General features: G+C 37.8%; 1 protein-coding gene across 1 annotated transcript; it reads left to right on the top strand.

The window, feature by feature from the left end:
• Window positions 1-55,574: 55,574 nt before the first annotated feature.
• On the top strand, window positions 55,575-114,854 carry rorb (RAR-related orphan receptor B). Its single transcript, XM_041256245.1, has 10 exons — window positions 55,575-55,814; window positions 96,899-96,984; window positions 100,391-100,532; window positions 103,039-103,449; window positions 105,722-105,843; window positions 108,240-108,372; window positions 108,646-108,753; window positions 110,170-110,280; window positions 110,835-110,947; window positions 111,788-114,854. The coding sequence occupies exons 1-10, from the start codon at window positions 55,808-55,810 to the stop codon at window positions 111,941-111,943; spliced, it is 1,389 nt and encodes a 462-aa protein (XP_041112179.1). The 5' UTR covers window positions 55,575-55,807; the 3' UTR covers window positions 111,944-114,854.
• The last annotated feature ends 9,067 nt before the right edge of the window (window positions 114,855-123,921 follow it).

The following is a 123,921-nucleotide window of genomic DNA, read 5'->3' as shown; positions in this document are numbered from 1 at the left end:
TGCATAATTCAGTGGGAAGTACATAATACATGATAGTAGCATAATACATGAAATAGTACACTAAATACAGTGGGAAGTGCATAATACATGATAGTAACATAATATGTGAAATAGTAGCAGCAACTAATAGCAGATATCAAGCTTAAAGAGCATGGAAAGCAAGAGAGAACAGGTGGGTCTTGAGTTGCTTTAAAGCGAGCGACGGTGGGAGCATCATGCACCAAAGCTGGGAGAGCGTTCCAAAGAGCCGGAGCCATAAAGCTAAATGAGCGTTGTCCAAGTGTGGTGCACTTTTGCTTGGGGATACCAAGCTGGTTATAGTCAGAATACCTCAGTTTGCGGGCAGGGACATAGCGGGTCAGCAGGTTGAGGAGGTACTCAGGACCTGTGTGATGAAAGGTATTGTAGGTGAGAGTTTTGAACATAATCCTGAACTTTACAGGTAGCCAGTCCAGCTGGGCAAGACTGGGGGGGTGATGTGATGATGTTTTCTTACATCTGGTAAGGATCCTGGCAGCAGCATTTTGAAATAGCTGCAGTTGGTTTATGGTGCGTGCCGGGAGACCACCATATACAGAGTTGCAGTAGTCAAGTCGAGAGGAGACAAAGTACACCCGCATCTGGGAGGGAAAGGTAGGGATGGACTTTAGAGAGGTTTCGAAGATGGTAGAAGGAAAATTTGACCACAGAGGAGATGTGGGCATCAAAGAAGAGGTTGCTGTCAAGAAGTACACCAAGGCTTCGTACTGTGGGAGAAGGCAGCAGCAGACAGTTTCCGAGGTTCAAGGCAGCTGTATTGAGATTGTCGAAGGTGTCGCTATCTTGAATGCAAGCCAAGAGCCGGACCATGGAAGAGGGGCTACCAGGGTCGAGTTTTAAGTAAAGCTAGGTGTCGTCATCATAGGAGTGAAACATGAGGCTGTGTTGGCGGAAGAGGTGATCATATACAGTATATATATATATATATATATATATATATATATATATATATATATAGGCTTGCAATGTTCTGAAAGCATGGAGAGTTTCATGACACTAGCTTGTGTAGTTAACAAGATCTGGATATCTGTTTTTAGCAGAATTTCCCTTTTTAAAATGCTTGATTGATTCTGTTGTTTAACTTGGCAAGCAAGAACTAGCATTCAGAGGGCAAGAAGAAGGCACCGATTCCTCAAATAGAGGTAATAATGTGGAATTACTTTCTCTGATTTCTGACTACGACAGCATGTTAATCAATCAATTGTCAATAGCCACAGTATTCTGTGGTACCTCTAATAAGATCCCAAACGGCTAAACAAACGATGTTGGGTTTTTTGGGTACTAGTATGTGACTGACAGTGGCCTGAAAGAACAGTTGTTCTGTGAAAATGTGTTACATTTACTAAAATAAAAGTAATAAAAAGGCTTTTAAAAAGACCAAATTCCCATTGGGCTTTTTTTTATTTTTAGATTCTACTGATTTTGTAGTATTACTATGCAGGACAGCCACTATAATGGCGTTACATTCATTAAAAATGTGCACGAATTAATCTACCGATTAATCAACTAATGCCTATAAATTAATTGATACAAATTTTTAATCGATTGACATCCCTAATACATATACATACAGTACATACATACATACATACAGTAGATTAATCATATACTTTACTAGTTGCAATTTCAGAATCTTTGGAAATTGACAGAATTGTATTCTGTGTGACTTTCCACAGTATATTGTATTTCCAAAGGCAGGGGTTCTTTATCTTTTCAATAGAAATCACAAAAAAGTTACCTCTGGGCCACATCACCCCAATTACTGTGACATCCTGTCACAGCACAAAACAAATACCGTCTAACACAGTTCTCAAAGAAAGGTTGTCCCAGGTGCCTAATCTTCAGTATGTTACATGAGAGAAGTCTCACATGTCTGCAAAAAAACAAACAAACAGAATATCAGATTTGTGTACTCCCAAAGGCAACTTACAGTACATAAAATAATGTTATGGTTCATTATTTTATTGTGAGTTTCAACTAGAGCTGCACAGGATTCTTAGGTTTGAGTTTTAATCTCAAACGCGCCATACCTTTCAACGTAATGATAATGTTTGTGAATTTGAGCTTGAGTTAAAAAACAGACACAAAACATGTAAACCACTGTTTTCCATTGTAGCATTTTTAACTGTGTGGCGTTAGATTATATAAGGCATTGATAACAACGCCTCTGACTCCATACTGATTATGTTTCTAACTGTATACCACATAAAATTGATCAACCGCCAGTCGTCTTTCATTTCGATCTTTCTATCTGGTTCCAATTTGAAATGCAAGCTTCCTATGAGCCTTTTTTTATACAGAGTGAAAAGCTTGAACTTTGTTGAAGGCTTTTCAAATTTCATACAAAGGTGTTCACTCAGCTCCAGTTTCAGCATTATGTTTTTCTGAGGAATTCATGCTCAAAGGATCACTGAACTAGTTCACTGAATTTTCTAAAACATCTATAAATGTGTTATTAAAAGATACTTACAATTATACAAAAGAATGACAGCTTATTACAATAACATTTAAATTACTTGTGTAATACTAGTGAAATGAGAATGAAATTATTTTTTATTTATTTATTTTTTTTATAAATTTAGTCTTGTCCAATTATTTTTAGGCCTAGCTCACTGCTACCACCCCTGCACTGACTCGGGAGCGGTGAAGACAAACACACACTGTCCTCCGAGGTGTGTGGCATCAGCTGACTGCTTCTTTACACACTAACCATGCAGCCACCTCAGAGGTATAGCTTTGCTAGTGCGTGGTGAGCTGAGGCCACCCTGGCCGACCTAGCACCCCCTCCCCCCGGGTGGTGCTTGGCCAATTGTGCACCACCCCCTAGGAACTCCTGGTCACGGTCAGCAGTGACATAGCCTGGATTCAAACTTGCAATCTCCAGACTATAGGGCACATCTGCAAGGAATGCTTTTACTGGATGCACCACTTGGGAGCCCTTGAGTATTAAATTCTTACTCTTAATGAATATCCCCATATTGCTCTAGTTCACTATTGTTAATGGTCAACTTGTCAACTCTCCCTTATTTGCTAGGACTCTCCTGTTTTTTGGACTTCTCCCAGACAACTCCCAGGACATATTTTCTATTTTGCTAAAAATTACTGTTAACCCATTTATGTCAGCAAGCCTTTAATTTCTGCAAAAGTCATGTACAGTCTGGAGTTATTGAAATCTCTGCCTGTACTTGGGTTTAGGACCCAGTGGAGCCCTGTGGCAGACATGCATTCACAGTGCGCGAAAAAAGCTCACATACTTGACTATCTACAGTGGCTTTGCGTGCGATAAGACCTCCCGGTAAAAAAAATATTGATGCAAATTTCAAGCAACAACATATTCTCACAAAACCCTAAGCAACGTTAGAAAATGGCATACTTTCTGTAAACTATACAGGACTGATTTTAACACTGGGATATGGGAGCAAAAAAGATGTTTGCGGTAAGCACGAGAGATCACATAAACACAAAAAGCCAGCAGCATGCAGAAAACTGTGCTTCATAACATCTTTCATTGCCAGAAAACCGGAGATCAAGAAAGTTACATATGCAGAGCCCTTTACATGTCTAAAAGTCTAAAAGTCAGACAAATAGAAAGGCATTCCTACTACAATTTCAACATTAATATTCCTTTAGAAATTCAGATTTATTGATAACTTGTTTATATACATGTGATAAAGAGAGAAAGAATCAATGCTGTAAATCTCCCTCCTGATTGGAAAGGGCGCCGGGTAAGGTTGGTAGTCGACTCGATGGTGGGCAGAAACCGGATGTCGGCTATCTTGGGGAAAGTGCATAACTGCAAGTACTCTAAACAACTCCATTGCAATCAGATACAGGTCAGGCACCGATTGAATAAACCACGGCAACGGGCTGATTGCAGGGAAGAGTTTGGTGGTAAAAGGGGATGCAGTTGCATGAGTATGGTCCCTTGCGCTGAAACATAATATAAGGCCTGAGTTTTTGTTTGTTTTTGTTACTTGTTTATTCTGTCTTATAGAGGAGGGGTATGGAGCCAGGGGCTTCAACCACGGAGCCAGCCCAACCAACTGAGCACTACAATCACCTCACAAAACCAGCACTCACCACAACCACACTGTTTGAAGAGCACAATATAGTTTTTGTTTTGGCCTGTAAGTCAGCTGTGTACCCCCTTCCTACCATCGCTGATAGATGGACGGCCCTTTTTGTTATTATTTAATAAACACAGACGTTTTGGGAGTACAATACTGTTTGGACATTCACTCTGTTACCACACCACTCGCACCAGTTCACAATACAGCATGGAGTGTTAATTTAAAATAGAAGAGCGACGGGGTGTCCACCCCCTTGTGTATATTTATTTATGATTATGGTTTCATTGTATTATCATTATTATTATAAATTGTGTTTGTATGTGGATGGACAAAATCTGTCCGATATTATTATTTGAGACAGGCGAAAAGCCAGTCTTAGAATATTTAGCCGGCGTGGATGGGGTTAAAGTCCCCATAGCCTGGACATTCGTGCGCATTGGGGAGAAGAAAAAGACGGAGATATAAACTCAAAGAGAGCAAGTGCTACCTTGACTAAAACATACAAAGGTACTAGTTTTTGTAAATGTTTAGTGTTTTGTGTTTGTTTTGTTTGGCCAATGTGCCCTTTCCTTTAGTGTTTGTGTAAAAGTATTTTATCATTTAAATAAAATACAAGTGCAGTGGCACAGTTTAAACCCTATACCTCTGACTGTCTGTGTACTGCTTTCCTGGTCTGACGTCACCCCTGCAGCCATCACTGCCACAAGACAATAGGAACCACAGAGGCCAAGAGAGAATTGGATTGTGAAGCATCTCATGGTTGTTTTTCTGTTTGATTTTTTTTTCCTTTTTAAAAACAATTAGAAGGAGCACCGTATCACAGTCTATCATAATACCAAGTAATAAAGTGGAATAGTTGTATGCTTTTGTCTTATGTAGGTATTCACTTCAATTCTGGCCACTAAGATTTCAGTTTACAAAACCCCCTTTCTTTTGAAAACTCAATGAATACCTACTATTTGTAATAAGATCCTTTATAACACAATTATTGATGTTTTATTGACTGTTTATTAATCCTTTCAAGGGATATTTGATCTATGGTGTTTGCAATCATGCTAAATGAGTGCTATTTCTCTAATGTTGCGTTCCCATCTGCCATTGGGATTAACTTGATTGCAATTTTAAATCAAACTCAATATTTTCCATCAGCAGCAGAACAAGATCTAATCGATTTTGGGACTGGCATAACTAGATCTCTCCAACTTGTACTGATGATGTAAGTGAATTAATGCACAAGAGACAGGTAAAATGCAGAAAAATACTGAACATTAAGGATGTGAATATATTATGCTACCAGGGAATTGTTGGGTTGGTAAATTTAATTATAAATATCATTATAAAATGGAGTGTTAGAATACTGCACACTGATTGGTCAATCAGTGTTCCAAGCAGTGACAATATCTAACAGTATGTCCTGATTACTAACAACTTAGCAAGAACAGCAAATAACTATATCCGTGCTGACCACCTATCACTGCACCATGCAACATCAAAGAAAACTCCTGGCAAAATACACTGCTGTTATGGAAGATACAGATGACATCACTTTTGAACTGTTTGTGCACATGACAACTGAAGAATGTTTAAAGAAAGAAGTTGCATCAATTACAAAAGCAAACCTCCCAAAACTGAAGAAAAGAGGGTTGTGGCTTTAATTCAAAACAGCCAGCATACATTTATTAAGACATTTTAGTGCACCATATATATCGACATTTAAATTTGCATTGTCATCAAGAATAGCACAGAAGATTTGGCAGTACTTAGCTGATACCATTTTCCTTAGTTTAAGTGTATGGTGTGTAGTTTGATTTTCCTACCAATATGTTGAAAGCCTAACGTACATTAGAAAAGAAGCCAAAACTAGGGATGGTTGGTTCTTCTTCATTCAGTAGGTCTTCAGAAAAGGTTGTTTTGGGGGCTTCTGAGTGACTCATCCAGTAAAGGCGCTCTGCACGGAGTACAGGATATACCCTATAGCCTGGAGATTGCAAGTTCAAATCCAGGCAACCATGACTGGGAGGGAGATCCTAGGGGGTGACGCACAATTGGCTGAGCACTGCGCAGGTCGGGTGGGCTTAGGTCGGCAGGGGAATCCACAGCTCACCATGCATCAGTGATCCCTGTGGCCGATAGTGGTGCCTGTGTTTCTGCAGTGGAGCCACCAGATCTGTGTTGTCCTCCAGCACTATAGGTCTGGTGGCATCGCTGTGGATCAGCAGTGACGAATTGGCAGGAGCATGTTTGTGCTCCAGCAGCTGTTTCCTCAGTCGGCGGTGGGGGGGTTGCGAGCGGTGAGCAAGGATACAGATAATAATTGGGCATACTAAATTGGGGGGGGAAACCGGGGGAAGAAAAAAAAAAAAGGTTTTCACCATCCTTAAACATGACGCAAGTTACAAAAATGTGAATTATTTCAACATTTGTACAAAACAATGCTATGACAATAACCATGCTAGAGAATGCATGCATAGAAAGCATCTTGAAATCAAAACCCCTTCTTTTAGTTAAACTTGAGAACCACAATTTACACACAGAAGTTGTCTAAAGTTTTGCTAAAGTATAATTTCTGAATGAACTGCATAGATAAAAATAGTACTACAATCTAATAAAGCCTAAAAGAAAACTTTTAACTTTTCAATGCAACTTGTAACTTATTTTTCTATGTGAAACCACTGCTATTACTTTACTGCAATATGTGTTATCCCACCATGTGCTCTGCAGTTATCAAATATTTAACGTATTCTTTTATTAACTTCGAAACAAAATAAAATCTGCTTAAAATAAATTGCTCCCAATTAAAGGTTACACAAATAAGATAATTATTAAATTAACTTTTATTAGAAAATGCCAGCCATTTACCCTTTTTTCCTTTTGTCTCTTCTTTAAAATTATTTCAAAACCTTTGAAATTATGAATCTCCAGAACACACATCATTTTTTTTTCTGTTGAATCAAATGAAAACACCCTTTTTATCTCACTTTTGAGCACTGATTCTGGGTTTGTTATTGTATTTTTAAATTAATTAACATTACCATGTTTTCAAAACAAAATGAATTTACTGCTCATTTCAGAATAAAATACAGAAATTTGGAAACTCACAAGGGCTCTTAAAAAAATCATTTGAAAAAATCTCTGTCTGAAAGATAGTTCTTCTGGGGGAAATGTTCTTAGGCAAGTTTCTCAGAGTTGAAAAGCTCTTTAGGACGTTCTGCATTCAGCCTTGCTCTCTCTCACATACCATCTATCTAGTGCTTATCCAATCTCCTCTCAGAGTGTCAGTCAAGGGCTGGACTTCCTGCTAACTCCTTCATTGCCTATTCTAAATGTGTAGAGAATTAATGTGCCCTGAATTGCAACTGGGCTACATCCTCCCCTCCTTAATCTGCATCTCTTCACACTCTCATATGGCATTTACCTAAAAGACTTGGGAATAGCAGGTCATGTTCCTCATAGAAGTATGATATTCTGGCCCATTTAGTGAGATTTCAATCACTGTGCTTAATCCACAAAAAAGGGGATTTTCTAGCTCTTGTCTTCTGTGGGATCTCATGGATCGATTTATAGGATTTTCATCATTAGCGTCTAAGTAAGGTGAATCAGTCGTCTGTGGACGAAATTGCTATGATTATGTTTTTTGCACCATCCGGCTGCTCTCACACATCATCATCACTTGGATTCACAGCAGGGAAGTCATCAGGTAAGGCTTCTCTATCTCCAAAATTGTTGTGCTGTGATGAACAAGGTGGTGACCTTGGGGTGTAACTTTCCTCATAAGAGTCATCAGGTCCAGTGCTCCCTGAGACATTAGGAATACAACTTTCAGCATTGGGGTTTAAGCTGTCTAGAGTTTGATTTGTTCTGCTCTAGAAGTGGGTAAAACAACTGTAGTCCTATTTAAGTCATAGAAGTCATAAACCTGTGAGATTTTTATATCTCTTCTCATTGAGGGGTCTTTGGGCAAAGATAGTTGATACTCATCCTCAGAATCTGAATACAAAGGCTCATCTTTGTGTTCTTTTTTGGAACAGTTATGCCTTGTTCTAGGTCTGACCTGTGTCTTTTCAGAAGGGGGTTCCTGCTCTTCCAGTGCAGGCATTAATCTACAGGGAGGCTGTGACAGGGCACTCTTGTCAAGTGTGTGGGTCACCGCTGATATATAAGAGAGAGACATAGAAGTTGGAGTTGAAACACCTGCTCAGGCGCGCAGGATTTATTAACACAAAAGAAAGTAAACAAAGGATCATGTGAAGCTACCAGCAATTGTAGCACACAGAGGACAGATACATAAGACTGGATAAAAGCCAAAATAAAACATAGTAGAAAAACTACAAATAAAAGATGCAACGAGCATTGGGTGATTGGTCTTACTGAACAAGGCGCCCCGCTCCAGGAACTGGCTACACTAGGTAACCCTCACTATACATTACTTGGAATCAGTATCCCCTAAACTAACCTACCTATGAGCCAGTATTCTTATGACGACTCCTGCTTTTTCATACAGCCTTGGCTGGGCACTGCCTTCATGAGTACGGTCTGTAGTTTAAGGGATGCATAGTTGTAGTTCGCCTGCAGAAAGGACGCTCTCCTCCTAAGCCTACACAATGCACCCTCCTGTGTAGCATGGTGGTGCAGTCACCAAGAACGATCCCCACTGGATTTTTTTATGCTGACGGACACTCAGTCGAGACCCACCCACTTGCTGGTTAAGGTCCGGCACAGCCATTTGCTTGCTGCCCTTCCAAAAACTTTTTCTTGTTCTTTTCAATGGATTTCAAAATATTCTCTGTGGAAATCTGGCAGCTTTCTTTGAATTTTTATCACAGATCTTTGAAATACAGTAATCCGTAGCATATCCGCCTGTCTCATATGCACCTTAACTGTTTATCCACCATGCTCAATCTCTTCAGTAACATTAGTATATTATTGAACACAGAAGATTAGTTCAGAGATCGTAGATCCTACCAAAGTTTTCATACACTGTGTTGTATGTGCTCCGTGCCCAACAGTTGCTGTTAGTGTCACGTGCGCTGTTCAGTGTGTGGTATGTAAAGAAATCCTGTTCACCTGAGGAGTGTATCAACTTCAACCTCCATCTCTATCTTGTGCCTGGCACTCTGCAGCGAATGCACGCACCCACATGGCAGACAGCTACTCTGTCAGAAGCATTAATACCCTGTAAAATTCTAAACAAGGGATTTAGGGGGGCTGCCTGATAAAAGCTGAATCTCAAAACAGTAATTGTGGAAACATAAGAATTGCTGCAGCTGTATATAATGGTATTTAAAACAGGATTAATTTATCCGCCTTTTACATATCCGCCCTTACTCTGGTCCCACTGCAGTCAGATACGCGATGGATTACTGTAAAGTGAATGTGACTTTGGTTCCATTCCTTTTGACTGCAGACCAAACACAATGTCAGTTGGCAACCTGGACTGTCTTCCAAACATTATTTCATAGAGCGAGAATTCAGTAAACTCATTCCTTGTACAGTTATAAGCATGGACTAAAGGCTTCACAAAATCAAGCCAGTGTGTCTTCTCTTTATCTTTTTGGGTCCCAAGCATATTCAGTTGTGTCCTATTAAAATGCTCTACAGGGTTAGATGGTATAGTGTAGTCCTGACCTTATCCCAGTAAGTGCAGAGCTCTTGATAGCAAGATACTCAAAATCCTGACTGGTCATTACAGTCCCTCAGGGAAACCATAGTGGATGATGTTCATAAAGGCACTTTGCTACAGTTTTTGCTTTTATGTCTCTAGTAGGAATGGCAATGGCATATTTTGTGAAATTGTCAATAATGACTAGGATATTTCTAGTGTCATAGTTGTCTGTCTCCAGTGATAAAAAGTGCATACAAAGAGGTGCAGCTTTTTCTGAATTAACTTTCCTTCTTACCCAACTACCACAAGTGTTCACCTTTTGTTTGACAGCTGCAGTCATCCTCGGCCAGTAGAACCTTGACCTATCTAAAATGCAGAAATATGGAAACTCACCAGGGCTCTAAAAAGGTTAATTTGGAAAAAAAATCTTTGTTTCAAAGGTAGTTCTTTGGGGGGGCGGGGGGGGTGTTCTTACACAAATAAGGGGAGTAAAGCTCTTCAGGACATTCTGCATTCAGCCTCGCTTTCTCACACCATCTGTCTATCCATTGCTTATCCAATCTCCTCTTAGAGATGTCAGTCAAGGACAGCACTTCCTGTTGACTCCTTCATTGCCTATTCTAAATGTGTATAGATTTAATATGCCTTGAATTGCAACCGGGCTCCAACATGAAAAAATCTGACATTGCCCAGGAATCATCATTATGTATCCTATGTGCCTCTGCTACAGTACAGCATTGAATGTGGTGTAGCACTCGCATATCGATCAATAAATGTACGCCGTGGGACCTGAGGTTTCAATCGAAATATTTTGTGCAGCCTGTCTTTAAAAACAGTCAAAAAAAACTGTCAGTCATTCACTCAGACAGAGAGGGGAGACTAATCTAATTATAGCTAAACACACTGCGGACTAGTAAATAAAAATAATAAAGATGACTACCGTTCTGTATAATCAAAATACAATTGTTTTCTGTTTGGCCGTCAATGTGACTGCTCCCGGGGCTTCTGGTATAATGTAATATATATCTTTTATTTCTGCACTCCCACGTTTCATGCTTTGTGAGAATATTTAATACATACGGACAGAAAGGTACATGAACGAGCAGCCCCCTATGTGTTACACGAGTGAAGGAAATTACATTTTAAAACTAAAATACTCCAAAACGACTACCACGAGGCTTCTAGTGTTAAAACATACAGCTGTAAACTCAATGGAGGTGGAGATAACAACTAGAAATAATGTACCGTCATCATCAAACAATGCAGCTTGTCCGTTTTCAAGTGTCTATATAAAAAAAAAAGAAAACACATAGTGTTTTGTCTGTGCTAGTGTGTCATCTGTGTTAGTGTTTTGTTTTGGTGTTATATGTCAGGTAAACAGCTCAGCTGTCCTGTACATTAGTTAGGGGACCTGCATATGTTTACTTAGTGCTCCAAATAGGAGCTAGGTGTTTGTTTTGTTTATTTCATTTTTGTTTATTAAAAGTGTGCGTGACCATGGTTCCTTTCAATCCTGTGTATTGGGTCTTTACTTTGAAGGGAAAAGAACCCATGCGAGCCTGTGTGGCGAGCTGCAAGATCACAATATATAAAACACAAAAACATTTAATATTACATATTGAATCGAAATATGTATTGAATTACAAGTTCAGGAGATAATTACCTTCAAAAACAGCCATAGATAAGAAGTCTGCTTTGCCTTCATGTTGTGTTTACATGGCATATCTCGAACTTCCTGTGTAACTCAGCTAAGTGTATCATTAAAAATACACAGAGGGTAACATGGGTTTTTTGTTTCTAGGGCATAGGTATACTCAATAACAAGCTTCAGAAAGACTGATTTGATTACTACACACAGATAGGGAGTTTTGCTTCGGTTCTCAGGCACCAAAATTAGAACAGTCCAGTGGCAAAGGGTTAAAGCTAAAATGCAGTAATTGCACACCCCTCCTCAACATATGTGATAAGTTTGAGGGCAATAGCGGCAATGTTTTTTTGTTGTTTTACTGTCTTCAAAATGGGTAACCAAAAATACAAAATCCAATATGGCTGCCAAACCATGTGACCTATTCCTTCCATTTTTTTCAGGGTCAACTAGCAATAGTCATGTACCACTATACCAAACTGCGAGCAATTTCGTGCAGTTTTTTTTTTGTTTTATGGACTATTAAAGTCCTTGGCAGACGTTAAGAAACAACAACAGCGATAATCCTATCATAAGAGAGGTCAAAGGTCACAGTCAATGACTGTTTTTGATAGAACACATATGGGTTCCTATATGTGTTCCATTCTAAAAGTGGCCTTATCTGCATTCTATAAGGAGTTATCGACTACTTTCACTTTTGACCTCTGATGACTGCCATTGACGAAAAACTTTAAAGTTTCAGAGCTCTAGCATAAGCTGAAAATGACCAGCATTTTGCAAAAATCTAACATGGCTGCCAAATGTGCTCCATTTTGTTCATTTTTGCTTCAACTTCCCATAGGTATCTACCAACGTTACAAACGGCGAGTCTCTGCCTGCAAAGGCTTTCATTTCATGGGCTGTTAAAGATTAACCACTGCAGCGGAAGGAAAGAAAATAATAATAATAATAATAATAATAATAATAATAATAATAATAATAATAATAATAATCTTTTGAAGAACAATAGGCTTCCAGCCATTCTGCTTGGAAGCCTAATAATATTTTAACTGAATATTATTTCAGTTCATACGGACAACTATTTTATGCTGTGAAAGGTTACACCTTAAAATGTTAATAAATCTTTAGAAACTATATACATTTCTCCTTTCTTTTTAAATTCATTTTATCAAAGCATAAGCCTAGATGTGACAGTATCCAGCACAACCCATGCCTTTCGTGCCTTTTTGCTTAAATAATACATACAGGTGATCTTTGATAATTTTGGTTTACAGATTGAATTGAAGATTGTTGACAGCAGATGGAATTGACTGCAGCCTGTTTGATACTGGAATGAAATGAGGTTGAGTTTTATAGATTGGTTCCATGGTGCAGATGGAAATGTGGCTTACTAAAATAATTATTCACAATTTCACATGATTTCCTGATCTGAAGTCATGTGATATTGTAACCTTCCAACTTAGCTGACTCCACATGTTTCATGGTAAAGTTTAGAATAATTTCAAAAAATTTAAAATGACATGATTCATTGTGTGTGTGTGTGTGTGTGTGTGTGTGTGTGTGTGTGTGTGTGTGTGTGTGTGTGTGTATGTAGTTTCTTTTTTATATGTACAGCAGAATTACATAACTGTATGCTTCTAAAGATGCCGATGAAGTTACAACGGGCTTATACTGTCATAAGTTGCTTGCATTTATATAACAAAATGTAATGATTGCATTGCATATAGAAAGATAATTACATTTAATTATTATTGTATTTTTGTTTCTAGTTGTTTTAATAAAGAGTCTCTACAGTGGCTCTCAAAAGTATTCACCCCCCTTGGACTTTTCCACATTTTATTGTGTTACAACATGAAATCAAAATAGATTTAATTAGGAGTTTTTGGCACTGATCAACACAAAAAAGTCCATAATCTCAAAGTGAAAAATAAAATCTACAAATTGTTCTAAATTAATTACAAATATAAAACAGAAAATAATTGATTGCATAAGTATTCACCCCCTTGAGTCAATATTTGGTAGAGGCACCTTTGACAGCAATTACAGCCATGAGTCTATTTGGATAAGTCTCTACCAGCTTTGCACATCTGGACACTACAATTTTTGCCCATTCTTCTTTGCAAAATTGCTCAGGCTCCGTCAAGTTGAATGGAGACCTTTGGTGAACAGCAATTTTCAACTCTTTCCACATATTCTCAATTGGATTGAGGTCCGGGTTTTGACTGGGCCACTCCAGGACTGTCACAAAGACGGCTGTAGTGAGTGACGTCAGACCAGAAACAGGAACCAGGAAATAACAACAGAGAGGTGGAGTTGGGTGGAGCTGAGATATTGGTATTGCTCAGCATTTAATGAGTGAACAGAACACTAAATAAAAAAGTTGTAACAAACAAAAACACAGGACACGGCACTTTCGCCAAATTAAAGAGACAAACAAAATGGACTACACAGACAAACACGGTCAGCTGATATTTTAATTATCAACTATTATTATAATTATAACCTCCTTCTCCAATCCAGTTCTCCACTCACCGAACACACAACCCCGAGTGAGTGAAAACATGCTGCTTTTATGCAGCTGTTCCGAGACTCGATTGCTAATCCATGATTCAATTGGAATCGCGGTACAACAAGAAGCATTCCCATAGCATGATGCTGCCAGCACCATGCTTCACGGTAGGGATGGTGTTCTTGGGATGATGTGCAGTGTTAGGCTTGTGCCAAACATAGCGCTTAGCGTTGAGGCCAAAAAGCTCTATTTCGGTCTCATCAGACCATATAATATTCTTCCATTTGGTCTCAGAGTCTCCTACATGCCTTCTGGCAAACTCTAGCTGAGATTTGATTAGTTTTTTTCAACAATGGCTATCTTTTTGCCAACCTCCCATAAAGACCAGTTTTGTGAAGCACCCGGGCTATTGTTGCCATATGCACAGTGTCTCCCAGCTCAGCCGTGGAAGACAGTAACTCCTTTAGAGTTGCCATGGGCCTCTCGGTGGCCTCCAACTAGCGCCCTTCTTGCCTCGATACCTGGTTTTTGAGGATGGCCTGTTCTTGAGGACGGCCTGTTTTAGACAGATTCACAGTTGTGCCATATTCTCTCCATTTCTTAGTAATGGACTTTACTGTGCTCCGGAAGATATTCAATGTCTTGGGAATGTTCTTTTATCCTACCCCTGATTGGTGCTTTTGAAGATCCTTATTCTGGATTTGCTTTGAATGTTCCTTCATCTTCATGATATAGTTTTTGTTAGGGAATGTACTAACCAAATGTGGGAACTGCCAGAGACAGGTGTTTTTAACCTGAAATCATGTGAAACACCTTAATTGCACACAGGTGGACTCCATTCAACTAATTGTGTGACTTCTAAAGACAATTGGTTGATATAAAGAGAAAAAGTGTGTCATGGCAAATAAGGTGGTGAACTGACTCATTAGAATGTCACAGGGGTGTCAGTAATAATTCCCTGGCAATGGCCAAACCAACATGTTAAATGTCCAAAGCCAAATAAGACACCCTGCAGTGATGAAAAAATTGTATCTAAATGATTAAGTTACAAAATGAGCTGATTCTGATGTATTAATTAGCCAAGTATTAACAAATTGCAGTACATGCATATAAAATGGTTCCTGCTCTCATAGGAATTTCAAAATATTAATAATTTACCTTAATACATCATCAATGTATAGTATTGTTTTGATTAATCCACAGGTTCTTCTCTGACATTTACACAGACATGTCAAAACGTTTCTAGTGATTACTTTGTATATTATTTCGTCTTAATATCATGTGTCCCATGTGGCATATATCTGTCTGTTCTTTCAATCAAGCTCTGCATTGACATATCATGCTGTTCTGGCTGTCATGCTGTAATTTTCAAGCTGATTCCAAAAGAACTGATTACTGAGCACATCTCAACAGAGATGTCCCAAAGATTGCAATGTAGTGCTGATAGTAAGTTAGGTGGTCACTAACCAAAAAAATGTACTTTTCTTTAATTGTAAAATTATGTAATGCTATCAACTCACAGTGATTCTTTGTGAGTAAGTACAAAACTGAGTCATGAATCACACAGCTGCTTTAAAATGACAACACAGCTATTCATTTGACTGCACCTAATTAAAAAATAATAAAAGTTAAGAAGACATTCAATACATTCAAAGGAAAAAAACGAACTAGAAATTGTACTCTGTAACAGATTATAACTTTCATAATGGGACAGCAGTCTCTGGCTAAGAAAACACCCCTCGGGAAGCAAGTGAAGTGTTCTCTCATCCAAAGTGTTCTCTAAGACAGAGTTGACCACTGGAAGCAAGGCCAATCAATAAAGACAAATGTATTTAATACTCATGTCATGACGTACATGCATCAACATATGAAATTAACAGAATAGAGAAAAGCAATAGTGAAGCATATGTTCATAAACTATAATAATAAACTAAATTAACAAAGCACCCTGTGGGAGGGTAGTGGGTGGAGCTTTTGGGAAGGACCAGAAATGACAGCACACAGGAGCCGGAAATTGAGATTAGTCCTTAGAGCCCTGTATCATCAATGGTATCAGGGCAGGGTTTTATTTTACAAAAACAATAAAAATAGAACAGTCCAGTATTGCAAAAAATAAACAAGAAAACCACCTGGAATACCAGCAATGGTAAACTCAGGTTTGAAATAAAAAGAGTAAACAAAAATGTCACGGTTACAAAATAAATAACAACAAAGGAAGCACTGGGTTTCGTTGTGGTACTGCGGTGGGTTTCCTCTCACCGCTTCTTAGCTCCCTTTCACAGATTAATGGCCAGTCCTCGGTTCCTCACTCCGGTAATCCAACAGTGTCCAAGATTTTCAAGCTTCTGTGAATAACAGCAGTGAATGAAAGCAACAAAGCAAGCACAGTATTTTCAGTTCAGCCCAGAGAGTGCGAATGGCAAAACCATACTGCTTAAATACTGCCAAGTCCCACCCCTGCAATCAGCATGCTGCCCCACGTCAGCCAATCAACGAGAACAGCACAGCTGATTGCAATGATGGGACCCGACGGCCGCATGGTTCTACCTTGGGCCCAGATGGCTGCCTGACCCGAAACTTCCTGCATGGTCAGAGTTCAGCCTCCTGATCCAATCACGGTCAACCCTACACAGCGCTGCCAGTGGTCGGGAGGGCAAATTACGACAGGGACTCCTTCCAGTCCTGTCACACACCCCTACATACGGTAAAAATGCAGCAGCGTCTCCAACAGTAATTATGAATATGAGAATTCATTTTAACAAAATGGTTATTAACACAGCACCACTCTAAACACATTAGAAAATGCAACAGCAGCTCTAAATTACTCTCAAGATGACAAGCCAGTTTTGAAAATATTGAATAAACCATTTGAATCTGAGTTTTATAATGATGAGTCCATTTTTAATCAGTTAGCGACGAATAGCTATCGGTGCTAAAAAGGTGTTCTTTTAAACAAAGATTCTGTTCCCTTAGCTGAAGTGTTCTCTTAGGAGGTGTTCCTCAAAAAAAATACATTTATTGTTTTTGGGCATCAGTAACAGGGGGATGTTACCTGTGTGGGTCCTCCCAGAGCAGTGGATATTGACATGCCGCACAGGCAGGCAGATTTAGTAGCAAACAAATATTGCAGGTGTTTTTGCATGTTGCCTCCTGCAGCATTTAATAGACACAGAAACAGTAAAACAAAAACACAGTACAAAACACAAATAAAGTTGCAGTCAATACGGATAGTGCTACCTCTATTAAAAGGAGGGTCGCTATATTGGGGTAGGTATTTGTACAATACCCTAAACTATCCATGATCTGGTGTTTCCACAGTCTTGGTATACACACAGACACTCTTCACCACAAATTTAAAGGTAAGATTGCTTACTGTGCTGGCCTTTATCCTGGTTCAGGCTGGGCAATGCCTTCACTGAACCTTTATTTCGCTTTGTCGTTGGTTGATTCTCTTGCTCCCTCACTCAAGTCATCATTCACCACTCTGGTTGAACAGGGAAGAAGCAGCCATGCACAGCACGTCCCTGTGTAACACATGTCTTTGTGTTCAAATGGGCTTGCAGTAGCCGTGAGCTATGGTGCAGCCATATATTGAGCCGCACATCGGCTTCCTGGGCAAGCCCACTAGCCAATCAGGATCTCCCAATCAGCTCAGCCCTGGGTGATCCTTCCTGTTTAATCCACATCAGCGCAGATGAATCATTGACAGGGTCCTCCCTGTTACAAACCTGCCCCTTTAGAATGGAGAACCCGTCCATTTGATATTTCTGGCTGGTTCCTCCTCTGTTTGGAGGGATGGATCAGCAGGTGGGTCGCTGTCATCCCCGGAGTCATCTCAAAGGGCCAGAGAAACAGCAGCAGGAGACCCGGCTGGCATGGACAAGGTGACTGGAGCACAGGCTGGTGAAGGGATGTCAAGAGGTGAGAGCCTCTACGAAAGTGTAGCGAAGTCTGGTCAACCAAGGAGAGCAAAACAGGAGTCTGGGCAAATGATCGTGCCTGATGGTGGTGGGAGCTGGGACCCAGGATCAGTGATGAGAGGTCCAGACACGATGGTGTTGTGTTTGGGAGTATGGGCCAAGGGAGCTTGTCTGGAGCACAGGGGTGGAAGTCGACTCCTCCGACATCGAAAACCATCGCTTCTTTCCTTCCTCACTCTTGGGGACGGTAGTTCCTCCTCCTCAGGCTGTTGAATGGCAGCTCCTCCTTCTTTGGCTCTCGCGATGGCAGCTCGTCCTCTGGCTCTTCAAACATGCAGGCAGCCACCTACTCTGGCCTTTGAGGATGGCAGCACCTCCTACTTTAGCCTTCGAGGATGTTAACTCCTCCCTCTCAAGCTTTCGGGGCTCCAGCTCTCCTCTCTAGGTTTTCACCACATCCCCATTGGCTCCCTCTCTGGCCCCCTCAGCAGCACCTCCGGCAGCTGCTGAGCATCACCTGCGGGGATGCCCTTGCCCCCCTCAAAAAACTTCAGGGGTCTGAGGCATCAGCTCTTTCCCCAGAAGTCCTCCGGATTTCCTGCCTTGCCTCAGCGAATTACAGCGAATCCGGCTGCCACCATATGTGACAGGTTAGAGCCATGTAGGTGCGTATTCATTGCTGACTGACAGGCAGATCGAGATCGAGGTTGAGGTTGATATGCCCTGCAAGCAAACTGGACTGATAACACACTGCTCATGTGACACTACCAATAATGGTAGTGCACAGATGACATACAACATAGTGAAATACAACATGAAAAGCAAAAAGAATAAAATAAAATAAAAGGTACTGTGAAAACAACGGCACTACGCCTAATAAATGGAGGTCCTGCTTATAGACCTCACTATACTTTAGGGGGGATCTACAATCCTTAAACTAATCTTTAGTCTTCAATAATAAACAAACTCTGACCCCGGCTACGGCCATCGGCGGTTTCGGTTTCCTTCTTCAGCGCCTATCCTGATTTACCCTCATGCCGATCTGAGGCTTTCAGCAACATATTTCACTCTCTTTGTCCGGGTAGTGTGGACAATGTTCAACCTGTTGGCTTTAGCTTTGCAGCAGCCCTTAGGTGTATAAATTGGAACTTTTTATTCCTGACACCACGCTGGAACACATCTACCAGCTGATTAGGACTTTGCAGCTGGTAATCACACACAGCAGACATGCTCTCCCAGGAGCGTCAGGTACTTCATTAATTACAATCATTACACACAATATTTACAATACATACGCACAAAAAACCCTATAACATATTATATACCTTTTTATAGAATTAAAAGACTAGAAACATTTTCCATGGTGAACTGCTGATATTAATTTTCACCTATATCCACAGAACTGCACTAATGTTTTTGATTAATAGAAAATGCAAATAGGTTGCATGAAGGATTCACGTTATAGCCAGGTCTTCATTAGACAATTAAAGATCAGACACTATTATTTGTAATGTCATTTAATGAACCACTGCAAAACAGGTGTTTTTTTTTACAATTTTATTTTGAAAAGTACACCCCTCTGGTCTTTGCTGGATATCTTTCACAGTATACAATATACAGCTCCTCCTTCTTTGGCTCTCGCGATGGCAGCTCATCTTTTGGCTCTTCAAACATGCAAGCAGCCACCTTTTTTGGTATATACAGCATAATTCATAAATGTTCACATATATATTTAATAAAAAAAAAATATACACTTTTGCCCTATAAACCCTAACCCTAACATAGATCTCATGGTTGCTACCAGTCAGGTCTCAGAAGCCAAGTAAGGTTAAGTATGGTCACTATATGGAAAAGTGGACTAAACACCAGGTCAGGTGGAGTTAGATACTCTATCAAAGCCCTAGTATACTGTTTGTATTAGAATGGACAAAATATCCCCAGAAAATGGAAGCTGATTTGTTGTGTTCTAGAACAAATCTACTGCCACTTCTGTCAGTGGTGCTCAGAGATTCTGAAGCACTTTGAGACATGGCTCTTTGTCAGGGTGCAATAATAATTTATTTCCTCAAGGAAGAAAGTGCAATCAAGATGTTATGTGACATAGGTTATTTCATTTATGTATTGGATTATTAACAGGTATTCAGGATGAACATTGTGTTTTATTAATTTGCTTAGTAAGCAGTTAAACTTCTCTGCCTGCTCTGTGCAGAAACTATGTGGCAAGTACAAACAGATTTTTCTTTTCCATACAGGTGTCATCTATTTGTTTGCTGGGATTATTTTAGTCGTGGTAGCATTACAGCACATTAGATCCACAGCTGGCTGTGCTGTTATGGGAGTTGTTATGGATTGGGCTGTCTTTGTCTCTGGCCAGGTATTAATGGGTCTCTCTACTCTAGCCTGTGAGTGATTAATGACATGAGGATAAAATACTCCACCTGCTACAAGAGGAATGAAAACTGAATTAATGAGCGCTTAAAAATGAGTTGTGGTGTCTCTCAGGGCTTATAGCAAAGATGGATCAGCTGTTTTTATATTTTTTACTTTGGTTCATAATGATGCTATTGATAGCTAAAATCACACAGGACAAATACTTGAAAAAAACAGGAAATTTGCATTAATTAATTTATAACTGAGCGAATTCAGCAGAAAAAAAATCTAAATTTTCTGTACTTTAAAGGACTGTTAACCAATGCTTTAAAATTAATTACTTAACTCTTATTAGCTTCATTAATATCATTAAATTACACAGTTTATTGTGTTAAGTATCTTATTTGTTGTTTTTTGTGTAAAATTAATTAGTTTGAATTGCATTTATTATTATTATTATTATTATTATTATTATTATTATTATTATTATTATTATTATTATTATTTATGAATATTATTCCTTTACAAAGTTTATGATGTTTATAAACATTCTGATTAAAATATTGTGCTTTTTATTTCTTGAGAAGTCAATGTTAAGATGCTTTGATTATGAGTTCAGAAGCTGCTCTTCAGTTATACAGTAGTTGCCGACAATAGACACAATAAATATAGGCTAGATAAGCTAAAGTGTCTTTGCTAGTAAGTGCATGCACCATCTAGTGCACATCAGTGTATTGCCATCAAAAATTAAAGCAGATGGCTTCTACTTCTATAAAGACACTTTGGTTGATCCAGCTTAAGGTATATTATATATATATATATATATTATAATATATATCTATATATATATATATATATATATATATATATATATATAGGGATGGGGTTAAAAATCCTCCCAAAAATATGTGAGAATGTGGCTGTTCCCAAATGAGATCATTGGTGTCAATTGTTGTGCTTCCCCTTACGGTTCTGAGGTCGCTTTGCCGGTGCCAAGCCTCAGACCTCTGCCAGTTGCACCACCCACTAGGTCACCAGTGGGCGTGCAAGTCGCCCCTGTCACCACAGTGGGTCCCTCGTCACCGACTCATGGTACCTTCCAGTGGGTGCTGGAGGAAAGACAAACCCACCGTTAAGCCTGCCTGTGAAAAAGGGCGAAGACCAAAGAGATGGGACTTGAGGGTGGGTGGTCCTTTTGTGGGGGAACCACCCCCCATCCACTTAAACATGAGACCGGACTTAGAATTTACTCTTTCCAAGGGGGGGGGGGGGGGGTGGGGGGGGGGGGGGGGGGGGGGGGGGGGGGGGGGGGGGGGGGGGGGGGCTGTTCCCCAATGAGATAATTGGTGTCAATTGGGAACAGCCACAGACTATAAAGAGAGAGCTTGAAGCTCCATTAAAAACAGAGATCACCAGGAAGCTGGTAAGAGAAAAAAAGGTATTGTGAGAACAGTAGGGTTTTGGTTAAAACTGTGTGAAAAAGTGTTTGTTGGTATGTCAGGTAAACGGCTTATCCATCTTGCAAGTTAGTCAGGGGCCTGATATTGTTTAGTAAGTGCTCAGAAGAGATAGGTGTTTATTTTTGTTTTGTTTATTTTTTGTATTATTTACTTATTTAAATTTAGTCGTTGTCAATGGTTTTTACCCAGCTTTTCTCCCCAGCTTGGAATGCACAATTATTGTTTTTATCCTGGTTCACCACTGCAACCCCCTGACAACTTGGGAAACAGAAACTGAAACTCACGTCCTCTGAAACATGTTCCTGCCAAGGCCAACATTTTTCACACTGCGGATCCACCAGACCTCTATTACTGGAGGACAATACAGATCTCAGTGGCTCAACTGCAGCCCTGCAGGTGCTCTATCAGCCATAGGGGTCGCTGTTGTGTAGTAAACCATGGATTCCCCTGCCACCCTAATACTTCCCTGACTGGCGGCACTTGGCCAATTGTGCCCCCCTCTTGGAACCCCTGGTAACGGTCGGCAATGACACAGCCTGGATTCGAACCTGCGATCTCCAGGCTATAGGGCTCATCCTGCACTCCACACAGAGCGCCTTTACTGGATGCACCACTCGGGTGCCAATTTTTTGTATTATTAAAAGAGTGCTTCAGCAATGAAACGCTGACATTTTTTCTGTGTTGGGTCAAAGTCGAACGAACAGTGTGTGAGTGAAGCTCGGTTACAACGTGTGTGTGTGTGTGTGTGTGTGTGTGTGTGTGTGTGTGTGTGTGTGTGTGTGTGTGTGTGTGTGTGTGTGTGTGTGTGTGTGTGTGTGTGTGTGTGTGTGTGTGTGTGTGTGTGTGTGTGTGTGTGTGTGTGTACCGGCAAACCCATCTCAAAGAGCTTTCATTTTAAGTTTTCAGGGGACAGAGACAGTGTTACGATTGAATAGCTTGTTTGACACGCCTACCTAGTCACTCACTCACTCGTCTCATTAATACAAACTACACAGAAAGCCTGGTTTCAGAAAATAGGCATATATTAAAAAATGTATTTTTATTGACTACATGACTGTATAAAATATGTAATGAGATATATTCTAGATATGTATTTCGTACTTTACTTACAATCTCAGCCACTCTTCTGTAACTGCATCCATCTCTCTGTTGGGCAGTTAAAACAAAAGCAAGTGATAAATGCTTACTATGTTGGTAATCTTCTTAAGTATTACTAAAGCTGTGTCTTTGTGTACACTGCAATCAGAGACATAGAAGCAAATTTTATTAATAATACTAATAAAATACTAACTATATATATATACTACCCACAACCCTTCAATCAAGTTAGTTCTCAGGATGCGAGATTGGTGATGAGGTGTCACACACGATTTATATATATTATATTAGCAATATATATATATATATATATATATATATATATATATATATATATATATATATATATATATATTCGTTTTTTTTTTTTAAAAGGAGGTTTCTGTTTTTGCTGGGACGTAGAGACTATAATCAATTCTATAGTAGAACTTTTCTTCAGTTGACATGACCGAAAGGAATCGATTCTACAGTAGAATTTTTCAGTAACATGACAGAGCATGATTGAACTGTGATTACCAAAAGTGATATTGGAACCTGATAAGTAACGGAGTATGAGAAGAGAGACACAAATTACATTGGATAAGCAAAATGAAAATCTCTACAGTAGAATTTTCAATATGCAACCAAAGTAAGATTGATTACATAATCTGATAACAATAATAACCCATATTATAGGATGCTTGGGTGCTTTGGAAAACTAATTAGCCGTTAGATTACTGAATCACAAATAGGAGTTTGACTCATACATGATGAGGAACATCAATTCCCTACTGGTAAGTCATACCATATTATTTCAGAAAGAACTTAAAGTGAATACAGTTCGATTCCAAGAAATTCTAAACAAGTGGTGACTGTAGTATACAGCGCAATGTGACGAGATACGGATGTCTTGACTTGAGAAATAATGCAAATGACGAAATTTAAATGCCCCTGGAGCGAAGAAGTTACCGTTTCAATTGTTCGCTAATCTGGAAGAACTAAGCGTGTGTGTGTGAGTGAGTGGATACATTTCAGTTTATCAGGGTAGAGGCAATAAGAATGGATGGTTGACATTTAGAGCAGGTGTACAGAATGAAAATAAGCATCACTGCACTAGCTGCATGTGTGATGAAAACGGCACTGTCTGTTCGCTACATGGTATTGTTTGACCTTAACTTTGCTGTTTTGAATAATAGTACATCTGATCTGAGGAGAGGTAGGGTGTTGGTGACAAGTTGAAGCAGGATGGTGTGGTAAAACATATCAAAACAAGTATGGCAGTGTAATACAAAATGAAGCATTGAAGTATCTCTCAATTCACACACAGCATAGCACAGCACGACACAGCACAGGCACGTTTCCACTTGTCTAGATTGCCTTAGAATAAAGATCAAGAGTATATCAGACTTGGTTGTAATGAAATGAATGTCCAAAAGCAATGTTTAATATATGGTATGTGATACTATGATCTGCAGCTGCCACTTGACTCTCTTCAGATTCAATTAGCAGAATTCACATTTGTTGATTGTTTCATAAAATAACAGTAGCTTCAACTCTGATGAAAATGATGACTCCAGTACCAGAGACAAAGGTGTGTGTTTTCCCCATTTACTTCCCATCTCACAGAATTATTTGTGCCATTTAGTATGCATGTTACCAGTGTGACTAATTTCACAAATAGTTTTTTTTTTGTTTTATCACAAATATTTGATTATTCTTTTTTCTGATTCTGTGCACGTTGATTTGTTGGCGATATTTCTGAACACATTGTTTATTAAGAATCGCTTATGCCCCTAGTAATACAGCCGAGGGGAGAGCAACCCTATGCAGAGAATGTTTCCTGGCCTGCCCACCTTTGTGGGGATGGGTTGTGCAACCACCCCAGCAGAATACTGCACTAGGACCTGTGGTGCCGGCCGCAGTGCCTAGACACACCATTGCCCCACTAGTTACAGGATGGCAAGAATAGAAAGTATTTACTTGACCTTGCCAGGACATCAGTGTAGAAAGAGGGGAGGAATGTCACCAGTGTGACTAATTTCACATATAGGTTGTTTTTTGTTTTATCATAAATATTTTTGATTGTGTGCACCTTGATTCGGTTTGGCGATTTTTAGGAACACAATGTTTACAAGAACGTTTTACGCTATTTATTTATGTTCTCGTGATTGCATTCCACACGCCCTAGAAAAAAAGAGCTGACAGCTATCAGGTGCTTCTTGATGCACACCTGTTGATGTTTCAAATAATTAATATTTCCAGCCTTATAAAATCAGCAGCCAAGCAGACACGGTGGAGAAGGAATAAAAAAAGGAAAGGAAGATCATCAAGGACGAGGGGAGAACGGTGCAGCAGAAGAAGAAATTGAGGGCAGGACTGAAAATGCAGGAGCTGAGCGTCATGACAGCGGAGTGGAAGAACGAGGCAGCCCCTAATGGAAATGGTTCACCGGCGGCAGAGATCAGAGCAAGAAACCTAAATAGAGACTGGAGACAGACGGCCATGTATCCAGCTTAGGGAGGGGAGTTGGGCAAGGGGGTAAGGCACCTGCTGCTAGATAAAGTTTATATGGGGCCTGAGATGTGCTGTTTTTTTTTTTTTTAGCTGTCAACTCGCCTTGTTGCAGTGGATCACCTGAACAAGAGTTTGCAGATTGGCTATGCTGTGGAGTCAAGCCTGCATGTCAGCAGGCACACGGTGACATCACCCCCTCTGGAGAACTTTGATATTGGCTTTTTTGTTGTTTTTTTTTTGGACTTCCTGGAGGCACTGTGTCTATGTAAAATCCAGAAACAACAAAAATGTGTGTTTTAAATGGTCAATTCACGTGTGGTATTTAAATAGGAATTGTTTTAGATATAAAAGTGATATGTGTATGGAGGATACGTAGGACAGCACTCTGAATTATGTTTCCATGTATTTATGCTTTAGGACGACAAATCGGGCCATGACAATGCAAAATACTGCAGTCATTGTGATTTAGGGGAGGGGATATTTAAATGTCCCTGTCTGCATACTAATTAGGGAAAGAGCAACTTTTAATATCGTCAGGAGAGCTTGCATGTATTGTCATGAAGATATAAACATTTAACTAGATACATGAATTCACGTGTTGCCACGCACATGCTGAATGACTCTGCACATTAGCTACTTGTATGTCTGGTTACCTTTCCAATACACACACGCACACACACACACACACACAATTATATAAAATATAATTTCTACAAATTTTACTACTTAGAATTCATATTTATGTGTGTGTGTGTTTGTGGAACATAGAACCGCCTTTCACAATACATGTTTTTATTTTGAATATAACCTACATATTGAATTTTTTAAAAAATATATACAAGCCTATTGTTATCTCTACTGGACCTGGCAGCCATTAATTCCTTCGTTTTGTACAAGGTAGGAGAGATTTCATCTTGAAGTTAGCCACAGCACTTCGACAGAAACACTTTGATTGCAAAGTTGCAGGCTGTAGGCTGCAGAAGCTCAACCTTGATTCTGAAACACACGCAAGATAAACCATATGTTACTTTTGTTTTAGATTAAAAACTACTTTTGTTTTTACAGTTTTCTATGTGCATATAACTGTCTAAACACTAGTTTATTTTGAAATGTTTATTTTGTTATAGTTTTTCGATTTTTTAAGGGAATGCTTTATATGTGGAAAGTTAGCAAATAAACCTTTTTATGTTTAATTGTTCATTTAAATACAGCGTTTCGACTGTGCAGATGTTTGATATGATGTGCTTGAGTAAAACTTTTGAGTTGTATCTGATAGTTTGTCTTTCATTTTAATGTTGATGTTGTTTAAAATGTACCAGCGGTTGTAGGTATGTGTATAACCGCAGTGGTTCTAGTGTTGAAGTAGTCCATAAATGTAGAAATGGCGCTGTGAGAGGCTCCAATCTGCAGCACTATACTCGTGTGGTTTTGGAGTTTGAATGTAGTACATTTACTGACAATTGTTAAACAGCATCACATCATCACATGACTGTAGGTATATATAGCGTATACCATGGCTTGCATACCAATGAGCCGCTTCACACTGAATAAATCACTACACCCCTTACATTCTACATTCCATGACAAACTGCCATTTTATGTGTTATTAGTTACAAAACCACTGCCAAAAATGAGTGGCATTTCACCTATTTACTTTAATATATTTGGGGATGAAACTCCACATAACCGATCCAACACCAACTTTCTGGGGGAAGACAGCAGTCCATCTGAAAAAAAATTATAATAATAATAAATGAGTTCACCAGCAAGAGTAGATACATAACAGTAGACGAGGAACAGCTAAATGATATAGAAGAAAACAAAGATAGAAAAAAATACAAAAAAAAAAAAAAATTACAGCATTGGCTGGTTAATGTACTTAAAGAAAAAAAAAATATGGACATTTATTTTATGGATATAAGTCCAAAAAATCTCAACAACATAAAGGGATTTTATGCCAGTGCAAGAAGTTCACTAGGGACCAGTATTCAGTCTCCAGGTTTATAACGCTGAGCTGGACTAAATACATATTTTAACAGTAGAAGTTTTAACATCTCTGCTGACAGTGAGTTTAAAACCAGCAACAATGTATTCCTCTCAGTCAGGAAATCTCTTAGAAAAGCAGGTAACGACAAGCATCTGCGGGAAACTGAAGTACTGCCCCGACACCACAGTCGGATTGGTGCATAAAGTCTGGTTTGATCATCAACTTAATCTGGCACGACTTGGACGTGAGGGTGTCCGACAACTAACAAAAACATATTTTGTGATCCAAAAGGCTGAAACCATACTAGAATATGTGTGCCCCTGTGGCAAAGTGCGCCGCCCCTGTGTATATTTTGTGTTCTACGTTGTGTGTTAATGTTGGTGTATAGTCATTGGTACATGGGATATAAACGAGTCTGTGTAACAAGAGTGTTTCAAATGTATATTTGTATTTAGGCACAAGGATTGCACAGCACTTCACGTGCAAGTAAAAAGTAATAATATGTGAGCATGGGGAATTGTACTTTATTAGTTCACGTGCAGTTGTACCGCAACTCCAACTGATGATTGATCAGCAATCGAGTCTCAGTACAGCTGCATAAAAGCAGCATGTTTTCACTCACTCTGGGTTGTGTGTTCGGTGAGTGGAGAACGGGATTGGAGACTGAGGTTATAATAATAATAATAATAATAATAATTAATAGTTAGAACTGTCTTGACTCACCGTGTTTGTTTGTTTGTTAGTCCACTGTTTGTTTAGTGTTAGTCCGTTTTGTTTCATGTCTTTGCTTTTGCTACCAGTGCTGTGTCCTGTGTTTTGTTTGTCTTGCAACCTTTTATTTTCTGTTTATTGATTAAACTATTCAACAGCGCAATTCACATTTCACCTGGCAGTACTGAATGTTTCTTTCAGGTCTGACGTCACCATACACGCCATCTTGTTACCGCCCAGCATATAATGAGTTAACAAACACACTTCAAAGTTCAGCTTTAGTCTCCATCGCAGCTGCTCTCCTTACTTCCTTAGTATCATTAGAAACTCTGCCCATCATTACAACTTGTATCCATTCCTCCAGTTTCTAGTGAAATGGCACTTTCGATGCAGAAATTCAGAATAAACTAAAGTGTGCAATTTATTTTTAATAAGCAAATAATGACTTATATTAAATTAGATTTGGGACTATATTACACTGCGGTTGTATACACAATAAACGTTTCTGGTTTTGTCTTAATTTAAATATGTTTAAATTATTTTAATTATTACTTTAATTATTTTTCTTCCCACAAATGACAGGTAAGCGGTATAAACCACTTCTGGCCATATGGTTCTGGTGATATATACCACTTCTGGAGTGGTTAAAGGCTTATCACCACCACAGGCGTGGTATATATCATGGGAACCACACGGCCCATCGTGGTTTATACCTTACATATGGTTCGATGATTAGATATTTGATTAAGGGGCAGATTCTCCTTTCAGAAATACAACCAAGTTTCCAAAGGCTGTTGGGCCATGGTGGTCCTGTTTTACTCTTCTCAATAGTTTTTTGTTTGTTTGTTTTTATTCCTGAAATCTTTTTCTTTTTGTTTATGTTTACTGTAACCTCAGACCTTTCTGAAAAAAAAAAATAACATATATATATATATATATATATGCTTTGTCACGACTTGTCAAGTGAACTCTGCAGACTGAGAAGTAAAGTTCAGTCCAAAGTCACATTTATTCAAACATATGATATTTTGTATTTATTTTTAATTTTCTGTCTGTATGTTTACATAAACACATTTCCAAATAGTTTTAAAAGTTATTCTTATTTTGAAATTGCCTATAATATTCAGATATTACTGCAAAAACGTGTAAGTGTTGTCTTGTAAACAGACTTTTCTGTAATCATAAAGCATTTTTTGCTAAAAAAAAAAAAAAAAAAAGAATAACAGCATTCTCATAGCAATCATCGTGTACCTTATGCAGAAATACAACGTGTAGCACTTAGACAATTTAGAAATCTTAAGATGTGTAGAAACCGAGTAAAAGTAGAACTTGAGGTAGATGTGCTTTACTGCTAACACTGTTAGCTTACCTTTATCACCTCAGGTAGAGATGGCCAGGCACAGTCCAAGGCTGGCATTTGGCTGGTACTGTACTGTACAGTGGTCTCACTTACAGCCCCTTGTATTTTTCGGTGTTTATTTTTAGTTATTTTCGAGTTTTATGTAAATTGTTTTTTCGGGGCTTTCGTTTTTGATATACTGTATGAAATTTGTGTTTTTGGTTACTTTCCCATGTGCTTGAGTGTTTTTTTTTTTATTGTCAAAATGTGTACAGTAGTAACTAACGACAGTACTGGCACACTTAAGTTGTCCCTTCTTCCCTTTGCTGTCTTCCACAGCAAAATCCCTATGGTCACGGGCACATTCTTTTGGAGTTTTTGTGTGAAGGCATTTTTATATATTTTGCCACAATTCTGTTTTAAATCCTCCTTAACCGCAATACAGCTTTAAATCCCGCTAACAAGCCTCCGTCCTGATTGTAATCTCATTTTAAATATTGCAAGCAGGGTCTCCAATAGAAATGTAGGATGTGCTGTCACTCAATATTTGTGGCGGGTTTACAGTATTCAGAACAGAAGGTGGTTCTTTGCCCAGCAGCACTGGGAATGTATTTATTACTATTTTTGTAGTAGGTTTTATTTTTTAAAACCAAAAATCAGATGCCCTAAATATAAACTGTGAAACCTGTTACTTTGTGTTTGTGAATGAGTTTGCTTTATATGTACATACATTATGATTTAATTGTATGAGATTTATTTGGTAGATTACCTCAGTACATGCATACTTAAACATAGAATGGCTAATAAAAATAAAGTAAAGCAACGAATTGAAAAGGGAAATATCTGTAATTTAATGATTTAAAATGTTTAAAATAACAATAAAGTAATTGCTTACTGGTGTCTTATCACAGCCTGTGTTTCAACATAGTCAACCACCAGACAGTAATGCCCTCTGTTTACAAAGACTTTTGGTCCCCTCGATGAGTATATACAAATTGTACAAAATATTAACTCTCTTTAAACAGATTATTAACTGTCAGTTGTTTTTAAGATGGTATTGCTTTAATGCTATTCTTTTGACATGAATGGCAGACAGCTAGGTATTTCTTACTTCAATTATTTCTACTTCTCCACCTCATGGGGCAGCTTTACATTTGCTCTTTCAACTTTGACGATTTATTGCTTACAAAATTCATTGCATCAGAAAGATAATTTAATGGAGTTTATTCATGATGACATTGTCTTAAACCCACATGACAATTAATGACCTTGTTCTTCAAAACAATACTGGCGGCATTTTTTGTTCCCTTGAGGTTTTCTCCAGAGGGACCCAACACTGAGGCAATTTTAACACTTTAAATGACAATAGGAGACAGACAATATCATGTAGACATGTAGAACAGTTGTAGATGTTTTAAAAGTGAATGCACATCACACAGAAAAATCCCTTGATTGACACTGTTGATTTTATATATATATATATATATATATATATATATATATATATATATATATATATATATATATATATGAATTTAAGTGTTAAACATTCTTGATTTAAACTATAGAAAAGGCTAAAGTTTAATAGACATTTTCTCTGCTGTTTCAAGGTGACACAATAAAGCTCCTTCAGGGCCTTCTCTCAATTTTTTTGGGATTGAAATTATGATGAAGTAATTTTTTCAGAAATTGCCCATGTCACTTGTGGTATAGTTCTGTTATGTTCTCAAGTGTATTTTCTGCCTCCATGGGACAGTCACAGACACCTTGACAATGTCACTTTTTCCATTCTTGAAAAGTTCTGCCTCAGTGTCTCAGAACAGAAATACAATGTCTTGCAATGTTTAAGGGAATGTATTCTTACATCATTTTTTTAATTAGCTGTACAGAATGCATGTCTAGTATGACTAATGTAGACAGTAACTTGTATTTTTAAACATAGATTAAACTCACAAAGTTAGTTTTAGAAACATCAAATATATGTGCAATGAGTAATGGCATTACACTGGGAACCAGTCACAAAAGACCCAGTATTTACTTGTAATAACTTCTGTTTCTAGTTGTTTAGTTTTCAAATTGTATTTATCGTACCTGAATTCTGCTCTCCTGATTAACTATGAACTTTTTTCTATCCTGACCCCTTGCATTGCCAGAACCGCAAACTGGGACAAACCACTGGCCAAATTGAAAAAGGGATGCATTTCAAAGCATTGTATTGTTGAGATGTGAAAACAGTCTTACCTGGAAAACTTGGGTGTATTTCTGGAATGTAAATACACCCACTAATCAACACGTCATCTCCAAGCGCCATAAAAACAGTGTTTTTTATTTATTTCGCTTCTTTTGTTTAGCGTCTCAGTCACACGCAGCGAGGCCAAACAGGGAGACCCTCAGTCATAGATTCCCTAAGATTTCCTCCTACCAGGGAGTAGGGTTTTTTTTCCTTACCTTGTGCGGAGAGGTTGATATTTAGTTTTTGCAGGGTGTGTGGCAGGCTGGAGAAGAGCTGTTTACTTTTCATTCATCCTTTTCCTATTTTTGGCATTCGTGGTTTGATGGCTTTGCCTTTTAGGGGAGGTGGACCTACGATCAGACTACATGATCTCATCATGTATTTGCTAGTCAGCCAGCATTGCGGATAGCTGTCGGCACCCATGGACCAGGTCTTTGGCCAGATTTATCATCTGTCATTAATTCATCTGTTCAATTGCAATTTAAATCATACACATTGTGGATTTTCCATCTTGAAGGATAGAGTAAAATGGCCCAATGGAAAATACTGTAGTTTTCCAATGATTTGAGGCTTGACATAAGTTGATTTCATGAGAAACCAACTCAATTACATGAAATGAGATCTGTTATTTTAAAGGCAAACTACATTACCTGGGAGAAATTATATCCAGCATAAAATCAATGCATACAGTTTTAGCTCAAAATACCTACTATCTGGGTTTTGATTTATTAATTTGAGAATTTAAAGAAACCGTCTGAAAATATGACCATACAATTGTAAGCACGGGTCTCTGGCTGGGAAAAAAGACAAAGTTAAAGCAAGCTTTTGCATTATGCCTTAGAGAAAACTATAACACAGAGAGTGGCAAGTACACCTCAATAATAACTGTGGCAACTATTCTCAGGAACTAATTTGAAAATGAAACATAGCAACAGGGCTCTTAGCGTGACTAATCTGGTTGTATATGTGACTCAAAATAAAATTTTAATTTAGGCGCACATGTGCCACTAGAACTGTTAACTTTAAATTTTGGGCTGAATTTTTGAGTTTCACTGTAATCTGATCTCTCTATCAGCTCATGACACATTCCCTTGCAGCACGGTAACCAGATCTGTAACCCGATCTCATTGACTTTTCATGCAATCTATTGCCTGCTATAAAACACTCCCATTTTTTCTACACGGTCTATTTTGAGTATGTTTGTATTTGCTGCCATTTCCTTATCCGTTAATTTTTGTACCTGGTTTGACTGTTTTTGCATATCGACTACCCTTCTCGGATTATTCCTACTTGTTTCTGTCTCTCTCTTTGGATCTCCCTTGCCAATGGACTTACAACCATTCTTTTGGATTATCCCCTTTTAGTGTTTGCCTGGAAATGGAATCGCCGATCGCAGATCTCATTCCATCCAATTTGGAGGACCTGCCAATGATGCTGGCGGCCCAGCCCTGCTGTGGGAAGAGAGCTGCTCCCTGACAGCTAATTACAGAGTGCTTGTACTACAAGGACTGGCCGGCATTCAGTGATTGCCTTGCCGTAGCGTTATTTAAATCCACAAAGCTTTGTCTGCTGAATCTCTCTTTACCCCTCGCCCACTCCCCACTCAGCACCAACTCCCAGAGAGCCAGCATAATTTATCGTTCCATCAAATTTAGCATTCTATCCTGCCCTGGATCTCCATCATGTATGTTCAGCATTTTCAAAAACCTATCCAGCCCATTACAAACTCCATTTCAACCAATGGGCGGCTCGTGATTTTGACTGGACTGCGGAGGGTGGTAAGTTGCCATGGTAACCAAGCAGCTTCATTAGGCACTGCGAACTCTGTACTTCAGTACTGCAGTCTTCTGGCTTCTTGTTTCTGCACATTCACAACTGGTAGGGGCTAGTTCAACTCAATCTAAATACTGCAGGCTCGTCTGGTAGACCTACATTAACTTCCTATACATTCTTAACATTTATATACATGACTAACTGTCCTAAAACATGTATCGAATATATTTATTATTCAAATCTAAAAATAATACGTTAATGTTGTTATACATAGTCAAGGTTTTTAATCACACTAACTCTAGATGACAGTATAACACCACAAGTTTATATATATATATATATATATATATATATATATATATATATATATATATATAGCCATTTGCAGTTTGCTATCGCTGTGAAGCTCGCACGCTACAAACTTTTCTATCCATTCCTGCAGTTAGTTGTCACCCCGAGGGACTTTCAGGACTTCCCCTCCTACCTCACCCTTTTGCCTACCTACATCAACTGACATTCTTCAATTTCAGTTCATTCTGGGTGCGTTGTTAAATTCATCAATGCTCTGCATCGCTGAGTCGGAAGTGACATCACTTGGTGCTCATCATTGCGGGGAATTTAACAACAGTTTGGTGAATCAACATAGCTGATAATAATAATAATAATAATAATAATAATAATAATAATAATAATAATAATAGAAAGGTTGCTGTTACAGCATGCAAGGCTGTGGTTGACTTGTGCTAGCTGAAAGCTTATTGGGACAAAGGTTTAGTTATCTTTAACCAACTAATTAGGAGCTTGCTTGTTATTACATAAAAAATGTAGAAAGCAGTCCCTTCATCTGGCTCATCTCCAAACCAATCAACTTCATCAAGGCACTTTATTAAACTTTCAAAGTCATCATTTCATCAAAGTGAGTCACCAGTTATATATGAAAATCATATCCTACGATTATCAACGTTTCAGTCAAAGTGTCCTCCTACCCTACAATAGACAATACACTCATAGACTGCTCCTGACTAAATCAATAGGTTTTGCAACAGCCTCAGAACAACAGATTCTTCATCCTCGCAGGTTCCGTCTGACCCTCCAAGGAATGGAGAAATTGACAAACATACTCTTCAAAGTGGTCTCCATCCTTCGTCAAAAATGCTTCAATCCCTCAGAAGCTACATTCTTCAGATTCCTAAGGTGCGATGAATTCACAGTATTGTCCCCATCCAACTTCCCGTCATCAGGAGTTCAAGCTAGAGACCTCTACTGCACGCAAGATCAACACTTCATGCTATTCCTGAAATCATCAAAAACAGATCAACTTCTCTCTGGTCACTGTATTCAACTGTCAAAGACTAACTCTCCTTTATGTCCCTACAGCTCTCTAGCAAAACCATCTGTTCTCTAACTGTGAAATCATTACAAGAAACTGGTTCTCCTCCCATCTGTCCTCTCTTATAGCTAAAGTAGGGTCCACAGCAATTTTTCACTCTACATTCCTTCAGAATCAGAGTAGCAACTTCCGTTGCAAAAGCAGGCCTTAAACAACATACTGTAAAGTCTCTAGGTCGCTGGACATCGTCAATCCCTTGCTAGCTTACCCGGAGTGGGAGCACCCTCTTCGTTGGGACCACCAGAGAGTTCCACCTAAAGAAAGAAAAAAGAAAGATGGTTTTTCCTCTCCACTGCGTGGTTTGCTTTCCTTTAGGTTGTCTACAGTTATTGTGCAATGTCTTCTTTCCCCTCACGGGTGTGGGCTTTCTAGTGGGGGGCAACTTTTGGGAGGGGGATAGTGATTAAACTTCCTCTAGCTTTCTGTGGCATCTGCCATTATCAGCTCCAGGCTCTCTAGCCAACAGGACCCCCAGCCATAAATAATTCTGTCCTGTAGCAGCTCATGCTCTACTGTGCTTTTGTTCAATCTATTGTTACCCGTCTTTCCAGTCTTATTTATATAACTGTATACTAACCATATATATTTCCTATTCAGGGTAACCCCTAAAGCTGATGCCAAACTAAACGTTGGTGACTCTCTATATCTATTCTTTTCCTTTTCAAGGGCACAATTATGAGTGTATTCTGCAACCGAAATGGGTCATCTATCCTCCTCCTTCTATGGGTTTGCATCCGCATTCCAAGTCGCCACCGCGGCTCTCCAGTGAGTAGGGGACTAACACTTTAGGTTTTCCAGGTCTCAAGGGTTATCAAGAACAGCCTTCAGTCACCAAGGTTCCCGATCACGAGACTGAGACTTGCTTTCCTATCATTCTTTCCCCCTTCAAAGTAAATGCCGCTCTTTGAGCTGCTATAAGTCATTTCCCCTCACGACTAACCAATGCTCTGTGAAATTCCTGAAGGTTGACTATAAAAAATAAAACGTGAATTTTTAGCTGACAATATAAAACAAAATAAAATAAAAAAAATAGAAATAAATAAAAGATCTAAACTGTCATACCTCAGTTGTAATGTACCCTGGGAATGTAGTTTATTGGTGTCCACTGCCCACTGTTAATCACACATTAAAAACTACAAATCCCATGCCCTGCCAATTTAATTGATTTATAAGTGCAATGGCTTCTCGTTTCCAGACCTGTCAAACCAAGATGAGGAAAATAACTAATTATTTTGATGTGATTGGAGAAGTTTCAAAAGAAAACTGTGATGATCAAAATCTTTATATATATATAATCTATATATCCGAGTCAACAGGGTCAGAGTCAGAGTCAGAGTCATGGGTCCTTAACCCTTTGAATAGTACGAACGTACCGGTACATCACTGAATAAACTTAGAGTCAGAGTCCTTAAAACAAACTCATATCAATTTTCATTAACCTAGTGGTAGTAGTGGGGGAACAGTTTACCTAACAGACATGATATTCCTCAGGAAAAATACACACATAATAAGAAACAAGCTAGATTATTCTATTTGCATGACTTTTTCAACTTGTCCCTCACTATCGTCTTTTCTTTTGGAATTGGAATACCGTTTGAATGTACCTGAAGTTTAAAGATAAGCTTTAAGTTCAAGTTTGTGGACTTTATTTATCAGTTTGATTGAAGCTGTGATCTGGACTATAGAGCTGGTGTAGTGTTAGGAAGTGGTACATTGTCAGAATGTGGTATGCGTACCACAGCTTGACTCAAGTAATGGCAGAAAGTGGTACAATGTCATATTTTGGTACATGTGCAATCAATTGCGATCTGGTGGGTGTTTTCCTATTTTCTAAAGAGGTACATTTACCATGAATTACATACATCATTTTTTGCAGACTTAAACTGACAACAGACAATTAATTTCGCTAAAAAGAAAAAAACAATTCATGAGAAGTACACCGCAAAGTTGCACAAGTAAAAAAAAAAACATGTACAACATCCAATGTATTGTATATGATAAATATTTGCATACTATTTTCTTAATGGTGGAAAAATACATTAAAAACGATATTAAAAATATGGAATATATGATAAGTTCAATTTTAAAAAGTTGTGAAGTACAGAAAACAGCATAATATCCAATATTTGAATGGGCGCTTCCCTGCTTTCTTAACGGAAGTTGTTTAGGCATGTGTGAGCAAGCGTAGTGTGCACAGTACCACTTTTTAATGCATACCTGAAAATAACACTACATTGGTAGTGTAACAGGGAGAGATCTGTGCTGACTCTGCTGGCGTGTTCACAGCTGCAGGAAGAGGGCGGCAGTCGCCCAACAGCCGCCTGTGAGTCATGGCAATGACACGGGGAGGTGGGAAAGGGTGTGTGTGGACTTTCCCCCTCTCTGAATGCCTGAATGGCTTGGGTGATTGTTGGTCCTATAAAATAACGCTCTGTTGTTTCCTCAGGTCTGCCCACTTAGACGCTCCAAGAGTGCGGAAGCTTTGATTCAGGACCGGGAATCAGCCGGGAGAAAATAAATTCACAGCGAGAAAGAGAGAGAGCGGGGAACCCTTGGGCAGACCCCGGCGTATTGTAAAAGAGCAGGCTAGATAGTCGACAGAGTAGGACGGTGATCCGGGTCATGCGGGTAGCGGCGACCGGGATAACGCTGCCGAGTGCAGCACCTTTTATTTGTAGTTTTATTACTGTTTTATTTTCCCTTGTTCTTTTCGCCTTTGTTTTCATTATTATTTCTTGGAGCACCTGCGAGTGCACTTGCTGTTCGTGTACCAGCTGTGGTATTTCCGTGGTGCTGTCTATCATCGTTGATAGGCAGCCCACGGTCAACAGTGCCCTCTGCCGGAGAGAAATAAGAACCGGTCTAAAATAAAACTGGGCACCTGTGTGATGTTTCCAAATACACGTGTCTGTCTCCTGGTCAGTGAATTACCCACACCCCTTCCACAGGTAGATATTAAAGTTACTTTCACCTCTGACTATATCATCTACTTTGACTTCAATTCGGGTAAAATCTGCCAATCTGCCAGAACTGTATATATACTGTGTTCTCAAATAGTACATTTTTTATTATTTTTATTATTTGTTTTGCAAAACAGAAACGTTATGTTTCACTTTCGTTGCATGTACACTTTTATTAAGTCTGTAATATATGATGCATTTACAAGTTTGTGCTTCAGTTCGTTTGATTTCAGATAATGTATTTTTATCTTTTCTCTTTTATACAAAAACATATTATATTTATGCATTTCCTCTTTGTGTAGGTTCATAATGGAATAAAAAAATGAAGTTCACACAGACAGATTTCTAGGTTGATGCTGTACAGCGTATTGTTAATGTGTTTTTCTGGCACCCATAATAATTTTTTTTTTTTAATTTTGATAAATTAAGTGGTATTAAGTTATTTTTTTGCTATCAATCTGTTCTTCTGTTATATGAGTCTAATATATCTGCCTGTTTGGCGGTAGGCACCTTTCGATTTGAGAATTTAGTGCCTCGTTTTACAATGAATTTGCCAGGTGAATTAATTTACATTGCTTGCAAACAGTGATGGCGTGTGCTGGGAACGAGTGGAGATTAGAAGCAAAGCACAGAATATTTAATCACACAGCGACTTTCTGATATGAATCAATAAGCACTTAAAGTATGATTTTAACTTATATGATTATTCTTTGTTCTTTTATTTTTGTTTTCAGTAAACTCAAAAATTATTAATGTGACCAGTTGTCACAAAGATGGCTGTAGTGTGACATCAGACCAGAACCAGGAACCAACACAGAATAAACAAAGAGCTGGAGTTTGGTGAAGCTGACCAATTGCTTTCACTCAGCATTTAATAATGAACAAACAGAAAATAAAATTTTGTAAAGACAAACAAAAACACAGGACACGGCACTTTCGCCAAAATAAAGAGACAAAAAAAACGGACTACACAGACAAACACGGTGAGCTGATATTTTAACAATTATTTTTATTCTAACCATCTCCAATCCCGTTCTCCACTCATCGAACACACAACCCCGAGTGAGTGCAAACATGCTGCTTTTATGCAGCTGTACTGAGACTTGATTGCTAATCAATCATTCAGTTGGAGTCTCGGTACAACTACACGTGAATTAATAAAATGCAATTCCCCATGCTCACATATTATTACATTTTACCTGCACTCGAAGTGCTGTGCAATCCTCGTGCCTAAATGCAAACATACTTTTTAAACAAACTCGTCTTCCACAGACCCATTTATAACCCATGTACCAATACTATACACCAACATTAACACTCAACACGTCACACACAACACAGAAATACACATGTTCGGGGCAACATTGCCAAACCAATGTTTTACTGTTTTCAGTGCAAACAAACAATTCTATTTCAGAGATTCAGGGAGTTCAGCAAAATCAAATTACATACTTTTCAAGAATGTAGTTTTAGAAATGTATTTCTACACTGCTTAAAAAAACTTAGAACACAGTTTAAAGAGAAAGGCTCCTTAAAAGCCAAATTTATTCCTTATGAATGCAAAAGAGGAAAAAAAAAATTGGTCTGCGATGGTTGCAGTTGGGTTTGTGTGAGGAGGGTGTTTATGTTACAACTAACACATTTCCAATTTCTTATTCTTACTATGATAGGCTGCAAAGACAACAAGGCTAACCACTGACAGGATACTGTTTTGTTGCATGGGTTTTTATTGTGCACAGTTTTCTAGCAACTGGAAACATTGTGTTCTGAGAGAAGTAGTTTTTGGGGAAGTTTTAGGGGTAGGAGGACTGGAAAGGTAGAATTTCTTGTGTATTAGAAAATAAAAAAAAGGACTTGTCGTTAATAATCTCAGAGTCACGGAGCTCGAATGCTTGAGTCCGCTTCACACAAGGTGCAGTCCGAGTCAAGTTCAAATCTTTTGTGTCCATGACTCAAGTCCGAGTCACTAAAATTGCATCTGATATATACAGTGCTGAGAAAAAGTTTGTGAACCCCTTAGGATTTTCACGTATTTCAAACCTAAAATGTTATTAGATCTTAATCTAAGTCCTAATAATAGGTAAAAATAACCTGATTAAACAAATGACACAAACATTTACTTTTTTTAACGTTTATTTATCCACAAATGATTCAACATTCAATATCCACATGTGAAAAAGTAGGCGAACCTTTAGATGCAGTAACTGGTGGCACCCCCTTGAGCAGCAATGACTTCAACTAGCGTTTCCTGTAACTGTTGGTCAGTCTCTCACATCAGTTTTGAGGAATTTTGGCCCATTCCTCCTTAAAGAAATGTTTCAACTCAGTGGCATTTGAAGGTTTCCTTGCATGGACAGCTCGCTTCAGGTCCTGCTACAACATTTCGATGAGGTTTAGGTCCGGACTTTGACTACCTTGTACAAGTTAGAAAAACTTGCTTGAAACTACCGATTGAGAGGAACGGTAGTTCCTCGTACAAGTTAGAAAAACTTGTTCGAAACTCCTGAGAGTCTCTATTCAGCTCCAAGAGTTGCTGTTTTCACCATGTTGCAACGGCAAAACTAAATCACTTAGTATTACCATCTGTGCCAGTACCAAAAGTCTGAAACTTTCTTACATCAAATGTGAAAAAAAGTAAATACCTCTTATACACAATGAGATATGTCATCAAACTAAGGTAAAATTGTTGTTCTTCTTCAGTTTACTTTTTTAAGAGTGTGTAGCGACTATTACGCGCTATTTTTTTTAATCAACACAATAAACAAAAAAAACGAAAACAAAATCCTAGCTCCAGCTTAGAGCGCTGACTACACATGTCAGCGAACCTGTCCAACAAACCGGACAGCTATGTTGTTTACAGATTGAAAACAGAGTTTAATATACACGAACCACATAAACACACAGTACCTTTTTGTTTTGGTACAACTGATCGCACACAGAGTCTGGCTCTCCACAAAGCAGCCCTGGCTGCACACTTTTTAAACCCTGCACCTGGCATTAATTTGCAATAATTACCAGGTGTGGGTGATAATTAAACAATAAATTAAATTACATAACTAAACAAATCGTGCATTTGCAAATGTTTTTAGCAGAGATGAATCTGACCCTCTCTCCCTGCTATCTTACACTATATACAAGTGTTTCATGTAAAAAAAAAATAATAATAATAAATTGTTATATGAGACATTAGTGCTTCTTCACTTGTGGAGTAGTGGTTAGAGCACTGTGTTTGTGACTGGAAGGTTGTGAATTCCATCCTAGGTAGGGGATACACTACTAATTTATCTAGATTGGTCCAGTAAAAAACCCAACTGTATAAATGAGTAATTGCATGTGAAAAAAAAATAACATCACAATCTTAAATTGTGTCTACTAAGAAATAAAATAATACGTTTCAGGTCTGGTTGGCACTTGGATGGGAGACTGCTTGGCAATAGCAGGTACTTCAAACTTTTCTTTGGAGTTTAACTCAGTGCTGTAGTCGAGGGTATATGCAGGTAAACGGTGTTTACCCATTTTGAATTAGGGCAATATATCATTTACCCACTTCTCATATAAGGGATACAGAGTTTACTCACTTCTACTCTCGTGTGATGTGCAAATCCTGTGTTTAAGACAATATGTTTTAACAGCGAGCGTCTGTGTTGTGTTCAGAGAATGTGAGCGGAGCGAAGTGGTGACAATTACGCTCTGCTCCATTCAGATCTTTCTTTCATGTCGCTCCACTCCCCTGTTCCAGACAAAATGGTATTAAAAAATTATATATATAATAATAAGTAAATAAACTAGCTATTTTTCCCCCATCGTTTTGCCAATTGCAGATGAAAAGATGTACGTATTCAGAAAGGAATACCACTTAATTGTCCTTATTAATCGCATAATTTAACAAAAAAAAAAAAAAAAAATCCCCACCTATGACCATCAAAGAAATATGCCGACATAAAGTGCTCATAGAAGTTATCTAATTGAATTCGAAGACGCTTTCTCATTAGTATTGTTTGTACTGAAAAAATTCATATATTTCAAACTTTGCATATGATTTGTATCAAATTATCTTTATACAGGGCTTATCTGTATCTGAATATCTCATAGGGAGCTCAGAGCAACCCACAAACACATATGAGTGAGTCGACAGGGCCGACGGACCACTCTGTACTAGTGTATTAAGCGTGCAGAAAATATAAATCATGTTCACAGTACTATATGGTGCATATTAATTACAGGTGGTTAGCTATATTTAACAATTAGGATACAGGATAAGTTTAGAATACATAGTCATGGCATGGGGTTTGCACTGTTCAATAAAAAACAATACATGGTTAATTATTATTAAAAACAAAGTGCAATGCTGCGCAATACCGCAGAGACAGGGCTTACTAAAAACAACAATAAAACCAATATGTCTTATTCACGCAGCGGCCATGTTTGGTTGAAAACGAGGCTTGGTGTGCAAACAACTCTCATGGCCGCCGCAGCTACTGATAGTATCGCTATGTGGACAAAATCTTTAATATGTGTTCCTCAAATAAAAGTTGAAGAAATTGATGATTGGGCAGGTAATAATAATGCAAGGATTCTGATAAACATACAGCAGAAAGGGTACAGCAATTGGATTGAGGCTTATTTTCATGAAGTAGAAGGTAAATTAGCAAGTTTATTTGTGATCGGAAAGTGAATAAGCTTCTACTAGCCTATATTAGATTCATAAAATATGTTTAGATCTTGCAGTTTTAGTTGGAGAACGTTTACTTTAATTAATATTTACCTTGTTTATATTAAGTACCTCTGTATTGTTTCACGTTTATTGGTTTGGTATAAGCAAGTGTTAATTGTTTTCTAAATACAGTTAAGAGGCAGGAGAATGGATGTAGTGTTAGAGCTAAGGAGTTCCAGTCAATGAAAAAGAATGATTAACCTTACTTAAGAATCAAACGTCCCCCTTTCTGTTATTCCTGTAGTTTATTTGGAGCTAATGTAACATTAAGGATCTCTTCTCTGACCAAGTACGTTGTAACTCAAGCATATTTTTTGTTTATTCGCGTTACTAAACATTTTTGTAATTTTGTTCAGTTGTGCTTAATAAAGACTCTTAGTACACTCAATGTGTCATATACCTTTTTTTTTAATACAAACTGGGCATTGCATACCACAAGACACATTTCCTTTAGTATCAATGTTTAATCTCAAGCTTCTGCGTCTTACTTATCTGTTGAATAGGACTGATTGGAAATGCTCAATTGGCTCCCGGACAGTATAACTGAAACGTTATCAAATTTGTTACTATAATGAAGAATATGTAAATTCACATAGAAATGAAAGTTGAGATTTCTCTTCAGAAAATTGTTATTTTAAAGCTAAATAGGCTGTTTTGGAGTTATAAAAGCTAAAATAAAACATGGAGTTTGGAGTTTTAACATCTAAAAAGGGGAATACAATTAATAACTTTCTAAAAATTATCATATATTAAAAAAATAGTGAAATATGTTTGTGATGTACAATACATTCCATTAGAATAATTTTCCTTAGTCAAAATGGCAATGTGAACCTTTAAGGGTTAATATAATGATTCACAAGTCTTTGCCCCAACCCACCTCCTTTTCATAATAATAATCATGCCCTCTGTATACAGTCAGCTCTCTAATTAATATGAAGTGATATATTTTTCGATGGATTATTTCTTAAATCAGAACCACAAAAAGGAATGCAACAGTGCAACGCCATAATTTCTCTCCACTGCAGTTGGAGACATTGGCAGCCGGAAGCTAGCAGCTGCACTCCAAGCCTCGTTTTGAGTCTGGCGTGAATAAGGTCTATACTTTTAAAAACTCCCCATCTTCAGCACTCCTCTAAAACCCCAATGCCTTTAAAACATAAACACACATGAACAGAGACAGGAAGCACAGCAGGAGCCTTGCTCTAAATATCGACGGCTGTTTCTTTCATTTTTCTCCCCAACCCACCGCCGAACACAAACAAGCCGAATTCCTTCTCTGCTCCTGCTGGCTGTGCGTCCAACCTCCACTCCAGACAAGTCCGGGTTCACTTCACCCTGGACCAAAAACAATCTCTCGAATCTCTTGAATGGATGAAATCAGGAACTTTTATACCAGGTGCTCAGCTTCTTCAAATTATTCAATTAGCACCTATGGGGGCTGAGTACAGGAGAGCATCAACGTGCCGTGAGATCTGTGCAAATCTACAACAAAGCAACATGACAAAATGACAAAATAAACACGCTTTATAAACGTGTTAATATAAAGCAAACTAACTAACATTAAATCAAATGTGAATAAGTTAAAATATGAATATACTACAATAACAAAATCAAACGTGCCTAAACAAAGTGACGTGGGTTACATATAGATATAATATTGAACCCTGTGGTAAACAAATGCAATGAAAAACATCTTCAGGTTGCATAACAATCTTCCAAGTGTGTGCATCAAATTATAAACATTTTTTTTAGATATGTCCATATAAAAATATCAAGATCCTAACTGCATTTTATCTATTTTATGTTTTTTTTTATTTTTTTTAATGCACTCTGCCTGATGATGTGTAACAGGACCATAGAATAAACACCTGGTGTTGGTTGTAGCACTTCCTCACCAGTTTGCAAATACTATGCCAGTTATAAAACAAACAAACAAACAAATAAACAAATAATAAATAAAATTTACAAAAATAACTACTTCCCAATCATTTAGCAAATGCATTAACATAACTAATATAAATTCATCATTTAGGTTATTACATCTCTTGAAAGAGTCTTCACTCTTTTCTTGGTTTTAACTAAAACTGCAGAGAGTTATAACTCTTTGGAAACACATTTACAGTTTTATTGAACAGAAAAAAGACCATTCAAAGTGTAAGTGTTAAGTAAAGGCCAGCACCATTGAGACTGAAATGAACATTATGTCCCACTTTTTCAACACAAGCCCAAATGTCTGCAATTACTTTTTATCTGAAAGTGTTCTTTCTTTTTTGCCAAGGGCAAGGTATAGACTTTGTTAATAAAGGCTGAGCCTAAAATTAATGACATGTTTAATTGTTTAACTGTTTTGACAAATTTAGCTCAAGTGTACAACTAAAAAGAAAAACATAATGTTCTTTATTTTCAAACATGGAACTTTCAAGGAAAATTGGTTTTTCACTTGAATGTGGAATTCAAATCAAATTGGCCCAATGTGGTATTTCAGTTTATTCTCCATTCTCAAAGCAACATGAAAATCATTCAGTATTCAAAAAAAAAATTTGATCCTAGTTTATTGCCAGGATCAAATTGTACACAATCCACAATAAAAGAATAAAGAAACAATTGTACTATCATCCTGATACCTCTCTCTCTCTCTCAGCTTTTATAACATGACTAATCAGTCCAACTAGATTCTTCATAATGAGTAGCTAGTTCTGCCTACGTAAATTTACCAATTAGCCAGTTAAGTCTCTTAAGATCTAATCCTTGTGATTTTAGCATGAAACCTTAACCTTCTCATGCCAGCAATCCTGCACCAGTCCTCTGGGCACAGGGAAACTACACCTTACCCCATTGATTTTACCCATGGTCTTCACTGTAATACTATCAAAAGTTATCGGCAGTGTGACTGCAACAGCCGTTGGGCAGTTTGTGGAGATGATAAAAAATGATTCATTAAATTTAGGCTAGATAATTGTTAGCTTAGTTTGTTTTTATTCTATATTAATTAAATTATATTCATTGGAAAAAAGACAAGCCCTGGCACAAATTAAGCACTGTTCACATCTCCCACATAAAATGTATACGTTTAAATGTATTTTTACAGTATAGCAGAAGTATAAAAGTCTGTTTGTATTTTGGAATCCTCTACCTCTGTCTCTGTCAGCATTTTGTCAAAGATATTTTTTGGTTCTGTTGTCCGAGTAATAATCCCAACTTGCTTTTGCTGTTGTCTGTGCTTGTTTGATGCTGACAATGGGGGCTTTGCCCACAAGAGTATGTAAGCCATCTCAGTAGAGCAAAAAACAGACCAAAAGCAAAGAACACCTTATGGAGCAGGGCATTTTTAGGACCTGGGCTGGACAACTGCGTTTACACTACAAAAAAGGCTGGCTTACACGCGGCTCATGTAAACGGTATAAAATACTGTGTCACAAATGCTCTCCTTGTCTCAGCCCACAGGGCACAGGATAGAAAAGAAGAAGAATCACATTTTAAACTAATACAAAATGTAACATTAATTGGGATGGCAATGTAAAAATACAAATTCTCTATTTGTTAGTCAGACTGGTGCCCCAACAGTTAAGGCTATGCAAGTTAGCATGAAAAAATAAAGGCTTGGAACATCAAAACAAAACATAGCTTTGAGCAAACTAAGGTTTCATTTGAAGTAACCAAAATTAGTTTGATTTCACATTGCATTATGTAAGCACAAAAGACTCTACTGCTGTTGGTGCCACTAACGAAAAGCTTCAGTGCAGTAAAGAAGACTATTTATACAATTGTATACATACATAATTTAATGCATTTATTAGGATGTCATATCAGTTTGTTATGGTGTCCTATCAATGTGAAACTTAATAACGTTGGTTTACCTACCGTAAACCTGGTTACCTGAAAGAGAAGATGGCCACCAAAACATTGTTATGGGATACACTCCTACCTATTGGTAGGTGTCACTGAGCTCTTTCTATCAAAGTTGCTGATAGGCCATCTCCCCTCGGTGAACCCCTCGGTCCCGCCTCCCGAGGGTACTTAACCGTCACACGGGAGAGTCACTCTCTTTCGAGACGAAACCGTGATGTCGACAGAAGCAACCTCGCGGTTGGTGGCCATCTTCTCTTTCAGGGAACCAGGTTTATGGTAGGTAAACTAACATTCCCTTTCAATTCGAAGATGGCCACCAAAACACCGTTACGGGAAACATGTACCAGAGCCGTCGCAAGGGAGGAAAGAACGGCAGCATATGAGGGACACTAAGTCCTGCCTGACCAAGGTCGGCGACGTGAGCATGCAACTTCGAGGACCCTAGTGCCCACAGAGGGCAATGAGGGATCTACCACATTCAGGTGCATCACAAATCTCAGCCATGGAAGCACTTCAAAAGAGGGCCCATGACGTAGCCACACCTCTCGTGGAATGTGCGGCTATACGCCCAAGTGGGGATAAGCCAGCACCACCATACGCAGTCGAGACCGTGTCCACAATCCAATGCGACTGTTGCTACTTCGAACGGGGCTGTCCCAGGGTCCGTGATCCATGGCAGACAAAAAGCTGGTCAGATTGACGCAGCTCTCTCATCCTATCCAAATAACATCTAAATGCCCGTACCGGGCAGAGAAGGTTCAACTTCTTATCCTCCTCTATAGCAAACGGTGGAGGATGAAAGGACTCCAGTTCCACAGACTGATTCAAGTGGAAGGCTGTAACCACCTTGGGGAGAAAAGCAGGGTTTGCATCCCAAATGCGCATACAAGAACTATGCCTGCAGCTCACTAACCCACTTTGCGTAGGTAATAGCCAAGAGGAAGGCTGTCTTCATGGACAGGTGCTTCAACTCAATGGAGTATGTAGGCTCAAACGGGGCCTGCGTGAGAGCCTCCAGTACAATCTCAAGGCTCCATTCAGGGAGAGTGGCCCTCCCAGGAGGGTGCAGTCACCAAGCGCCTCGGAGAAACCGGGTAGCCAAAAAATGCGCACCTGTGGACACAGAGTCAACGGGGGCATGACAAGCAAAAATAGCTAGGTAAACCTTCAGAGAGGAAGGTGATCTGACAGCCTCAAGCAGATCTTGCAGAAACTGCAAGATGACAGGCATGGGACAGAAGATTGGATCATGACCATGAGTACGGCACCAATCTTGAAAATATTTCCACGTATAGGCATACAGTGACTTAGTGGAATGCGCCCTAACATTGAGCCACGCCTGTAGCAGGCGCATGTGCAATAAACCCAGCTCGATGGCTGATACTGCTGCTGCCATCAGATCCAGTAGTTGCTGACACAAAACAAGGGGCACTCTCGATCCCTGTCGAAGCAGGGAGAGGTGGTTCTGTAGAGCTGCTACCCTCTCATCTGACAGGTATACACGCATCGTAGTGTGGTTCTGCCAGAGCCCCACATACGTTATGCACTGCACCGGCATCAGCCGACTATTGGCATCGTTGATGGTGAGGCCCAGCCTCACTAGATGCTCCATCACTAGCGCCGTGTGGGCCACCGCTCCCTCCCGCAACTGGAAACAGATCAACCAGTCATCGAGGTAATTCATCACTCTGACTCCTTGCAGCTGCAAGGGGGCGAGGATACCATCTACACACTTTGAAAACGTATGGGGAACTAGAGAGAGGCCGAACGGCAGCACGGAAAATTCGTACATGCTGCCCCGAAAGGCAAAGAGGAGAAATTTCCTGTGCTCTGGATGAATGGGAACATAAAAATAAACATTCCGTAAGTCCTCCGTGTTGAATCAGTCGCCCGGCCGAACAAACTGGAGTATGTGACAATGAGTCAGCATGTGGAATCCTTTCTGTTTCAGAAACAAGTTGAGAAACCACAGATCCAGGATGGGGTAAAGTATGTCAAGTAGAACACCTCTCTGAGAGAGGTGGGATCTATGAGATGAATGGCACGCTTGTCCAGCAAGGCTGCCACTTCGGTCTGGAGCACCGAGGCCTGAAGCGGATCCATAACGTACGTAGTCATGATGCCACGAAAAGGAGGGGATCCCAAGAGAAACTGAAGCGCGTAACCATATTATGCGGTTGCGAGCACCCACACATCGGAGGTGCAAGCGCGCCAGTAGTACAGCTGTTGTGCCATGAATTGGGTTTGAGACCGCTAGCCTTCAAGGGCCCTGCTGGGGTGGCTGAGGCTGGGGCAGGGCTAGCGACGGCAGTTGTCTAGGGCGGAAACCCTGGAACCACCTTCTAGGTTGTTGCTGTGTGGGCTGGCTACGGTCATGTTCACCACGCTGAGGGAGGGTCCTGCCTCTCGTCTGAGATGAGGGCTGTAGGCGATGCCTAAGGTCACCTGGCGGGGCTGTGGGTACTGGCACCATCCGGGTGACTGTTCATGTCAGAGTAGAGTGCCAGCGGCTCGACCTGACTCGTGCCGGGAGGGAGCAATGCGACTACCTGTCTCAATGCCTCACATTCCCCAAGAGACCGCTGCAGGATCTCCTCCACTGCCGGGCCAAAGGTGTGGCCTGCTGATAAAAATGGGCGCATCCAACAGCGGGGCCTTATCAGCATCAGGCACCCACGCCTGCGATAGCCCCGTCAGAATCCGGCCCAGGGAGTGGGGTGGAATGCAAAATCCCATCCAAGTAAGCAGTCAGCATGCTGGATGTGTTCACTAATTGGGTACTTTGGGCTACCGCCACGTAAGCTCTCCGGACATGTGTCTCCTTAACCCCACACTGTAGGTTCCTCCCACCGGCCGAGCCTTAACCAAGGCTGCGATGGTGGAGTCCACAGGGGGAAAACCCTGCCAGGCCCAGCTTCTCTGCATCCTCCAGTGAGGCCAGAGGAGAACCATGTCTCAATTGCGCTGGCGCTATGGCTGGGTGGTTCCAAGAGGAACGCACCTCCTCCATAAAATCGGGGAAAGCTGGGAAGAGTTGAGCTCGGGGAGCCACATCATGCAGCCGAAAGACAGAACAGTGTGGATCTGTCTGCGCTGTCCAGGGGACCTGCAGGTACTAGTAACTGAGGCAGCCTCGGAACTCTGGGCCGTAACAGCCGGGAATTCGGGCTCTCCCTCGACCTCCGGAGGGAAAGCGGACTCCCCTCAGGGGGCGGTACAGAGACTGTGACTGGCACATCAGGTGGGGGGGACGCCACATGGGGCTCAAGGCCGGAGCCGGTGGGGCCTGCTTCTCCAAAAGCTCTTCACCCATCTAGCCGGAGGCGACGGGGAGCGGCCGAGGGTGGATACAGACGCCTGTGCACAGAGGATCTCCCCAAAGGGGCTCTGTGACGGCGTCAGTCAGGAGGTGTGGCTGAGCCCGCTGTGGGGGATGAAGAACACCCCCTTGCCACTCTCCAGGTGATTCGTGAGCACACAAGGCTGAAAAGCCACGCAGATGTCGTAGGAGCCTTTCTGGGCTGAGGAGGCGTGATCGGGGCCTAGGCACCACGCGTACATGCTGTGCCTGTCCTCCTGCGGGATACTGGTCAAACAGGCCTCACAGGCATGGAAGCCAGCCATAACCGTCATAGCGCGGGGTAGAAAAACCACAGAGTGCACTGAACACTGTGTGCACCGCGTGCACCGAGCACCGTGTGCACCAAGTATTGTGTAGCACCGGGTGTAAGGAGCACCGAGTACTGCGTGCACCACTTGCACCGAGTACCAAGCAATACCGTGTGCACCACTTGCACCGAGCACCACATGTACCGTCCAGAACCAGTGTAATATTCACCGCTTGCACTGAGCACTGCTTGTACCGAGCACCACGTGCAACAAGCACTGCGTGCACCGAGCACCAGGCTACCGCTTGCACCAACTACTGTGTGCACAGAAGCACCGACTACCGTGCAGCGCCAGGCACCAAGCGCACCGAGCGCACCGAGTACCGTGCAGCACCGGCGTGCTAGCCTGTATCGGTACAGCGAGTCAATGGGCACGGTGCGCACTGTGGTACCGAAGTAGCGTGGGTAGAGTCTTATGCACCACAGGATTAAAAAACACCAAGGCAGCTAGGCACAGTGCCTACCCTGATTGAGTGGTCACACACCTGAGCAGCACGTAGCATACAACAGGGGGACAGAGACGAAGCCGCAGCGGGCGATTGACTTCCACAGACAGTAATAAAAAACAGTTTTTAAATACACCGCGTGCACTTGCACCAAGCACCATGTTTACCGTGTAGCACCAGTGTAATATGCATTACGTGCACCACTTGCACCGAGCACTGTGTGCCATGCAGCACCGGGTCTAATGTGCACCGCATGCACAGAGTACCGCGTGCACCGAGCACCAAAAAAAATTACAATATAATATAATATAAAATATTACAGTGCAGATGAGGAAGAGCACACTGTTTGTTGATTGAGTGACCTACACCAGAGGTGAGGGTCCTCGCAGCCCGCATACGTCTCTACCCAACAACGAAAGAAGCCTTCGTGAGGACTATACGGCTGGCCCGGCTGAAGCAGTTGAAGTAGCTGAACAGCTGCGCTGCAGCTAGTCCTCTGCACAAGCACAGGGGATGCGTAGCTACAATCAAAACAAGGCTCAACCTGCGGGGACAAGGCAAGCCCGGCCCCGTGGAGTAACAGCACTCCCCGAAACAAGAAAGGGTGAAAAACATATAGAATTGTTAACAATAATACTTACCATACTAAGACGGACAGACAGAAAGAAGCAGGATGACATGCGGAGCGAGCAGGTGCTGATAGTCAGAAATAGAATAAAAAGGCGACAAATTTTTAAACCACTGATTCTTGGAAAATCGGTGACTGCCAGCTTTCAGCATGAAGTGCAGGGGAACTAGCAGTAGCTTACGTAGCATTTTTTAGAAGAAAAAAGGCTCAATGCAACACAGAGAGGTCTTACCATACCAATCATGAGAAGCAAAAGAGAGTCTCCCCTCGTGTTGGTTAAGTACCCTCAGGAGGCGGGACCGAGGGGGTCACCGAGGGGAGAAGGCCTATCAGCAGATTTGATAGAAAGAGCTCAGTGACACATACCAATAGGCAGGAGTGTATTCCATTTCGATGTTTTGGTGGCCATCTTCGAATTGAAAGGGAACTTCTCTAATCAATAATAATAATAATAATAATAATAATAATAATAATAATAATAATAATAATAATAATAGAAAATGATTCAGTACCATCAGCCAATCAGCTTTTTCTTTTTGACTTGCTGTATCTATTGGACAGTAAATACTAAACAAAGACACAATTGGTCCAAATTAATTTTATTATCCACAAAAAACAGCCAATCAATACTTTGCAGCGACGAAAGCAACCAATCCTGTACCCACAACTGCCGAGAGCCAATCACAGACTGCCAGCTCAATTGGAGCACAGACACAGCATCTTTCAACAACAACAAAGCGAGACCCGGACAGTTCAGTAATATTGTTCCATTCATATATAGATTCAGGAGAGAGAGGCTTTAGCTGAAACGTGGTGAGTTAGGAGTCATTTTAGAGTGGCATTTAATGCGAGTTTGTATTGGTAGTTTATACTCCATCGTACATGGACTGTTCAGTAATTGCTCTGTTCATTCCTCAGGCAATGTCATGATTAAAACCTTAACAAGTTAATAAAAATAAAAGTCGATGTACTAAATAAAAACTAATTGTTTTCTCTTTTTATATGTATGTCATCCTTGTTCTTTATTTTAAAAAAATGTTCAGGACTATTTTCTTAGAACATCTTTACTCATCGGAAAGGTTGCTTATTTTTCCTCAGGATGCAGTTTTCAGAATAATTACAGTAAGTTGGTGGTTCAGGAAAGACGAAACAGCAGGTGAATATTTATGTCTTGCTCTAGCTAAAAGCACAAGGGTTAGCAGGTAACAAAGTACTTGCTACCCTAAGAGCTACCCCTTGAGCTTGTAACTAGAGATATACATTATATTGAAAACTGGTTCTGAAGAATAAGAATAATGGAACTTCTGAATCTAGCATGTTTTTTTTTTTCTTACAAGTAGCAAGTAACACGAATGTTATCAAGTGAGTTTATAATTTACTCTGTGAAATTGCTACAAAAATAGCAGTGACATTAGGAGGAGAAAACAGTTTTCCAACTAATGCAGATTCTACTGAGTAAAAAGAGATTCCCTGTGACATTTAAAGTCATCAAAGCCTAATTTGCACGTGTCACAAATGTTTCGGCTTACTCACATGAAATATATTTGCTAGATGGTTTTCCATAAAATTTTGTTACTTGCTCCTGTCTACCAAGTGAACACGTTAAAACTTGTCCGCCCCTATTCCTATCGTAAAGTATGCTATGCGATTTGTAAAAATACTGTAGCATTTGTGGGAGAAGGAAGCAGGCTCACACAGGTTTTGCATGTTATGGAATGCACGGTTTATTAAGCCGGGACTCTACACTTGACAGCTAAAAGCAAGCCGGCTTTAGCAGCCAGTGGTACAAATACAGCCAAGCAGCACACTGCTACTTAGACTGTGACAAAATAAAAAAAAAAATACAGTACTTAGTCCAAAGCACACTGTTAAGACCGTGTACTGCAGCCAACTAAGTGAGCTCTGGTTTCTTTCTGTTCTCCAGTCTTTCTCAGTCCAGCAGCAGCTCATTTGTCTCAGCAGCAGCCTTTTTGTCTCTCCTTCAGAACAGCCGCAGCTTGCAGTTACTTATCCCTGCGTTCAGGGCACGCCCCCGTGCACCAACCACCAGTTCCAAGCAGACATAGCTTCCCGCTCTTGATCCCCTGATGCTTGTAACATCTTGTCCCTTGGTTTATGACAACAATGTTGCAACCAATCCCACTCACGTGACAAACCAAGCTACTGGTTGGTGGTGATTCTCCCATCTCTGACCTGCTGCCATTGAACTGTTGACCATTGGTCACAGAACCTTCCTTAATACAGTTACAGCAGACTCAGAGTCGTTACAATACCTTAGTTTCTTGCTGCAAAGGATCTCTGTATAGAAAATCCTCTTCAAGAACGCTTCCGTTTGGAAGACTCCTATTGCTGTTGATCTGCAAGCTATCATACCACTTTTAAAATGATAAACAGAGATGGTGGTGGCACAGACTATCCCTGCGGCAATTGTAATTATAATTGACCCCAGGTCTGACATACACAAGCTGCAATTGACACTTACAGTCCATTAAATTGGTTTATTTTAATTTAAAAAAAAAAAAAAAAACTGCTCAGAAGAAAAAAAAAATCCTGTAAAAATGGTGCATCTTAAAGGAGTGTCAATACAAACTCAAATAACTCAATAATGGTGTAAACTTATTACAAAAGAAAAAAAAAATGAAAACCTCCTTTTTTTTTTACACCTTCATAAATAAAATACCTACTAAAAACAAATTTCTTCCACTTGTTCTTAGTTTATTAGAAAAAAAAACGTTTTTTTTTTCTTTAACAATTTCTTTAATAAAATAGCAGTACAAACAAAACGTTTTTTAGTAAGCAAAAATAATAAATAACTTGATTACTGACGAATGGGTAGAAACCTAAAACATGTAAACAAATTAAGGGACTTTTGTCATCACTATATGGCTAGTGGATACACAATATCTGCAATAGGTAATACAAATGTTTAAAAAGGAATATTGAAACATTACGCTGTCGTTTCCGATTAGTGCAGAGGCAACATTATACTCATTTAATATGTGATCACTTGAGCCAAGAGCATGTGCATTAGACAGTTTAACGTCACTTGAATTGCAAGGAAGGGCGCTAGGACCAGAAATATGCTCGCTGCAGTTTTCCATGCAAATGTCGACTAGAATACCACAGCGAGCAAACAATAAAACCACCTCTGCCGAGCGAACTTGTCATGCGAGTAACAAGTCGAATAAAACACTTTTCAATGTCGGTTTTTTGGGCGAATTTGCTTGTGCACATTAAGTTTTAGCATTAAAAAGACGGGTGGAAAAAGGGCTACTCGGTACTTTGGCTGGCTGCACTGTTATGTAGCTTAGTTTGACTCTACTGGCTGCACTCTTCTCTTCCACACATGGGCTGCACCCTATTGAGTTGCTATAGCTGCTCCTCCTGCAGCAATCGCTAAACTGTGTGCTTCCTTGTAACATAACCCAAAGTAATGCACCAAACCACCAAAAAGCACAGGTCTAGTTTAGGTAGGCTAGAGAGATGTTACTTAAGGACAGGCATAGATTGAGGTTACAACAGGGCACATCAGCCTCACAGAGCTGGGGTTAATGAAGTTAACTACCTATAATATGCAATTCCATGAAACTAACAAAATACACTGAAATAACCACCTGTTTCTTTCTTTTTTTTTTTTTGTTTTACCCCTTTTTACTGGTATAAGGTTGTTATCAGGGGAAGGTTGAACATTTTGATGGGAGAGTGTCCTTGCCTGACCCTTGCATGGCCTGACCCTGTGCATTGCCCAGCTGGAAGACCAATTAAGGCTCCCCAAGCATGTTATTCATATATGTGCATATATGTATTTATTTGACTTGCCTATATATATATATATATATATATATATATATATATATATATATATATATATATATATATATATATATATATATATAGGCAAGTCAAATAAATACATATGTAAAAACTACCTAACAAAAAGCTGTTAAAATACCTCAGACACAGTTATGCAGTACTACAATATGGCAAAACAATGTTGCGTATCTATTGTTCATTAAAACGGGAGTTAATTCATATGCAAAAGAGTTTTGCAGACACAAAACAGGAACCCCCCCCCCCCCCAAAAAAAAAAAAGACAGGTCTTGAATGAATATCGGATTTCGTTCACGTTTCTCGGTTAGCAATAATACGTAATATTGAAATAACAATAATATCAGTTTCCTTACTATGTCAATACTGCATTTTTTATATACTCCAACAGTACTGATCGTTCTACGGAGCATAGCAATTGAACTACTAATGAGAGAAATAGCTAGGCTAATTGCTCCACAAGACGATTAGTTACCAGCTCACTTTCACAATACAAATCAACTCTTGGTAGATCATAAGACACACTCTTGCGCAGAACAAATCTAAATTACTTCCAGATAAAGCTTATAAAAGGGATGCAGGCGATGCAGTGACTGAGCTTGATTTTACGCGCTTTACGCTTTCATTCAGGTCCAAATTTGACTGCACTCTGTAAAAATAGGGTTTTCAGGTAGATTACGTTTTAAATTGCAGCGTTTTTAGACATCACGGTGTCCCTAAAGAGACTTGAAGTTAATGATTGGCGACGGTAAAGAAAGTAGGAGGAGCTGAACGTGTCTGTCCAATCCTGTCTGCTATAAGCCTCTCAGCAGCTCTCTCCTCGCTCCTCCAAACAGTGAAAATCACACTGGGGTCTGCAGACAGAGATGTCATGTGAAAACCCACATGCTATTCTTTCAAACTGTCGACCACTATTAAGAAACACAGATTTTCCGTACACAACGCCTGCTGGAATGGTTTTACCCAGAATCTAACATTCTCCTGCAACTATTGCTACTAAACTTGTGCTGAGGATTCTGTATTTTAATGTTTATGTTTCTATCTTCATGACTAAATTGAGAAGAGAGTCGCCACCATGCGAGGTAAGGACACAACTGTTTTTGACAGATAGTGCAATATGTAAACTCTAGCCGTTAGTACATAGTCGAGTTCTAAAACCCATATATATATATATATATATATATATATATATATATATATATATATATATATATATATATATATATATATATATATGAAGTTTATTATTAGTACATACTGATGGCCAAATAAGACTAGGTCGAGTTCAGGTTTATCATAACGTGACACTTCAATGAAGTCAGGTTTTACTTTCCTAGTCTGTTTTGTAACCATTTTATGATACTGTCATCTTCAGTTTAATGTGGATTATGACTTCATTTCGCAACAGGGAATTAACGTCTATATGCTTTGCGCCTTGCAAAAAACAAATACACTACATACACATACTAACATGTGATGGCATAGTTTCTGTAGTTTACACATTATATATGTGTATGTGTTTTCTGCATAGATATACTATTGTGTGTCATATCTGTGTAAGTTATTGTATATGCAGTATTTAAATTATTCTTTGCTGTGTTTTCAGTCTGTTAAATAGCATAATGAGTGGATGTGAAATAAAGGAGGGAGGGTGCATGCTAATGCAAAACTAAATAAGTTGTGTGAGTATACATTAGAAATATATAAAGCACTAAGTGGGGTTGTCAGTAATTTAGTTTTTCGGCTGGAAACATCCATATATCCTTAGAAGCAAAGAAAGTATCTACACGATCTGCCTGTCGTGTGTTCTACTGACCCACTTCTATCAGGCAAAGCACAACGCCGGAAGACTGTCAGCGCAGCATCAGTGCTGAGACAAGAGACAGACTTCTAACCCAAAGCAGTGCATTGCCTTTTCTCGTGTACACACTTTTGCCCAATAATGTTGATTGGATCAAATGTTTTTAAAGGTGGTGAATTGGTTCGCGGCCTTATAAAAAATAAGAAAATAAAAAAAAAAAATACAAAAAAAACGCCAGTAAACCAAACACGTCTGGTGCTACAAGTTAAACATAAAACTGTGCGGTAGCTATTGCTTTTTTTTATTATTTTTTTAAAAAAAATTTATTACATCATTACACACAACAATGTAAACAGACGTGTTCTGCGTTTAGAATGTATCGAAAGCAAGGTAGGCTATGTTGTCAAAACTGCAATAAGAATTAGAAATATAACAATTTTGTAACTTTTGGAATATTGCAATATTTGACTTACTTTAAAGTTTAAAAAGGTAATTCGTGTATATACTGTAAGTTAGAATACATACACTTGTTCATACTTCGTCATATTTAATTAATCTAGTGTTAATGTGTTTTATGTTTCTGTGTGAATAAAACATCATCTCAAGCAGATAAAGTAATAATGTTCAATTGTGCGAATCTCATTTTAATCTTTTAAAACATTTTTGTTCAATGCAATAAATGTAAGAATTTAACAATTTTGGAGAGAATAACCTGCTATGTAATAAGCTGACAGTCTTTGAATAATTATAATCTATACAAATAACGGACATATTGTAAATATAGCTTTCAATGTATTTGTGATGCGACAGATTGTTTCATGTTGTTTACTAAAACAAATATACAAATATAACATAATAATGTAATACTATGCGATGTATTATGCTAACGTTATACTTACTGTAAATTGTAAAACAAGTATTGTCTGCATCATCCTGTAAGTAATACAATTTATTAGTAAAGATTCAGTTTCGTTTTTGGGATTAAACATTTGCAATGCGTTATTTTAAAAATATGACATACCAGGCAAGACGATTTTTGTATTTATTTATCTCTTTTAATAATAACCCCCTCTAGAATGTTGCTATGTGTGCTTAACTGTTATTTCAGAGTGGGTCTAATATATACTTAATTTTACTGCTTCTGTTACTGTTACAGGTTGTACTAAGATTACTAAGTAACTCTGAAACAAAACCTGTTTCTTTTTTTTATACCAAAGCATTAATCTCAATAATAAATGTAGATAGTATTAAATAATATACAGTTTTTTAGATGCTCTACTTTAAAAAAAAAACAAAAACAAAAACAAAAACGTGACATGAAAAGCTGAACATTACAACAGACATTTTAAAGAAAATCATTTTCATAAGATTGTATTGTTTTGGTGGATTTAAGAAATGCCATTAGTCTTGAATCCCTAAGTCTTGATCCATTCATTCTATGCACTATAGCAAACAATGGAGGGCAAAGATATGTCTGGCTAAAACAGTATTTGGTGTGCTGATGCTTTGCTCACATAATTGTCAAAATGCAGTTAGAAAATTAAATCTGATAGTAAAGTAGTGAAGATTTGCCCACAATTAAATTATCATTCTATAGCAAAAAAAAAAAAAAAAAAAAAAAAAAGAATTAAAGCATTAATATTGAGGCATATACAAGATCCACCTTCACTACACCACATGGACCATATTTAAGCACAGAACAGAGATGAAAATCAGTGGGTTCATTCATTCTTAATATTTTTAGGTTGAACAAAAGCTTTGTAAAAAATAATGTTTTTTTTTTTTTTTTTTAATATATATACTTAAAAATATAAAACCACAGACACATTAATTTCCACTTTATTTCTCAATGTGTTTGCCCCCTGTTTTCTTGTTAATGTTACCATGGCTGTTATGTAGAAAATAAATAGTCCTGTAAGATTTTTGCTGGATTGCCAATTGTATTAACTCAACCATGGTTTCTCATAGGCAAGCATCTGGTGAAGATGTCCAAGGGATCTAATTTAATTTGAACAAATCAGTAGGATAAATAATGTGCTTGGGTAAATGTTAGAACAGTTAAGTTAAAGGGTTTTTGGTTTTGAAACCCAGTCTTTACATTGGTCAGACTTTAGACTTTAAGGAACAATTCATTTCAAAGTCATGAAAACGCTTTTATTGTCGTACCGATTCCCAGATACCCATTGTTGTGTACACTAAATAATCACATCAACCAGTCCATAAGAAGACATATAGATTATACTGTGAGCAATACCTGTTTTATACATCTGTACCATTAATTTTGTTGAACTGAAAAAGCTGTAGTTACAAGTATTGTTTGACCCCCCCCCCCCCCCCCCCCAAAAAAAAAAGAAAAAGATAAATTTGGAAAACAGGTGTTGCTGCTAAGATTTTATTTGTAAAACACTGACTGAAAACGTACTCTGTGTACGTACACAACACTAAATGTTGTAACCATACTAGCATGTTTGAGATACAATGTCTTATTGACCATACACAGTAAAAGGAAGTAACTTGAACCTTTTGAAGCTGTAAAATTCAAAGTGTGGACAAAACAAGGTTTATTTTTATCTAGAAAATATGTTTCCTTGCCAAAATGTTACTCTTGTTAAACATGTGAATGAAAAGAACCAATGTCTTTTCTGGTTAGTTTCCGGAGGCCACAATTGTTCCCATACCCTAGTACAATAACGCTAGGAGATGGTACAGTTATATCACAGAAAGGTGTGCAAATGGTGATGCAGAGCTGGAATAACATTTCAGTTGCTTGAACATTTTCCATGGTTAAGTAACTGGAAAGCTATACAAAAAACAAACCGATTACTTTTTGGTCCTAACTTTAGACCGTTCTTCAAATTATGACTCGCAGTCTTAGCTGCAGGTCAATGCAGTAATATTAAAATTAACATGTGGAAATCAGTGCATTTCATGGTCAGTTTTGGATAAAAACAAAAACACATTCAAATATGACCAGTAAAAGCCTAGCAAAAACTTTTAGGATGTTGTTTTATTGGGAATTAGAAGGCTTAATTAGACAATTGCACTGTTTCTATGACTAACACAATATTTATAATATACCCAACCAGGCTGCATTAGATGTATTTTGTTAGTTTCATGGTATCATATCAAATTAAATAACTTAGTTTAAAAAAAAATGCATCAAATGAATAACCATTGTAACTGACTTGAACTGACTTTTAGCTATTTTAATGTTTTATGTAATTTGTTTGTTTTTCTTTTTTTCGGGGCTTTCACTTTTTATATACTGTATGAAATTATTGTTTTCGGTTACTTTCCAAAATGCTTGGGCGTTTTTTTTTTTGTTTTTTTTCTGTCACAATATGTATAGTAACTCATCAGTGCTTGCACAGTTAAGTTGTACCTTCCTTCTTTTGCTGCGTTCCACATGAAATCCTTAGGGTCGCGGGCACATTCTTCTGGGGTTTTTGTGTGTCTAGGCATTTCTTTACAGTTCGACACAATTTGCAATTCTGGTATAAATTGTCCTTATCTAACTGTAATATAGCTTTAAATCCTGTAAACACGTCTTCTAATTGTAATCTCGTTTTATATCTTGCAAGCGGAGTCTCCAACAGAAATGTGTTTTATTGTTTGTTTTTTTAATCCGTTTAAAACTGAAAATTTAACAGGCAGTAAGAGAGTACAGATGAAGCTGGGGTAAAGTAAAAGCAGGGAAATGAACAGCAAGAATCTGGCTGCTCTGTGTCTGACCTAAAGAGGATACTCCAAGGCTGAGGTCCACACTTTACTAGAAAATGAAAAAGTCACCCACTGTGTAGGAGCCTGTTATAAATATGCATTCGTAAAAAAAAAAAATAAAAAAAAATGATAATAGAATTTGAAAGTCAATACGTGACTGTAAATGAAAACTGTTGATATAATAAAACTGTATAAAGCTTTGGAGGTGTTGTTGCTTAACAAGCATGTTGATAGCTAGACTGGAAACTGATAGAAACATATTTAAACTACTCACTAAGATCTGCTGTCTTTACTCCTGCAATAGGACTTCTATCAACAAAAAGCAGTGACCTTGTTAATTGTTAAATATCTTACAAAAGAAGATATTTAGTCATGCATACACTTGGAATTCTAAGTGTTGTTTGTTAAACTTAATTGTTTCTCTTTCATTCATTCAGCTGTCAGGTAAATACAAAAATAAACAAAATAAAACCTGAAAACTACAACTGTGACCTTGTTCACATACACACACACACACACACACACACACACACACACACACACACACACACACCCACCCTTGGTATTTCTGTCATGTATCCTCATATAGGGTGAATCAAGAAGTGCATTAATAAAAGGATTATTTGAAAGGCATTTTTTAATATATATCAAAACTGAATAGAAGTTTAAATTAATCCTTAATAAATAATTTGCTATTGAAATATTAGTATTTATATTAAGTAAAGCCTGCTTGCATACCCTAAAAAAGAAAAAAAGTCCTTCCCAAAGTTTGTAGTATGGCATAAGTATTTGTGAGTTTCTCCACATTACTTTTGTAATTATGACTGAGCCTTCCCTAGTGAGACCAGTCTGCTAAGAGAACTGAGAATGCAATTTGGTTTCAATGCCTATCCAGTCCTTGCCCTCTTTCTGTGTCCAGTGGCAGTTGTGCTGAGTTTATGTTGTAGACTGTTTCCCTGTTTCCTCGCTTGCTGTAATGATAAGGCACAACTTATTTCTTTTAGTTAAGCCAAAAAAGTATGATATTGACACACTTTATGCTATTACACATGCTTCAGAATTTTCCTTTTTTTTGTTTAATTACATGTGTAATCATATTACATGTTGTTTAGATTTTGACATAACCTTAAATGAAGGGGACTTTTCAGCACAACAATTAGGGGAGGTGGAAAATCCAACCCTATATTCTGCAGTAGAAAAAAGTACATGTTGAAAAATTGGTAACTTTATGACAAAGGCGAAAAATCATGAAATATTCAACAAAAAGTTGTAAATTATACTGTGACCAGTTACTTAACGACACTGAATATATTATTGAAATTGGTGTCTTTTAAGGTCTTGAACAGTTTGTATATATTCTAGTTTTAAAGAATTATAAAGTAGTAACTTTTTAGAAGTGAGGAGGCTTTGCATGTTTATGGGGGAGGGGAGGGGGGTTTGCTGGTGGGCATTTGATATAAAACGACATAGAATGCAAAACCTCAATAGAATTACTCCATCAAAGTCTGTTTGGTATTCTGTGCTGTTCCCTAGGTTCAGCTCCTTGTGTGTCTTTGAAAAACGCACCCAGAAGTGCAATTTGTGACTGGAATTCTAAGATAAGGACACATTAAAGCGTATGCCTGCAGTTGGCTGTGTTGTCTTGTGTTGGGTGTTTTCTATCTAAAACAGACTCTGGGTTACCAGCTGAGCAATACTAAGAAATCTGCTGTGTCAAAGTGCAAGCAGTTCTGGCACACCAGCATGTGCCTTTTTTGTTTCATGTACACAACTGGGTGTGCTTAAAGGCATATTTTATACTGTCTACATTTTCATGATATTTAATGTACCTATTATTATCCTGTTACGTGTTGTCCATTGTTTTTTATTGTGATTTACCATCCGTACTGAGTATTCCAGTAATGACCACTCAAGGTTTGCAGCTTTATTTATGTCCCACTGCAACTGTGAGTTAGGCGACGCGATTTCACATTGCTTTTGATAAAGCAGGGTTGACCTAGGTGACAGACTCAAGTACACAATGCGTGTAGCAGTGCCCCGGAAACAGTTTGTTACTGATGGTTCCATCCAAGCTTCTCTGGATTGAACCATCGGCCTAAATGTTGATTGGAGCAAATATTTCTTTATCCTTGCTGCAATAGGAGGCTGTGTGGTCCAGTGGTTAAAGAGAAGGTCCCCGGTTCAAATCCTGGCTCACTCACTGACTCATTATGTGACCCTAAGCACTTGACACGTGACTCTGAAGCTGATGCATGGTTCACACACCCTAGGCTCTGTAAGTTGCCTTTGATAAAGGTGAATTACCACTCTGTTTATAAGCATTGTGCTCTTTGCATTGAACACAATTGTTGCACAAAGTTCAAGTGCAGGAACTGAATCGTTAATGAGTTTAGGGGCCATACCTCAGAATCAAATATGCTGTGTCTTTAAAAGTTGTAGACATGAATTTATTAATTAATGATAATGGTATTTAGTGATTTGGTCAGTGGAACTTGGAAAGACTGGTACTAGTAAATATAGAATTAATACATATACAGTATATGCAGTTCTTTTGGGAATATGATTTGATGCACTTTTATATTTTTATACATTTTTATCAATTAAATAGCAAAGTGTGTTTCATATTGTAGCATTCATGGTGTGCAATTTTGTTTTTACACAATTTTAACACCAGTGCTAAATGAATCAACATTACTTATGCACTGTGCTGAAAGTTTTAACTCTGTAGTTAAAGGGACTAACACAGTAGCATCTAACCGTATTAAATTAAAAAGAAGTGTTCAGTTTGCTCACATGCTTACTGTTGAATAGGCTACTGCTAAGTATTAATAGGAGTAATCTTACCCTGTCTATCCAACGTGTGAGAGTGCAGAACTAAATGCTGCTAGAACTCTTACATAACTCTGAAATCGGATCTTGTGAGCTGTTTATTCAGCCCTATAGCAGTTGCTGTATATTTTGATGGCTGAGTGGTCATATGAGCGTATGACTGCAAATCTTATGTTTCCCTTTCCTTAGAGTACAGTGTGGCTCTTTGTACTGTAAATGACTCTCCAGTCTCAGAGGTTGGCTCAGTGCAACATTTCATCCTCTCAAAAATCTACAGATTTTTGCACTTGTTCATTAAGGTTTTATATGTATTGTTCATTCATGCATATAATAAATCTCTGCAGCTTCCTGTTATGAAATCACTTCCTGTGTCGTAGCTCAGTAACAAACCAACAGATGATAGGAAGTGATTGCGTACCAGGAAGGAACAGTTTGATTATTTATTTATTTATTTATTTATTTATTTTTGTAGCATTGTACTTGAAAAATCTGAGTTAGAACCAAAACATCTTCAGAAAAAGAAAAGGGAAACAAGTGATAATGTTTCTAGAGAAAAAGGGGAGTAAGAAAATGTATTTTAATCCCTGTTAGCACTACCTGTTAACACCACTAAATATAATAAAAAATACAGTGAAAAAGTGTTGTCAATGGAGTAGGTGTATTATATGATTTTTATGATATATGTATTAAGATATGACCATGTCTAAATAATTAAAATAGACTCTGTTGTCTGTCTTTGTACTGAAAACATCTCAATGTGAAAATAGTCAAGGCTATATAGTTGACATATATAGCTATTGAAAGTAAGTGTCAATCCTAAAATGAAATACTCATTTTAAATTCATAAGATATTTAATAATAACAAAAGCCATGCATCATAAAAATATTATGAAGGAAAGGGAAATACATAATTTGCCAGTATATTAATTCCAATAAGTGAACACAGATTTATGGAGACAACTACTGTTCATTCCAGGAGTAATAAATGCTGTCAAATGTAAAATGTGTTTAGGGAAATTGTTTGAATGCATTAAAATACATATATAATGCAAATTATTGCAGCTGTTACAGCTTGTTAGCATCAAACCATCTGGTGATTGCATTGCACTTGCACGGATATAGTACTGCTGTATTGAAAACATTGGAGATGCATCAGTGAATAATCTAAGTATACACTAATGGCACTTTCACACCTAATTCACTTGCAAGTGATTAAAGTCATGGTTTTTTCTGTCTCTCTCTCTCTCTCTCTCTCTCTCTCTCTCTCTCTCTCTCTCTCTCTCTCTCTCTCTCTCTTTTATATATATATATATATATATATATATATATATATATAATATATAATATCTATATATATATTTAAATGTCCGACTAAGGCTGTTCCTCAAACAAAGTACATACCCTCTGCTTAGAGACTTATCAGAAAATTATATTGTTTCTTTATCAGATAAAATTTTCCATGGTCTGTGTGGATTTGAATCGATCTTGACAAGTATGTGTTGCAGCAGGAGGTTGTTAATGTGTCTTCATGTTCCACTATAGTTCTCTCAATGCATTTTCATTAGATAAAGTGATTATATAACCTGCTCTTAACTGAAGGCAGTGTGTGGGTGTGTTGGTCAAAATTATGTAAAGTCTGCAGGTATGTTTTAAATAAAATGTTATATAGTATTTTAATACAAAACTATAAAACATGCTCACTAAATATATGCAGGTAAAAAAAACTGGCTCTAAAGCCCTTTCTATATCTGTCACCCCTATACTGCCACTGATAAATGTTTTATAGTAATTTAATAAAAGATTATGAACAAAGCTGTTGGTACTATTGCCCAAACCTGAAGTGGCTTGAGTGTGCTGTATTAGGCTATCAGGTTTCCATGTTAGGTTTTGTCCCTTACTGAAAGCTAGGGTTGTGCCGATTCACATGGTCAACCGTGACATTGTTCTTGATGACACGATTATCGATAGAGTGACCCCTGTATCGATCCACTGTGTTTTTAAAATTTTTGTATTTTATTTAATTAACATTTGATCTGTTAACATACACATGAGAATACAATAATGCGTGTCTACACTGATAATTAGAAAATAGTATTTATTAACATTCACTCTAGCAGCCTCAACTACCAAGTCTCTGAAGTCTGCCGACAACGGATGGAAACTGAAGCTGAGTGGAGGAGGGTTATTAATGTTGGTTATCTCATCAGGACGATGGTGAAATTCAACCTGCTCCGGCCGGTTTAAAATCCAGTGGATTTTTGTGCACTAGAACATGTAGATCACTTTGTGTTCCTCACGAAAAAAACTCAGAGTAATTCTATTTGTTTTAAACAGAATCTGCATTTAGAGAGGTAATTATTTTTTCTCAGATCCAGAACTTTTGAAAAACTTCGTTTCCAGGAACTGTACACAGTCGCAGTAGTTGAGTCGAGAGGAGTAAAATGTATGACAAAGAATCCAGGAGGGGAAGGTAGGAATGGACTTTGGAGATGTTTCGAAGATGGTAGAAGGAAGATCTGACCACGGAGGAGATAAAAGAGATTTTGCAGTCATTGCATATCACATGTTTCATGCAACAGTTGTGACGGAGACCAAACGTGAGTGAGTGTTGTGTGAAAATGTAGTATTTAATATCGTAAATAGCAGAACCAACTCACTGCAATTTAAACTTTTTTTACTGAATCATAAACAGTAACATGTAATAATAAGAACTGTCTGTGTTACATGCTGTCAGATCAGGACTTCACTAACACTGAGCAAGGGAGCTGCAGCATGCTATGTCCCATGTTACAACTGTACACAATCAGAGGTGCTGTCAACAATTCCAGACACAACATTTTTATATTTAAAATATACACATGCTGTTCATTGCAGTCATCAGCTGCACAGATTAAACATTCAGCAGAATGTGGCAAAAAACAAGCGAGTACAGACATTGTTAAGGGTTTTAGTATCACTTCAGTGTCTTGGCAAGCCGTAGTTTAAGCAGTTGAATATGATAGCAACCAACTTGCTCCTGAAGTGGCACCCAGCCATTGGCCCTGATTTTGTAATTTTGTTTTAAATAAGTGTATTTTAAATAATAAACAGGAAACAAAAGCAAAACTAAAATTTGACCAAAAGTGTTTTACCAAAGTTGCTGAAAACACCTGCACAAGCAAATGAGACGATTATATGATTTTTATGTTTGATACATATCGTATCGTGAAGGCGCTGCCGATACCCAGCCCTACTGAAAGTTTTTAGTGTTTGTCAACTAAAACTGAGGATTAAACCCTCCGATATGAGGCAGGCCAATGTCTTTGTCATCAAAGACTACGAACAGCATGTATGTGTTTCAACCCAGTCGTAAAGATTCATTTTAAATGTGTGCTGCTTTCCAGTGCACTATACAACATTCAACTCAAACTTAAATCATAAAATCTGAATAACATTAAAGGATCTTTTTAAGTTGACACAGCAAATGTTCCCACCAAGAATATAACTTTTCATTCATTGAAAAAAGACACATTGTAGAAATGTAATGGAAATTGTTCTGTGTACATCTGATTACTGTGTAAGTAAAAACAAACAATGTTTGGACCATTTTGAAGATAAAAAATTAGAATTCTTCGTCATTTAAGAATCATTCATGTCGCATTCCCAGTGTCCAATATCAACATTTAGGCATTTGATAGATAAAGGTTTTGTTTGGCTATGCTGTTTGCCAAGGAAGCAACATAAGGCCTTTCTTTACTTGCGATCAAACACTGGGAGAGAAACACTATGAAAAATCGTTTTCAGGTGATGTATGCTTACAACACGTGAAATTTTCAATTTACAGTTTTAAATGGTGTGCTCATGTCTGTGCTCCTCTCTGATACTCTGGACTGTGGCCAGCGATCCCCTTCTGTGTCCTTGTCAGAGCTTCCAGTCAGCGATGAGAGCAGCTTTTTCTCTGCTCATTACAGCTGAACCCGTGCCAACTGGGGATGACTGCCTCCTAAGTGTGCACACTGGGAACAAAAGACATTTGCTTCTTGAAAACATGGGGGCATATTCTCAAAGCATCTCTAGTCTTTTAATTAACTCCTACTTTTTGAACACTGAAAACATGGAAATGTTGAAAACTTGAATAAAAAATGAAGTAATATAATTCAATGCATCTTGAACAAGTTGTTTGTTTCTGATTTTGTAACAATGTGAAATTAACATGAAATTAACAGAAGACAGTAGTAAGCTCTTTCAATATATACCCCATTGATTCATTTTATCTCTGTATTTTTTAAGTAGTGGTTTCTCTTGTTTGTACAAGAACAGTAAATAAAAGACAACAATATTTAGACTTAAGGTTTAAAAATATGACGTTCTTGTAGACTTGTGTGCACTGTATGTGGTTGGGCAGTACTGAATATTGATACCACTGGCAAGAACATTTAAATTAGGTGGAGTGTGACAGTAACACATTTAGGAGATCCACTGTATAAAATGCACAGTGAATAAACTTAGATGATTTCCCAGTGCATTATTTTGAACAAGTTCTTCAGATCTTGAAGGTTTGCTCCAGATTTAATGTCAGTAATGACATCTTGTGGCTACTGTTAGTAATGCAAGAAAGATAGATACTTTTAGTACCTTAAATCTCGGGCTACAGTAATCACATGGTATACAGCAAGAAATTATCTGATTCAAATAGACCAACGTAATGCAGCAGCAGCAGCTGTATACAAAATATTGTACTGCTGTATTGTAAACATTGGGGGCATATTTAAAAGTGTGTCATGCTGTATTTGAGTGTTAACATTAGAACTCAGAGTAAATTTCAAATTTGTTTAGATGCAGTCATCTATAAAAACACAGCGAGTGTGGTGGAGGAAAGGGAGTGCCAACTGGAATATAAGTCATTTATAGCTGACATGTGCGAAAGCCAAAGGAGAATCTCACAGGGAGGAGAAGCACATAATGCTAATATAGTTGTTTTTGGTATTAAGTCTTGATTAACAAAAAAATATATACCTAATTATGTATATAATATGTCACTAAATAAAAACAACAATGCAATGCAAGTAGCCAGATGGAATTCAACATTGTTCTGGCTTGCACTGTGCTTCATTCATATACAAAAGTTTTATGTTGAAGTTATTGATGTCAGTTGTGCTTATGCTGCTTGAATCCACAGTCTCAGACTTGATTACATTTATTATACAAATGTTGGGACAAAGGTGGAGTTCCCTTTCAAGTACGAAATGTAACCGTATGGGTATTTACATTGTCGTGACCCAAAACCTGAATAAGAAATACCAAAACTGCTCCGCAAGCATGTGGCACAGTCGTGCCCCGCTCACCAGGACACAAAAGTACTCACAGATCTCGGCACGTTTTTCCATTCAAGACTGACCTGACCAGAGAGCCTTCTTCAGATAAGTACTTGTTACTTCTAACTGCTATATATTTCACAATTAATGTGTCTTTACAGAAATGATATGTGATATTAATATAATCGCTGTGATAGTTTTTAGTAATTTATGCACTACATCACTGTTGCTTGTTATGCCCCGCGTGTGCCAGTGGCTAGAGTCGCTCCTTCCCAGGGATCCAGCAACATGTCAGCTGACTTTGTGTTCTCTCTTCATCCCAGGCTGCAATAGCTCCGGCTGGAGAAATGTATTTCTCATTTTGGCTTTGGCTAAAAATATGAGACGTTTTATATTATTTATGAAATTGTTTAAATTACTGTATTTGTTGGGAGTTTTTTCTCGTGTGTTTTCTGTTCTTTTACAGAGACTACATGCAGGCCTGTTTGCAACGCGGTGCTACAGCACACGTGCAGCAAGAGCAGCTGCTGGGCTCAGCAGCACTGCGCAGGACCAAGATACGCATTTCGGTTGAGATTGCTTGCAATATCTTCCACAGTATCTTGCTGCCATTTTGATGACAGCTTTAGCTTCATCATAACAAAGGATGTTAGTATCATTCTAACAAGCAGCCTTCCCTCAGTCTCGTGTGTGGTACTGACTGAGTGGTTTGTCAGTGGCCTGTACAGGTGAGTATCTTTCTACATTACTGTGAACCGGTGGACCAGTACCGTACTGGTTACTGAGGTCACCAGCCTGCTCCGCTCCCCACCCAGTACTGAACCGGGACCGAGGTACCAGTGCATTCGCCGCAAGGCTGGACAGTTATAATAGCATCCTGGTAACCTACCAGTGCCATTTGCACAAGTCTCTTTCTGTAAGCCACAGGAACTCACCACAACAATTGGATGAACAGCACCTGGTTAACAAGAACTTGCTCTGTGTGTCCAAACTGAACAGGCAGGCTGTGGGTAGGAACCTGGCTGCTCTGGTAGTTGCTCTTAGGCAGCTTTGGCTTTCCCAGGCACACGTGCCTGATGGGGATAAAGCACCACTGTTAGATGCCCCGATTTACACCAGGGCATACGTTTGGTTCCATTGTGGGCGAGATGCTACAGTGCTGTCACTGCGCTCGGGAATCCACGAAGGAGCTGCTTCATCTGCTTCCCAAGCGACCACCGCCAGTGTGTAAACTAGCATCAAAATGGTGCCCTAGGCCCCACCAGCATGCCAGTGGTGATGATCGGATTCGGAGGCTTTAATAGATTCCGTCGCACTGCAAACAGACAGAAGCCGTAGGCCAAGTCACAGACTAAGCAGATATATATATATATATATATATATATATATATATATATATATATATATATATAATATAAATGCTTTATATATATATAATATAAATTTCAAATGCCTTTTATATGTAGAAATATAATTTAATTTAACATGTGTAGAAGTATAATTTTATTTAGTATATGAGAAAATAGATTGTGCTTATAATGATGGCCAATATTTGGCCTTTCATGTGTGCTATATTGCTTTGGTTAAGTCAAGCAATCATAGATAGGTATTTTTATGTTGATCGAAGACCCTCACATAAGGCTGCGAGAATAAAAGGTGGAGGGAGGTTAATGCTAGTACAAGCATGATAGGCCGACTGTAAATCTGGGATTTTATACGTTAACAAGAGTGAAGGTAGGGCTCGCCTACCTTCCAAGCTATAGCAGTGTATTACATATTAGAAGTATTGCAAACATGAAACTGAAAGATGCTTAAAACCTGACCCCATTGAGGCTTTTGACTATTTTCCAGTGAATCGTTTGATAATGTTTGATAGTTCTGGAGAATATGAACATGGTCAGTTTGACCTCTGAATACATTTAAAGCAATGTTTGGATATTTACCTCTGCACAAGACTGCATGCATACTTGGTAAACAAGTAAATGAAACGATTTAGAAAGCTTGCCCCAATATTTCAGGTGTTGTTTCATGTTATGTTTTTCTTTTTCTTTTTCTTTTTTTACTGGTAATGCTATAAACAAGACCAATATGAAATCCTTCCTTTTTGTGTTTTACTATTTGAAATTAACGTGAATGGGGACCTTATATCATGTGGATTACCAACAGCAAGAACAATAAGGACCACATTCACTCTTGGGCGATGTTACAAACAGAAGGATGTTGTCTTACAGTAATTATAATCTTGTCATTGTGACATGGAAGTGATGAAAAAGTTATTTGTGGATTTGAAGCCAAGCTAATATGAGTGGAGGACATCGGTACTGCACTATAGGCAGTCAACCCAGTCTAGTATTGTGTCCATATCCGTGTCAAGTTTGAGAGAATACATTGTTAACATTTTATTGGTCAGCTATCCAAAGGCTAAAATGAAACACATGATGGTTTTAGTGTATTATTTAAGCTAGATATAGAAGACTGTCCTCAGCCATTAAGATATACTGTACACAGTGCAATACCAGACTGGAATAATAGTACAATTTTGATACCAGCTATCAACATTTTGAAATAGATTTACTGTTTCTATTTTTTTTTTTTTTTTAACATAAAACACTGCTCTTTGAAGAGTACTTCAGACAATTTGAAATCAATTAGCACAGTTTTAAACTTAATTCAGCCTTGAAACAGGTTCATTAAAGCATGAATGAGTGCAGATTTACATCAGAATGGGACCCATTCATTGACATGCATTAACGTTATCTTGTTGAAAAACCCATTGAGAAAGAAAAAAAGGAGTATACGAATAGTATACCATAATGTATAGACATAAAAGCTGTTGGTTTATAATTGATCGTAAACTATGTAACTGAGCAAGTGGAAATTCTCCTTTCATTTTGTAAAGAATGAGCCTCCATCAATATAGACAGGTTTGTTTGAATTCCCTAACACATCGTGTTATCTAATCCGAAGGTAAAACTGTTGGAAGTATCTATGGATATTTAAATAAATATTAACTATTTTTCCATACAGATATGAACAATGATGTTCCACATTTTGTGTTTAGCTTGTGATTAAACTGTTCAGAATGAAGGTTTACTCACAACTAATTTGTTAATCAAATGATATCTCTGACTGTGTAATATATATAAATCTGCCGTGGCCTGATTCAAGGTAGTTTCAGTCATAATATGCAAGACAGCAAATTGTTTAGGTAAGCTTGACTTTATATTCATGACAGCACAAATGACAGATAGTTCATGACGAAAAGTGGACAGATCAACTCTACAGCAATTTTAACTGCTTATTTGGATTTTAGGGGGTTATTTGTTATCAGTAGTTATTATTCAACTCATTTAGGTTGTTGGTATAAAGCAAAACCACACATTATGGGCCTGTATGTTTATTTAATTTCATAATATTATTTACTGTGTAATTGTACATTTGGCAACAGTTGGCAATATAATGAAAGGTGAATTTTGAATGTTTAAATGTACCGTTCCTGAGGTGGTAGACTCTCGTGCACACTCCTTGTGCTTACCAAAGATGGTTTATCATCTAAGTATAGGTAAGTATGTGTGTTCAGATCTTCCTAGACCTAAAAAAGAAGCATAGTAGTCCAGATACGTTGCATCTATTTTTAGTTAATATAGAATGACCACTGGCGGCAGATTTGCATATCATTAGTAAGGCTGTGAGTACTTGTTTGGGATCAGCATCCCCTAAACTAACCTACTGATGCTGCTCCCAGCAACTCCAGGTCATTGTGCCAGTCCAGGCTGAGCAGCCTTCACAGACACCGTCTTGCAGTCGAGGGGTTCCGTAGAGGTTGTCCTGCGGAGCGGACAGTCCTCCTGGATGTAAACAATGCAAGCTTTTGCTCAGCTCCCATCTGTGTAGCAATGGCCTTGCAGTAGCCTAGACGTTCCTACTGATTCACCACACACAGTAAATGCGACTCATTGCCCCCTATCCTTGGGGACCAAAGTTACTGTTTTGGTGCAGGCTACTGCTGGTCTTGGATTCGCACTGACTATGCAGTTTAGCCAGTGGCTGACTTGGAGATGGGCATCCCTGCTAACATGCCACTTCTAGTAACTGCAACTTATTGCCCCCGATCTCGCTTGCAAGTTCGAGGTTACTACTTTAGTGCCGAGCGTTGGTACCCAGTGCATCAAGTCGGTGCCGAGCGTACTGTGTCGGCATAGAGTGTTAGCACTGAGTACATGTGTTGGTGCCGAATGTCGGTTCTGAGTCCACTCCATCGGTGTTGAGTGCAGGCATCGGTGTCGAGTGTTGGTGCCGAGTGCACATGCTGGTAATAAGTGCACTGCATCGGTGCTGGGTGTCGGTACCGCGTGCACCTGTGACGGTGTCATTGCAGCTGTTCAATCAGCCTGCACTGATAGCTGCAGATACCCTATAAAAATAGGTTAAACAGTACCATCCCTGGACCAGTACCAGGTGTAACATGCTGTACAGTAGCGTTGTTGTTTGTGTTGTTAAGTTTTGGTTACGAGTATTGTATACAGCGCCAGCCCTGTTAAAGGAAATACTGCATACAGGAGCTGCAGCTCCCGTCTGTTCCACAGCCGCGTTGCTGCTTGAACAGATACGTCCAGCCTCGGCTGGGGTGTGGTCTAGAATGTCAAGGGGGGCGCAGGGGAGGTGTAACCCCCATTTAGCACTAATGTTCCTACAGTACTGCCTTTAACAAGCTGGGGCGGCAACTGTACAATTTTTACTGTGCATTGCTTGCTATATACATTATACCGGGGTTTTATCCCTGTGACACCTGCAGCCAGCCTACCTGGCTGGAACCAAGCAGGCCTCGTTGACAGTCTAGTTACTGTTTTTAACAATTTGAGGCAGCAATGGTAAAATTCTTCAGTACATTGGTAGCTATTTGCATGATGCCTGGATTTATCCCTGTGATACATGTGAGGACGGCTTGCCTGTCCCCTGCCTGCCTATCTAGTACCATGCAGGCCTTATTGACAGTTCAGTTACTGTCTAGTTCACTGAAGTAGCAACAATACATTTTTACTGTACGTTGCTTGTTATTTGCATAATGCCAGGATTTATTTTCCTGGGACACATGCAAATCCAACCTGCCTGCTTAGTACCAAGCAGGCCTTACTGACAGTCCAGTTACTGTTTTTAACAAACTGAGCCAGCAACTGTACTGTTCTGTGCAATGCTTGCTATTTGCATTGTGCCTGGGTCTTATCCCTGTGACACATGCAAACCAGCCTGCCTGTCTAGTACCATGCAGGCCTAATTGACAGTCCTGTTACTGTCTAGCACGCTGAGGCAGCAATGTACATGTTACTACGCATTGCTTGCTATTGCATACTATCAAGATTGTATCCTGGTGACACATGCAAAGCCAGCCTGCCTGTCTATTTCCAAGCAAACCACTTTCTTCAAGGCGCCCTGCGTCTCTAAGAGCTGTAGTTCCGGTTTGAGGAACATGGAGCCAGAGAGTGCATCCCCTGCAGTCAAGCTCTCAAAGATGGGTTATTCATATGGTACATCCCTTCCAATTGGAGGACGGATTCTACTCCTTGCCCAAGTGGGATGGTGGCCTCAGACTAATCCTTGACCTCAGGCAGATCAATCTGTTCTGAGCCGTTCGGAGCCAATGTTAATGTTAATGGTATTCGGATAGTAGCAACTGTTTGCCGCTTAATGACAACTTTTTACAATTTCGTGCGCACACATCGCAGCGTCTATTTATGTATCAGTTTTCATAACGCAGCTGTGAGTCTGATTGTCATCTGTCATCATGGCTTCAAAATGTGTAGACCTTTCTATAGCCAATAAAGTTTGGATTCTGAAGGCACTACGTGAACCCGGTGCTAAACATATATGGGTAGTACAAAAGTTTGACTTCTCAATATCTGTTGTAACCTGCATTTTGAAATTGGCTACGAAGCTGCAAGCAAAATTGAGAATGATTTACAGATGGAGGTAGCGAATCATAAAACAAACAACATTGGACAACTACTTCTTTTAAAATGATGCTTCTGTATTAAATGTAAGTCCTGTATACCAAGGGTGTTTACTGTTTAAGGACATTGATAGTACGTTGTTGTAGTACTATGTGTACAATACACTACTGTGTATACTTTTTTTGTTTTACACATCCGTTTAGTAGATATTTACGACCCACTTCTGACCCGCTACTACAGGACCCGACCCAAAACCATCTTCTTACCCGCGACCCGACCCTACTCACTTTAATAAGAGCTGCAACGTGACCCAAACTGACTCTCTCACGCTCTCATTCACACACAGATACAGTTCCTATAGAAAGTCTACACCCCCTTTCAAAATGTTCACCTTTTGTTGCCTTATAGCCTGGAATTAAAATGCATTAAAATAGTTTTTTTTTTTTTTTTCATTTATCTACACATCCTACCCCACAACTTCCAAGTGAACAAATATTCTAGAAATTTGTAGAAATTTAATTAAAAATAAAAACTGAAGTAGCTTGGTTGGATAAGTGTCCACCCCCCTTGTAATAGCAATCTTAAATTAGCTCAGGTGTAACCAATCGCCTTCAAAGTCATACAAGTTTACAGGCCACCACTGTGTTAAATAGTAATGATTCTCATGATTTCAGGATAAATTCTGCAGTTCCTGTAGGTTCCCTCTGCAGGGTAGAGCATATCAAAGCAAACTCTCAACCATGAGCACCAAGGCGCTTTCAAAAGAACTCTGGGACAAAGTTGTTGAAAGGCACAGATCAGGGGATGGGCATAAAAAAAAATATCAAAGGCCTTGAATATCCCTTGGAAGAAGGTCAAGACGAGTGTTAAGAAGTGCAAGGTGTATGGCACCACCAAGACCCTGGCTAGATCAGGCCATCCCTCCAAACTGGATGACTGAGCAAGGAGACTGAGGCTACCAAGAGGCCAATGGCAACTTTGCAAGAGCTACAGGATTTTATGGCCAAGACTGGTCAAATTGTGCATGTGACAACAATATCCCAAGCACTCCACAAATCTGGCCTGTATGGTAGGGTGGCAAGAAGGAAGCCATTACTCAAGAATGCCCACCTTGAATCCCGTTTGAAGTATGCAACAAAGCACTTGGGAGATTCTGTAGCCATGTGGTAAAAAGTTTTGTGGTCTGACGAAACTAAAATTGAACTTTTTGGCCAAAATGCAAAGTATTAACCCAACACTGGCCCAAACCCAAAACAACGCATCACCCAAAGAACACCATCCCTACTGTGAAGCATGGTTGTGGTAGCATCATGTTATTGGACTGGGGCACTTGTCAGGATAGAAGGGAAAATGAATCGAGCAAAGTACAGAGAAGTCCTTGAGGAAAACCTGCTGCCCTCTGCAAGAAAGCTGAAACTGGGACAGAAATTCACCTTTCAGCATGACAACAACCCAAAGCACACAGCCAAAGCTACACTGGAGTGGCGAAGGAATGAAAAGGTAAATGTCCTTCAGTGGCCCATTTAGAGCCCCGACCTAAATCCAATCGAAAATTTGGGGCATGACTTGAAGATTGCTGTCCATCAACGCTCCCCAAGGAACTTGACAGAGCTTGAACAGTTTTTTGAAGAAGAATGGTCAAATATTGCCAAATCTACATGTGCAAAGTTGGTAGAGACCTATACCAACAGACTTCCACCAAGTATTAGCTCAGGAGGGTGGAGACTTATCCAAATATGATCTTTCAAGTTTGTATTTTTTAATATATATATTTTTTCTCAATAAAAACTTTTTTCCGCTTAACAGTGTGGAGTACGGTGTGTAGATAAGTGGGGAAAAAATCCTCATTTAATGCATAAAACTCTGAGTCACTGAAACAATAAAATGTGAAAAAGTTCAAGGGGTTTTAGACTTTTTATAGGCACTGTATCTCTACCATTCTCCACAGATTGGGTTTATATAGGCTATTATACAGCGTGGTATATTTTTGGTCTGAATATATTTTAACATTGTAACATTAACTATCTCTACTTACTTTACAATAAAATACCTGTCTATTCCTTTCGTGCCACCAGTTGAAAGGAAGCTACACCTGTGCTTTCACAGAGAGCTTTGTGGCTGCCGTTTACAAAAACATAATGATAGGTTTTACAAGCAACGAATCCAGTCGTGTTTATTATTTTCAAACACTATGAGTCCAAATGAATTGCAGACTTGTGAGTTACCTCTCCAACTATTATCCACTGCATGATATAAACCCTGCGCTATCTTTTGTTTCACCTCGCCCACAATTTTTTTTATATCACCAAGCAGGCGTGATAAAAAGATTGTGCGACATATCAATAAGCGAGAACATGAGTCAGCTTACTTCTCCCTAATTGCCTCCTGCTTTAGTGCTGGAAATATTGGTACGTTTATCTTCTTACGTTATTTTATTTCTTAGTTACAGAGGAAAGGACAGAAGATGTTTTAGGTGATTCAAATTCAGACCCAAATCTTTTTTTTTGACCCTCACTTGGACCACAAACCACGAAAAAGTTTACATTCCTACCCGAACCCGACCGGCTTTTGCAAGACTCTGTCGTGTAGTATTAGTAAACAGTTGTTTGTACTGATATTTAGTGTTTTTCTTGTTTATTTTTTAACACTGTAATGAAGAGCGCTGTTTCTACAACTATAGTATACATAGTTTTTACATCTACATACACTTGAAAAGGTGGTTTTTTGCTTAATAACAATATTCGGTTAATAACTTTTTGCTGAGAACCAAGAGGTTGCTAATAAGCAGCAATCTACACAATCTACTCTGTGTGTGTGTGTGTGTGTGTGTGTGTATATATATGTATGTATATATATATATATATATATATATATAATATATATATGTTTTTTAAATTTTGATTAAACTAAGAGAATTTACCGTCTAAGCGGTGTAGTTTCATTTCTTTTGTTTACGAAGGTCGTTAAAACAAATCAATATAATTATGTAAACCACCGTGGGTAAAAACACCTTTCATATGTAAGAGCTTAATTTTCATTTACAGAACATTCTCGAATTAAAGTAAATTAAATAATATATATATATATATATATATATATATATATATATTATCTATATAGATATCTATACTCGTGATCCCATCGCTATCCCCTAAAAAGCAATGCTACAGGAAGCCTTTTTCCATCCAACTCAGTAAAACGAATATGCGAATAAGAAAATATATCCAACAAACGCTATGGAAAGCTTGCTCACTAGCGGTGGTTTTCCTTTCTACTCGCAGTGATATTTTATTGGACACTTGCATGGAAAACTGTAACAAGCGTATTTCTGGTCCTAGCACCCTTCTTCGCCATTCCAGTGACGTCAATTGAAAGAAAATGGAGGCGAAAAAATAACTTAATGAAAATAAATTTTCATTTTATGTTTTACTCAGACTACTGATACATACAGTGGTAGAAATGTAATGTCCTATTGTGTGAGTTTTTGAATGCTCCTTCAAAGTCAAAATGCTCTGTTTTTACAGCTTTTTTCATTTTAGTATGCAGTTTAATATGCAATCTAGCAAATTGTGCTACACAAAATTGAAAGACGTTTAACAAAGCAGAAATACATTAAGCAACCTTTAAACTAGTGGAAAAGTATGTGAAAACAATGCTACAGGTTTTATACCTTTAACTTTGTAAATACCTTTTACACATGCAACACTTATTTACATCATTGAATTCTCACTGCAGGTTCAGTTTTGCCTGCAAGAAGACCCGCAAAGCATGACTAATACTTTTAGCCTCTCTACTGGGTTGTCCTTCATGTGTCTGCGCTGGCTGGATGTACTCCCTGGCTTCTTCGCTTATGCTGGACACCCACTCTTCTCAAAGCCCTGCCCTTCCAATTCAGACTGGAGTAACTGTTGGCATAAACTCATGGTGCACTTTGGAGTGCTTGTCCAAAATCCTTCCTCTCCCCTTTAGTCTCCCAAAGGCATGTCCGACCTTTACCCTGAGGCCATCTGCTGTGACTCTTCAGCCAAAGGGAGCCATTTGCAGGATTGCAGCAAATTGTCCCAGATAGCTCTACAAACAGCATAGATACAGTGGTGAACAGTCGTAATGCTTACTCCAGCAACAACTCTGTACTTGCAGTAGCTGGCAAGCCTGTACAAAGCAATGGCCACCTTTTTCTGTGTGTCCACAATCTCACGACGGTGGCTTGCTGGATTTGGAGAAAATGTTGGTCTTGTCATACGAAAACTGGAGAGCCAGTGTTTGTGTGTGAAGTGTTCTAGAATTCTACCTCCCACCACCTCCGAGTGCTGTAGTACTGCCATATGTCAGTTGGAGAATGCATGGTATACCCAACATCAGCATGGATATCTCCAGCTCCTCGAGGGCTAGTCTTTGCAGCCACCTTCTCCATTGAATCATTTCCATGGTGGAGACAAGTTGAGCCAGCAAAAGTAGTAGTAATCTTCTAAACAGTAGCATTCTTTGCAGTGGTGTGTTTTCCCTTCAGGGATCTATTTGCGTGACTCTTTCAAATACACTATTCCAAAACCTATTTTTTTTTTTTTTTGTAGTGTACTGCGTCAGCGCACCAAAGAAACAAAATAGTTTTTCAATAAATAAATGCAGTGGAAAATGTCCAATAAAATGTAAACTAAATGTATCTGTAAGGAAATATTATTATTATTATTATTATTATTATTATTATTATTATTATTATTTATTATTATGTAACTGGATCAAGTTTCATTTCCACTTAAAGTGCTTGCTCGAGCAAGATAAAAAAAAACAATGGAAAATCATCTCGTGAATATATTTTATGTGGGTCGGCAGAAAACGTTGCGACACATTCAAATTGGCTATGACATCACGAAACGTCACAGGGAATTCCCTTTGACTTTGGGTTTGCAGTGGATGGAAAACCATTTTTCACCCTTATGTCGCTACTATTGTTGTAGATAAATGGATGGAAAGGGGGCCACTGAGAGTTACACTAACTTCCTGTCTGGATTAGGACTCTGCAGCATCTCTTATTAGCCAAAATACTGTGCATACAACCAAAACAGAAATGCATTTAAGAAACGTAAATAATAATCATACAGCTCTGGCATTACAACTAAAATGTATTACTTTTCTTGATAATTCATATAATATATGTATGTTTTAGTGCTGCTGTATCAGTACATAGTGCTATGTACCTACGATATTCTTTTTTATTTTTTTCGTTTGGATTCCATAAGCTTTATAGTAAAATACAAATATGCTCCAGTGTGTAATTGTATTCTTTTACATACATTTTATTAAAGTTTATTAAATTAATTTTGTTTCTATTTGTAAAGTTTTGCCATACTGTGTTTTGTATGTGTTTCTTTATTAAGTGCTGCATTTATTTGAGCTGGGGTAGGGAACAAAATTTCACTATTGAGCACAGCATTTATTCTTGGGTGGTGCCTATTACAAATCTGATATCTGAGTGCGGTGCGTATTCAAAGTAATATGGTATTTTTTTTTTTTTTTTCACTGCCTTTATGAATTTACAAAATCCCTTTAGGCTGACTGAGTGAAGGATATGGTCTGTCCTTTTTAAATGTTGTACTGTACTGTACTACTGAAAAAAAAAATCACACAGTACTCATACTGTATTCATTTTCACTCTAGTTAAAGGAGACTGTTTGGTTATTTAGAACTGTGACATGTTGCCTTTTCTCTGTCCCATGAGATTCTGGCCCAGATTGCTTTCCATAGAGAACTATGCGCATAATCTGGTTTGTTTACTTTTTACTGTCTAAATCTTTTAAATAGAGGCTCAAGAGCTGCTGGGTTGATCCTGTGAAATATATGGATATGGACGAATAATATGAGATATAAATAGTATAACTATATATATATTAGTACGAATATAGATATTCAATATCAATATCAGTTTCCAAATGTATGGGGTTACCGTTAAATTTTAAATTTATTCGCTTTAAATAAGAATTTAGGAACAAATCCTTTTGTAGAAGAAGTTTTGCCTGTGTTGCGTATGAAAAAAAAGTTGCAAAAAAATAGATGTCTACAATTAGTTATAGTTATTTGAGCTTTTTTTTTTTTTTTTTTTTTTTGCAAAACTCCAAAAATAAACACACACACCCTCCTATGTTTGCAATAAATCCAAACGTTTTATTTTTTTTTTTAGTTATACAATTACAGAGTCTCCAGGCCATTTGAATAAAACATTCATTTTTTTTAAAACTACAGTACTAGTTCACAACACAAGAGCAGGTCTACTAGTGATGTTTTATCATATTTTTATCCCATCTGTATGAATCATACATGGTTACTTTTCAGTTTAAGTTTAAACTTAAAAATAAATAAAATAAATAAATAAATAAATAAAAAATAACTAATTTCATGTCAAATCATCCAAACAACAATTCCTTAAAACAAAGCAATCTAAGCAGTTAAAAAAAAAATTGAATATTACAGGCAAACGCCTTTTCTAAACGAAAAATAAAAAAAAAAACAACAAAAAAAACTACTGTTTACAAAACTGTTACAAAACGTGTTTTTTTTTTTGTTTTATTGTTTTTTTTTAATTTACTGTGGTTTATAAAAATCACTTATTTTAGACTGCATCAAGCCTTTTTCAGGTTAAACAAATCGACCCGTTCCATCAAGGAAAGCATTTGTTTTTATCTATTAGAATGTCCTTCGATTAACAGTATATGCCTCACTTAGGTGAGAAAACATTTACGCTGACTTGCTTTCTTATTTTCAGATGCACACATGCAGATTTGTTTCTTTTGCTCTGGTGGTAAATGCAGGATCGACTCGCCATTTTGTACTTTCTGTTTTGCTTTGGGAGCGGGAGTGTTCATGACATTGGTATGAACGTTCAGTTAACAACAAATTAGGAAAGCGAGTCAAAGGTTAACTGCATACCTTTGTTGTTTTAATTGGCCAATTAATTAAATGCTACTTTACTTAATTTATTATTCTAATATTTTTGGGTATAGCAATCGTCAATTTACCATTTTTTGTCGTATTATTGTACTGTAATGTGTTATAGTACATAATAGCTATACATATGCACAAAAAAAAGATATTCCTTTTGTTGTGATATTGTAAAAATATGTACCCAGCTGTTTGTCAGCGATATTGGGAGTTCATTTATAGAGACTGTACGCCTTTAAGAAGAAAGGTGTGACGGGATATCAGCTGAACTCTTGTCAACTGACACACAAATGCTTAAGTGCAGAGGTGCTGGATTATTACACTCCAGTTTCATGCAACAGTTATGATTCACCCCATTTTTTACTGTTGGGGGAAAAAAAAGGGTAAAACTGAACAGTTGCATTCAAAAAATGTAGAACAACGAAAAACAAAAATAGGCGTGCATTAACAAAATGCCCTGAAAACTTAACATAAAGAAAAGTTACATGAAACAATAAGCTCAATACTTAAGCTAAAAAGGAAGTGAAAGGATTAACTTTTTTTTTTTTTTTTTTTTTGTTATCTCCAATATCCCTACATTATCTTTCCCCTGTGCCTAAGTAAGCACGGTAACTTACCATAATTAAAAACAGTAATGAAAAAGAAAATGTAGAACATACAAAAGAGCAACCAGATATAGTCAACAAAAGACAACACATTATTCAAATTCTTTGTTGTATTATATATTTAAGGTAAAGTTTTTTTAAACTGTCGCACAAATTCTGGTGAGACGGTAAATAAGTGTAAGGTATTTTTGTCATTTGTAGCGAATACAAACATCTGATTTTTGTATCTGAATACATGTCAAAAAATATTTGTTCGAATATTCTGATATTTGTCCCAGCACTAACAAATATGTGGCACTAAAGAGCACTACAGTATGTGTTGGCCAGTGGACATAAATAGTATGCGCCTATTTTTAGTTTTTGTTCAGATAGGTGTCAAGAATATAGAATATCACATAAAATTTACCTGTCAACTGACAAATGCTTTATACTCAGCATTTCAGAATCCCTTATTACTGCAGTTCAAAATTTTGCCATAGGATGCAAAATTCTCAAAATGATTAATGGATAGAAGCAGGATTCTCTAGTTTTCTGTACGATGTGCAGGCAACATGAGCAGGACAACAGTGAGCAGTCAGAAGGGTATCTGCAGCAATAAATATCTGTCTGTCACCACAGAAATCCATAACAAAATGACAGACTTTAGGTCTCCATGTGTGAACACAGTTGCAAGGAACTTGCATTATTTTCTTTATGTGGTGCAACTTTCCGAGATTAAGATACCTATTTTTTTTTTTTTTTGGGAGGGGTAGCTTTTTATTTTTATACTACACAAACCAAAATTGTTAGACTTGTGGATTTGCACTTACTATACAAAGTAGTAAGGGCAGTTTTCAGACAGGTCATTCACATACCGGTACCTCTGGAACAGTCCAGTTAATACAGTGCAGTGCTAGTATTGCAAACAAATCTCTGCAAAATAAAGTGGTATAATGCTGTGTTGAAACACATCCATTAGTGTTGAAAACAATGATTTTAAAAGAACAAAAAAGAAATTAAAATGGCCCTGAGGTAGTTACAGTACTGTAGGCATAGAAACAAAGAAAAACCTCTGTCCTGGAGATGAAAGATTCACACTTGTTTTTTACACGGTCAGCTTCTCCTGTGCATAGCAGTGGCCATATTTTATACCTGCCTTTTGACCTCTGACCTGTCTTAGCTGATACATGTTAATATAAGTGTATTTATCATAACCAGATAGTTTTATAATTCAGCCCTTAAAGGGTACAATAAAAAAATAAACATGAAGTATCCCACCTTGCTGTTCCAAATGGATTTGGTTATTGTATAATAATCAATATGTGTCCAAACTTTTTCATAATGCCGCACCGCAAATGTCCAAAGTAATTCTTCTGGAGCATCTGTTCTGAGCCAAAAAACTTGACTTTCGTGTGTACTGCCACATGTACAGGCGCATGCCTAGTGAAGCATTGTATAAGCTATATTACCTCCTTGTGGAAACACGCTAGTCTAGATTCTGCAAACATTCAGAATCAGCTGGATAGCTAGATCTAAGACTTTTGGGACATATATTGAAGTAACACAGTGCTGCTATAATCGTGGGTAGGTCCCTTTATTAGTTGGAAATGAGAGCAACTCCGTCTTGGGTTTCCTTTTCCCCGCAACCACTTACACAGCGCAGACATTCTTTTAGTTTTTATTAAATGCAAGATTAATCATAATAATACATCAAAACACAACATGCGAAGGAAACATGTACAGTGTGAAACATGTCTACTACACAAAACAAAAACAGGTACAAGTTCCTTCCTTATGGAAAATTAGATGGACCATGTTTGTCACACAGACTAGTGCGTTTCCACACAGAGGTAATATAGCTTATACAATCCTTCATGGAACATGCGCCGTTATGTTTCAGAGTACATGTGAGGGTACATGTGGAAGTCATAGTTTTTGGCTCAGTAGAGATGCTCGAGAACAGTGATTTTGGACATAGCAGTGTGGCATTATACAGATGTTTTGGTGCACACGGATTATTATACAATGACCAAATACATTCAGAACAGCAAGGTGGGATAGTGTATGTTTTATTTTTCATGTATTGCTGATGTACCCTTTAATTCCACTTGATTATATATAAAATATTTAATATAATGAAAAATAAATGTGCAAAATACAAGTTCTTCAAAATAAACAGATGTAAAAAGGGGGGGGGGGGTGTCAGCGATCTGTTGACAGACAGGTTATGATAACTACCTACTTCTATTGATTCACATTTCTTTAACCGGATTAAATTCAGTAATTGGCAAAAGAGAAACAAAAATAGAAACCAAAAATGTTTTTGTAGATTTGGTGATTGGGCAAGGTGATGCAGACTGCAGACCTCTCTCCATAGAGCAGGTTGTACTTGTGATAGGTAAGGGGGAGGTGGGGAGGGGGGGGTGTCGTAGTCTGTGTCCATCCAATCCTTAGTCTGTCTGAGAGCCTGCCTGTAAAGATGCCATCTGCCCTTGTGTATTTTGAATCACATTATCTAAATGAAAAGCTGTACATCCCATTAAAATCAACCCAGTCTGTCTTATTTACAAGTATTTGTGTTTGGTGCAGCCAGAAGTGAAATTCTGCCTGTACTGGGTACAGGGACTTATCTCACCTACTTTTCATCCAATGCAATCCATCACTCACACAGTCCACAAGCACAATATTTCTCAAATGTGCTTTCATTCAGCACAGTTCATGCTGCTTGCATTTGGTTTCCTCATACTGCTTCTGTTTCTGTTAGCTGCTATTTCCCACCATTAATGTCCGTATGATCACTGCATGTTGATTGGCCAAGCTTTCATTCTGATCAGATTTAATTTCGCTTTGTGTCAGTGCTCATTGGGTGATCAACGAAAGAAAACTTTTGGGTACATTTATGGAGAGTGCCCTTGGGCAGACCCTCTCTTCAAAAAGGCCTACTTTGGCCAAGAGATGGAGTCATGTGAAGAATGGCTCCGCCTCAAGGCTCTCCAGCCAACAAAGGTGGATTCACCCACCTTCGTAGTGTTTCCTCCCCCCTACTACCACATCGAGATTGAAACATCTGCCCCCTCCCAGAGGAAGAGAACCACCGACTGGCCCCAAGGAGGTAGAAGGGGAGGAGCAGGGTTTCCCAGAAGAAGGCAAAGAAGCAGGTGCCAGCTCCAGCTCCCAAAAGGGTGGAGCCCTAGCATCCAGCACTCACGAGGGAGGAGCCTGAGGGTCCAGCAGACACAACGGGAAAGTATGAGCATCCAACACCCTCTCAGGAAATATGGGACTGGCTGATGAACCCTAAAGTGGACCTCATGGAAACTTTCCCAATGGAGATCGACCTACTGTAGGCGAGAGATGGGGAGTGATGGAAAGTCTGGAAACAGCAACACCACCCAGCATCCCTCGCAGACATCGCAGCCATGGTAATCCCATACCTGGCTGCAGATATAGGAATGGCCCCACATGTTCGATTCCCATTGGGTGGAGACATGCCTACTCTACCTCCACAGGCAGTAGGCACGTCCACACCAGGTCCCAGAGGAGAGCCGCACCAGTCCCCAGTGACCAAGGGAGATCAACACCAGTCTCCAGTGACGAGAAAGAGCCGCACCAGTCTCCAGAGATAGAAGGAGACTACCTGCTGCTCTCGCCTCCAACGCTAGAGGGAGACTACCTGTAGACCCCAACTCCACCACCAGAGGGAGACCACGTGTTGCTTTCACCTCCACTGCCAGAGGGAAACTACCTGCAGCTCCAACTTCCACCACTAGAGGGAGACTACCTGTTGAGGAACCACCACCAGAGGAACTGAAGCAATCTCTTGAGGATCAGCTCCCTCCAACATCTTCCAAGGATCAACTCCTGCCCGAGCCTGCAAAGCTTGCAACGTTTAAGTCTGCCAAGCCTGCTGAGCCTAGGGCTGCTGAGCCTGCAACACCTAGGGAGGCCAGCTCGCTGTTGCATGGGGAGGCCTGTTCGCCATCGCCCAGGAGGCTTGTTTGCCATTGTCTTGAGATGCCGGCTCACCATCGCCCGGAGAGGCCTGCACAACACCTCCCGGGGGTGCCTGCCTGTCATTTGTTGTATCCAGCAGCAGAAGTTGTGCTGCCAGAAATTCGGGGGCAGAGCCCCAGAGAATGGAGCCACCAGCTACAGAGAAGGGGGGAGAGGTAAGGAGACTTCGTCCACCCGCAATAGTTGCAGTGAGCAATAGCTCACTGCTGGAGTGTCCCGTGGTGCCATCGCCACCACCACTGCCAGAGCACGTAGCACTACTGCCACGGCCGGAGTGTGCCACCCTGCTGTCAGCCTTGCAGCTGCCGCAACTGTCTTAGCTGGAGGAGCCAGCCTTGGCGCTGTCAGCATTTCCGATGACAGCATTGCCACTGACAGCCTTTCTGCTGACAGTGGTATCACGGGAGGAGAACATCGCCCCGCTATCAGCATTTTTGCTGTCAGCATTGTCCCTAGCAGCATTTTGGCTACTGGAGTGTGCCACCCCGCTGGCATCATTGCCACTGGCAACATTGCCACCCTTGGTCCCATGGATTCCTCTGTACATGGTCCAGGACTATGACCATGACTGTTGGGCTTTTAAGATGACACGTGGCCTTTAAGGTAATCTGTGCTGCACACTCGTGGGGAGATATGTGGTGGGGTGTGCCTTCCTGTGGGTATTTTATGTTTGTATGTATGTATGTAGTGGTGCAGGGAGTGTGGGTTATGTAGCGCAAGTGATTTTAAAATGTATATTTGTTTTTAGGCACGGGGAGTGCACAATTAGTTCACATGCAGTCTGTGCCTACTCAAATTGAATGATTTAACAAGAAATTGCACAAAAGTGCATAAAAGTGGCACACATCTTTCACTCTGGGTTGGTGTGTTCAGAGGCGGAACAAGAGTCGGGAGGTAAAGAATAAATATAAGAGAAAATAACAATTCCTACACGTGCTGGTTAGACCCCAGCACAATACTTGTTTTGTTTTGTACCGTGTCTGTTTTAGCCATCATGCTGTTTTGTTTTGTGTGAAGTGTTTGGCTTTGTTCAAACGTTTTATTTATTATTATAAACCGGCACAACGTGCATTCACTCACAAAACTGTTGTCTGTTTACTTCATGGCCTGACGTCACCACAATCCTTCCTGTTCACAGGATCATGTGATAAAATATAAAGCCTCAAAACTTCAAGCCCAAATGTTCAACATATTAACAAAACAATAGCTCATTAATTCAGCAACACTCGATAGTTAGAAGGAAATCTGTGTACATATATGATTAATTTTATTGAAGGATTACATTTATAATTAGCTGCAACATCTGATTTGGTTTTAACTTAAATCCATGATTATATGGATCTATTCAAACCATGATGATTTTTTAATCAACAAAATGTGTTTAACTTTTGCGGTAAAATGAAGAGGCTTGCAAACACGAAGTGTTATGTTACAATATTTGAAAAACGTCAAATGCATTTATCATTACCTTTTAAGCCTACTATTGCCCATATACCTTTTTGACTTGCTGATTTAATGGATAATTGGATAAAAGTGTGCTGCTAAGACATGTTTGCGACCAGTTTATGCAGTTAAACTTCTCACACAACACAAACCTGCTCTCCTGTGTATGATTATGAGTGTGGGTGGGTCATGTGAGTAGTCCAGACCCAATGAGAAACTATAATCATCTATGGTTGCTGAGGAATCAGAAACAATTAAACATGTCTACTGGTGCCAGATTTTAATGTTGCTTGTGTTATATGAGGTACCCTGGCGCTAAAATCACAGCACTAAATTTGCACCCCTGATTAAGACAGGACAGGTTCAACTCATCTCTCTAAACGGCAAATTTAATTGATTTTATTGACCACGTAAAGTGAGTGTGATTTGTCTGAACCGTCACTAATGGAATTTCATTGTTTTGACTACTTGCCAAAAGCACACACCTGTCCAGGGACAGGAATTACTTCCTGTGAGGATCATTTCCATCAATCAGACATCTACAGTTTGCTGATTTGCTCTGTTTGTCTGATTGGGGCGGGCCTGTGTGAAGCAGGAAGAAATATTAAATAAACATAACCTTTACCACAACGTTAACCAAGAAAGAGTGTGGTTGAATGCAAAATTCTCTATATCGGAATTGCACTATTTTGATAGATATTGTTTACCATATAACATTTCAAGCAATACGATTTTAATATATGCTATGATGCTCCCTTGATAGAATCGCCACCGTAATTAAACAATTGAACACATTTGTTGAAGCTGCTCATGCAATTCAAACTCATTTTACTTGTTGATTTAGAAACAATACATTTGTGGTTTAGCCCTTCGTGGTGCATTTATTCAGCGTTTGTCAGGCGTGTCAGGTCCAATTTATTTTCACATGCGCTGTTTATTTTACACACGTTTTTTTTTTTTTATAAAAGTAAAACAGGTTTAAAAGGACATTAGTACTGCATCTCCAGCCAAGCCCCACCCCTTGTTCGCTGTATTTTTCACATACCTCTTCATAGTCATGCATACTGATAAATCCTCTCCTGATCACTGGTTGTATCACCAAACTCCTCAATAATGCGATCCAAGTTATTATGACTATAACATCTCAAAAAGCTCTGCAAATGTCCGTGATATTCTTTGAGCACTGGATGCGGAAGCAGCTACCTCCTTTGTTTGTGTCTGTGTTATCTCTGTGGTGCATGGGGAAACTGTATTGCTCAGATACGCCCCCTTTTTTTTCTTTTTTTTTACAGCTTAATTCAGCTGCTATTGGTCTCACTCTGCCATTGAAAGGTTTTCTCTGCTTTTTCCAGAGAAAAAACAACTAGAGACCTGTGCTTGATGTCTTTTTGATGTCGGACAGGAAAGGGAAAATTGTAACTGCAAAGGGTTAGTGGTGACCTCTTAAAGTGTCCCAGAATTATGGGACCAGTTGGCAACCCTGACTGTAATAAATGAAACACAAAATGGTGAGGTGTTTTTTTCTTTGTACAATGCCCCTTTTTCTAAAACATACTGAATAGTTTATTTGTTACATTTGAGTTTTCCCCTGTTTGTACATCTAAAAAAGGCATAAGTAAACCAGTAATGATATTACTTTATGACAATTTGTCTTTTCTTTTCTTATGGTGTGGGAACCACAATGCCAGGGATTTACACTGTTTCTGCCTGAAATGCACCCTTTTTCTGGAATAGAGCATGGTAATTCATCTACACTTAAACACAACAGAGAAGCACACACAATATATTACTGTAGAATATGTAATACATACAAAATAAATAAAAATAAAAGGAAAACAGGGATATATGTTCTAATCCAAGGCTATCATTGTAGTATGGCCAGGTCATGGAAAGTATGGGGATGATATCAGAAAATACTGTGCTTGTCATTTAAGGTTTAACTTAAGTGTTATATTTCAGTACATGACTGAGTGATACAAGCAGGGGGTACAGAGCTTTCAGTATTTTCAGCTTCTTTGTTTAAGATGAATTGGTTATATTTTATCAGTTATTTTTTAAGGCATATTTTGTATTTATAAATGTTTTGTGTGCCGATGTGTATACATTTTAAAAGTATTTTTTAATTGTCACTCAAATTGTCTAAATTTTTTTAATGTTTACACCCGGCTGTGCATGAGTACCTGTACTTTTTTGTTGAGAATTTCACCACTGAGAGCAGTCATACTCCATTCTTTGATTTATGAGGGTAGAATCCCATGATAAATATTCTAAATCGCATATGAGAAATCAATCAATCACAGAGTAGCATTTCCAAACATTCCTATACTTCTTATATTGTGTTTAAATGCCATCCGGTGCATAGAATGGTCTGAACTGAATTTTGGTGTACAGTACAGTACAGTATACTAAAACATAAGCCAATGCAATGTTTCTGTCAGTTTTCAGAGTTTTAGTACAGCTGTTGGAAAGTCCAAGAAAATGTCTTTAGACTAATAAACAGTATCAGAATGTATCCCAAAGGACACTTACAATGAAATTATTTTGGGCTAAACTATGAAAGGCTGTCCAGTGGGTCATTCCCTGCTATTTCCATGAGAATTACACCAAAATTCAATCTCTATCTCAAATGGATCTGAGATTTGAATGTGATCAATAACTGTGATCCATCCCCACCCCCCGTAACTTCTGAACCACTGATCCAATGCATCATGCCTTTCTTAGAAAAATGGAAATGGTTTTCTGAACTTTGCAAAGTAAACATTTTAACATGCAGTTATTGTTGAGGGCTCTTTATTATGGGTTTACTTTGGGCAGATAAGGTATTTGGTTGTCCAAAAGTGAATCATGAATGTCCTGGACTGTCGTACACTATAGGACCCTGAGCCTCCGTCACATCGCCTCCCTACAGTACAGAATCGTGTGATTCAAGATCTCTACAACAATTGGAAAAGCGCTTCACTCTCTAAACTAATTTCGGGCACTTCGGCACTTAACATGCTGTAGATGAATTAATATCAGCCAAAAGCAATGTGCTAGGAAACACATCATGATAAGAGACTATGCGAAATTGTTTTTGTCATTTTGGTGCCTTTGATGAGGGGGACAGCGCCCTTGAAGTGAGCTGAATCCTTTTATCTCATTTTTTTTGTAAAGTTATTTCAGAATATTCTGTTAATTTCCTCTGCATTGCGTTAGAAGCCTGCATTGCAACATGTGTGTCCGGTGCAGTGCCAGCAAAGCTAGTGTTCAAAGAGCTCCTCTTCCTGCCATGCAGTATGTCAAGAATAGAGATGAAAAGATTTGGCAGGGTGATTAAGGAAAGTAGAGTGATCCCCTTTCCATTATTACTGTTTGATTTTGAGTATTGCCTTGTTACTCTGAAGTGAACAATATTAAGTAATCTGATCATAGAGACAAAAATAAATAAACCAGTCAACTTTAGCAAACATTTAGCTTGTTTAATGCCATTATACCATCACTAGTATTGTAATTAAGAACAGTAAAGCACTGTGTTGATGGATTTTGCTGAGTTGTTACAAAATATCATACACACACATGCAAAATTTAGTAGGGCTGTTAAAAAAACATACAAGATAAATGAGTATGATATTGTCTCATGTTAGGACTGTTGTGAAGTTCTTCTTCGTTAGATCTCACTGAACTTGACAAGCATCATCCAGAACAGTAACAAACCAATTAAGAAACAACTTACAAGGGGCACCCGAGTGGCGCTTCCAGTAAAGGCGCTGCACATGGAGTGTAAGATGTGCCCTATAGCCACGTTGCCAGTTCGAGTCCACACAATTGGCTGAGCACCATCCGAGGTGGAGGTTGGGGTGGGGGTGGGGGTGGGGGTTTTATGTCAGGTCTTGTCGCGCACCAGCGCCCCCAGTGGTCTGGCAGGACGCCTGCGGGCTTGCCTGTAAGCTGCCAGGAGCTACGTTGTCCTCCAACGCTATGGCTCTGAGGTGGCTGCATGGTGGGCCTGCAGTGTGTAAAAGAAGTGTTCGGCTGACGGCACACGCTTCGAAGGACAGCGTGTGCTCGTCTTCGCCGCTCCTGAGTCAGTGTGGGGGTGGTAGCGGTGAGCTGAGCCTCAAAATAATTGGCTATTCAAAATTGGGGAGAAAATGATAAAAAAAAAAAAAAAAAGAAACATCTTACGGTAATTGCCTTCGATTTTAGAAGAGACAAAAGATGGCATCTAGCCTAAAAGTAAGACCCAACATGTTTTATGCATTGTATTCCACTAGAAACTATTTTATTAAATGCCTAAACAGGACCATGATGAAAATTTGTTAAACCCAGCTGATCAAATAATCTTCTGAAGGTCACTGCTGTTTGTTTTTCAGCTGTATTTGGGAAAAATAAGTTTAGCTTAATTAGGAAATAAACCCTCAGTGCAAGGTCATGTCATTTTGAATTATTAAAATCTAGTACAGTAGATGTAGAACGCAAGTTTCATTTGTTAATTTATTAACAGTATGCAAATTATATTTTCAGTGCAAGAACCAGTTATTACAGTGACTGCATGTCAGAAACTTGAAATGCTTTTTTTCACTGTTTCAAAATAGAGAGACCTATACAATACAGAGTTCATGAATGTTAAAATAGGCAAAATATTGGAAATAAACTTCAGCAATTGTTTTTCATAGCAGTCAAACCCCCTGTTTAGTGAGATGGAACATTCCGTCTTCAACGCTTCTTCCTTTTTAATCTTATTAATGTACTCTGCTGCTTATTCTGAGAAACCATGTTGGCAAGGCAGTGAATGGAGTGTTCTCACAGCTCTGCAATATTTTGTGGCCCTTTGCATTTCCTAGCAGTTTGTGTGAAAGTCAGCTGAAAATGAAAACAGATGTTGTGGGTAAGTGATGTGTAACTTCTCAGAAAATGTATAGGTACAGTAGCTACAAAACTTATATTTAGTATTTAACACAACTACTAATATTCGGTCATCAAGCAGTAGTATCTTTGCTATAACACAAAGTAAGAATGCTGTTTTCAAATGTGTGTAGCTGCAATAAACACAAACTCAATGATTTAAAGATACGTTTAAATAGTTGTCTCTGTCAAGATAGTGTGTTTATGCAAAAATACAATTAGTATATTAAAGTTATTTAATTGAATAAGAACGTGTAAGACAACAGTGAAAAGTATCCAAAATAAAAAGTTGTGTTTAAATCTATCCAGTTACTAAAAATAAATATTATAAAACCAAGTCATTTAAATTTTAAATTATGCTGGGCAAAGATCTGAATATTCAAACATACATTTACATTATATAAGTATCTAGAACGTACCTGTACCTTTGCTGTGTTTCCTGGCTGCTGATAGGCTGCAAGGTACTTTGGGGATGTACAGGGTTTTGTAATCGAGATGTGTTATCACTGTAATGCATTGCTGTGTAGTATACACTGTTTTCAGCTTGTAAAAAACTAAAGACTTCCAATATCCATCTGTATTTTGAATGAAAATCCTAACATGTGACATGGATGTTTCTCCTAGTAGTGGGAAATATAAGCAGTAATAAAGAAACGAGGATTTAGTCCAAGATGATGTGACTGTATTCATTTGTTTGCATTTAGAAATGACAAACATATCTGTTAATGCTATTTTGAATAAAGTTTGCTCCAAAAAAGTTGAACCCAGAGATGATATGTTGCTGAATACTGGCTGTGGCCACTGTGGCACATCTATTATTACTTGTTTAAAATATATTATTATTATTATTATTATTATTATTATTATTATTATTATTATTATTATTATTATAAATATGTATGGACAATATTTAGAATATCGGAAATTGTTTTTGAAATTGTTTAAAAGCTTCCTGATAACAGCAATACATTTTGGTTTTTGAGACACTTTCATACATGTACTGTGTATAGAACTGGGCCCTGTACACAGAAATAAAACCACCAAGTGTCATTAATTAAATAATTATGTTTTGTGTGAAAATAGCTGCTGTACCCGAGTAAAAAATATAAATTACTGGTCAAACAGAAGATTAATTTATCTCACAGTTTGAGATTAATTGGAGAATGCTGGCTCTGCTAAGCCTTATTCAAGTACAGCAAAGCATTTGTTGTAAAGAATGTAGGATTAGAGGTGTAATCTCTTTATTGTAGGTGTGCAGTATCAGCAGAATGATACAGAGCCTCTGGGCACTTTCAAACATTATTTCAAGCAGACATACAAACAGAAATCCAAATATTAAATTATGTGTAAAGTACTTTCCTCATACTAGTTAATTGGGTACTTAATTGTAGATTTGATGATAGCATGAGGAATTGTGGGATGAGGCAGTGAAACCAAGTCCTTCAATCGTTTTTTCTATCTTAGTCATGTAGAGACTAGCACTGGTTCCCAAGCTTTTCTCTGCTGCGGCACACCTTGATATATTATTTTTATTTATTTATTTATTTTGAGGCACACCACCCTATTTTTCCAACGGAACTCATCCTCTGATAAAAGCCTCTATGTTTAAACCTCCTAAAAACAATTCAAGCCACCGTCAAAATTATTTCTTATTAGTTTAAGCCGTTTAGAGCGAACACCTTGCAATGGCACAGGCAATAGGTAATATTTTTGCCTAGATACCTCTGTAGTACAATTTTAAATTTATTCCGCGTGTAAGATTTAAATGTTTCGAAATCCAATGGCCCAGTGTTTTCAGATTTTGAATTATAAATTGCAGACTACAAAATATCTTGCATTTCTCAGTGTAAAATATGGTATTATTGAACTAAAGAAGTTACCGTTTAATTTATTTTGAGGATTCGCTAGTAAAAGCATAGACGGCAGAGCAAAACGCAAGAGTAATAAGTAAGCAATAAGGCACGACAGGTGTATCCACACGCCCCAGGTGCTTTATAAGACACGAGGCGAAGCCAAGTGGGTTTATCCACCCGGGGCGTGTGGATATTAGAGTATATCCCACACCCTGAAGTGCCTTATTGCGCTTATAAAATGTTTTAACTAAATTAAAAAAAAAAAAAAAAAAAAAATGAAAAAACATAAAAACATGTTTTAATTAAATATTCTTCCGAGTCAGACCTAAAAAAATAGTCCCTTAAAACTTTTATTAAAAAAAAATAAAACCAATAATGTATTCATTAAAAAAGTATATTATTATTATTATTATTATTATTATTATTATTATTATTATTATTATTATTATTATTATTATTATTAACATTGAACTGATTAAAAAACAAAGCCATATTTAGCTGCACATCAAAAGAAACCTTTCTCACAAGGCCTGGGAGATGCCAGGTGACAGTGTTGGGGAAGGTTTTTTTTTTTTTTTTTTTTTTTTAATCGTCCTTTGTGATCCAGGAGTAGTAACAGGAAGTATCCATGCCAGGTTGCAGTACCGTTTCCAGTGGCAACAGAGATGTTGTTTGCATTTTTGAATACTCGGACAGTGGCATAAAAAGGACACCCGATGCCCAGGCAGTGGACTGCTGTATTTTTTTTTTCTCCTTTTCTTTTTCTAATGTCCAGAAGCAGTGCTTGAGAATTTAAATACGACTACGTTTTTTTTTTTTTTTTTAAATTGCATATTAAATGTGGTTAGTCATGTTTGTTTTTGTTTTTTTTTTCAAAATTCTAGTGGTGTATGGATATCGAAAAGTGATTGCCCCCCCCCCCCATAAAAGTAAAGGTTGTTGTTTTTTTAGTTTTTTTTTTTTACTGTACACTAAAGCTAAGCAGTTTAATATGTATTTATCCATCTCAATCAAATAATATATAAAATGCTAAAAAGACACTAAGTAAACAGACAATCATTTGCACTGGAAATCTTTATTAATGTCTTTGTGTGGTTTACAGAGTGACATTATACAGCATGAAGACAGGGGTTCTCATCAAATCTTTGACTAAAAAATGACTATGCTTATGAAGTTTGAAACCCTACTTTGCTCTAATAAACATGTTCACAACAGATACAGTACATCTTTTCAGCTCACAAGAGAGCAGGATTTCTCCCCATTGTGACTAAACAATAATGTATTGGTTACTGTAAAAAATGTCATTTCTGATTCTAAAGCTTTACCTTTTACATGCTGTGCTTGCATTGTGTTCAGTCCGGTAACATCCAGTCCCTTTGGATTAGTATTTATATTTTAGCAGACACCCTTATCCAGGGCGACTTAGAGTTGTTACACAAAGTATCACATTACAAAATATTAAAATACAAAATATCACATTACAAATAGAGCAGTTACAAAATACAGTAAAATCAGTAGTTTGAGCAAATTCAAATGAGAAAATAAAATAAAAAATACTGCAAATAATTACTTTTGAGAGTGATTATGACTAAGCAGTTAAGCTTAAAAATGATTTGGTTATAAGAGTAACTTATAACTTATATGGATGATAGAAGAAGGCAAGATGGGAGTAGAATATTGATTTATTGACGTTTTTATTACCCACATTTTAAATAGGAAGAGGAGTACTGGTAAAAAAAAAAAAAAAAAAAAAAAAAAAAAAGGATTTAGTTTTCGCTTATAACCTTAGAGCAGGTAAAGAAAGGAAGAGGTGTAGTCATATTCAGTAAGCCCTTATCTGGAAACACTCCTAAAAATAGAATTGAATTTCACCAACCATGGAACTAGAAAGACTTGAGTCCACCTCTGTATCGTTAGCCAATATGACTATCATCTCAGCGCCTGGATAGTGTACACACACAGTAATAGAGACAGGCACTTCTTGAAGCAAAATTAATCTCAAGTCTCAAGGAAAGGCTATCTCATGAGAAAGTATCTCCTGAGTAACAACTGTTGTTAAAATCGATTTAACACTGGTGTTTCATTACTGGTGCTTGGTCCATTTATTTTTCCAATCAATATCTTTTTTTTTTTTCTTTTTTGCAGATAGAAGAGTTAGCTTCAGTTACTGTTTAAAATCTGTTAGTGCCACATCATTTGAAACGTCACCATCAGCTGTACAGTCAGTATGTAATGTAGTATCAGGTACCGGTGCCTGGGACATTTTCCATAGAACCCACTGCACCATATTTACTGTTGTCTTTTTAACATACTTTTCCATAACTGTCTGGACTTTGCAGTGCTTGCCTATGTTCAATAAGCTTGAACTCATTAGTTATTTAAAAACAGTGTGTTCTTTTAATTCCATTAATTAAAGGGATCCAGTCTGTTGTTGTGTGCATACTGTTCCTAATTCACTGCAATCACACCTGCCATCTTCATATCTCAATATCTCAGAAGACATTTGAGATGCAGCCTTCATTACTGCATGGTAATGGAGGCACTGGATACTAAATGAACCAGCAGCCCTTATCTCAGACCTAATAGGGAGTCCAGATTGCAGTCATGTGACATTTTTTTTTCTGGATGGCAGAAAATAAACAGCCTGAAAATGATGTGTAGTTTTGTATTGCCTCTGTCAAGTCTGATTTATCATTGTCATTCCAAAGAAATTCACATTTATATTTTTTCCCTCTCTGTCGTATTCTGAAGTAACATTCATATGACTCTCTTTAGTTTCATGTCATTTGTTGTCAGAACCTGAATTAACAATTAAAGGAAGTTTGAAAATTTGATGTATACATTTATGTTCTTTTTGCAGCACAAATTGAAGTGATACCTTGCAAAATCTGTGGAGATAAATCCTCTGGAATTCATTATGGTGTTATAACATGTGAAGGCTGTAAGGTAGGTTCCTTTTTAATTAATTAATTTGTATTGGATAAGGTATAATAACCACACACACATATATATATATATATATAGTTGGCATAGCTTGCTAGCCCAGCTCTGCCAAGGGACTGTTTTACAGTGGGACCCTGTCCTGCGGTACAGTAAAACAAATTAGGAGCACCAGCATGTACAAGTAACTGTCATTTCAAGTAATCTAAATGTTATTCACAAAGATATTCTGCTGTTTTATGTGTCTGAAGGACCTTTATATTTCACTTATATAGTATGTGTTGTTACATCACATAAAGAGAGGAAGCAGTTCAAACATAACAGTTGTGAAATAATTTAGTACAGTTTCTCAAAAATAAAATGAAAAGAAATACTGATTTTATTTTTCATTTTTTATTTTTTTATTTATCAATAATAAAATAATTAAATTACATATTAATGACAAAACATCCGTCAATGAGATATAGCGAGAGACCCATAGAAAAACAAATAGGCTAACAAGTACTGTACAACCATTCCCTCATTTTATCAGGTGTGTCAGGGTCCAGTATAAATCCTCTGCGCAACCTGCTTTTTCTCATTTTTTGTATAAAAGGCAGCACACCATTTTAATTCGTACAGCGGAGGGTAATTGCTTCTCATCAACCTCAGTCTCCAATTAAATTCAGTAGTCTTTCTCTCGTTTCTCAAATGCACAAACCCTCTGCATTGAAATAATCCATTCCCAACAACAACATAGGAGGCTTGTTGCTAGGGAGCTGACATCACTGCCTTGTAGCTTTTGCTAGTGCATTGCTGCAACCTTGCTGACTAAAATAAAGACCGCTTCAGCAAGTAGATATTTAATTTGCTTTGTGTTATTGTGCAATACGTGTGTATATGATAACAGTATGATGTTAATGCTTTGTTTTTAATTATTTTGTATATTGTTGTTTGTGATGTGCAGTACGAAATAAAACAAACAGTAATTCTAAGTGCCTATGTATATTGCAGCTGAGGCATACGCAGTTTCACAGTAAAAATGGGGAGCCAACTCCAGCACCGCGATATATCCGAATCCGCAGTATAGCGAGGGGCTATTATAACGAGGGGTGGGTGTATTCTACTACTCGTCTAGGGGATGTAGTCCAGGAGGGATGTGGTAAAGTGGTTAACAGTGTACAGGTGCAGGAGTGTTACAGTGATCAATAAACAGACAGACAACGATAATCCAGGTGCAATGGTGTGTTATTTGTACAATCCAAAGTATGACGACAAAAAGCAGTAAATACTAAGTGAGAACAGGCAATATAACGGTATGTATTGCTCTGTTTTAATCCATGGCTTAGTCCCGAAATAATAATAGTTCCTATCTGTAACACAATCACAAGTCCACAGTGCGTGCTTTAGTGCTCATGGTGCAAATACAGTTTATCATGAACAATGGTGCAGTGTAACCCGGATAAGTGGTCCCTTTACACAGCACCCTCACAGGTCGGGAGGGAAATTTATCACCAAGAGTCATTCTGTCTCTGTCAAAGGGGTTAAAGGACTACATCCTCCAGAATTCCACAGGAGGGAGTCACGATGAGATCCACCTAGCTGTAATATGTAATGAATATCACCTGCCTGTGATTAGCAGGCAGGTATATCAAAGGGCAGAAATGTTCAAGGCAGTCTATGTGAAGTCAAGAGGCTGTCTGTGGAGAGACCTGTGTGGTTCATAGAAGAAGGTAGTGTGTAAATGCAACACTCTGGTTTAATGGAGTAAATCAAATATTTTAAACATAGATATCAAACAAAATCACAAAAAATGTGAACAAAAATACAGATCAAAGGATCATGGAACATGACACAATGTCAAAATGAAAAAAAATTAAAATAACACAATCCTGGCAGCGTTGACGCATACACCTGATCAGCCTGTGGATAGACTGCTGTGAGATGTTCCGCCACTCTTCCTGTGCAGCTGCAGCCAGCTGCCGAAGGGTGGCTGGTCGCGGTTGTCTCCTCTGGATGGCACTGGCAATTTGGTCTCACAGGTGTTCTATTGGACTCAGGAGAAAATCAGGAGAAAAAGCTGGCCATGGCAAGACCTCCACATTGTTTTGTTGAAGTCGTGCAATTGCAATCCTAGCACTGTGTGGTCTTGGATTGTCCTGCTGGAAAACTGACACTTCCGGATTGGCTTGCAGGAACGGAAAAACTGTTGCTTCAAGGACTTTGTCAATGTATCACTGAGCAGTAAGGTTGCCCTCAGTCTGCAGCAAGGGCATTCTTGTGTTAAAGGAGATTCTTCCCCACATCATCACACGTCCACCACCCCACCGGTTGGCTTGAACAACACAAGAGTCAGCATAACGGTCCACTTCAGGGCAACATTATTTCAGTCATGTGGCTATTGGATGCATTTAACAGCTGACTTTTATGCATTTTAAACCGCACATGTGGAAGAGATTTTAAGTACTGTACTGCATTTTGAAATCACATTGTTATTCTCAATATAGATCATAGTTTTATCTACCCAGTGAACAGTTTAAAGCCATGGCTTTTATAAAAAAAAAAATCTTGCTGTATGCAACAACTGCTTCTGGCTGAGTAAAAAGGAAATAATATTTGACTATTTGGTACCCGTTATTAGTCATTTGCAACTAAGTGCAGGTGATATCTCTGGTAGAGAATGTTTGAAGCTTTCGCACTGAAAGCCAGGCTTTACAAACCGTACTCAAGTACAGAATATCAGGGAAAACTTGCCCGGTGTGAGAGGGCCCTTAGATGTATCACTGTTTTAGTGTTATAAAGTTTACAGAAGGATTATGCAACATTGATTTTATTAAACATGGAACACCAGTACATAGAATTTAAAAAGGATTCATTACTCTTACAAATTTCGAAAGTGCAGTTTTAAGACTCATGCCTTAGAAATTTTGAAAAATGCATCTATAAAAAGAATCAGAGCTTGAGAGTTACAAAACACTGTGAAACTGGAAAGGTGATATTGGGTATAACGTGGTATGTGCTACAGAACTAGAAATCAACCAGTTAACATCCTCGTTCTAAATTCTACTACATTGCTTATAGAACAAAAATTTAATTTCAAAACAAGCACATAAGATTATAATTGATCTTTATTAAAACAACAAAAAAAAAGAAAACGCTTTGTGAGCAGCACTTAAAACTAATGCTGACTATATAACTCAATACATTCCCAGTATTTATTTTTATTTTTTTTCTAGTTATAACGTAAACTGTGGGATCAGCTCCAAAAAAAGTCCAGGTGACCACCTGTCAATGCGTTTCGATTTGGAGAGCTACCTCTTTCTTATCTAATCCATTTTAGTCAATGATTCAACTGTGTAAAGTATTAAGCATGTTCAATGTAATATTAAACTAGAATCCATTCAGTAACGTGTTTGTGTCTCTTGTTTGTCAGGGTTTCTTTCGGAGGAGTCAACAGAATAATGCCTCATACTCCTGCCCACGACAGAGGAATTGTTTAATTGACAGAACAAATAGAAACCGTTGCCAGCATTGCCGACTGCAGAAGTGTCTTGCCCTCGGAATGTCTCGAGATGGTAAGATCTTATAACAAACAAGCATAAAAAAATAAAGAATATAAGCCCTGTAGAGTATGTTTGTTTGCACATGAGTAGGCGATGATCTTGTCAAGAGGAAAGTCACTATACATCATTCCTGAGGCTGAGATATCAACACTCCTAATGTAGCATGGATAGGCTTTATCAAAACATTCAATAACTCTTCCTACAAACCACAAAGTGGTAAAATGCAAACATAGGGGCAAAGTGCTGGATTGCTCTGCTCCCTTTATGTTGTGATTTTGAAGCTAGTATGAGCTAGTTGCTGTCTGAATTCCGTTAGTGCTGACCAATGAAGAAAGAATGCGACCCAGAAGCTGCTAGCAAATCGGAAGCAGCTGACATTCCCTGTAAGAAAACGGTAGACCTTTGCTGTGATCTTGATAAACACAAATCTGCTCTTTGTAGTCATAGCACCATTTGTTTATGTTTCAAACCCGATACGCAAAGGTGCACTTAAAAATATGAAATTATCTGGAATACATTACGTAACACATGTATGAAATATGGGAGTTTTATTATTTATGAAAACTGTGTTTATTTTTTGGAAACCTTTAATATTTTAGATCAGCACTAAAGTTTATGAAGCAGGCAGCTGGTGTGTAGTAGCAAAACAAAGTACTGGAGCTGCCCTAAAAGTGAATAATGGTGCATTATAATAGTTAACCTTTACACAGTGCATGTTTAATTTAATTGAATAACAACTGAGTTAACTGATGTTTACTAACACTTGAAGTATAAAAAGGGTTATACTAGCTCAGGTAGCACAGTTAATAATGCTATAATATAGTATTATAATAATACATTTACCGATGTTTGGCAATTAACTTTTTCCTCAATCCAAAAATTAAAATCCAACGTGTGTCCAAAAACAAATGGTAGTCTCTTTTTTAAGACTTCTTCCTGGTAATATTGTAAAATAGTGTAATCAGAAAATACAGTGAAAGTCAGTGTTAACAGTACGCACAATGCATTATTGGTTGCTGTGGTAAGCTACAGTATAAATAATTAATATCATCTGTGTATGGTCTGTACGGTAATCCAGTGCTGTGTGACTGAGGCATACACCCTGTGAGCTGTATGATATTGAGTGACAGTAGTTGAAAGGCCATTGATCCTTGACGAATGTCAGTTGGCAACCAACAGTTAGATTCGCTCCGGCCCTAATACATCGCTGATAGCCTCTGTCATTCAGCAAAGCTGTGTTTACTGTATATCCTATACAGAATGAGTCCAATCAGACAATTACACTTGTTTGGAGGTACTTATAACATTGTCTTTGACACAGAATGCTGGAATGGAAGTTAGTTCATACAATAGTTGAGCAAATATACAGAGAACTGGGGAAATTAATAAAGTTGCTGTAACCGTGTACTGCATACGTCGTTATAAATTCACATCATTTGAAAAGCTAGATCTTTTAGATTTCAAAAACAGAGGTATTATGACTGCATCTTTGTTTACTGCATACATATAAATTCAGTTATTTACTAATTCAATACATAATTCGAAAGGATTAACTTTGCACAATATCACTAAAGTTTAGGTATCAATCACGTCTTTCCAATACAGCCTTTAGAACATGTCCAAAGTGACACCTTTAGAACATCTCCAGGCAAAATTATCCGACCGGCTTCATACATTAAGGCTGTTGTGAAAAAAATCTGACAAACAAAAACTGTTTCCTTAAGTAATGTAATGCCTATATTGCATAATGTATTCCAGATTATGGATTTTGTTAAGAGAATATTCTTGTGTGGGGTTTGAAATACACAAATTCTGAAAGACTCCACTGATTATTTATGTGCATATTTAAATGTAAAGCACTTTGGAATAAATTACTTCCAGTAATTAAATATTTGTGTGCATTTGTTTTTTTCGGGTTTTTTTTTTTTTTTTAATATATAAATTAATTTTTTTCAGAGTAGTCCTAAAGTTAATGAAGGAACATTACACATCACAATTTGCACAGTTATATATAAAAAAATATGTAACATTGTTTGGAAAAAGTGAGTTCTCCCTCTCGCTTGCCACTTCTCATTCACCACTTGCTGTTCCCTTTTCATAATGGAATTGGCTGTGCCTGTATTTCAAATAAGCCTTCCTTTACACACTCATCCCCATCTATGCCGTCATCAAAATTGCTCAAAGATAACATGCAAATAAAGCCACACCCTGAAAGTTATGCTGACCACTGGCACGAATGCAGACGGAAAAGGACGGGACAAAGCATGTCACCAAAAGCGCATTACAGGGCATCATAGTCTAAAACGTTCTACTGTATAAAAATTAAAACTATAGTGAAATTCTAAGTGAACATAACGTTATTTAAATAGTGCATAAGTATACAAATGTCTCAACATGCCTGTTTTTATATTGAGACATTTAAAAAGCCAACAAACATTTTCCAAAACTAAGGGGTCAACGGCTGGTTTCACAGAGCCCTGTTTCATACCCGTTTGCATTTTCTTTTGTTTCTAACCAGCTGTGAAATTTGGAAGAATGTCTAAGAAGCAGCGGGACAGCCTGTACGCAGAGGTGCAGAAACACCAGCAGAGGCTGCAGGAGCAGCTGCAGCAGCAGAACGGGGAAGCGGAGGCCCTGGCACGCGTCTACACCAGCAGCATCAGCAATGGCCTCAGCAACCTTAACAATGAAATCGGAGGCACTTATTCCAATGGACACATAATCGACCTGCCAAAAACAGAGGGGGGCAACCCCTACTACAGCGTTGATTCCACTCAGCCCTCCCCGGATCAGTCTGGAATAGACATGGTTGGAATCAAGCAAATCAAACAGGAGCCCATTTATGACCTGACGCCTGTACCAAACTTGTTTACATACAGCTCCTTTACAGATGGTCAGCTAGCCCCTGGAGTAACAATGACCGAGTTAGGTAGGTAGACCTGTTCCCTAGTACTGTGGACTGCTTACATCATGCCAGTTTTCCATGTTTAATTTTACCTTGCAGCAGTTGTCCAAAATAAGTTTTACAGCTGTTGGTACATGAAGCATTATACATGTGAAAAAAAAAATAATAAAATAAAATCACCACAAATACCTAAGAGTTAACCACCAGCTTACATGGATTGACTTCTTTGCACTCCTATAACTGCTGTCAAGGCAACCACCTATGAAACAAATGCAGGTATTTTAAATTGGTGTAATTCATGGGTAAGTAAACACTGAGGAGCTAGTGTATACTGCTTAGTGATTTAAGCCCCATGTTTGCAAGAAGTTCCATTTAAATCTGAAATCTGAAAAGCAAATTTGTTCTATTTATAAGGAAAGCCTCTTTTATGTCGTAAGCTTATATTTTAGATTTGCTCTTTCTAGACAAAAATATGAAAGTTGATTTGAAAGATTAAATTGATAAGATTATTTAAAAATTAAAATCATAAAGACAGACACTTTATAGTCAATGTTAGTTTATAGTTGTAAGCGTACACGCACAGTAAATCCAGTTTTAATCATATTATGGTGTCAGCCTTTGACTTACGCCCGTAAGGTTTTTACTTTAACAAATTTGTTACTGGAGAGTGGTTGAGATGTGTTGTGATATTTAGTACTTGCTGTGAAATGTGATTTGACCTAAAACGTTTCAGTTTCTAACACTCCTGTATCTGACCGAGGTTTGCATGAAACTATTAATATAATGCCAGCACACCAGCTGTAGATTTTTATTTTTTAATGCATTACTTAGATTGAATGTATTGAACTCATTTGTAAAACAATTGGCTGAATGCTGTGGCTACAACTAGGAAACGTTTAAGCAGAAGCATTTCTTGGTATGGGGTGTGTTACACAACACAGTTTCAGTGTTGTGTAACAGTGGCATTTCCTGTGTTCACAAAATATTAGTTTTTATTACTAAAACTAGAAAAGCATTGCATTTTTTTTATAGTTCCCAAAATCTCTCTTCAGAAGATTGAGAATTACTGGTTGTAAAAATTACAAATGAGTAACTGACTGGTTCCATGCAAAAATCCATTTAAATTCTATTTTTTGTGGTAAAAATGTGTAACATACAAACAGACTTTTAAACTGTCTGTTTGTATGTTATACATTTCTGTCTTCATTGTAAAATGAACAGTATTTTGAATCAGAAAATGAAACTTATACTATCCTCTGCCACCACCTTTTGGCCAGTAGTTAGAACAACATTAAACATTTGTCTAGGACTGAAGAATATCTCATTACTTGTTTACATACCTTACTGCATAATTAAAAACCTTACTGGAATGATTCATGTTGAGTCCAAGTGAATTATATATGGGCAAGGAAAATTTATTCCTCAAGTAACAAAACAAACAGAAAAAAACTTTAGGCTTTTATCTGTTTTTTTTTTTTCTTTTTTGTGTTATCAGGAAGTAATAACTGACTAAAGATGACCCCCAGTTTGAACCTGGTAATGCACCATGCAGGTTCCAGTGTTCGTCTTACCCTGTTTCTGAAGTGTTTTAATCTAGCTGTTTGTTGAAAGTAGACAAGACTAGAGCATTCAATATATAGTTATTACACCTTTTGCTGAAAACTTCTTAAGTCTGAGAGCCTACTAACTTTTTCCCTAGTATACATATAGTGTAGATAATATTAAGGACTTGTAATCTCATCAGTGTATTACTTGTTAGATAACTGATGACCACAAAGGCCAATGATCCAGCTGGTATTGCCCTCTGGATAAGGGTATTACAATGATTTGTGTGTATGATGCTTAATCTGCCATGCTTGATCACATTAGGCCGATTGAACCAAAGCTGCTGTTACAGTGTAGAGCCCTGTTAGTTTAAAGTGCATCTACCATAGGATAATGACCACTGTACCCTGAACCTCATTGGCTGATTTCAATGTTTAAGTTAATAATATGCATTAGAATCTATTTAATTAATATTTAATTATTTTGGGGGGTGTTCTTTTACATTAAATCACCCTCTCAGCCTTTGAGTTTATTTTTGGTATGAAATCTTAAATTGTCCTTGGATATGCACATGGTTCAGATCCATTATCCCCAGCACTGAAGGCTTTTTCTCCAAGTTAATTTCTTGAGTTTGTGGTTGCAAAGCTTGGAAGCTCACACTTTGACTTTAACATCCTCATTTCCCCAGTGTTTCACCTCTGATGTTCTGTTTCCATTCCAGTTTAATAACCTCTCCTGATTTTTCTAACAGATCGAATTGCACAGAATATTATTAAGTCCCATTTGGAGACATGCCAGTACACTGTGGAGGAGCTGCAGCAGCTGGCATGGCAGACGCACACATATGAAGACATAAAAATGTATCAAAATAAGGTAACATTGTTTATAGCTCCTGAATGTCTTACTGTCAAACTCTCTTAACATTACATTGTCAGTACATAGCCAAATTGATACAAAAGACACAAACATTGTTGGACTTTTCACTATTCTATAAAAAGGTGTATTCATACAAAGACCTCCAAAAGGTATTTAAACTAACCTTTTTTCCTCAGTTTTAGCATTAGTTTTCATAAACTGTAATTAGATATTTGTTTGGTGGATGTTAGACCTTCCGTACATGTTTTAAACAAACCATAAACTTTTGATGAGTCTGAAATCAGACAGCAAACATTAATGAATTTTCAGAATATGTTGAACAAGGTGTTTTCTGGCAGAGTTCAAAGTTCATAAGCTGAAAGGCCAAGACTGTAAAATAAAGGCTATGACAGAAAAAGACAGGAGCTGATTGTGGGAAAATGCACATGACTAGCGTATTTGCTCTGATCTCTTATAATTCGCTTTGGGCTGGCTTGGATGTCTACTAGGTTAGCTACACCTATGGTATTTCTTCAAAGCCTGGCTATATATATATATATATATATATATGCAGTGGCTTGCAAAAGTATTCAGACCACTGACCAATTCTCTCATATTACTGAATTACAAATGGTACATTGACATTTCGTTCTGTTCGATATTTTATTTTAAAACACTTAAACTCAAAATCAATTATTGTAAGGTGACACTGGTTTTATGTTGGGAAATATTTTTAAGAGAAATAAAAAACTGAAATATCTTGCTTGCATAAGTATTCAACCCCCACACATTAATATTCGGTAGAGCCACCTTTCGCTGCAATAACAGCTTTAAGTCTTTTGGGGTAAGTATGTACCAGCTTTGCACGCAGTGTCAGAGTGATTTTGGCCCATTCTTCTTGGCAGATTTGCTCCAGGTTGTACAGGTTGGTTGGACGACGCTTGTGGACCGATATTTTCAAATAGTGCCACAGATTCTCAATGGGATTGAGATCAGGACTTTGACTGGGCCACTGTAGGACATTCACCTTTTTGTTCTTGAGCCACTCCAATGTTGCTTTGGCCTTGTGCTTGGGATCATTGTCCTGCTGAAAGGTAAATTTCCTCCCAAGCTTCAGTTTTTTAGCAGACTGAAGCAGATTCTCTTGCAGTATTTTCCTGTATTTTGCTCCATCCATTCTTCCTTCAATTGTAACAAGATGCCCAGTCCCTGCTAATGAGAAGCATCCCCACAGCATGATGCTGCCACCACCATACTTCACTGTAGGGATGGTGTGTCTTGAGGCGTGGGCAGTGTTAGATTTGCGCCACACATAGCGCTTTGAGTTTTGGCCAAAAAGATCTATCTTGGTCTTATCTGACCACAAAACCTTTTCCATCATCGCAGCTGGGTCACTCTCATGCTTTCTGGCAAACTCCAGATGTGCTTTCAGATGGTACTTTTTGAGTAACGGCTTCTTTCTTGCCACCCTCCCATACAGGCCAGTGTTATGCAGAGCTCTTGATATGGTTGACTGGTGCACCATTACTCCACTCCCAGCCACTGAACTCTGTAGCTCCTTTAAAGTGATTGTTGGCCTCTCTGTGGCTTCTCTCACAAGTCTCCTTGTTTGAGCACTGAGTTTTGAGGGATGGCCTTTTCTTGGCACTGCCTGGGTGGTGTGATGCAGCTTCCACTTCCTGATTATTGATCCAACTGGGATATCCAAACACTTGGATATTATTTTGTACCCTTTCCCTAATCTATGCATTTGTATTACTTTATCTCTAACTTCTGTAGAATGCTCTTTGGTCTTCATTTTCCTTCTGATTCACAGCCTTACCAATGATCCTTCAACAATGGGGTTTTTATCCAGAAAATGTGACAGCAACTTTAATGGTTCACAGGTGGAGGCCAATGGTAAGGTAATTGTGTCCTCGTTTGGGCAATTTCTTTCATCGGGGCAAACCGGGAGCTTCCACAGCACAGGGGTTGAATACTTATGCAAGCAAGATATTTCAGTTTTTTATTTTTCTTAAAAATATTTCCCAACATAAACCAATGACACCTTAAAATAATTGATTCTGAGTTTCAGTGTTTAAAAATAAAATATCAAACAGAACAAAATTTCAGTGTACCATTTGTAATTCAGTAATATGAGAGAATTGGTCAGGGGTACTTTCGGTAACTGCAGATAGATACAATAATCTGGGTTATTTAAAGAATTTTTTTGAAAAATTTCTCTGCAAAAAATAGCATTCTCATTTATTTATTTTGTTTTTAATTGCTTTTATTTTAATAAAGAAATTGTTGATGATAATTTTCTCAGGAAGTAAAATCATTTCTGTTTTTAATTAATAATTGTATTTTTTTGGAGAAAATGTTCTTTAGTATTTTATATTTGTTTTCTGATTTTTTGGCTCTCTCCTTTGTAGACACGGGAAGTGTTATGGCAGCAATGTGCAATCCAGATCACACATGCCATTCAGTATGTGGTAGAATTTGCCAAGCGGATAACAGGGTTTATGGATCTATGTCAGAATGATCAAATTCTTCTCCTTAAATCAGGTAAGTTTGTCATTGGAACAACCAGGAAAGCTTGTATTTGGCTTAGAATCATGGCTTTCCAGTTGGAGTCTGTGGCACAACATTACATCCAGGATTTCACTATTAACACTTATTTGCAATCTAAAGGAAAAAAAGAAAAAGTTACATTATTTATATCAATAATTATAATAATAATCAGAAGAAGAATAATGGGGGGAGGGGGATAAAATTGCTTCACAGCAGCATGTTTGAGTCAAGGTGTTCATTTTTTATTTTTTTTCCTGTACTTCTAAGGTTGTTTGGAAGTGGTGTTGGTGAGAATGTGCCGTGCCTTCAATCCACTGAACAACACTGTACTCTTCGAGGGAAAATATGGAGGAATGCAGATGTTTAAAGCACTAGGTATGTGTTACCTTTTGATTCTAATTTATAATTCTCAGTATTACTGAACAGACTGTAGGGTTTAAAACACAATATGTTCCCACCCCTCTGAACCTGTGCCAGACCAAGCAGATGGGACAGATTGGGAAAGGAGTGGAGAACCAATGTTTCTAAATAACTGGTCAAAACCGATTTATTAATAAAAATGTCAAAGCAATCGCAATTATGTTGAAAAAGGTGTTGCAAGAATACATACAATAAATCAAGAAACTAGGAAAAGTAAAATGTTGTGTTTTAAATCCTACAACCTGTTAAGTAATACTTTAATATAACATCGGATATTAACACATGTTTAAGAAATGAAGATTGAACATAAAGTAGGATACTTCTAGATAATAGCTGAAAAGTCATATGCAAGCACCCCTGTAAGGAAAGCCATCTCTTCATATCTCATAAAACACTTGAGATTCAGACATTTGGTACTTAGAATAAAAACATCTAACAAAATGTAGCATTAACATATTTACAACTCATTTCCAGATGATAAACACTGCACCCTTTCAAATATTTATCCTCTGTCATCCCATAAAATTAACCACTTTTTTAATCTCTGGTAATGTCCTTGAAAGAGACTACAGGCTGTGCTGTACAGTAGTGCCTTCAAACCTCTTACGCCACATGTGTTCAATGATTTAAGAGTAAAATTAAGTACAAGATTGTGACAAGCAGGCTGTAGTGGTGACGTCAGACCCGGAGGAAACACACAGTACTGTGAGGTGAAATGTGAAATGCGCTGTTGTGCAGTTTACTACATGAACAAAATAAAAGGTTTAAACAAAAACAGCACACAGCACTTTAGGCCAAAATAAACAGACAAACAAAACATACTAACACTAAACGAAACCGACACGACAAACGGGACGAACGCTAAACAAACAAACAGATGTTAAACAATAACAAGTATTGTGCTGGTTCATAAGACAGCATGTTTTAGCAATTGCTGTTTTTGTTTTTTAAATCGTTTTTACCTCTTCTCCACTGTCCGAACACACAACCCCGAGTGACTGAAACGTGCATCTGTATATACTGTTGTGACAGGATTCAATTACTAATTAATTATTCACTTGAATCTCAGCATGTGAACTAATTTGTGCAATCCCATGCTCACATACTATTACATACTTTAAATGCATGTGAAATGTTTGTGCATTCCCTGTGCCTAAATGCAGCTACAGTAACACAGGTTTTTGAAAATCCTGCCCTGTATGCTTTACCATACTTTCGCTATGCTTTGTTACACTATGCTTTTAATATGGTAAACTTTTAGTAGGGTTCTTTCAGTGTATGTGACTTATATTTGACTTCAGAATGTTGTGGATTTGTAATTCTGTTTTAGAAGTGCTACTTCATTGTTTTCTTTTTGGGGTTTTGAATCAGGTTCAGATGATCTTGTCAGTGCAGCCTTTGACTTTGCAAAGAGTTTGTGCTCTCTTCAGCTTACCGAAGAGGAAATCGCTTTGTTCTCAGCAGCTGTGCTGATATCACCAGGTACGTAGTATAGACCAAAGAAGACGACATTACTAGTTTTATTTGTATTCTTTTAACAATTATTATGAACTTTGTATTTCTGAGGAGCCTGGTAGGCAGAAGTAGATGTAGTGAAATCAACTTAATGGTTGTCTGTGGAAACGGTCCTGCCAGTACTTTTCAAACCCAGATATATTAGGCACTGGATTGTTTATACTCTGTGTCCAGAGAGTTTGCCAAGAAAGGTGACAAGAAGTGTGCAACGGACTGGCCACTAAGACACTGGGGTATCTGTTTACAGTACAATATTTTATCAGGGTAAAGATGACACAAATTACACATTTGCTAATTTCTATAATGTTTTCTCTTAATTTGTTTTAAACTTAATATAAGCACATAATTTAGTTCCTAGTGACTTCATGTTTAGTATTACATATTTATTCAGTGAGTAGAAGTACCCGACACAATTAAGTAATACATTAATAACAAACATTTGATAGATATTGAGGATTGTTATTTATTACCCCCCTTAGTTGGAATGAAAAATAACAATGTTTTATTTTTCATTGGAGTAGATCGACCCTGGCTGATGGAACCCAGGAAAGTTCAAAAGCTGCAAGAGAAGATTTACTTTGCACTACAGCATGTGATGCAGAAGAATCACTTAGATGATGACACACTGGCAAAAGTAGGTTATCATAGACACTAGTCAGGCTTTTAACAAATGAGCCTTACGGGATTAAAATGAACATCTGCTGAGGGGAATCCAAACACTGAGGACCATATTTAATATTGACATGCAAATAAACCAATATAGGTTCAGTTGTTTATAAATAGGGCCTTAACTTAACTTGGCTCATGATCGGCTTTTGGTTTGTAAAGGTCGTACAAATATGACACCAAAATACAAAAAATAAAAAACGTAAGGTCATTATATATTTTTATTAGTTAAGGGATGTTTATTCCATTTTATATTTGTTCAAGCGTTGAGAATTACAACATATATACAGAGACTTATAAGCCAGAAGAGCATAAGTACCACTGCTAAAACTCAGTTAAATGGCAAAATGGCTTCTCTCTTCCGTTTGTATGTAAGGGTAAAGACTGTACTAAGAAATCACACCAGTAATCAGCAACCAAACAAAATCTAAATTAATACAACACCCATCCTGTCTGAACTGATTTAACTAAAAGGTGCCTTCAAATCATTTGTTGAGTATTTCTCTTGTTACTTGGGTAAAGTTATGTGATAAAAACATAGTAATGTAGGTCTCTACAGTTTTGTTTTAAGCAATAAACTGAATTGACCATACAACTTCTCACTGAAATAACAAATAATGTAAAGACCCAGGTGTGCTTACTCAAAGTAGTGAGTTTTTGACTGAAGACACTACTGATTTGAGCAGTTCTGTTCCATAACTCGGGAACAGAGCTGTACTAAATTAATCTGGTTGTAATATACATTAGTTTCCACAATATTATGGCAACATAAAATAGTAACTCATATTTGTCCTGTTTCATTTCACAGCTGATTGCTAGGATCCCAACATTATCAGCACTTTGTAATCTACACACAGAGGAACTCCAGGCGTTTAAACAGTTACACCCTGAAACCGTCAACATGCTCTTTCCTCCCCTGTACAAGGAACTCTTTAACCCGGACTCTTCAGCGTGCTCCAAGTGAAACAGCGCTCCACTACAGCCACTGGAGTGAAACACTTGTTACTGATAAAGCAATCTGTGAATGGAGACTGAAAATAATCACTACTGCAACACTAGGAATGTCCCGCACTCAGTACAGTTTTATTCACCGATACAGTTTAAAGAATGTAAATATGCACCTATTAAAAGGGGCTTTTCATAACTGACCAGAAATGTACAGACTTAGAACACGGTATGTTATCTTATCTCTGGGTAACTTATTTTAGATTTTTTTGGTTTATTTGGGGGTGTGTGTGCAGGGGAGGTTGGAGAATCTGTTGGTAAGTTTTGAAAGAGTAATTCTTACAAAAGTTATATTGTAGCTGTACCATAGAGCAGAGCGTACAGTATTAATACCTGTTCTGATCATTGTTTAGATGTAATTTAAGAGAACATTTGCCTGTGAGGCTAATAATTGGTTTTATGTTTTTAGTTTAGTTTTACATGTACAGAATTTGTAAAAATGAAACAGGATTTGTAAGACATTTGTGATATATTGGGAACAAAATAATTAGGTTGGTTAAAATTTAATATAAGCCTTGTCTGGATTATTTATAATTTTTTTATGAAAAGAAGGTGTGATATTTCAAGTTTCATAGACTACTGCAGACCTCTAATGAACTAGATTAATTGCTAGTTTTTCCATATGAAGAAATATTTTTTGTGAAAAAAGGACAAACAGACATACTTTAAATAGCCCGTGTAAATGCATTGTCAACAACGACCGGACTGCTTTAGCAGAAATACTACCGTATTTTGGTAGATAGCTCGGCCTGAGAGGTTTCCATTCTAACTACTGCACTACAACCCTAGCTTTACACCACTTGGTATGTCTGGGAATTTTGCTTTATTTTTCCTTGCCTCAGACCACAGTGTTGAAGACACTTTTGCACATTTGGCCTACACATGTTATCAACTGAAGACAAATGAAGGCTCATGAACAGCAATAATTATTAAGCTACCATATCCCAAAAAACTATAGGGTCATAGTAGTTTTTATTTTAGTGAGCATGATATGGCAGATGTATTGCCAAACAAATTGCTGTATTACAAACTTTTTTGCAAAAGGTATATTTGAGGAGCACATGAAAGCTTTCAAATTGATATTTTGGCTGTATATTTTGTAAGAAAGCAGCCTCCAAATTCAGCTTTGTTTCAGTCTCCTTTAAAACAGTGTTTAAATAACATTTAATTTCCTCTCAATTCTAGTTTATTTTCCTGTGCATTCACATTCAATGGTTATTGGCTACACGTTTTCTGGCCTTTAGCTTAATGAAGATCTTTAGCTAATTGTGTATACAAAAAGTCATAAGTGGCCAATGCATATCAGTGTCTCCGTGTTTCTTGTGTAACCTGACTAGGCTGCTAACTCACTCATCACCCAGAACAAGCAATATACAGTACATGGATGTATCTGATATCATTGATAGTTTAACCATGGTATGTGATAACATGATTTATCAGAATACCTTTTTATTCAAAAACGGTTTGTATCGCTAACTTATTGCTTTAGAACAGTTGTATTATGGGATGGGGAGTATTCAGATCTTAGATTTCTGCAATACCTTGTGTAGTATCTTTACTAGCATTGTTATCCAAGTTTATTTGGTAACGTTTACTTTTGTAGTAGCAAAAGTCACTCCCCTTAGCTTAACAAAGACATGAATAAAGTTCAGAATGTCATGTAAAGGAACTGTTAGCGATTCTCATGCTAGGGCAGGGTAATGAAAGTCATTCCACTGAAGCGCTGGTTATGTCCGGATGCATTTGTTTTTGTTTGTTTGTTTGTTTTTAGGGGTTATTTTATAGTAAGTTTGTGATAGACAATCACTTAGTGTGTGTACTTGGTAATGTTTCTGAGTTTCACAGCACATTTGTTCAAAAGTCTATTTTCTGTTTAAATGTAATATAAATAAATAAATAAATAATGTGCCCATTTATAATAATTCATTTTGCTTGCTATGTTTGTTTCTTTGTTGCTTCTCCTTTGTTGTTGTATTGACTGCTCAGGGAATGATTAAGCTATATTGTCAGCACACTAGCTCTGATAATCTGGTTTGAATTCACCAATTTTTGAGAACTAGTTATTTATTGGATGGAGTCAGTGGTACAATATTAAGAAAGTGTTTAGTGTGCATGAGAAGATACATTGAATACAAGATACAGTTATTACTCATGAATGAGTATCTGAAGTTGTTTTACAAAACTGGTGGCCATTTTAGTCAAAATTCCAACTGAAGATCACTGAAGATTACAAATACTGTATCTGGTTTGTCCCAGTGGTTGGCATTTTATATTCTTGTTTCCTCCACCAGATGGCAGCATGATAAAAGCCATGATTAATATCCAACAGTAATTCACACAACACAAAAAAAACAATATTTGTTCCTGTAATTTTGCATTACTGTTGGTGGGGGGAAAAATAAAAAGAACTGACACACTAACAAAACAACATAATGTTTGGTTTCCAAAGCCTACCTAGGCGTTCCATCCTAGTTTGTATACATACAGTGTACTTTGTTTCACTCAGAAATTCAAGTAATTACACCCTGGCGTAAACAGTTTTAAGAGAGCAAACTTTTCAGTCTTTTTGTTTATGCAACTGCATGTCAACATTTGTAGTGAAAGTAAAATATGTTTTATTTTGATTTGTGGTGTTATTTATTTATTATGTATTTAAAATGGGTGTTTTACCACATGTGCTGTTTTGCTTGCAAGCATGTGCTCAAATGGAATTGATACAGGTCAAAGTCAATAAAAATGTATTTTTGAAATGGCCACTAAAAGTGACCTTGGAATTCTTGAGGGGTCTCTTACTGTATTCAACAAAATGTTGATTGTACAGCTATGGCCAAAAGTTTTGCATCCCTCCTATAAAATTAACACATTTTACTTCATAAAGTCAAACGAAACCTGCTGAATAATTTTACAAACATTGAATTAAAAAAACTGATGGACACACACACACACACACAAGCACCTATGGCAACATGCTGATCATGATCAGAAAATGTTTCTTTTCAAAATGTAAAGCTTTGATGTGCAGATATGCTGGCTTCAAACAACTTAAAAAAGAAATACCAGGTTTCAGCCATTAGTAATGTGTTAAACAGCAAAAATATTAAAATTAAACTTATGATGCCATTCTGGCTTTTTTTCAAAATACGAGCTGAAGTGGCTTTAAGCAGCTCCATTTGAAGCCACAACTTTCACTAATTGGTAATAAACACATATTTTATTTAAATGTAGTCAAACCAGAATGGTCTGTAGCTTTTTATAGGCAGCACTAAATCAACTTCCTGTCCCATTTACTGAATGGTCACTTTGTCAAAGACAATCACTTATTGGGGCAGACATTGCACTGTAGCTACCTCAGGGACCTTTGTAGATAAAAAGCTGAAGGAATGGCAAATATAGCTGCCTGGAATCAACAGCACTGTCATACAGTATTATAAGTAGAAAATACCCAGACAAGGCTTTCAGGGTTGATAAATGTGCTGAACATCTAGCAGTGGAGTTAACAGTTTAACATTGTAAGTAATCAGAAAATGAAAACGTTGAAAATATATGTGAAGAGGCCATTAATTTTTTCATAGTAGTTGAGAATTATTCATTAGGACATTTGCAGGAAGGAAAGGAACTATATCTGGTACTGCAGGTAGGAGCCCCTTCAGAGATCAACTCAATAATAAGAGTTCTAAAGCATTGAAAAATGTTTTACAACAAGGCGTATTTATTTCAGGCAGTTACTTAAAGTATTTCACTATATCATAAGGACGTCAGGGGCACGTTAATTTGCAGCTACAGTCGGTACCGTTTTATCAGGACGCCTCAGGGGAAGAAAAAAAAATGTCCTAATGCCCCAGCACCTGTCCCAGTTAAACACGAGGCAGTTGAGATGACCTTAGTCATGCTTTTTTGATTCTTAATGAAAAGAAAAAGAATGAAATCACATCAAATTCTAATTAAAAGTGAAATACATCATTCAAAATCCGAGTCAATGTTTTGTTTTTGTTTTTTTTATTCCTAAACAAAATTAATCGCACTTGTGATGTTGACATGCCAAATTTCTTTGCAACAGCAGACTGAGAAACCACAGGAGACTTTTTCAAGAGTTCAACACGGTTTACGCAATTTACACAAGTCACAGTGTAATAACATACTCACTAACTGTGCTTTGCAACCTCTTGCTCTGAAAAGTGATCTCCATTCATTTGAAAATACTGTTTCCCAATTAAACCAAGTGACGTCCCAATTAAATAACATAAATAGCATTGGGAAGAACCATCTCACAGAGTTGTATCCCATTTAAGCAGCAATCCCGATTACCAGTATGCCGATTAAACGGTGGTTTAATCTCCACCAAATTGTGAAATCAGCTAAAAGCTCTTGGTCTGTGTTGCATTGAGATTATTTTTGGTACTTACTTATTTTTGGTATCCAACTGTGTTAGGTATAGTAGCAATAATCAAAATCATTTTGTTGTAGTTATGCATACTTTATAAGATTAATTTTGCCTTTGCATGTTGTTTCTTGTAAGTATTTTTTTTTTTTTTTGGGGGGGGGGGGGGGGGGTGCCATTCCTTATTGTATGCAGTTTCGTTATTTTATTAAGACAGTTTTAGGATAACAGTCACATTAACTAACAACTGCAGCATTCAACTGATCCCCCCCTTATGTGGATATATTTTCCCCTGCACATTTGTGAAGTGGACATCTGACTGGTCATCCTCTACTGTATGTCAAAAAAAAAGCTAGTTTAATCCCTATAGTCTGTAATTCATTTGTATCTCATAGGTGTCTAACTTGCACTGTAAATTTGATCAGCCAGGGTTTGATGCAGTTTGAACCATTTTAAACCTATGTAATTATCAGCACATGTACTATATTTATGCAGGTTATTAAAATGACAAATTACACACTTTCACATGAATAAAAGCATATAGCCCATATATAAAACAAAAACCAAATCTAGCACTGAATCTTAAATACGTTTTTAAATTGAGCAAACAAGGCTTACTGTCACTTCATTTGTTGTGTAAATAATTTGTGAAAATTGATTAGATACATGTTTTAAGATTCTGCAGACATTTTGGAGGGGAAAATGACGAAGCAAATTATACTGATGCACCCGCCTCACCATACAATAGGAATAATGTACTTTTTTATTATTAAGAACTGATTATAATGCATCTTCTGGTTTCCTCTGTGATTTATTGTCAGCAAAGGTAACACATATAGGACCGTCCTTCTTTGTAATACTAGTACAGACTACTCTGATTTTCTTAAGAGTATTAACTGAATGTTAATGCTAACATTTTGCATCTTTCAAGATTTAATATGCAAAGGTTTCTTATGTAAATTTGTAGTTTTAAAATATTCTGCAACAGCTCATTTGTATATAGCATGACAGGATGTATCATCCCCAATATTGAATGACCAGCTAATTTTAATAGAAATGAATAAACTGCTAATTAAGTGCAAAATTCAAGCCTGGTTTGCCAACACTTCCCATTTGGCACTATGGGCTCAGATAAACCATGAATTTATATAAAGAGGAGAATAAACATTTTCAGAACCCAGTGCTTATTCTCTCCACAGTAAGGTGCCTCCTTTTTACTGTCTTGTCTTTTGAAGATTCCAATAATCAGAGAGGAAGACTAAAAGTGAACAAGAGAAAGGAAATCTCCTTTTACAATAACAACCCCAAACAGTATGACTGAAACATTAGAAAACACCTGAAACATAAAAGCTCAAATAATAAAAATACTAGACTCTATTTTAGAAATACTGTATTTCTGTGTATCTATTTTTTTCTAATATATATATATATATATATATATATATATATATATATATATATATATATATACTATATATAATAGATATATAGTGTTTAATAATTTTTATAATGATCAAGTTTCAGTAAATATAACTGACTGAAAAAAAAAAAAAAACCCTTGGAACGGTTAAGTGCAATCGTTTAAAGTTATACACCTGATCCCACTTAAATAAAAACACACACATTAAAATTTACCTAAGATGAAACAAATTGTTTTTTTAACACAGTTAGTATAAGACAAATTTCTTTAAACCCAGATTACACAAATCTCTTCTCTGATTAAATTAAACTGATAAAAACGACAATGAACTATAAATTAATATCTGATTTTTAAAATAATATTTATATTATATTATTATTATTATATAGTAATAATAAATAATAATACGAGTACTATTTAATTGGATGCTCATGCCATTATTGTAGTTTTAGACAATGACACACTTACTGTCTGACAAATGTATGTATGTTAGACATCTTACATTTTACAATACTTTAGAATATAATGAGTATCATTGTCTTTCCAGTTCTGTAAAAAAAAAAAAAAAAAAAAAAGGTAAAATGTTGAGTTAATTTTTTAATGCAAAGAGAATACTGAATGTTTGCTGTAGATGACAATCAATGTTTGTTTTCTTTATTTTATGCTAATAAATAAATAAATTGTATAAGATAGACATCGGTTTGTGTTCTTGAACCAAAAAAAAAAAAAACTTCTTCTGCTTATAGAATGTTGGACACTTGCTCAACCAATCAAAATGCAGGACTGCGCTATTGTACAAAATGGCTCATCACTATTACTAAGTTCTTATTAATTAGTCTGCCATTTCTGTAATATTAATGAATTCCAGACTTTTTATTACATTACAGTAATGATCACAAAGAATGCAGCACCTTTGGATTTTCATTAATATGGTAACTTTTTGATTTGGACTAGTTTAAGTTGTAATAATATAATACCTTATTTGAATTAAAATCATGTAGAACACAACTATCGAAATAGACAACATTTCAAGTGAATGTAAAGGGCCAATTTTATTAGAAATATAACTAAATAAAGGAAAAATTAAAGGTGCAACAACTAAGCTAAATACAGAAAGGAAGAATGAACTAAACTAAACAGTACAGAAAAGGAAATATAAACAACGACACCCCACTCCCACTGGTTGAATAGCAATCCAAAGCAATCTACAGGAGATTCCTTTAAACCAGTCTTACACTGCACGATTTTTGCAATCGGGAGACGCGGCGCCACTCACACTTATCGATTGAGCTACGACTTCTCACTGTTGATTGGGGATTGCAAGCTACACACACTACACAAGATATCTTGTCGTGGACTCCACCTATTTTCATTGCAGAATCGTAGACATCATTCGGGAGAATCGTGGACTCAAGCGAGGAGGTGATCGCCGTTGTCAGTGCATTGTTTTGCACAGAAAAAAAGAAGAAAATGCAGAGAAGATCCATTTGGACGCGCAATTGGCTTAATGGACGTGGCTATTACGGACTGATGATGCGAGTCGAGGTGCATCCAAAATAATAAAATCTAATCTGTTCAAAAAGTGCAACATTCCCTCATAGTAGAAAACATTATTAGATTAAAAGATTGACATAGGAGATTGGCCATCAAATGATCTTCATCAGAATATCAAATTCTAATGAATAATTTGAAGACTTTTAAACTAATAAGTACTATGAGCGAGTGTTGTGCTTTTGAACAGACTAGAATACAACTTTAATAGTAGGCCACTACAACTTTGTTATAGGTTTAAATATGCAACAACGTAATCTACATTCTCTTAACTTCTCAGACACAGACGCACGCCCCTCCTTGTATTTTGAATAAATTAGCAATGCAAGCATACAGTAGGGGTTTGAAAGGGATATCGAATACGAGTGACTGTAGAAATTGATTGCCACGAGAGCACACACTACCACACATAGTATCTGCTTAGACGTTAACAAGTTATTATTTACTTACCAGGTACCTTCAATGAGCAATCATGATAGGAAATGTCACTTATGTCAAAGAGGAGCACAACCTTTCTCTTCGTCGTCATTGTTGCTAGCTTGTCCTTTTGGCTGCTGGCAGCATTCGTAAAGAAATCGTCCCTTAGCCCCTCACACACTTCACATATTGCTTTGTTGGGGAATAAAGTTTTCTGACTTGTTAGAAATTTGTCGGGACGTCTTAAGAACGATGGGAGATCGCAGAAGCTATTAACGGGGCATCTCACACTTATCGACCATTTTGTCCCGGACAACCTCATTTTCTCCCAGATTTTAAGAAATTAGTCGCCGATTCCTCAGCTCTTCGGCGATCAGCAAACATTGTGCAGTGAAAGATTAAACGCAGAATGATAGTTGCCTTAAGAAACCCACATCAATTTGTATAAATCACATACAAACTATTACTGTAGTGTTAATTAACTCAATGCACGAATTGAAAGCAATAATACTTTTCTTACATTCTACCTAAAACAAAACATTATTTTTACTTTAAGTTCTGCTTATTCCCGAGTTCACAAAAGGATTAAAACACTTCTTATTGAATAGTTAATGGACGTTCGCTGCCTCCTCCTGCTGATCCGTGTCTTCAACGATACAGGCGCTCGAAGGCTCTCCTTCTGGCAAGGACAGGTCCATGTTCCGCGGGGTCTGCCTTCCTCGCATTTCGTCTCCACTTAAGAGTACAAAATAAAGGTCTTTGCAAAGAACAAAAGTCATTAACCTTTTAGGTATTCCACTGAAACAGCAATCCCTCCATAAATTGAATATACTTTAGTTTAGGATGACTTCAAATGTTCATCCAACTCTTAATCCAGTGATGAATCGGGGCTGAGTTGAGATTTGATTACAAATACTTTTAGGATTTTAAACATCTTACACAGGGAACTCCCACACCAAGGCAAATACAAGATATTTCAGTTTTTTTATTTTTCTTAAAAATATTTCCCAGCATAAAAACAATGTCAACATACAATCATTGATTCTGAGTTTCAGTGTTTAAAAATTAAATATCAAACAGAACAAAATTTCAATGTACCATTTGTAATTCAGTAATATGAGAGAATTGGTCAGCAGTCTGAATACTTTTGCAAGGCACTGTGTGTATATATATATATATATATATATATATATATATATATATATATATATATATATATATATATATATATATATATATACACATACACACACACACACACACACACAGTACTGTGCAAAAGTTTTAGGCAGGTGTGAAAAAATACTATAAAGTAAGAATGGTTTCAAAAATAGACATTTTAATAGATTATATTGATCAATTAACTAAATGCAAAGTGAGTGAACAGAAGAAAAATCTACATCAAATCCATATTTGGTGTGACCACCCTTTGCCTTCAAAACAGCATAAATTCTTCTAGGTACACTTGCACACAGTTTTTGAAGGAACTCGGCAGGTAGGTTGGCCCAAACATCTTGGAGAACTAACCACAGTTCTTCTGTGGATTTAGGCAGCCTCAGTTGCTTCTCTCTCTTCATGTAATCCCAGACAGACTCGATGATGTTGAGATCAGGGCTCTGTGGGGGCCATACCATCACCTCCAGGACTCGTTCTTCTTTACGCTGAAGATTGTTCTTAATGACATTTGTTGTATGTTTGGGGTCGTTGTCATGCTGCAGAATAAATTTGGGGCCAATCAGATACCTCCCTGATGGTACTGCATGATGGATAAGTATCTGCCTGTACTTCTTAGCATTGAGGAGACCATTAATTCTTACCAAATCCCCAACTCCATTTGCAGAAATGCAGCCCCAAACTTGCAAGGAACCTCCACCATGTTTCACTGTTGCCTGAAGACATTCATTCGTGTACCACTCTCCAGCCCTTCGGCCAACAAACTGCCTTCTGCTACAGCCAAATATTTCAAATTTTGACACATCAGTCCAGAGCACCTGCTGCCATTTTTCTGCACCCCAGTTCTTGTGTTTTCATGCATAGTTGAGTCGCTTGGCCTTGTTTCCACGTCGGAGGTATGGCTTTTTGGCCGCAAGTCTTCCATGAAGGCCACTTCTGACCAGACTTCTCCGGACAGTAGATGGGTGTACCAGGGTCCCACTGTTTTCTGCCAATTCTGAGCTGATGGCATTGCTGGACATCTTCCGATTGTGAAGGGAAGTAAGCATGATGTGTCTTTCATCTGCTGCAGTAAGTTTCCTTGGCCGACCACTGCGTTTATGGTCCTCAACGTTGCCCGTTTCTTTGTGCTTCTTCAAAAGAGCTTGGACAGCACATCTGGAAACCCCTGTCTGCCTTGAAATTTCTGCCTCGGAGAGACCTTGCTGATGCAGTATAACTACCTTGTGTCTTGTTGCTGTGCTTAGTCTTGCCATGGTGTATGACTTTTGACAGTAAACTGTCTTCAGCAACCTCACCTTGTTAGCTGAGTTTGGCTGTTCCTCATCCAGTTTTATTCCAGTTTTTTAATCATTAGCACCTGTTTGGTATAATTGTTTAATCATACACCTGACTATATGCCTACAAAATCCCTGACTTTGTGCAAGTGTACCTAGAAGAACTGATGCTGTTTTGAAGGCAAAGGGTGGTCACACCAAATATGGATTGATTAAGATTTTTCTTCTGTTCACTCACTTTGCATTTAGTTAATTGATAAATATAAACTATTAACATGTCTATTTTTGAAAGCATTCTTACTTTTTGTAATAAAAGTTGTTGATGGATTTTGAAAACGTGTGATTTGTGTGTGTGTGTGTGTGTGTGTGTGTGTGTATATATATATATATATATATATATATATATATATATATATATATATATATATATATATATATATATATATATATTAAGATAGCAGGGAGGGGGTTAAAAGTCCTCCCTGCTAAAAACATGTGAAAATGCACCGTTGGGTGAATGGGCTAAGGGTGTGAATTGTGTTAATTGCTTTTTATTGTTTAGATAATTCCCTGCACCTGGTGCTAATTGTAAATTGGAGCCAGGTGCAGGGTATTTAAAAGTGGCAGCCAATTTTTTAAAGGCTGTTGTGAGTGAAGAGCCTGGTTACGAAAAGGCAACCGTAAAGTATCGTGTGCCGAAAGGGTACTTGAGTGTATGCGTGTGTGTATACGTCTTTTTGTGAACCGGTAAACAGATTAGCTGTCCGGTCTGTGTAGTTAGGTTCCAGATTGTGTTGTACTTAGTGCTCCGAATGGGAGCTAGGTGTTTATTTTCTGTTTTGTTTATTTCTGTTTATTAAAAGTGTGCTTCAGCACTGTAAAAATCAATTTCTTGTGTCTTGGGTCTGAATTTAAAGGGGCAACGAACTGTGTGAGTGGCGGGATCAATTACATATACCCGGCATCTCCACCATATGTAACATAGCAGGGAGGGGGTTAAAAGTCCTCCCTGCTAAAAACATGTGAAAATGCACTGTTGGGTGAATGGGCTAAGGGTGTGAATTGTGCTAATTGTTTTTTATTGTTTAGATAATCCCCTGCACCTGGTGCTAATTGTAAATTGGAGCCAGGTGCAGAGTATTTAAGAGAGGCAGACAGTTTTCTCAAGGTTGCTGAGGGAAGAGCCCGACTGTGTGTGTGAGAGCAGTCGTATCAGAGAAAGGTAGTGTGTAAGTTTTAGTTTGTGGCAGGTAAACGGCTTAGCCGTCCTGCGGGTTAGTAAGGAATATATTGATGTTTAGTCAGAGCTCCAAAGGAGAGCTAGGTGTTTCTTTTGTTTCTGTCTTGTGATTTTTGATTTGTATTTATTAAAAGTGCGCGTCAGTGCTGGAAAAATCAATTTTATAATATATATTATATATATATATATATATATATATATATATATATATATATATATATATATATATATATATCTCTTGGTGAAAAAAATAAAACTATTTAAAATATAGGAACACAAAAAGAAGGCAAAGACCATCTATTCAATAGATGTAGTATTCATGATTTTGTTGGTGTCTATGTAAAACATTTAAAATCAGTATACAGTTTAATTAAGAATATGTTTTTATTTGGCATTTTTTCAAAAATCTTAGCACAATTGTATTAAACAGTTGTTTTTTGTGTATTTATTTATTTATTTATTTTTAATAGCATACCCTTCT

This window comes from Polyodon spathula, chromosome 1, assembly GCF_017654505.1.
Source record: "Polyodon spathula isolate WHYD16114869_AA chromosome 1, ASM1765450v1, whole genome shotgun sequence".
Lineage (NCBI taxonomy): Eukaryota > Metazoa > Chordata > Actinopteri > Acipenseriformes > Polyodontidae > Polyodon > Polyodon spathula.
This window is presented reverse-complemented; position numbering and strand designations above follow the sequence as displayed.

Coding starts and splice junctions, on each gene's coding strand:
- rorb (XM_041256245.1), top strand. Junction 96,985..100,390: donor TAACATGTGAAGGCTGTAAG/GTAGGTTCCTTT, acceptor CTTGTTTGTCAG/GGTTTCTTTCGGAGGAGTCA. Junction 105,844..108,239: donor TAAAAATGTATCAAAATAAG/GTAACATTGTTT, acceptor TCTCCTTTGTAG/ACACGGGAAGTGTTATGGCA.